Source organism: Zea mays, chromosome 3 (genome assembly GCF_902167145.1).
Source record: "Zea mays cultivar B73 chromosome 3, Zm-B73-REFERENCE-NAM-5.0, whole genome shotgun sequence".
In the NCBI taxonomy this organism is placed as follows: domain Eukaryota; kingdom Viridiplantae; phylum Streptophyta; class Magnoliopsida; order Poales; family Poaceae; genus Zea; species Zea mays.
This window is the reverse complement of record NC_050098.1, coordinates 154,516,612-154,660,790: the sequence shown is the minus strand read 5'-3', so window position 1 is coordinate 154,660,790 and position 144,179 is coordinate 154,516,612. Positions and strand designations below refer to the sequence as shown.

Genomic DNA, 144,179 nt, shown 5'->3' with positions numbered 1-144,179 from the left:
GACCCTCTAACACTCCCTTAAATGCTATTGAATCATTACTTCTTCTAAAGACAGTGACACCAACATCAGTGAATAGACAGTTGTAGCCCATTTGACATAATTGAGAAACGGAAAGCAAGTTGTAATCTAAGGAATCTACAAGAAAAACATTGGAAATGGAATGGTCAGGAGATATAGCAATTTTACCAAGACCTTTGACCAAACCTTGATTTCCATCCCCGAATGTGATAGCTCGTTGGGGATCTTGGTTTTTCTCATATGAGGAGAACATTCTTTTCTCCCCGGTCATGTGGTTTGTGCACCCGCTGTCGAGTATCCAACTTGAGCCCCCGGATGCATAAACCTACAAAACAAATTTAGTTCTTGACTTTAGGTACCCAAACGGTTTTGGGTCCTTTGGCATTAGAAACAAGAACTTTGGGTACCCAAACACAAGTCTTGGAGCCCTTGTGTTTGCCCCCAACAAATTTGGCAACTACCTTGCCGGATTTGCTAGTAAGCACATAAGATGCATCAAAAGTTTTAAATGAAATGGCATGATCATTTGATGCATTAGGAATTTTCTTCTTAGGCAACTTAGCATGGGTTGGTTGCCTAGAACTAGATGTCTCACCCTTATACATAAAAGCATGATTAGGGCCAGAGTGAGACTTCCTAGAATGAATCTTCCTAATTTTGCTCTCAGGATAGCCGGCAGGGTATAAAATGTAACCCTCGTTATCCTGAGGCATGGGAGCTTTGCCCTTAACAAAGTTAGACAAGTTCTTAGGAGGGGCATTAAGTTTGACATTGTCTCCCCTTTGGAAGCCAATGCCATCCTTGATGCCAGGGCGTCTCCCATTATAAAGCATGCTACGAGCAAATTTAAATTTCTCATTTTCTAAGTTGTGCTCGGCAATTTTAGCATCTAGTTTAGCTATATGATCATTTTGTTGCTTAATTAAAATCATGTGATCATGAATAGCATCAATATCAACATTTCTACATCTAGTACAAATAGATACATGCTCAACAATAGATGTAGAGGGTTTGCAAGATTTTAATTCTACAACCTTAGCATGCAGCATATCATTTTTAGTTCTAAGGTCAGAAATTGTAACATTGCAAACATCTAGTTCTTTAGCCTTAGTAATCAACTTTTCATTTTCTACTCTAAGGCTAGCAAGAGAAATGTTCAATTCTTCAATCCTAGCAAGCAAATCATCATTATTATCTCTAGGAGTGGAAATTGAAACATCACAAACATGAGAATCAACCTTAGCATTTAAAATAGCATTTTCATTCCTAAGGTTGTCAATTATTTCACGGCAAGTGCTTAGCTCACTAGATAATTTTTCACATTTTTCTACTTCTAGAGCATAAGCCTTTTTAACCTTAACATGTTTTTTGTTTTCTTTAATTAGACAATCCTCTTGGGAATCCAAAAGGTCGTCCTTTTCATGAATAGCACTAACCAATTCATTCAATTTTTCTTTTTGAGCTATGTTAAGGTTGGCAAAAAGGGAACGCAAATTATCTTCCTCATCACTAGCATTGTCATCACTAGAGGATTCATATTTAGTGGAGGATTTAGATTTAACCTTCTTTTTGCCGTCCTTTGCCATGAGGCACTTGTGGCCGACGTTGGGGAAGAGGAGTCCCTTGGTGACGGCGATGTTGGCGGCGTCCTCGTCGTCGGAGGAGTCGCTTGAGCTCTCGTCGGAGTCCCACTCGCGACAAACATGGGCATCGCCGCCCTTCTTCTTGTAATACCTCTTCTTTTCCTTTCGTCTCCCCTTCTTGTCGTCACCTCGGTCACTGTCACTAGATATAGGACATTTAGCAATAAAATGACCGGGCTTACCACACTTGTAGCAAACTTTCTTGGAGCGGGACTTGTAGTCTTTCCCCCTCCTTTGTTTGAGGATTTGGCGGAAGCTCTTGATGACGAGCGCCATTTCCTCATTGTCGAGCTTGGAGGCGTCGATTGGTTGTCGACTTGGTGTAGCCTCCTCCTTCTTCTCCTCCGTTGCCTTGAATGCAACGGGTTGGGCTTCGGATGAGTCGCCAAGCTCGTTGATTTTCCTCGAGCCTTCTATCATGCACTCAAAACTTACAAAATGCCCGATAACTTCCTCGGGGGTCATTTTAGTATATCTAGGATTACCACGAATCAATTGAACTTGAGTGGGATTAAGAAAAATGAGAGATCTTAAAATAACATTTACCACTTCGTGATCGTCCCACTTCTTGCTCCCGAGGTTGCGCACTTGGTTCACCAAAGTCTTGAGCCGGTTGTACATGTGTTGTGGCTCCTCTCCTTTGTGAAGCCGGAACCGACCGAGCTCCCCCTCGATCGTTTCCCGCTTGGTGATCTTGGTGAGCTCGTCTCCCTCGTGCGCGGTTTTGAGTACATCCCAAATCTCCTTGGCGCTCTTTAACCCTTGTACTTTGTTATACTCCTCTCTACTTAGAGAGGCGAGGAGTATTGTTGTTGCTTGAGAGTTGAAGTGCTCGATTTGGGCCACTTCATCCTCATCATAGTCCTCATCCCCTACGGATGGTACCTGCGCGCCAAACTCAACAACATCCCATATGCTTTTGTGGAGCGAGGTTAGATGAAATCGCATTAAATCGCTCCACCTAGCGTAATCTTCACCATCAAATGTTGGTGGTTTGCCTAATGGGACGGAAAGTAAAGGTGTATGTTTGGAAATGCGAGGGTAACGTAGGGGGATCTTACTATACTTCTTGCGCTCTTGGCGCTTAGAAGTGACGGAGGGCGCATCGGAGTCGGAGGTCGATGTTGATGAAGTGTCGGTCTCGTAGTAGACCACCTTCCTCATCCTCTTGTGCTTGTCGCCTTTCCGATGCGGCTTGTGGGAAGAAGATTTTTCCTTCTTCTCTTTGTGATGAGAAGAAGATTTCTTCTCCTTCCCTTTGTTGGAGGAGCTCTTCTTCTTCTCCCTCCTTTTGGTGCGGGACTCTTCCGATGAAGTGCTCCCGTGGCTTGTAGTGGGCTTTTCGCCGGTCTCCATCTCCTTCTTGGCGTGATCTCCCGACATCACTTCGAGCGGTTAGGCTCTAATGAAGCACCGGGCTCTGATACCAATTGATAGTCGCCTAGAGGGGGGGTGAATAGGGCGAAACTGAAATTTACAAATATAAACACAACTACAAGCCGGGTTAGCGTTAGAAATATAAATGAGTCCGAGAGAGAGGGCGCAAAACAAATCCCAAGCGAATAAGCAAGAGAGACACGGAGATTTGTTTTACCGAGGTTCGGTTCTTGCAAACCTACTCCCCGTTGAGGAGGCCACAAAGGCCGGGTCTCTTTCAACCCTTCCCTCTCTCAAACGGTCCCTCGGACCGAGTGAGCTTCTCTTCTCTAATCAAAGCCGGGAACAAAACTTCCCCGCAAGGGCCACCACACAATTGGTGCCTCTTGCCTTGATTACAATGGAGTGTGATCTCAAGAACAAGTGAGAAAGAAAAGAAGCAATCCAAGCGCAAGAGCTCAAATGAACACGGCAAATCACTCTCACTAGTCACTAGGGCTTTGTGTGGAATTGGAGAGGATTTGATCTCTTTAGTGTGTCTAGAATTGAATGCTAGAGCTCTTGTAGTAGTTGAGAAGTGGAAAACTTGGATGCAATGAATGGTGGGGTGGTTGGGGTATTTATAGCCCCAACCACCAAACTTGACCGTTGGCTGGAGGCGTCTGCTCGATGGCGCACCGGACAGTCCGGTGCACACCGGACAGTCCGGTGCCCCTGCCACGTCATCACTGCCGTTGGATTCTAGCCGTTGGAGCTTCTGACTTGTGGGCCCTCCTGAGTGTCCGGTGCACACCGGACATGTACTGTTTGATGTCCGGTGCACCGGCATGGGCGTGCCTGACGTCTGCGCGCGCTGCGCGCGCAATAAATGCACCGCAGGGACCGCAGGGAGCCGTTGGCGCCGCAGAGAGACGTTGCTCCGCTGGCACACCGGACAGTCCGGTGCACACCGGACAGTCCGGTGAATTTTAGCGGAGCGGCTGCCGCGCGAACCCGAGGCTGGCGAGTTCCTGAGGCCGACTTCCCTTGGCGCACCGGACACTGTCCGGTGTACACCGGACAGTCCGGTGAATTATAGCCGAGTCGCCTTGGAATTTCCCGAAGGTGGCGAGTTGGAGTCTGAGTCCCCTGGTGCACCGGACAGGTACTGTTCACTGTCCGGTGGCACACCGGACAGTCCGGTGTGCCAGACCAGGGGTGCCTTCGGTTGCCCCTTTGCTCCTTTGTTGAATCCAAAACTTGGTCTTTTTATTGGCTAAGTGTGAACCTTTTACACCTGTATATACTATACACTTGGGCAAACAAGTTAGTCCAAAGATTTGTGTTGGGCAATTCAACCACCAAAATTATATAGGAACTAGGTGTAAGCCTAATTCCCTTTCACCTGTCTCTCGTGCATTTAGCACGAACCATCGAGCTACAGTCGGTAACACCGTCCTACTCCAAAAAGCACCTTGAGGGGCAACCCCGGGTGCGCGGTCGGACCCAAAACACCGACACCTTCTGCTTCGGAGCTGCAGCCTTTCTTTTCTTCGAAGCATCTGTCTTCGGCTCAGGCCTCAGCTTTCTCTTTTTCAGTTTTTCTTCACCATCTTTCACCAATTTAGCATCTTCTTTATTCAGGACGCTGGCAACTCTCTTTCTCTTCTGTCCTTCGGCGCCTCGGTCCAGTCGCTCATAGTCAGGATACTCAAAGTTCAGAGCATCCATTACCCAGTTTAACCTTCACTTCGGACGAGTGTCGAAGGCTGCAGTCATTAGTTGATCTTCTTTTTTAGAATAATTGCCAAGAATGTCGTTGCACATAACTTCAATTGTGTCTAACCATTCTTGGCAAGGTACTTTGAAATGTTTCTTGAATTTATAATAGTAGGGCAGCCGAACAAGTTCCCCATTTTTCTTTTCTCCCTTGAGCTTCGGCATGTCCCACTCTTTCAAAGTTGGGAACACTCTAAAAGCCAAGAATTATTGCACCAGATCCCTAGTGCCAATATGCTCTGCAATAACTCGAAATTCGCCCAGTGCAATTTGGCTTGGACTCTTCGGTGTCATGTTGCACTGGGGCCTAGTTTCTCTGAAGATTAATTCCAGTGGACTTTGGACCAGCTTCTCCTTTTCTTCATCAACTTTGATGTAAAACCATTCGGTCTTCCAGCCAGCTGGCCACTTGGTACGATAGCTGATAACTGGAAACTTTGTATTTTTGTGATAAGCAAAATTGTAGCAGCCGAAGTTTTCATGCAGCCCATCTCTCTAGCTTTTGTTTGATAATGAAGCTCATGTACTCGGCAGAAGCCTTCGGCAAATGGTTCTACCCCCTGGCTTCGGAGGGCCCAGATGTAGACTCTAAGCCTAACGATGGCGTTAGGAGTTAGTTGATGAAGATAAATCCCAAACTTCTTCAAAACATCAGCAATCATCCCATTCAAAGGAAATCTTAATCCTGCTTTAAAGAAGCTTTTGAACACTACCACCTCATCCTTTTCCGGCTTCGGAGTAATTTCCTCTCCGCCAAAACGAACCAGCTCCTTTTTGCTTCACTGAAATAGCCCAACTTCATCAGCTTAGACATATCACCTTCGGTAATAGTGGATTTCCCAAACTCCAGGTGGCTGGGTTTAGATGGCACGGCGTTGTAATCATCTTCATATTCAATTTCCTCAGCATCAACCTGCTCAGCTTCAGCGGCAGGTGCATCCTTTGATACTACCAGCCCTGACCGTTGCATCACTTCAGAGATTGGAGCGGTTTCGGCACCTTCGGCTTCCTCTCCGTCGCGAGTAACCCTAGCTGTTGAGTGAACCCTAGCCATCTGATGATTGAATTTCTTGTTTTTTGACGAAGTTGAATTTTTTTTACTTTGTCGAAGCTCTTTCTTGTTACGAAGCTTGAGCAAAATGAATAGCTTCGGTTGACGATGCAGTAAGCAAGCTTCGGCTATGGTCAAATTTTTGGAAGAAAAACATTGCAATAGCAATGAATGTTGTGGTAACTTCACACCTACCCGTCTGTTTATATAGTGTCGCAGGTGGGAAGGTAAATCGTCAAGTCTTCCACACCGGACAAACAGTCGCCCACACCCACTGAACGGTGGGCCACATAGCCCGAGAAGGTGAATCGCCAGGACGCGCGCAATCACTGCAGGGTGGGGCCACCTCCCGCTCGGATTATTTTAATCGTTTCTCGGCAACGAGCTCAGGGAAGGTGTTTTTCGGATCTTCGGCATCCCGAAGCCTAGGAGATTTTTTCACGGATCAAGCTCGTTACGAAAAACGATCTAGCACCGCGAAGGGGCTACTGTTGGGGGTATGCTTCGTAGCCGAAGATTCTGAAGAAAGAAACACCTTCGGCAGATCCTCTCAAAAGCAGTGCCGAAGCTATCACTCATAAAGCTTCGGCATAGTGACATGACTCAAGACGAAGGAGTGAATCGACTTAAAGATGAAATGACCAATAGACCCATGATAGTTTGTGTCATGATTGTAATCGATTGTAAAGGGCATAAATGTAATTTCACACAGGTTGCGCCCTGTGCCTATAAATAGATGAACAGTACCCCCATACTGTTCACGCAATCTTGTAATCGCTTGCACGCGACACTTGGATTATTGCCTTCTGTCAAGACAAAGGTATAAATGTGATTAAATGTTATGTTTTAATATTTGAATTCATATGATGAAATATATGAATAAGTTTATGTGTTTTGATATATTATTCCTTCATGTCTTATATTTTATATTTCATCTTTCATTATTTCACAATTCTAGTTACGAAGGTATGACCTTCGTGATTTTTGCTCATGACCTTCGTTCGAAGTTCATTATATCCTTGGGGAGATAATGCTTCAATGGACGAAGGTCATTAACATTTAACATTTTATGTTGCCTTGTTCTTAATTCGAAGCATTTGAGAACAAGTCCCCAACAGTACCCTAACCATGTTTATAAGCTCTCAAAGGCGCTTTATGGGCTCGAGCAAGCCCCAAGAGCATGGTATGAATGCCTAAGAGATTTCCTTATCACTAATGGCTTCAAAGTCGGTAAAGCCGATCCTACTCTCTTTACTAAAACAATTGCAAAGGATTTGTATGTATGCCAAATTTATGTTGATGATATCATATTTGGGTCTACTAACAAATCTACTTGTGAAGAGTTTAGTAGGATCATGATACAGAAATTCGAGATGTCTATGATGGGAGAGTTGAAGTATTTTTTAGGATTTCAAGTTAAGCAACTCCAAGAGGGCACCTTCATCAGCCAAATAAAGTACATTCACAACATACTTACCAAGTTTGGAATGAAGGATGCCAAGCCCATCAAGACACCCATGGGAACAAATGGGCATCTCGACCTCGACACGGGAGGTAATATGACACCCCAGTGTCACCTAGGGTTTCTCTTACAAATGCCAAACCAAGAACCATCATTTTATGTGAACCAAAGTAAGCATGAGCATCAAATTAACTTAGGAATAAAGAATTCACCAAGCATATACTTAGAAGTATCATGATCAAAGCAAATGGGTCTTTCAAAAAGGTAAAAATGTGTAACCCTAATAAAAACCCTAAGTAAGCCCCATGAGCAAAATTCAAGAAAATAAGGAAAAGGGTATGAAAAATTTAAAATTATGACTTGAGTCAATTATAAAAATTAAAGTATATTTAATAATCAACAAGAAAGGTTGAGAAAGCTTAGCCAAAATAACTCAAGTAAATTCCCAAATCAGCCCTTGAACCATGAACCCTTGGAGAAATTCAGATTTCTGAATTTCTGAATTTCAGACCTCTTTCCAAAGATCAACTGCGTTCTCTGTTTTTCAAAACTCAAAACTAGGAGATCCAAATATCAAAGTTGTGCCAAATTTCCTTGAACACGTCCTGCAAAAGTTTGAACTCAAACCAAATTCATTTGACACGGTTTTGGCGCAGTTTGACCTCGGGACCAGACATTCTGACACTGGCACCTTGGTGACGCTACAACTCCCTGTCCCTAGCCTAAAACCGCGCGACGTCCATACACAAAAGACAAAGAATGGTCAGGTGAACAAATCCTTCACAGCGATCTTGCCCAAATTCGCGAAGATTTGCACCCAACCAGCGCTTGAACATGGGCAGAGGCAACGGGCACAAGTGTTCGACCGTGGCTGACACCTCCGGTTCACGCCCGTTCGCGCACCGCGCCTCCCAGTGCACGCCCGCGCGCGCTCGCCGGTCCACGACCGCCCGTGCACCGCGTCGTGCCTATAAAGCCTCCCCAGGCGCGCCCCACTTCACCCCGCGCTCGTCTTCACCGGCCAGCCCCCTCTCCTTAGCTCCGGCGAGCTCAATTCCGCCCGCTATTGCCGCCAGAGCTTCGGCCACCGTGGCCAGCCCACTCCAGCCACCCCCAAGTCGAGACAGTGCTTCGGCTAGCTCCGCCAGTAGCCCGTGAAGCTTGCCAAGCCCTCGGACCAGGCCGGACTTCACCGGAGGCCCGAGATCGACCTCATCGGACTTCGGTCTTTCGCCGCCGCGCGTGGACAGAGCTCACCGGTGAGTCTCCGTCCAATTCCTTGCACCCATATCTTCTCTGGCATCCCATGAACCTCTCTGACCCGTCCAATTGATCTATCTCGCCGTGAGCAGGCCGGACTCCTCGCCGCCGACGAGCATCCCCGCCTGCGCGTGTGGACTGACCGACTCCGGCCATCTCCGACGGCGACCCGCACACCGTTGTGATCACCGAGACCTCCCCTACGTCCTCGACCACTTCACCGGAGCAATCTCGCCGCTAGTAAGCCCCTCCGCCCTTTCTTCCGCTGCGGTCACTGTTTGAGTTAGAAGAAGGACCTCGGGTTAGGATTTGTAGAACCCGAGGGGTTTTCTGTAACGTCAGTGACCCATGTGAATAGTAACCTAAGGACTGAATCCACGAAGAAAACTTAGAATACCCGCCAGGGACCCCAGTGCAAAGTGGATTTCCATTTAATCAATTATGTTAATCTTTTTAAATGACCAGAGAACTTAGAAAATCCATAACTTGATGAATTCTTAATGAAAAGATGTCAAACTAATTTTGCTAGCTCCTGAATATTATGAACTATCATTTAAAAATGATAAACCCTATGCTTTCTGTTCTAAATTTTAGAGTTTAAAATTAAAAACAGAAACTTACCAAACCTAGTTTAATTAAGGAAAATTAGTTTTTCTTCTGTACTGAACCTAAGAAAATTTGTAGGTATTCAAACCTCATTTAGACACTGTTTAAAAATAGTAGGAACCCCAGCATTGGAAAATATGATGTAGATATTCATTTAAAGCTATTTTGCCCAAAACTTAGAAAAAACCAGAAAGGCATTAGAAAGTGGTGAACAGTGAGTAAAATTATTTTTCCTAGTTTGCTTAAGTAACAGAGAACCTAGGAAAAATAAAGAGATCATTAGTCCAGATCAGTTTTAAATTAAAATGTTTTATTTAGCCTTATTTGGACTGAAAATCAATTATTAGAGTTACAAAACTATAACCAAAATGAGTAATAAAAATCTAGTGGACTTACAACCACCAGAACCCCACTACAAAAATAAAGAACACCTCAGCCCAACTTTTTAAGTGAGGAAAATAAATATAAAATGCTAATGAGGCATTTTCCAAATAAAACATGAACAACCCCTAATAATGTGATAATGGGCAACCAAAAATTAACTAAGTTCATAGTGAGATAAACCACCAGAGAATAATGCAAACCCATGAAAAAGAAGCAAACTCTTACCTATTGCTAATGATTTAAGAGAAAGGCCACTTAATTCAAATAATGCATACCACCCCTTCCCTTAAGCAAAAAGATGCCAAACTTCAGAATGATTGCTCTTGTGCAAAACAATAGCTAAGAAAAATAAGAACTCTGTTGTTTGATATTTTTCAAATATAGTGGTAGTAGAAAGCACCCACTTGGCTAGAAACTTGAGAAAACCATAGAAAAATAATTTAAAGGTATTAATGACTAGAAATTTGTATCAAGTCATGTTGTAACACCTAAAAGCCAGCAAAAATAAGTTTTAGAGAATTACCCACTGTTAAATAATAGTTGTAGTTCAAAGCACCCCTTCTGCCCTAGAATTTAATAATTTTGTCCAGGGAAAACCATTCACTTTCTGATCCCCAATTTTTGAGACAGAGAAACATACACCAGTACCAAGCCATTGTAATTTTTGCAGAATTTTTAGAGTTTTATAAAAGCAACTTGTAGTTCAAACCTACTCCAAAACCTTTAAAAGAATAAAAGAAAAGGGAAGAAGAAATGAACCTCACTCCAATAAGTCTAACTTGAGTACTTATCAATTCTCCCTAAGATTTAAAAGGAATTCAGTGGAACCCCAAAAATAAACCTACCACTTACCTTAGCTAAGTTTAACCCAATTTACCAAGTATACCACCCAAGGGTCTTACATAAGTAAAGTTAACCTTGTTTAACTCAAGTAGATCATACACCTCCAAAGTTGTAATTTCTAAAAGCACATATCATAGCATGCATATATCTTACGCATTGCATTCATTAGATTGTAATCTTGCTGACGGAGAGTACGTGCTCATCCCCGAGCAAGGACCTGTCCAAGAGGAGGACCAGGAGCAGGCTTCCGAGGCTGCTATTGAGGATCTCCCTGCAGCCCCAGCAATTGAAGGCAAGCCCCGGTTTTATGCATAACCGTATTATTATATGCTACTTTACTACACTTAATGCTTGTAGGATTGTAATGTGCACTTAAGTGTAGGAGTTGCCTGAAACCTCTAGTTGCATGAACTTAGGATTCCTTTTTGAGATGAATACTAGTATGCTAGGTCGAGTAGCTGCTTGCTAATCAGGATCTCGGTAGAAGTCGAGTGATTTTTCTAGCACTCGCACGAGGTCAGGAATTGATTGTATTCATCTTGATACTGGGATATATGTTAGTCTATGGATTTGGATCCAGGGAGGATGCCTTGTCCATGAGACGGGAAAAAAGAATTAAGGATTAATGTGTGGATACCTGAGTCAAGCTTTTGAACGTACTAAGCACATGCCGGGAAAAATGGTAACCGGTAAACCTAGTACCTGATTGAAGCCGGGCGCGGACTTTATCCCTCATGCGACCTGAGACTGGGTCTCCCATGCTAGCTATGGTGGGTACAAGTGCGGTCACTGCACGGCGACATCCGGGGTCAGTGGAGCATTGTATGCCAAGGCGGTGAGGCCTGGACGCGAACGGGCAATCGATGGGGACGGTTGTCATGTGTGGGGTCGGAGTACCCTGACATGCCGTGTGTTTAGGTTTACCTTGCAAGGTTAAAACTCGATTCGAATCGTCTGCTTCTCGCAGCTAATGAGACTGCTTGACCCCTTGTACTGCATTGAGTAAGAAGTGAAATGAGGTTACATGAGATAACTTGTTGATTGAACTAAATGCTTGTCACCATGTATGCTTAGAAGGAGCAAATCTAGCTAAGTTAATGATGATAGAATTTGAAAAGCTAAAATTTGCTTAGAGAAACAGCTAGTGCTTTTGGCAAACCAAACCCCTCAGCCAAACAGCTGCATAGTCTAGAGGTAGAGGAGTAGACTCCTCACACCGATTAAGTCTAGCTGAGTATTAGTATACTCAGCCTTGCTTGTGGCACAATTGTTTGCAGGTACCATTCAGGAAATGGTTGATGGTGTGACTTGGCCTACCACCCTGCCACCGGGTTGGACGGTCGAGTGGGATGTTGCTCCGGCAGGAGAGGAGCACGAGGAGTAGTGGGCTAGGCCTTGCCCATTTCCTCATTACCGATGACATCGATTATCCGCTGCATTTTATTTTGTGAACTCTTATTTGCTACTCAAAAACTCTGATTTATGTAATAACTCAGTACTTAATTTGAGGTTTTCTGTTTTATTGTATTTCTTCTGTGACTCGCCTTCGAGTGAGATTGTGGAGTTTGATCCTGGTTAAGTGGCTCTATCAGACTAGATCTGAGGGACTGACGGGTTATTCCGATTTAAGTGTGTTACGGCCCCTGAGGCGTGACTTAGGCACTTAAGCTGGAATAATTCGGGCGGTTCTGCCACAGCTAGTATCAGAGCAAATTCCACCACAGAGAAGGACAATAAACCATGAATACCAATTTTCAAAATCTAAAACTTGCTTAGAAATTGCTATGGATCGTCAGGACTAGACCGCTAGACCTAGGACGAAAGGCCTTAGGCATGAGGGAGAAATAGGTGGCTAACTAATTAGGCCCCGTGGGCTAGTACTGATATTTTTACGGATGCCCTAAAAAGCACCCTATTTTCTTTCGAGAGACAACGTTTCTTCCAGCATGCATGCATTATAAAACACAAAGAGGAATTAAAATTTGAGCTAACCCACTTTCTTTAAAACCATCCGGGTTCTCTTTTCTTTTTCCTTCCACCATAATCTTTACCTTTGATTCCCTTCCACAGATGAATTCACCCACCCCCGCCAGTGGAGGAGACTCTCGTTTCAGTTCTGACTTCCTTTCTCGTGATGGCTTTCCTTCCATCTTGTGGGAAGTGCTTAACTCCGCCGGTTACCCTACGCCCCTTTGTACACGGTGCAGTTGTATGAGGAGCATCGGGTACCTCGTTGTCGGGTCTGGCTGACTTTGGAGGCTCACCCCCTTCAGCCGGGTTGGCGTTCTCTTGATTCTGAGACAATTGGACCCAGGACGGACGACACCGTTGAAGCGGCAGCCATGAAGACTCTGACGACTTTCTGTGGCTACCATCCCCTGGAGATGGTGATGCACCCCTTTTCCCTGCTGAGAAGAAGGATGATCCCATGTGGTGTAACCGCGTGAGCCATGTGAAGGATGTGTGGGCGATGTATCCTGACTTGGTTGGGAGGGTCACCGTCCAGTGCATGAGTGCGCTGTACCGCCTTCAGGCCCTTCAGAGCGATGCTATGGCACTCCTTGCTAACACCGCTCAAACTGCCAAGCTCACTCTCGATAGTTGGGAAGATTTTGTGGTTGATCTATCCACCGAGTTGGTAGAGAAGGATCTGCAGGTGGAGAGGCTGAGCCAGCGCATCACCACCTTGAAGCAGCAGGTGGAGATCTGAGACAACACTATTGATGTCTTGGAGAACCAGCTTCACGATGTGCAGAGGGAACTCGAAGAAGCAAACGACCACTTGGACATGCACCACTTGGAGATGGAGGCCAATGAAGCAGGAAGCAAGGGAGAAGAGGCTCCCGAGGAGCTAGGACCAGCCCCTGGTGCCAATGGGACTACCTCCGCGATGCCTCCTTCACCCGTATCCAGTGTCGCTTCCACCGCTCAGGGTTAAGCAGTCACTTCGACACTTTTAGGCGGATAGAAACCTATGCAAGCTTAGTAATATCAGATTTTGGACTAGGCTTATGGGTACTTCCCCTGATTGATGTAACCCTGTGAACCTTTGAAATCTGTGGGATATTTGTCACCATGTTATCTTCATTTCGAACCTAATATTATGATTATGGCATTTTTCCTTCCATATGAGATGATATCTTGTCGTTCGAAACTGTGAGTTGGGATAACAATGGCGACAATCTCTGTTTTTAGATGGCAGCTAGGCAGCGTCGCGGGCATAACGAGAAGGTTCCCCCGCCACCTCCTCCAGCTCCCACAGTGCAGGAGCTGATGGCCCAGCAGAATGAGGTTCTGCGACAGCTCTTGCAGCGCCAGCCCCACCCCCAGCAGCATGGTGGAGGCCAGCATCAGCGACCTCCGGCTATGGCAACTTACCAGGAGTTTCTGAGCACGCAACTGCCCTTATTCACCAAGGCAGAGGATCTGTTGGACACCGACGTGTGGCTTCGCGTCATCGAGTCCAAGTTTCCCCTCCTCACGGGAGACTGCCCTGATGAGGCCAAGGCTCGCTTCGCCGCACAGGAGCTTCGTGGCCCGGCTCGGACTTGGTGGGACCACTTCCGTGCTATGCTTCCCGCTAATCGTGAAGTATCTTGGGAGGAATTCAAGACTGCCTTCAGAGGACACCACATCCCAGCTGGCATTCTTGATCGGAAGTTGAATGAATTTCTGGCCCTTAATCAAGGAACCCGCACGGTACTGCAGTATGCGCAAGCCTTCAACGACTTATGCCAGTATGCAGGGTATCATGCTGATTCTGATGAAAAGAAGAGGGATCGCTTCCGCAGAGGTCTCAATACCAAGCTGCGGGAACGACTCAACACTGTCCGGGCTGATAGCTTCAATGAGTTGGTCAACATGGCCATCTCCCAGGAGGATTGTATTGTTGCTCACCGGGCAGAGAAGAAGAGAAAGGCACCAATGGCAGCACCATCCACTCAGGCTCAGAGGTTCCAAATTGTTTCTCACAATCAGAGTAGGGGTTTTCAGCAGCAGGCAGGTAGATGGGTGATCAGGCCACCTCAGCAGCAGCAGCCGGCACCCAACCGCTATCCAGCTCCCGCCCCAAGAAACAATCAGCCTCCGCAGCAGCAGCAGTTCCGCCAGGGCAATGGGAACAAGTGTTTCACTTGTGGCAATGTGGGCCAGTATGCCAAGAATTGTCCCAGGAACCAGCAGAGGCAGATGCCAGCACCAAATCAAGACAAGGGAAGAAAGCAGAAGGTGCAAGTCAGGCAAGGGAAGCTCAACTTCACTACTCTGGAGGAAGTACCGGAAGGAGCTCCTATCATGACCGGTATCTTTTCAGTTTATAATCAACCTGCTTTAATTCTGTTTGATTCTGGTGCATCTCATAGTTTCATTAGCCAAAAATTCAGTGCTAAATGTGAACTGCCATTCTCTCACTCAAAAGGGTCATTCATGATAGTCACACCTGGGGGTAAAATTGCAACTAATCAATTAAACCAAAGTGTGCCTATTCAACTGGGAAGCCACATCGTCAAAACCACTCTTCTTGTGTTGGGTTTGGAAAATGTGGACATTATTCTAGGAGCAAATTGGATGACCTTGCACCAAGTTGTGCTTGATGTAGCCAGCCGTACTGTGGAAGTTAATTCTCCGTTCTGCGGGAACTTCACCTTAATTCTGCCTAGTCAAGGTTCTACTCAGTCATGTGCTTTCTCTATGACGGAGTTACCTCTGAAGAAGATCCCAGTGGTCTGTGAGTATGCAGATGTTTTCCCTGATGAATTGCTAGGAATGCCACCAGACCGGGATATTGAATTCGCCATCGAGTTGCAACCGGGAACGTCCCCAATTTCCAAGAGGCCCTACCGAATGCCACCCGCTGAGTTGGCAGAGTTGAAGAAACAATTGCAAGAGTTGCTGGACAAAGGATTTATTCGCCCAAGCACTTCGCCTTGGGGATGTCCAGCACTATTTGTGAAGAAGAAGGATGAAAGCTTGAGGCTGTGCATAGATTACCGCCCTCTTAATGCGGTAACTATCAAGAACAAGTATCCTTAGCCTCGTATTGATGTTCTCTTTGACCAGTTGGTCGAGGCTAAGGTGTTTTCCAAGATAGACCTTCGCGCTGGCTACCATCAGATCAAGATACGAGCAAGTGATATTCCGAAGACGGCATTCTCAACCAGATATGGGCTATATGAATTCTTGGTAATGTCATTCGGGCTGACAAATGCACCAGCATATTTCATGTATCTGATGAATTCTGTTTTCATGCCGGAATTGGACAAGTTCGTGGTGGTTTTCATCGATGACATTTTGGTGTACTCAAAGAACGAAGAAGAACATGCCGGGCATTTGCATGTAGTACTTCAACGTCTGCGAGAGCACCACCTTTATGCCAAGTTATCCAAGTGTGATTTTTGGCTAAAGGAAATCAAATTCTTGGGTCACACTATCTCTCAGGCTGGAATAGCTGTTGATCCTGATAAAGTGCAAGAGGTGATGAACTGGAAGCCACCAACAACTGTTCATCAGATTTGGAGTTTTCTGGGATTAGCTGGTTATTACCGAAGATTTATTCCGGACTTCTCTCGAATTGCAAAGCCTATAACTAAGTTGCTGAAGAAAGAAGTCAAATTTGTTTGGAGTCAGAAGTGCGAAGATGCCTTCCATGCATTAAGGCAGCATCTGACCACAGCACCAGTATTGGCGCAACCCGACAACAGCAAGCCTTTTGATGTATATTGCGATGCCTCTGGCACCGGACTAGGTTGTGTCTTAATGCAAGACAACCGAGTCATCACTTATGCCTCGAGAGCACTCAGGCCTCATGAGCAAAACTATCCCACTCATGACCTTGAGTTGGCAGCAGTGGTTCGTGCATTGAAGATGTGGAGGCACTATCTAATGGGAACCCACTGCAACATCTTCACTGATCATAAGAGCCTTAAGTACATCTTTACTCAGGCTGATCTCAACATGAGGCAGAGAAGATGGCTAGAGCTGATCAAGGATTATGACCTGGAGGTACATTATCACCCAGGAAAAGCTAATGTGGTAGGAGATGCCTTGAGTCGGAAGATGCAATGCAATTGTATTCTGATGGATTCTCGCATTAACACCTTGTGTGATGAGTTGAGCAAGATGCAAATTGAAGTGATTCCTTCTGGTTTTTTGTCTCACATTTCTGTTGAGCCAGCTTTGCAAGACCAGATTATCATGGCCTAGCTCAGTGACAAGGGAGTGCAAATTATCAAGAAGAATCTCCATCAGAAGGTTGAGAAGTATAATTGTTTCCGCCAGGATGAAAAGGGTGTGTTATGGTTCAAAAGCAGATTGGTGATTCCTAAAGATCAGGACCTCAAGAGGAAAATCTTGGATGAGGCTCATCTCTCCAAATTCTCTATGCATCCGGGAAGCACCAAGATGTACCATGATCTGAAGCCTTTGTACTGGTGGACCAGAATGAAGAGGGAGATAGCCCAGTATGTATCAGAATGTGACACCTGTCAGAGGATAAAGGCAAGCCACTTGAAGTCAGCTGGAGCCTTGCAACCCCTGTCCATACCTTCGTGGAAGTGGGATGACATCAGCATGGATTTCATTGTGGGTCTGCCCAACACCTCTCGTCATCATGATTCCATTTGGGTTATTGTGGACCGATTGACGAAAGTGGCACATTTTCTTCCTGTGCACACCACTGATAAGGCTCAGAAGTATGCAGAATTGTACATTGACCGAATAGTGTGTTTGCACGGATTACCTCGGACCATTGTTTCTGACCGAGGAGCCCAATTTGTTGCCAGATTTTGGGAACAATTGCAAGAGTCTTTGGGAACCAAGCTAATCAGGAGTTCAGCTTACCACCCACAGACTGATGGTCAGACGGAAAGGGTAAACCAAATTCTGGAAGATATGCTGAGAGCTTGTGCAATCGATTGTGGCAAGAACTGGGATAAGCACCTCTCCTTAGCAGAGTTTGCTTATAACAATAGTTATCAATCCAGCCTAAAGATGGCACCTTTTGAAGCTCTCTATGGAAGAAGGTGCAGGACACCACTCAATTGGTCTCAACCTGGAGAAAGAGAAGTTTTTGGACCTGACTTAGTGACTGAAGCCGAAAGGAAGGTCAAACTAATCAGGAAGAATCTAGAAGCTGCTCAGGCCAGGCAGAAGAGTTACCATGATAGAAGAAGGAAACCTCTCCAGTTCGAGGTGGGAAGTTTTGTATACCTCAAGGTATCACCCACCAAGGGAGTGCAGAGGTTTGGGATCAAAGGCAAGCTAGCCCCTCGTTACATTGGACCTTATGAGATCATAGAAGCATGTGGACCGTGGCATACAAGCTGAAGTTACCTTCAAAGATGTCTGCCATTCACAGTGTATTCCATGTATCTCAACTGAAGAAGTGTGTTCGATTGCCGACCGAGATCATAGCAGAGCCAGAATTGGAGATAGAGCCAGATCTATCGTACCAAGAGTACCCCTCCAAGATTCTGGATTGCAAAGAAAGATCAACTCGGGCTAAATCGATCAAGATGTACAAGGTCCAGTGGAGTAATCACTCAGAGGAGGAAGCTACTTGGGAAACCGAGGAATTCTTGAGATCCAACTTCCCCGATTGCCTACCTAAGGAAGCTGGTACGTAATCACACCCAACCCCTCCTCCTGCCCTTCGAATCTAATTTCCAAAAATATGATCTTAATTCAGAATGAAGTAACTATGAAGTAAAACTTAAAAAGGGCTTCCTTCTGAAGTTGCAAAGAGAATGACATTCGAAGAGCAGTTTTACCCTAATAATAACAATAATCACCCAATTCCTATAAGTCTCACCCTTCGCTTCACCCTGGGAGGACTCTGGCCCGAATCTCGGGACGAGATTCCTTTAAGGGGGGAAGGTTGTGACACCCTAGTGTCACCTAGGGTTTCTCTTACAAATGCCAAACCAAGAACCATCATTTTATGTGAACCAAAGTAAGCATGAGCATCAAATTAACTTAGGAATAAAGAATTCACCAAGCATATACTTAGAAGTATCATGATCAAAGCAAATGGGTCTTTCAAAAAGGTAAAAATGTGTAACCCTAATAAAAACCCTAAGTAAGCCCCATGAGCAAAATTCAAGAAAATAAGGAAAAGGGTATGAAAAATTTAAAATTATGACTTGAGCCAATTATAAAAATTAAAGTATATTTAATAAGCAACAAGAAAGGTTGAAAAAGCTTAGCCAAAATAACTCAAGTAAATTCCCAAATCAGCCCTTGAACCATGAACCCTTGGAGAAATTCAGATTTCTGAATTTCAGACCTCTTTCCAAAGATCAACTGCGTTCTCTGTTTTTCAAAACTCAAAACTAGGAGATTCAAATATCAAAGTTGTGCCAAATTCCCTTGAACACGTCCTGGAAAAGTTTGAACTCAAACCAAATTCATTTGACACGGTTTTGGCGCAGTTTGACCTCGGGACCAGACATTCTGACACTGGCACCTTGGTGACGCTACAACTCCCTATCCCTAGCCTAAAACCGCGCGACGTCCATACACAAAAGACAAAGAATGGTCAGGTGAACAAATCCTTCACAGCGATCTTGCCCAAATTCGCGAAGATTTGCACCCAACCAGCGCTTGAACATGGGCAGAGGCAACGGGCACACGTGTTCGACCGTGGCTGACACCTCCGGTTCACGCCCGTTCGTGCACCGCGCCTCCCAGTGCACGCCCGCGCGCGCTCGCCAGTCCATGACCGCCCGTGCACCGCGTCGTGCCTATAAAGCCTCCCCAGGCGCGCCCCACTTCACCCTGCGCTCATCTTCACCGGCCAGCCCCCTCTCCTTAGCTCCGGCGAGCTCAATTCCGCCCGCCATTGCCGCCAGAGCTTCGGCCACCGTGGCCAGCCCACTCCAGCCACCCCCAAGTCGAGCTAGTGCTTTGGCTAGCTCCGCCAGTAGCCCGTGAAGCTTGCCAAGCCCTCGGACCAGGCCGGACTTCACCGGAGGCCCGAGATCGACCTCACCGGACTTCGGTCTTTCGCCGCCGCGCGTGGACAGAGCTCACCGGTGAGTCTCCGTCCAATCCCTTGCACCCATATCTTCTCTGGCATCCCATGAACCTCTCTGACCCGTCCAATTGATCTATCTCGCCGTGAGCAGGCCGGACTCCTCGCCGCCGACGAGCATCCCCGCCTGCGCGCGTGGACCGACTGATGGCGACCCGCACACCGTTGTGATCCCCGAGACCTCCCCTACGTCCTCGACCACTTCACCGGAGCAATCTCGCCGCCGGTAAGCCCCTCCGCCCTTTCTTCCGCCGCGGTCACTGTTTGAGTTAGAAGAAGGACCTCGGGTTAGGATTTGTAGAAGCCGAGGGGTTTTCTGTAACGTCAGTGACCCATGTGAATAGTAGCCTAAGGACTGATCCGCGAAGAAAACTTAGAATACCCGTCAGGGACCCAAGTGCAAAGTGGATTTCCATTTAATCAATTCTGTTAATCTTTTTAAATGACCAGAGAACTTAGAAAATCCATAACTTGATGAATTCTTAATGAAAAGATATCAAACTAATTTTGCTAGCTCCTGAATATTATGAACTATCATTTAAAAATGATAAACCCTATGCTTTCTGTTCTAAATTTTAGAGTTTAAAATTAAAAACAGAAACTTACCAAACCTAGTTTAATTAAGGAAAATTAGTTTTTCTTCTGTACTGAACCTAAGAAAATTTGTAGGTATTCAAACCTCATTTAGACACTGTTTAAAAATAGTAGGAACCCCAGCATTGGAAAATATGATGTAGATATTCATTTAAAGCTATTTTTCCCAAAACTTAGAAAAAACCAGAAAGGCATTAGAAAGTGGTGAACAGTGAGTAAAATTATTTTTCCTAGTTTTCTTAAGTAACAGAGAACCTAGGAAAAATAAAGAGACCATTAGTCCAGATCAGTTTTAAATTAAAATGTTTTATTTAGCCTTATTTGGACTGAAAATCAATTATTAGAGTTACAAAACTATAACCAAAATGGGTAATAAAAATCCAGTGGACTTACAACCACCAGAACCCGACTACAAAAATAAAGAACACCTCAGCCCAACTTTTTAAGTAAGGAAAATAAATATAAAATGCTAATGAGGCATTTTCCAAATAAAACATGAACAACCCCTAATAATGTGATAATGGGCAACCAAAAATTAGCTAAGTCCATAGTGAGATAAACCACCAGAGAATAATGCAAACCCATGAAAAAGAAGCAAACTCTTACCTATTGCTAATGATTTAAGAGAAAGGCCACTTAATTCAAATAATGCATACCACCCCTTCCCTTAAGCAAAAAGATGCCAAACTTCAGAATGATTGCTCTTGCGCAAAACAATAGCTAAGAAAAATAAGAACTCTGTTGCTTGATATTTTTCAAATATAGTGGTAGTAGAAAGCACCCACTTGGCTACAAACTTGCGAAAACCATAGAAAAACAATTAAAAGGTATTAATGACTAGAAATTTGTATCAAGTCATGTTGTAACACCTAAAAGCCAGAAAAAATAAGTTTTAGAGAATTACCCACTGTTAAATAATAGTTGTAGTTCAAAGCACCCCTTCTGCCCTAGAATTTAATAATTTTGTCCAGGGAAAACCATTCACTTTCTGATCCCCAATTTTTGAGACAGAGAAACATACACCAGTACCAAGCCACTGTAATTTTTGCAGAATTTTTAGAGTTTTATAAAAGCAACTTGTAGTTCAAACCTACTCCAAAACCTTTAAAAGAATAAAAGAAAAGGGAAGAAGAAATGAACCTCACTCCAATAAGTCTAACTTGAGTACTTATCAATTCTCCCTAAGATTTAAAAGGAATTCAGTGGAACCCCAAAAATAAACCTACCACTTACCTTAGCTAAGTTTAACCCAATTTACCAAGTATACCACCCAAGGGTCTTACATAAGTAAAGTTAACCTTGTTTAACTCAAGTAGATCATACACCTCCAAAGTTGTAATTTCTAAAAGCACATATCATATCATGCATATATCTTACGCATTGCATTCATTAGATTGTAATCTTGCCGACGGAGAGTACGTGCTCATCCCCGAGCAAGGACTTGTCCAAGAGGAGGACCAGGAGCAGGCTTCCGAGGCTGCTATTGAGGATCTCCCCGCAGCCCCAGCAATTGAAGGCAAGCCCCGGTTTTATGCATAACCGTATTATTATATGCTACTTTACTACACTTAATGCTTGTAGGATTGTAATGTGCACTTAAGTGTAGGAGTTGCTTGAAACCTCTAGTTGCATGAACTTAGGATTCCTTTTTTAGATGAATACTAGTATGCTAGGTCGAGTAGCTGCTTGCTAATCAGGATCTCGGTAGAAGTCGAGTGATTTTTCTAGCACTCGCGCGAGGTCAGGAATTGATTGTATTCATCTTGATACTGGGATATATGTTAGTCTATGGATTTGGATCCAAGGAGGATGCCTTGTCCATGAGACGGGAAAAAGGAATTAAGGATTAATGTGTGGATACCTGAGTCAAGCTTTTGAACGTACTAAGCACATGCCGGGAAAAATGGTAACCGGTAAACCTAGTACCTAATTGAAGCCGGGCGTGGACTTTATCCCTCATGCGACCTGAGACTGGGTCTCCCATGCTAGCTATGGTGGGTACAAGTGCGGTCACTGCACGGCGGCAGCCGGGGTCAGTGGAGCATTGTATGCCAAGGCGGTGAGGCCTGGACGCGAACGGGGAATCGATGGGGACGGTTGTCATGTGTGGGGTCGGAGTACCCTGACATGCTGTGTGTTTAGGTTTACCTTGCAAGGTTAAAACTCGATTCGAATCGTCTGCTTCTCACAGCTAATGAGACTGCTTGACCCCTTGTACTACATTCAGTAAGAAGTGAAATGAGGTTACATGAGATAACTTGTTGATTGAACTAAATGCTTGTCACCATGTATGCTTAGAAGGAGCAAATCTAGCTAAGTTAATGATGATAGAATTTGAAAAGCTAAAATTTGCTTAGAGAAACAGCTAGTGCTTTTGGCAAACCAAACCCCTCAGCCAAACAGCTGCATAGTCTAGAGGTAGAGGAGTAGACTCCTCACACCGGTTAAGTCTAGCTGAGTATTAGTATACTCAGCCTTGCTTGTGGCACAATTTTTTGCAAGTACCATTTAGGAAATGGTTGATGGTGTGACTTGGCCTACCACCCTGCCACCGGGTTGGACGGTCGAGTGGGATGTTGCTCCGGCAGGAGAGGAGCACGAGGAGTAGTGGGCTAGGCCTTGCCCATTTCCTCATTACCGACGACATCGATTATCCGCTGCACTTTATTTTGTGAACTCTTATTTGCTACTCAAAAACTCCGATTTATGTAATAACTCAGTACTTAATTTGAGGTTTCCTGTTTTATTGTATTTCTTCTGTGACTCGCCTTCGAGTGAGATTGTGGAGTTTGATCCTGGTTAAGTGGCTCTATCAAACTAGATCTGAGGGACTGACGGGTTATTCCGATTTAAGTGTGTTACGGCCCCTGAGGCGTGACTTAGGCACTTAAGCTGGAATAATTCGGGCGGTTCTGCCACAGCAAGTCCGTAGATCAAAAGGTATATCGGTCGATGATAGGATCTTTACTCTATTTATGTGCATCTCGACCGGATATTATGCTTTTCGTATGCATGTGTGCAAGGTTCCAAGCCGATCCTAAGGAAGTTCACCTTAGGGCCGTGAAAAGAATCATGAGATATTTAGTTTATACACCTAAGTTTGGACTTTGGTACCCCAAGGGATCCACTTTTGATTTAATAGGATATTCAGATGCTGATTGGGCAGGGTGTAAAATTGATAGGAAGAGCACATCAGGGACTTGTCAGTTTCTGGGAAGATCCCTGGTGTCTTGGGCTTCAAAGAAACAAAACTAAGTAGCTCTTTCTACCACCGAAGCCGAGTACATTGTCGCAGGCCATTGTTGTGCACAATTACTTTGGATGAGGCAAACCCTCAAGGACTATGGCTACAAATTGAGCAAAGTCCCTCTCCTATGTGATAATGAGAGTGCAATCCGCATGGCGGATAATCCCGTTGAACACAGCCGCACTAAGCACATAGACATTCGGTATCACTTTTTGAGGGATCACCAACAAAGGGGGGATATCGAGATTGCTTATGTTAGCACCAAAGAACAATTAGCCGATATCTTTACCAAACCATTAGATGAGAAAACCTTTACCAAACTTAGGAATGAGCTAAACATTCTTTATTCTCGGAATTTTGATTGAAACTTTGCACACATAGCTCATTAATATACCTTTGATCACATCTCTTTCATGACTACGACTAATGTGTTTTCAAGTGCATTTCTATGCTAAGTCGTAGATTGAAAGGGAAATGGAGTCTTCGGCAAAGACAAGGCTTCCACTCCACTCCATCGGTATTATTTACCCTTCGCTGTCACTCCACATCACTCCAAATTGGTATAATCCTTCACTCTTATTTTGTACCAATGGGGAGAAAGTAAAAAGGGCTCTCCAAGTCTTCGCTTTTGGCGATTGATGCCAAAGGGGGAGAAAGTTTTAAGCCCAAAGCAAAAGGACCGCACTACCACCTAATTTTTAAATTGTGTTTCGAAAATTTTTATTGGTATATTTCAAATTGGTATGTGTTATTTTCAATTGGTATCTATCAAAACCCTATTGAAAACTAAGAGGAGGATTTCAATTCAGGGGGAGTTTTGTTTAAGTCAAAGGAAAAGCATTTGAAACAGGGGGAGAAATTTTAAATCTTAAAAATGCTTCTTGCAATCTTATACCTTTGACTATTTGCAAAAGACTTTGAAAAGGTTTTTTCAAAAGAATTTGCAAAAACAAAACAAGTGGTCCAAAATGTTAAATATCAAATCAAACTTATATACTTAGAAATACTTTCATTTCAAAATAACTTATGCACATCTGTCAAAATGCAAGCTAGTTACATTTCTACACTTTATATTTGCTTTGGTTTGTGTTGGCATCAATCACCAAAAAGGGGGAGATTGAAAGGGAAATAGTCTCAATATTTCCTATAATCGATTTTGGTGTTTGACAACCATCACAAACCTTGTAGACTAACCAGTTTGCCCAGTTGATCATTTCACAGGTGCATAAGTTCATCTACAAAATCGACTGTCCGGAATACCGTAGATTATTCTGGATAGGAGAAGCTTTTTTGGAAAAACACCTACGCGCGGACCGTCCGGGCCCTTGCGGTGGACCGTCCGCGGCACCAAGGTGACCCTCGGACAGGAACACTGCAAAAACACAAGTCTACACTACGGACCGTCCGACGAAGAAGCGAGCACCGTCCGAGACCAAGCGTGGACCGTCCGGCCTCAGGCGCGGACCGTCTGGTCGGTGAAAACCAGAAAACCCCGAAGGTGACGGGTTCGGTAAAATGTAATTTTAGCGTCCTCGCAGACCGTCCGGGGTGCACGACCGGACCGTCCGCGACTGCTTTATCTGACATTTGATGACACATTTAATGCATAGTAGTTGTTGATATAGCCGTTACTGTTGACCGTTGCGATTTCAGCCGTTGATGTGCAGGGGCGGACCGTCCGGACCAGGGGCGCGGACCGTCCGCGGTTGGCAGGAAAGGAGCAACGGCTAGGAAGTGGTTGGGGGCTATAAATACAACCCCAACCACCTCCATTCACGACACTCAAGCACTCCAATCCTTCACATTCAATACAAGAGCTAGCAATCCATTCAAAGACACAATCAAAGCTTCCAATCTCTCCAAGTTCCACAATTGAGACAAGTGATCATTAGTGATTAGTGACCTGAGAGAGAGAGAGAGAGAGTGATCCGTGTATTATTTGTCGCTCCTGTCGCTTGGCTTTTGCGATCATGCTTTCTTCTTTTCTCATTCTTATTCTCAAGTGACTTGTAATCAAAGCAAAAAACACCAAGTGTGTGGTGGTCCTTGCGGGGTCTAAGTGACCCGTTTGATTAAGGAGAAAGCTCACTCGGTCTAAGTGACCGTTTGAGATAGGGAAATGGTTGAAAGAGACCCGGTCTTTGTGACCACCTCAACGGGGACTAGGTTCTTTGGAACCGAACCTCGGTAAAACAAATCACCGTGTTCATCCACTTTATTTCTTGGTTGATTTGTTTTCCCTCTCTTTTGGACTCTGATTTAATTCTAACACTAACCCCGACTTGTATTGTGTGCTTAAGTTTGTAAATTTCAGATTCCGCCTATCCACCCCCCTCTAGGCGACTTTCAGTTGGGGTTGTATTTATAGCCACCAACCACTTTCTTGCCGTTGCCTCCTTTCTGCCAACCACGGACGGTGCGCGCCCCTGGTCCGAACGGTTCGCCCCTGCACATCAACGGCTGAAATCGCAATAGTCAATAGTAACGGCTATATCAACGGCTATTGTGCATTAAATGCATCGTCAGATGTCAGATAAAGCAGTCGCGGACGGTCCGGTCGTGCACCCTGGACGAACCTCCAGGATGCTAAAAATGTATTTTATCGAACCCGTCACCTTCGGGTTTTCTGATTTTTCAACAAGCGGACGGTCCGCGCTTGACGCCGGACGGTCCGAGCTTGGTCCCCGACGGTGCTCTATTATCCTTCGGACAATACATAGTGTAAATGTGAGTTTTGCATAGTTTCTGTCAGAGGCACACCTTGGTGTCGTGGACGATCCGCTGGACAGTCCGCGCACAGGTGAATTTTCTAAAAAGCTTCTCCTGTTCGGAATAATTTATGGTATTCCGGACAATCGACTTAGAATTAATATAGATGAACTTATGTAACTAAGAAATAATCAACTAGGCAAACTAATTAGTCCATAAGATTTGTGATGGTCGTCAAGCACCAAAATCAATTATAGAAAATAATTAAGGTCATTTCCCTTTCACTTGTATATTCAATGTGCTGGTTGGGAGTATTTATAGCCCCCAACAACAAAAAGAGCAATTGGAGAAAAGCTGAGAAAAGTGCATTGTCAGGTGGCGCACCAGACAATACCTATCTGGTGCACCTGGCGGTTACCGTTTTGACTTGTAGGTAGCCGTTGTGCGGTGTCAGACTATCTGGTGTGCCACCAGATAGTCCGATGCCTCTTACCGAATAAAACCCAAAGCTGGCAAGTTCACTATAATTTATAGGACAGTCCGGTGCTCCACTTGGTGTCGTGCTGGTCTCTGCCTGAGTTCAGCATACTCACCGGACAGTTTGGTGTACCACCGGACAGTACGATGCCCTTCTGGCAGCAGACCTATTTTCACTCTTTTCTTCAAATCTTTTTGGCTATCTTTGAGGATGTTCCTAAGACTTAGACAAAAATATGTAGTGACAATCCAACTAGTCTAAGTCATGAATTTTGGACTTTTTACTTTCTCAACTTAGAGTTCTATTTTCGCTCAAACTAGCTCCAAAAGGGTGGCTTTGTAAACCTGAGCTATCCAACTTTCTTTGATGTGTAAAATAGGTTCCTAGGGATATATGTAACTTAACCGAAGTGTGGAACTAGGCAAAGTTCCTCTTAATCAAATTTTTACCCCCACTTAGGTTGGTTTTGAGCTGTTTCTGACCTAGAGACTGAACCTGTGGACTTATGAACCCGTGAATCAAAGACTAGTCAAACTAGTTAGTCCATGAAGTAGTGATGGTCATAAAACACCAAAATCAATATGAGAGAATGGTTAAACCCATTTCCATTTCAACCGCCATGGAGGATTTTGGTCTCTAGAATCTAGATGCAGTGGTAGGATGTATGGGTCAGAGTTGCTGTGGGGAGTGAGCGATGGTTAGTAGGTTGGGGTCTTGGGGAGTGCTCTAGGGTTTACTATTGAGTTCTAAGGGTGCTCGGGGCTTGGCCGCTTCATTGCTTCCAAATGGGGTCTTGGGCTCTTGGCAGTGGCGGCTGAGGGCGAAGGTTGACACACTCATGCCATGCATATATTGGCTGACAACACACACACAGAACACACCACACGGGCGGACGAACCATACCGCCACACTCACACGATACCACACACGCACTCCATAGTTCACCTTTGCTAGTACCACACCGAGCTAGAGAGTTTAGCTTCAGATTGGGTTGGGCCATTCACGAGTTGGGCTATTAGGGAATGGCGACCTACGTATACAATTGAGCGAGTACAAATTACTCACAGGTACACAGGTACGAGTAATACTTAGTCTAGGCATAAAATCCGAGCCCGAAGCCCAAAAAAATCCGAGCTCGAACCCATTTAGCCTGATACCCAAAACCCGATGAGTATATGTGGATATCAAAACTCAAAAATCGAACATAATTCGAGTTGTTCGGTAGTAAGCCATGGTACCCAAATTGCCCGTTTAGCCCGAATTACCCGTTATTACATTATCGATGTTCTATTTATCTATAATTTGATCATTATTTATGGTATTGTTGTTCATACTTCTATCAACAATTATTGTCACTAATAACATGTCATTGACTACTTATTTTGTAACATGTGGTATCATGGCACTAATGGTTGACTAATGTTTAATTTAGAAGTAAATTATTTAGGTTGACTGTTGTTCGGATAGAATGGGCTACCGTAACCTGAACCCAAACCCAAAATTTATAGGTACTCAATTTTTGAGTATATTATCTAGACACCCTAATTTTGGGTATTGTTTATAAATACCCAAAATTCTAAAACCCGAAAAACTCAACCCGTAATTTCGGGCTAACCCAAGCGCTTAGGCTGAGGTAATACATAGTTGAACCCATACCTGCTACACTCAATGGGTAGAGGTTCCCGCCAAATAGCACACTTATGGTTGAGAGAATGCTTCCACACCCATAAGGTTCTTAGGTTTCGAGTAACCATTGTCATCTCTACTCCCATTGGTTATTGGGTCACTGCCTAATTAGAAGAGCAGGGGTATGGTAGAATCTTCACGTGGGTTGGTAGGGGCGGGAGCATGAGGATGGACTGAAAGGCTTATGGCCTAGGATGGTGAAAAGGTAGATTTTTTTATTTGTATATTTAAAATATTCAAAATTCCAAAACTATACTTTAGGAACTGAAATATTACAATATTATGTAGGTAAGGTTTGACGTTTGAAGATACCCTTTCCTAAACCCCGCATAGTGTGGAAAGATACCCTTCGCTAGATCCTCGTTTGAGCCCTAATCTATTACTAGGTACGTGCCCGTGCGATGCCACGGAACACAATTTGCGAGCCTCAACGGGCTTAGGGCCATGGTGACGGGCACGGTGAGAGCACAAGTTTTCAACTCACGATCGTTAAAGTCAGTGTCCGCAGTAGTGAAGGTTCGTCCGCCTGTCCAAGTGCTACAGCAGCAGACCAAGAACAACAATGAAGATCTGTCCGCCTTCACACGGTCGCGATAGGGACAGACGAGTGGCTTCACATGAGGACGCATGGGGAGTGGCAAAGGCTAGAGCTATGAGAATATGAATAGCAGGGATATGTGCATGCAACAAACCTAGAAACACAATATTCAAGAAAGGAATGTCCAACCATTGTAGGACTTTCCCTTTGAATTACACACATCGATGAGCAAGCAGAAATATGGTTATATTCTAGCCGCGATGCTTAAAATGAGGACGCGCATCAAGTGCCACCAGAAATGCCTTGCCTTGTATGACATTTTTTTGAAGGAATTGGCTTGTCTAATGTTAACATACATAATCATGTTGCGTTCAAAACCCATGAGATGAATTGTTCAAAAGAAACGTATATGCATCTCATGGGTCCTCATAGTTACCTAAATATATTTGTTTAGGATGGAGACTTATATGATTTACAGTACATGCATATGGTTCCTCCCAGTCCCATAGACATACGTACTATATCTATAAAAAAAGGTCATTCGAACATGTCAACTCAGCATCTCCCTAAATGATTCTGGATTAGGATGGCTTCGACCAGATTACGTCAGCACACAACCAACACCTTACGTAGCCCACCCATTGCACTGCATGCCCCCATTTCAATTTTGCCATGCCAACATGCAGGTCATTGCCGTCCATCTTCACAAATATACGAAAATTGAGAGGCCTTGGTAGCAAGTCCATAACTGACAGCAGTGGTCAGCGAGAGTTACTACTGCACGAGACTGATCCACTATCATTGCCATTAACATAGATTACCTGTATCATAGACTAAAATTAGAATTACTGCACAAAAGGTCGATGTGTTCAATTGCACAAAAGGTATAACTAAAAACAGTGAGGTCGATGTGTTTAACTGCACAAAAGGTATATCTAAAAACAGTGGCCAAAATTTCAGCTATGTCAAGGCATGAATTAGCACAAAAGGGATTAAGTTATAGATGTGCCAACAGAATTAGAGACAATATCTAGTAGATTGCTTTCAACTCCAATCATATGAATAGTTCTCCAATCCTATGATGAGGAATAAAAATTTGGGGCAAATGCAGACTAACAATAGTTATTCGATGAAAAACAATTACCTTTGGTATTGGATTCTCTAATGCCAAGTTGATAGAACCAGGCCCTAAAGTGTTTTCCACCTCACCATGCACAACCTGTTGTTCCTTAAGGTCCTTCTCAAGCAAAAGAATTTGCATAAGATGATTTTATGAGTCTACAATATGAAAGATTCAGTAGAAAAACAAGAAGCAACAGGCTAAGGAAAAAATGGGCTTTCACCTTTTCTAACAGATTATTTGAGCATTTTTAGCTAACTTTAAGGGAGACAACACTTTTAGAGTGTCAACAAATATGTTGTGTCATTTAGTGAAGTTAGGCTTAAAAGACTTGAATGAATGAAAACGACATATCTGAGGATTGTACTTCTCAAAGGAAAAGATCTCTTTCTTCAGGCAAGGACTAAACATGTTGATCGGTGTGTGTATGTTATGACAAATGCATCCAAAAAATATACTAACCATGCATAGTCATCACCAGTTAACTCTTCATCTGATTCTGTTTGAGTCAGAAGTGGGGGGTCACTTGATGACAGTGTCTTCATAACTTCCCTATCAAACTAACTGTTGTTCACCTCATGGGTATGCTCCTCTTGTCTGATAAAAGAACATTAGAAGAAACAATAATAATTAATTAGAAAGAATACCCACTATGATCATTTCTACATTAGAAATCTATCATAAGTACCTTACTTTCTACAGTTTGTATTTATTATTACTTTTATTTTTCTTGTATTTTTACTGTGAGAGCACTTATGATTAAATAAATAATGTCAAATGTTTTCTGTAAAAAAGGGTCAGACAGTGAACCTAGTAGAAGTACAAGTATATACTACCAAAAGACTATTAAGGCGTTAGAAAAACAAAGGGAGCAACTGATCATCAGCTTACCTGAAAAGTGCGTCCGGCCATGGTTTATCGACATGAAAAACATATGATAGGTCAAGGTCCTCCAGTGTTGTGTTCTCATTTATATTTTGCTTTTTGGTTGATCGGCCTTGTGTAGAACCCTTTAAGTCATACTTACGATGAATTCGCAGCTCAGTGCAAAACATATTTCTCATCACAACAAAGCGAACTTGTACAAAATTAGAAAAAAAAACTATCGCATATGACATGCATTTACAGACTAAATAAGAGTAATGCAACAATGATGTGATTCTGCACCTTTCTTCCGCCTTTCAGAGTAATCCTGTGGACGCCAAAAAAAAATTGTAATGAGCGTATTATCATAAGCTCTGACATGATTGTAATATTTTGGTAGCAGCTTTAACAGTATCTGCAGCATGTATTACATCAAACCAATCTACAGTAGGCATAACTTATCACTCAACAATGATATAAATTATTTTTATCCTATGATTTCCCCTATTAATGTTAACTAATATTAGGATCATAAATCTTATGTGCAACAATTTTTTCCTGGCTGTAAATATATAATTCATCCACATAATAAGACAAGTAAAACACGCACTCATAAAAAACCTGTGAGGTGATACCTTCAACTCAGTTTTTCTCAAGGTTTTTATGACAAAACGTTCATCCTGTGAGAGATAGAAAATACTGCCGCTTTTCCCAGGTGAAGAAAGCTCTTTCAGACTGTCATCACCACATATGGACATCATGTAATCTGCAGCATCAATCTGGAACATTTCTCGAAGGTTCCTAAAATTTATGAATCAATTAGCTACGACAAAAAAAATGAATAGAAGAATCTGAAAAAAAATCCAAGCTGGTGGGAATTCCTCTATAATCTGTATGATCTCTTATTAACTGTTGAGGTACAACCAATTAAGGGCCCGAAACAATAATCATTTCGGCGACGCACTTGTAACAGCGTGTGGATCTCGCCAGAACTCGAGAACATAAAGGCTCTCCTCCTCAGTACACCTCTTCAAGATAACGCAGGATGCATACCCCATCTCGCTCATCAGATGACATATGTCTGAAGGATCATTATCTTCGAGGGCCACCATGTACAGCCACCCTCTTTCTGATAGCATCTCACGCACAGCAGGAAGGATCCTGTCTATCACTTGGCGGCCATTCAAACCGACTGCCCAAGACGCAGCAATGCCTCTACATACGACTTCTTCCACATGAGTTGGCACATAAGGAGGGTTAACAACTGCCACATCAACCATACCAGCAAGGCGTTTATCAAGACCAGACATGATGTCAGTAACAATCACATCTGCATGCACCCCATGAGCTTCAAGGGTCGCTTGAGTTGTCTCGGCAGCATGTTGGTTGATGTCAGTTGCTAGGTACTGGGCTCCAGAGCCTAACTGCCTGAGCATGATTGCAAGCGAGGTGATGACATAACCACTACCAAACCCTACCTCCATACATAACCTTGGTTGTAGTGTCAAGAGTTGTGCTTTATCTGAGAGTAGTGCATCAACAAGGGCAAAGGAATCATCACATGGCTCATGCACATCTGGATGGCTCGCAACAAGTGGAATTTGTGCGGTGATTAATGTCCTCCCAGAAGAAGCCTTCAAAAATAAGCTTTTGTCATAAAAATAGCATAGAGATTCCTTAAATAAATATAGCTTACACATATCTATTTTTCCTCTCTGTTTAAAGCAAGCACATTAGTTGGTCAGAACTCAGAATGAAACAAAATAGTACACGACAAAATGGATAACATGTTTTTTAGCACTCCAACAGTGAACATCAAAGAGAGCACTTCAGTTAAATGTTACATGGTGGAATTGGATAGTATCTCACCATTTATTCCCTGTAAACACAACATTTTGGCAACCGCAATGTATCTCTTATATTAAGGATATCCAGCAAGATAATTTACAAGGGTGGTTTTTTCTTTACAAATGGAACATATTATTTGTATAATTTAGCAATCATGCATAAAATGGGGAAGCAGGAAAACTGAAAGGAGCCAGGAAAACTTCTTAACCTCATGGTACCTTGCAAGAAATTCACTTTCGACTCTTAAAGATCCAGTACCGGATATGTACTGCATTGTAGCAACCTTATTCTCCTGAATAGCAGGACTGTTCCATTTGTAAAGAAAAAACATAATCAACTCCCAAAAATAAAACCTAATATGAACCACAAACGGTGATAAAGGAACCTATTTTTATTATTGAAACTTGAACAGTAAGAATTCACAGTTGGCAACACAATCATTGGGTGCAGTTTTTTTGATGAATATAAATGGATATGGCAAACAGAAAAATACCTATCGGCACCAAAGATAGTATACCACTCGTGTGTATTAAAATAAAAAAACCCACTATCTTCTATAGTCGATTGTTGGAGGGGCCCTAAATTTACATTTTAAAAATGCTTAGCGCTAGGACATAAGCGTGTGGTAGTAAAAGATTTTAGCTCTGAGTTTTGTTTATTGCAGGACTTAACAGATCCATAGAGAACCATCGGACAACCTTATTAGCTTCACCACGACAAGACCGTGAGAGGAAGAGAGACGAGAGAGTTTCGGTACACTGACCATGAAGAGGTCGAGCTCCTCGCCTCTCGTGTGTGCTCCGCCCGCCGCCGACGCATAGGCAGGGGCCTCATCGCTATCTGTGCATCGATGCGTGGGAGCTGGTCCACGGGGGTGGTGACGCGGTGGCAGGTGACGTGTGCCTCGAGCAAGCGCTCGTACAGCGGGTGCACCTAGCAATCTATTATCCAGTTCCCATAGCAGAGACCTGTGGGGGGAATGGATGCAGTTATTGCCAATATCTTCCTTGAACAAGCAGCAGGATTAGCATACCTTCCTTGAAGACGAGGCCAGTGAGCACGACGAACGTGGGGCCGACAAACCACAACACGGCAGGGTGGTCCACCACGTACTGCACGAGGCCCTCATCCAGCGGGCGAGCGGCGACGAGGTAGGTCCCGACGGAGCCGAGCGCCCCGATCGCCCACAGCACCTGGAGGAAGCGCTTTATCGTGGTGACATAGTCACATAGATGTGGATGAGGACCGGCGATAGGTCCAGCCTCGCGGCGTCGCAGGCGTACATGAGGTCGGCAGCGCCGGTGATGGCGGAGGCGACGGGGTTCCCCTCCGGCAGGAACGCCGCGGAGGCCGCCGCCACGAAGGACGCCGCAGCCGTCACCAGCCCCGACCAGTACAGCAAGACGTCGCGGACGTGGGGAAGGGGACCGAGGAAGGCGCCATGAATGGCGTGGAGGCGAGCATTCCATCTACAGACCCGAGATCTACAGACGCGAGGGTATTAGCGGGCGGGGTTTCTGGAACCCGATGGAAAGTGGATCGGCGCGGCGCCCCGAAGCGAGAATGGCGGCTGGGCGGACTCGAGATGGCGCCATTCCGGGGGAGGCAGATTGCCGCGGGGGCCTAGAACTCGATGGAAAGTGGATCGGCGTGGACGCAGCGCGCGGGGGAGGGCGGGTTGGGGCCCTGCGGAGCGAGTGAGCGAGGGCGCCCCGAGATTGGCGGGCAGGGTTTCTAGAAGCGAGAATGGAAGGCGCCATGGATGGCGGCTGGGGGCTCGCCGAGATTGCCGTGGGGGAGAGGGGAGCGCTTGCCGAGGGAGATCGCCGCGGTGGGAGAGGGCGCTTGCCGAGGCATGGGCAGAAGAAAGGAGGCAACGCGAGGCATGGGCAGGCGGGGGCGGAGGCACGAGGGGCTGTGGACGCCCTCCTTACGTTCTTAATAGGAGTAGAGATCTGTATCTGCTATTATTATGTATACGTCGTCAGTAGATTCTTATCATGAAAATCCCCCGGCCTCTACGGCCTCGATCGACCACCCGGACACCTCCAGCTCTGGCCGTCACCACCCACCTCCTGCAGCTCCGAACGAGAGCTTGCGGTAATGCCCCCGAACGCGCGGCGGCGGACTCCCGCCCGGCCCCCAACGGCGCTGCGTACGAACGACCCAGATAGGTGTCAGCACCTCTGTGGAGGAGAAGGAGGCTGTGGAAGAGACGGAAGTGGAACAGGCAGCACTCGGCGGCAAACGCACTCGACGCACCAACGTTCGTGTGATGGGTCCAGAATGGGCTGTGTAATCCTAATCTCTTGTAATTCATGGCCAGCCCATGTGAGGGTATAATACCTAGTATGTGGTTTCTGGAGAGGCATGCAAAACTTGAACAAACTCATACGCAATAACATCCGCCGCCTTCTGCCTCCTGTTCACTGTTCTTCTCTAATCTCTGATTCTTCTTCCACTTCTGATCTCTGAGCATAACATTTGGTATCAAAGACTTGTCATCCTGGATCTGCTGCCGGAGGTGCCGCGGCGGGCGCGATCGTCTGCGATGGAGCAATCGGAGACTATCACCCACAAGTTGCTTGAGGAAATGCGTCTCATGGAGGCGCGTCTATCTGAGCAAATCAGCGGGCGCTGCGCCGGCGTCGAGCGCCGCGTGGAGGAACACTGTGAGGAGATACGCGTGCCTTCACCCAGCGCTGCGATGCCATCCACCAACAAGTGGATGTTGCGGCGTTGCGCGGTGAAGAACGCCTGATCGCCCTCGAACTCATGAAGACCGAGGCTGATATGTGGCGTCCCGATCTGGAGAAGCGGGTCGACGATCTGGAGTTGGAAGTTACCCGTGTCAACAAATTCCTTGAACGGGAACGTCGCCAGCCAGCCTTCGACAAGCCGGGACTCTTTGGTCCACACGCGTCGGCATCCGTGCGTCCTCCAGCCGGATTTCCTCACGCTGATGGGGCCCGTGGCCACCGCTTCGAACCACCAAACCGGGAGGGTGAGTTTGGGTTCCCTGCGACCCAACCTCACGGCCTGGTCAAGGGTACGTACAATGCCCATCCATCGCGCATTACTGGTTTTATGCCTGAACACCAATATCCTTCTGAGTTTATGCGTGAGTCTGGGCTGGGTAGACTGCCGAAAGTCAATTTCCCACAATTTGATGGCTCGAAACCACAATTATGGAAGAAGTGTGAAAATTACTTTGAGATGTATGACACTGAATACTATATGTGGGTTAAGGTTTCATCTATGCATTTTGTTGGTCGTGCTGAACGCTGGTTACAATCGGTTGAGCGACGTTTGCGTCAGTTCTCTTGGGAGGGATTTTGTAGTTTGATTCATGACCGATTTGGTCGCGAGCAGCATGAGACACTGATCAGACAGTTATTTCATATTAGTCAGTCTGGATCTGTGTCAGATTACGTCGAACAGTTTGCGTCGCTGGTAGATGAATTGGGTGCTTATGAGTCTAGAACAGATCCTTTGTATTATACTATGCGATTTGTTGATGGTCTTAAGTATGATATCAAGTCAGTTGTCATGGTACAACGTCCCCAAAGCCTCGATGCTGCTTGTGCGCTTGCTCTCGTGCAGGAAGAAGCGTTGGAGCCCACACGACGCCGGCGTGCTGAGCCTTTCATCCACCGGAAGGCTTGGCCGCAGGCGACGGCGTCTGAGATCACCAAGGTGGAGCGTGTTGGTAACCAGGGGCAACCAACGGAGAAGCTTATTGTTGACTCAACCCGTCACACTTCGCCAATGGACAGAGTAGCGACTCTGAAGAGCTATCGCCGTGCCCGTGGGTTATGTGACCGATGCGCAGAAAAGTGGACTCCAGGTCACAAATGTGCAACCACAGTTCAGCTCCATGCTATTGAAGAGGTATGGGATCTTCTTACTTTGGATGACCAGGAGAATACAGAACCTGTGAGCAGTCTGAACAAGTGGTTATGGCGTTATCACTATCTTCAGCAGCCTGGGAGGGCAGTAACAGATTGGTGACGATGAGATTATCTGGAACGATTCAGCAACAGGACCTGGTTATTCTTATTGATTCGGGATCGTCACACTCGTTCCTCTTTGATCGTCTTCGACCACTGCTAGCTGGTGTCCAGGAACTTGCTCAGCCGTTCTCAGTTCAGGTGGCCAACGGGCAGACTCTTTCTTCTCAATATTATATTCCTGCAGCACAGTGGTCTATGGCTGGTTATTGGTTTACAGCTGATCTTCGTTTTTTGCCGTTACCAGCTTTGGATTTAGTGGTGGGCATGGACTGGTTGCAACGGTTTAGTCCTATGCATGTCGATTGGGCAAACAAGTGGTTGGTAATTCCATACAATGGATCGTCAGTGTGCTTACAAGGACTTCAGTCATCTTTTCCTTCTGGTTCTGTGGTGCAGTTGCTGCTATCAGCTGAGATACAGCTCAATTCAGTTCAAGAAGAGTCTCAGTTGGAGGTACATCCCAAGGTTCAAGCGGTTCTTCAACAATTTTCAGATGTGTTTGCTGATCCTGTGGGTTTACCTCCCAGCCGACAGTGTGACCATGCTATTCCATTGGTCCCTGGTGCTCACCCTTTCAATGTCAAGCCCTATCGTTATCCACCGGCTCTCAAGGATGAAATAGAGACACAAGTACGTGACATGCTGTCGCAGGGAGTCATCCAAAAGAGCCACAGTCTGTTTGCATCGCCAGTATTGCTGGTCAAGAAGAAAGATCAAACGTGGCGCTTCTGTATTGATTACCGCTATCTCAACGCTATAACAGTGAAGAGCTCGTATCCTGTTCCAATCTTTGATCAGCTGATGGATGAACTGTCCTCTGCACAATGGTTTAGCAAGCTTGATCTGAAAGCGGGTTACCATCAAATCTGTCTAGTACCAGGAGAAGAACCAAAGACGGCCTTCCAAACACATTTGGGTCATTTCGAGTTTCGAGTAATGGCTTTTGGCTTGACTGGAGCTCCCAACACTTTTCTGGGTGCCATGAATGATACACTGGCACCAGTATTGCGTCGTTGTGCCCTCGTGTTCTTCGATGACATACTTATTTACAGTCCTACATTTGAGTCCCACTTGCAACATTTATCCGAGGTCCTCACTTTGTTGAAGCAAGATCACTGGAAGATCAAGTTGTCCAAATGTGCTTTTGCCCAGACCACTATTGCTTATCTCGGTCATATAATCAGTGCTCACGGTGTGGCGACTGACCCAGCTAAGTTGCAAATTATTCAGCAGTGGTCAGCCCCAACAAATACTAAGGAGCTACGCAGTTTTCTCGGTTTGGCTGGTTTTTACCGTAAATTCGTACGACATTTCAGCATCATCGCCAAACCTCTGACGGACTTACTCAAGAAAAATTCCCTGTTCGTTTGGACATCAGATCATCAGTCAGCATTTGAGACCCTCATGCAGGCTTTAATATCTGCTCCAGTGCTGGCTCTTCCAGACTTCAACCAACCATTCTGCATTTATACAGATGCCTGCAGTACAGGCGTAGGTGCGGTCCTGATGCAAAAGGGGCACCCGTTGGCGTTCTTGAGCAAGGCTCTGGGTCCCAAAAACCAAGGCTTGTCGACATACGAGAAGGAATATCTTGCAATTGTGATTGCTATAGCACAGTGGCGCTCATACCTTCAGTTGGCAGAATTCCATATTTATACGGATCACCAAAGCTTGGCTCAGTTAAACGAACAACGTCTCCACACTGTTTGGCAACAAAAGGTATACACCAAGCTGGCCGGCCTTCAATACAAGATTGTTTACAAAAAAGGGTGTGACAACGCTGCCGCAGACGCACTGTCCAGGTACTCACATCAGCCGGACCAATTGCTGCATATTTCTCACTGTACGCCAACTTGGGTTCAGGAAATCGTGGAGGGTTATCAACATGACCAGCAGGCACAGAGTTTGTTATCGCAGTTGGCCCTTGATCCGTCGGCACTAGCTGCAACATACACTCTTAAAGATGGCTTGATTCGACATAAGGGACGTCTATGGTTAGGCAAGAATGAGGTGTTACAACAAAAGGTCATCGCCGCCTTCCACGACTCAGCTTTGGGGGGTCACTCGGGTGTGCCTGTCACTTATCGACGAGTGAAGCAATTATTTTCATGGAAGGGCATGAAGAAGACAGTTCACCAGTTTGTGCAGTCATGTCCCATATGCCAGCAAGCGAAGCCGGATCGTGCTAAATACCCAGGTCTGCTTGCTCCTCTACCCATTCCACCGCACGCCTGGCATTCAATTTCTATGGATTTCATAGAAGGCCTACCGAAATCGGGATCCTGGAACTGCATTCTAGTGGTGGTCGACCGTTTCTCAAAATATAGTCATTTTCTGGCCCTTGCTCATCCATTCACAGCCGCGGGGGTGGCCAAGGTTTTCTTGGACAATATTTATAAGCTTCACGGTATGCCAGCAAGTATTGTGTCGGATCGAGATCGAATCTTCACAAGTCAATTCTGGCAGCAGCTGTTTACATTGACTAGAACACAGCTTTGCATGAGCTCGGCTTACCATCCCCAGTCTGATGGTCAAACTGAGCGAGTAAACCAATGTATTGAAACTTATCTCAGGTGTTTTGTCCATGCTTGTCCCAAGAAATGCTGTCACTGGCTGTCAGTCGCGGAATTTTGGTATAACACCAACTACCATTCGGCAATTGGGCGTTCACCCTTTGAGGTTCTATATGGTCATGCAGCTCGCCATTTTGGTATTGATTCAGTCTCGTCCGTCGCAGTGGAGGACCTCAGACAGTGGTTGACGGACAGAGAAATCATATCCAAGTTGATTCACCAGCATTTGACTCGAGCTCAGTCCCGCATGAAAAAACAGGCTGACAAGAAACGTTCGGAGCGATCATTCCAGGTGGGCGATCAGGTTTACCTCAAACTTCAACCCTAGTTTACCTCAAACTTCAACCCTATATTCAATCATCTGTGGCAGTTCGCTCGAATCAAAAGCTCGCATTTCGATTCTTCGGCCCTTACACAGTGCTGCAACGGGTGGGCACCGTGGCGTACAAGCTTCAGTTACCGGAGACCTCTTCTATACATCCAATATTTCATGTTTCCCAACTAAAAGCTTCAATCGGCCGTCAGCATTCAGTGGTTCCTCAGTTACCTGATGCTAATCCTAGTTTTCAAGTGCCTGTCCAGGTTCTGGCTCACCGCATTATTCAGCGAGGAGGAGCTCTGATTCCACAAATCAAAGTGGTGTGGTCAGGTTGGGATCCCGCCTTAGCGATATGGGAGGACGCTGAGGCCCTGAAAGCTGCGTTTCCGAACGCGCCGGCTTGGGGACAAGCCGCTTCCAAAGGAGAGGGGACTGTCAGCACCTCTGTGGAGGAGGAGGCTGTGGAAGAGACGGAAGTGGAACAGGCAGCACTCGGCGGCAAACGCACTCGACGCACCAACGTTTGTGTGATGAGCCCAGAATGGGCTGTGTAATCCTAGTCTCTTGTAATTCAGGGCCAGCCCATGTGACGGTATAATACCTAGTCTGTGGTTTCTGAAGAGGCATGCAAAACTTAAACAAACTCATACGCAATAACATCCGTCGCCTTCTGCCTCCTGTTCACTGTTCTTCTCTAATCTCTGATTCTTCTTCCACTTCTGATCTCTGAGCATAACAGTAGGCCGTTCGAGTTGCGACCATACAGGCTCGCGGAAAATCGTGGACAGCGATACTTGCGGATGTTGCTCGCCTGTCCCAGTCCTGCATGTGCACGTATGTGCCAGTGTCAACGAAGACAGCGATCAACTCGATCTGTTGCCTGTTTCGTGATAGCATCCCCCATATCCCTCCCCATCGAGTACTCATCCCCCATCTCTGTCGTCGTCGCTGGCGCATCGGTGTCGATCGCAGCAGTTCGCTTCATCACTCAAAAATCCATCTTCGTCAATAACCAGTTCGGGAAGCTGCGAGCGAAGCACTGAAGCAGATGCTTGTCTTGTCTTGTCCCGGCCCTCTCATCCTCCTCCCCCACTCCACTACGGCACTCCCGGCCCTCGCTCGCTTGCTCATTAATGGCGGGCACTGCATGGTTGGCGCCATCCATGCCCATTAACGCCTCCACCCACCTCCGGGCCGCCCCCGCCCCCATCTACTTTTATTCACGCCGATCGGGCACTTGCTTCCAATACAGCGCCGGCCGGGCCGTTGCGTCCGTCCATCCTCATCCCCATCCGCCACCCACCCCGCGCCCCTCCTTCTCACTCCAGTGCTGGCTGCCGGCCAGCTCCGCCCCCGGGGTCCTTGAGCTGGAGGTGGGTGGCGACGTAAAGGCGGCCGCTTGCTTTGCCACCGCCGGCGCTCGTCATCTCCTTACTTATTCATCCCTGCGGCCCTGCTACACATCGGTGCCGTGCCGCGCTTGATTCCGTCCTGTCCTGTGCTTGAATTGTAGGTGGCGGTGGATGACCAGCTCTCGGAGTTTTCTGAGGCGAGGATCGGAGGGCGTTGCGTTAGGTCCGCGGTTGGTGAGCGGCGGTCGGAGCGGTCTCGCGCGCGGCGGGGTCGTTCGATGACGCAGGAATCGCGCTCTGGGAGGGTGGGAATACCTCGCGCTCGCGCTCAAGGTGCTCGATTAATTTACTGCCTGAGGCTGAGGGGGGGCGCGCCTGTGAGCTGAACCGTTCCCGCTGCACTGACTCCTGAGCTCGGGAAATGGTTGGGAGCGTGCACGTCAATGGATCGGTCCACGGCGGCAATGGCACGGCCACGGAGGAGCGGCTGGACGAGCTGCGCCGGCTGCTCGGCAAGTCGGAGGGGGACCTTCTCAAGATCGTCAGCGTCGGCGCCGGCGCGTGGGGCAGCGTCTTCGCCGCGCTACTACAGGACGCGTACGGCCATTTCCGGGACAAGGTGCAGATAAGGATCTGGCGTCGCCCGGGCCGGACGGTGGACCGCTCCACCGCGGAGCACCTGTTCGAGGTGATCAACTCCAGGGAGGACGTGCTCAGGCGCCTCATCCGCCGCTGCGCCTACCTCAAGTACGTCGAGGCGCGGCTCGGAGACCGCACGCTGTATGCCGACGAGATACTCAAGGACGGCTTCTGCCTGAACATGATCGAGACGCCGCTCTGCCCTCTCAAGGTCGTCACTAACCTGCAGGAGGCCGTCTGGGATGCCGACATCGTCGTGAATGGGGTGCCGTCCACCGAGACGAGGGAGGTGTTTGATGAGATCAGCGAGTATTGGAAGGAGAGGATTAGTGTCCCGGTGATAATTTCCCTCGCCAAGGGAATTGAGGCCTCGTTGGATCCAATACCTCGTATCATTACACCTACTCAAATGATTAGCTCTGCAAGTAAGAATCTCTCTTGTCTCTGCCTGCGTATTTTAAACTCAATCACCACAAGTTTCCTTGAGGAAGCTGAATGGTATTGGTTGCAAGAAAAATATTATGATTCGTGGCATGCATGATAAGCTGCTTGATCAAGGTCATGATTAAGATCATGTTTGAATGCACTAGAGCTAATAGTTATCTACTAAAATTAGCTAAAGATATTCAAACAGTCTAGCTAATAGATTAACTATTAGCTACTTTTAGCAATTAGCTAATAGTTAGCTAGCTAATTCCACTAGCAATTTTTTAGCCAACTAACAATTAACTCTAATGCATTCAAACACCCCCTCAATAGTAGAATTCTCGATCAGTTTACAACAAATCTATCATGTGGAAAGCTCATTTGTGTTTTGCAAGATCTCTGACAAACGAACCTGATGTCTATAGTCCAAGCTAACAATTCCAGTATGTTACCTGCCACATTGTCCATTTATAAGAGACAGCATGAGCCCATCTATTGCTTGTCTGTTATAATATAACTAGATAGTAATTTGCACAATTAATGCCATTAGCTGCTGAACACAGTTAGTTTGTGGATATGCATTCACCAACAATCCGTTCGCTCCATAATAGTATCAATTTCCCCTTCCATTTGAAGACTGCACTGAATTCCGATTCATGTGTTTAGCTGTCTATTCCAATTCTCTATTTACCATATGTTTTATGTATACTGGAAGTGAAACACACCAAAGATGTAAATTTATGGCATGCTCATCAGTGGCGGATCCAGGATTGGATCAAAGGAGGGGCTATAAGTTAAAGCATGTTTGGAAGAGCCACCAGCGGCCATTTTGGGGGTGAGTACCACGACGACGTTCTCGCAGGCCTGATGTACTAGCGTGCTGCAGCAGGCCTGCCATGGTGCTGCTTGCAGCAGGGGCGAAGCCAGGATCCAAAATTAGGGGGACCAAATTAGATTAGGGAGGCTGTTAGAAGCATTTTTTGCACTATTTACATGAGAATTAGCTAAAAAACTAACATGTCCTATAGAATTAGGGAAGTATTAGACAGGACATTGCTCCCCTGTCCCTCTAGCTTGTAGCCTGCCTCTTGCGTTGCGCACATGCGCGCTGCTAATTGTTAGATGTGCATTGGCCGTGCGCGCTAGCTCATGACTGTGTCCTGTGTGGTGGTGTGGATTTGCACTGCTGAAGCATGGACGGGTCCAGCGTGGATGCGCGCGCTACCACCTTGCGTGCTGGTGGCACGGATGGAGGCCAAATATATGTGTTGAATGACACGATCAGAAAGAAGGTTGTTGCCTATCTTAGTTAACCATTATAGTCTGCATTTATGTTATAATATACTCTTACGTTCCAAAATAGTTGTCCTTTTAGCTCTTGATTTTTATGTCTATATTCAAATGAATGATGATGAATCTAAACACATATATAAAACACATGCATCACTCAAAAATTATATAAACCTACTAATTCTCTAAAACGATGACTACTATTTTAAGATAGATGAAATATGTATTAATAGGTGTCATAGGGGCGACCGGGGCTGCAGCCCCGGCAGCCCCCTCCTAGATCCGCCCCTGATGCTCATGACATGGTGCTTATCTTCAATGCCCTGATGGAAGGAATGGCCTTGTTCTTGAAATGCATCTGGTTGAAACGTATAAACAGTTTTTTTCTGCTTAATGCTTGGCCTGCTTATTTGAGATCAGCAGTACAGACTGATTTTTAAGGAATGCATTGCAGCTGGAGTTCCAACTGAAAATATACTCTATCTTGGAGGACCAAACATCGCCTCGGAAATTTATAACAAAGAATATGCAAACGCTCGAATCTGTGGATCCAACAAGTGGAGGAAGCCTCTTGCTAAGTTTTTGAGGCAGCCACATTTCATTGTCTGGGACAACAGTGATCTTGTCACCCATGAGGTGATGGGTGGCCTGAAGAATGTCTATGCAATCGGTGCTGGTAATACTAACTTCTGTCTTTTTTTAACTGACAATATTATTGTACAATAGGCATCCTACTACTTGATGTTGAAGAAAACATAACAAACATGTAAATGTTTTTCTTTGCTTAAGTTTTAGTTGATCCCTTAATGGTCGTCCATTGGGCTGTCACTGACTCTCTTTGCCTGAATAGAGTATGGGTGGATCGGAGTACACTAAAATCAGAAGGGCTTTTTAGAATTTTAAGAAAAGAAACAATCAATTTGGAAATCCGATGTCGGGTCAAATACTTGCTGCTTACTTTTTGAATAGTTTCCATTCTAACGTTGTTTTGGTCATAAAATGGCAAGGGGCACAAATAGGATAGTTTCTTCTACTTTGTTTTACTACATTTTCTGTGAGTACCAGTTTTATAAAAAAAACTTGACCTGCGGGGGGTAAGACAGCCCCCGGGTATTGTATTAAGAATAAGACCTTCTCACACAGGTCAAGAAAACCCCCGAACCCCTGCCCCACACATACACAGCGGCATCGAAGCTCATGTGAGAACGACCACGACCAGGGCTGAGCCTTAGACCTATGCTTTGGCGTGGAACAGACGAGAGGATTTTTTTAACCACAGCCTGGAAATTCGCTCCCACGGGGAGTCGAACTCAGGACCTGAGGAGTGCTACTCAGACCACCTAACCAACTCAGCTAGAGGCCCTTTCGCGAGTACCAGTTTTATCATATTTCTCTAATTCTCTTTATGTTTCAGGAATGGTGGCAGCTTTAACAAACGAGAGTGCAACAAGCAAATCTGTATATTTTGCTCATTGCACGTCAGAGATGATATTCATTACTCATTTGCTGACAGAGCAACCTGAGAAACTCGCTGGTCCTCTGCTGGCTGACACGTATGTAACTCTCTTAAAAGGTCGCAATGCATGGTATGGGCAAATGCTTGCCAAGGGAGAGTTGAGTCCTGACATGGGTGATAGTATCAAGGGGAAGGGAATGATTCAGGTAATGGAATGACTTTTTTCTTTCCATTTTGTCTTGTTTTATTCTGAGAAGATGTCAAAGCTATTATAGTACTACATCCGTTCTCGAATATTTGTCGCCCGCTAGTTCATTTTTGAACTAAACCACGACAAATAAAAAAGAATGGAGTGAGTATTTGATAACCCTGACATTTGCAGCCATCCAATTTTGCTTTTTTACACGGTTACCATGATCATTTTACCATTCCATTGGACAGGGTATCTCTGCAGTTGGTGCATTTTTTGAGCTGCTTAGTCAACCCAGCTTAAGTGTGCAGCACCCAGAAGAAAACAAGCAGGTTGCTCCAGCTGAGCTATGCCCAATCCTGAAGAGGCTTTACAGAATACTGATAAAAAGGTTTGTGCTATGTATCATCACTACTCTCCATATTTGGAGAGTTTACAGTGTGCTTGAGGAGTGAGTGCCGCAGTGCAGACGAAGTGAGAAGTGACCACTTCTCACTCATTCATTTTATTGGTTTCATTTTACTCTCCTGATTAGATATAGACCTGACTTATGTGCAGGGAGCTCCCAGCAAGGGACATTCTTCAAGCCCTGAGGGACGAAACGATGAATGATCCTCGGGAAAGGATTGAGATGGCACAAAGCCATGCATTCTACCGCCCGTCTCTCCTTGGAAAACCATGATCTAGTTAGTCTTGTAGATTAGTAGAATATAAACGGACGCTGTGCTGCAGGTTTCTCCACTGTGCTTGCTGTCCTTGTGTCCGAGCTACATGGGGATGGGGCTTTGTCAGTTGTCGAATTCTTTGTGCTTCCTCGTTGCCATGGTGTACAAGAGATTACTGAACCAATAAATGTTCTAAGTGCATATTATATGAACACCCAATTTGAAAGTACCCGAGGAAGATTTCTTATGCATGGATTTGTTTGGTCCAACGTCATATGCTAGTTTGGGTGGCAACATCTATATTCTCATGATTGTAGATTATTATTCAAGGTATACTTAGGTTTTCTTACTTCAAAACAAGACTAAAGTTGCATCAATTTTCAAGAAGTTTGTGAAAACACACACAACGAGTTCAAAGTGAAGATAGAAGACTACAAGTGACAATAACAAGGAATTTGACAACATAAATATTAAACAACATTGTGATAAATTGGGATCAAGCATGAAGTATCCATAATATACATTCTAAAATAAAATGGTGTTGTTGAAAAGAAAAATAGAACATTTTTCATCTTGCTAGAACAATAATTGATGAGCATAATGCAACGAAGAGGTTTTAGGCCAAAGCGATCAACAACACGTGTTATGCATCAAACTTCCTATTTCCTCATTGTTTGCTCGAGAAGACCCTCTATAAGTTGCTCAATGGTAAGAAGTATGATATCTTATTCTTCTAGGTGGTTGGGTGCAAATGTTACAACTACAAAAAGCGTCAAGAGATAGTGAAGTTTCAAATAATATGTAATATTGGTTTCTTACTTGGTTACTCATTGGAGTTCAAAGCATATAAAGTATTCAACCACGCCACCGACTTGTAGAATAAATATACGATGTGGAATTCGATGAAACTAGCGACTCCCAATGAGCAAATAAGAATCTTAATAATGTAAGTGATGAACTATTGAGAGAGTCGATGAAGAATATGGCAGCTCGAGATATGAAGCCAAAAAATGAAGATGATGACAAAGATGATAAACAACCAAATTAAGATACACACGTCTCTCAAGATCAAATGGTGGCATACACAAAAGATGTTGATGCTCCACACCCCCCTCCTCAAGTAGTTGAAGGAATAAACTCATGACTACTACATGACTACTACAAGCTCATCCATAAGATATCATCATAGAAATCCATCATGGGTGTGATCACTCACTCCCAAAATTTCATTTCATCTATTGGACATTGCATTGACATTACTTGTGGATTGTGTGAATGTCATACATAAAGAATTAAACAACTTCATCCACAATGAAATCTGAATACTTGAAGAGCGACTACAAGATGCAACTCCCACAAGAAAAAAATATGAGATGCAACCATCGTTAAAGCATCCGACAGTTGCATTCATTCTGGTTAAACATGTTTAGAAATTTCTTCACTACAACTTGCTAGGAAAATTTCAGTTTTTTCTAGATAAATTTTATTTTTTCTATAACTAAATCTAACATATGGAAAGCTTCTATGTATATCGCCACAAGGTCTAAATATTCTTATTTGGGTTTCTTGAGTTATGGTCTATTCTTGAATTCATAGAAACTTTAATTTTTTATGGTTTAAAAATTTTATAAGGTGTTTTCAGTTTTTATCTTTAAAATTGTGAACCCGCCTTGAAAACTAATTTTTACTAAGAGAGGTAATTTAAATGTTTTTTAGAGCCGAGGGAAAGTTGTTCCATTGTAGGGCTAGCCCATTTTCTAAGGAATTTTCATGTTTATAAGGGAAACTAGTTTATTTTCTCTTGTGAAAAAAGAATTTTCTTAAAAAATGAATTTTTAAAACTAATCTTTATAGAGCTAGTCTAGAAACTCAAATCTCTTCGGGATTGAAGAGTATTGAAGAGAAAATTAGTTAATTTTCATTTCAATTTCCTCCTGTCTCGAAGGAAAATTGAGGTTACCAAGTAGCCCATAGAGAGGAAGAAAGCTCAGAGGTAAAAAGAAAACGACATTTCCGCCTAATATTTGCGGTTTCGTGCTTTAGGCCCACATCAGGGTTGATAAGGCCCACGGAGCTTCTCCGCTCAGCGCAGTCAGTCACCACTCCGGCCTCCGGGCACCTCCCACGGACCACGGTCCCACCGCATCGGAACTCGGAAGGCGAAGCCGAGGCGCCGCGCGGATCGAGCGATGGCGGCGGCGTTGGAGCAACTGAGCAGCAGCAAAATGTTCGACGGCTTCAACCTCCGTTTCCGCCACCAGAGCGCCACCCTCGGCTGCGCAATGACCTTCTCCATCTACCTGCCCCCGTCCCCGGCGTCCAACATATCCGTGAGTGCGCAGCCACCCTCGCTCCCTATCCTCCCTCCCTCTCTCGGCTAATATGCGCTGACGCGGTGTCTTATGGATGCTCTGCAGGTGCTGTACTGGCTCTCGGGCCTCACCTGTACCGACGAGAATTTCATCATGAAGGGCGCGCCGCCGCCGCCAACGGCATCGCCCTTGTCACGCCTGACACCTCCCCACGTAATGTCGAAATTGAACCCCCTCTCCTCCCTTTGACTGACAGCGTTATGTTTTAGTTGTAGGGTTTACATGCCTGCCCGTAGGGGTGAAAACGAAAACGGTATTTTCGGATACCAGAATCGTTTTCGAAGTTTTACCGAAATTTAGGTCTAAACGGAAACGGTTACCGAAAATTCGGAAACAGAATCAGTAGAAAAACTCGGAATCGAAAACGATTTGGGTCTCTTCCGACCGTTTCCTGAAATTACCGTTTTTATTGGTATTTTACCGTCGGTAATAAATTTGGTATTTTTCAGAAAAAATTTAATTTGAACTGATCTTTATAAATTCATAATAAATTCATCTTAGCTTCGAAAAATATGAAACTAATTTTATTATTTTCCTAAAATCAAGATCTATCTAATGGTATATAGTTTAGAATCATTTAAAACTTTTATAAATCTTATTTATGTTTTCTTACCTGCTATTACTCTTGATACATGTTGGGTCTATGCTTCGTCGCCGAAGGTCTTCTAGGAAGAAGCGGCTTTCAGCTGAAGCTGCTTGTGTGAGATGGCCGAAGGTTCCTCTTCATGAAGCTTCGGTATTACAAACCGACTTAAAGATAGAATGACCTTTTAGTCCATAAAGGTCTGAGTCAATGTTGTAAACTTTTATGAAGGGCATAATTGTAATTCCTCACGGGCCGTGTCCTGTGCCTATAAATAGTGAACAGTATTCCTTTACTGTACACGCATTCTGATAATTGTAATCGCATCTTTCGGAAACCTATCTTTGCCAAGGAAGAGGTATAATTGTATTCAGTAATTCAATATATTAAGTAAATATAATTTAATTCGTTTATGATTCATTTATCTTTTCATACCCTTTATTTCATGTTATCTTATATCATCTATTAGAATTTAATTACGAAGACTTAACCTTCGTAATTATGTTCTCATCAACCTTCGTCCATGGTTCATTATCCTAAAGGGGATATTGTTTCATGGGCGAAGGACGTTAACATTTAACATTTTATGTTGCCTTGTTCTTAATTCATAGCATTTGAGAACAAGTCCCCAACATTGGCGCCCACCTCCGGTGAACTCACTTCCACTTTTTGAGCTGATGGCTTCGTTCAACGATCAAGCTGGAGCTGCTTCGGACCCGAAGCTGGTGCTCCCGATTACAGGTGGTTCGTCCTCAGAGCCAGCCAACAAGAAACAGAAGAAGGAAGCACAGAGAAGGGTACAGCATGTTGGGGTGCAAGGACCCTTCATCAAGTCAAGATGGTCTCATATTCCTATTACCTTCTCCCAAGAGGACCTTCAGCTCAAGGATTACCCACACAACGATGCCATGGTTATCTCTTGTGTTATCAAAGGATTTCTGGTCCACAATGTCTTGGTTGATACACGCAGTGCGGCTGATATCATATTTGCTAAGGCCTTCAGACAAATGCAAGAGCCAGAAGATAAGATTCATGATGCTACACATCCTCTCTGTGGCTTCGGAGGAAGACAGATTGTAGCACTGGGTAAGATCACCATGTCAGCGACCTTCGGATTCATCAACAACACTAGAACTGAGCAAGTTGTGTTTGACATTGTTGACATGGAATACCCTTACAATGCAATTATTGGTCGTGGCACCCTCAATGCTTTCGAAGCAATTCTTCATCCTGCTTATCTTTGCATGAAGATACCTTCGGATCAAGGACCCATCGCTATTCATGGAAGTCAGGAAGCTGCCAGAAGGGCCGAAGGAAACTGGACTGACTCAAAAGCAATCCATAACATAGATGGAGCTGAAGCTTGTGAACAATACAAATTCAGAAGGGAGAAAGCAGCTTCAGCAGATCAGCCGAAGCCCATGCTCTTATGTGAGGACATAGCAGAGCAGAAGGTGCTGTTGGGCTCTCAATTATCCGAAGAACAGGAGAAAACCTTGATAAGGTTTTTGTTCAACAACAAAGATGTTTTTGCATGGTCAGCCAATGATCTCTGCGGAGTTAATAGGGATGTTATTGAACACTCGCTCAATGTTGATCCATCCTTCAGACCCAGAAAGCAGAGGCTTCGGAAAATGTCTGATGATAAGGCCGAAGGTGCTCGTAATGAAGTCAAAAGACTCCTCAGTGCAGGAGTTATCAGAGAAGTAAAGTACCCAGAATGGCTAGCTAACACTGTTATGGTAAAAAAGGCCAATGGCAAGTGGCGAATGTGTATTGATTTTACAGATCTCAACAAGGCTTGTCTGAAGGACGAATTCCCATTGCCAAGGATAGACTCTTTAGTTGATGCAGCAGCTTCTTCAGAGCTCATGAGTCTGCTAGACTGTTACTCAGGCTACCACCAAATCTGGATGAAGAAGGAAGATGAGCCGAAGACTAGCTTCATAACCCCAAGTGGCACATATTGCTATCTTCGGATGCCTGAGGGGCTCAAAAACGCTGGAGGAAGTTTCAGCAGAATGACTGCGAAGGTTCTCCAATCTCAGATAGGCAGAAATGTGCTAACTTATGTTGATGACATCATTGTAAAAAGCACGAAACAGGAAAATCATATTGCTGATTTGCAGGAGACCTTCGCCAGTTTCAGACAAGCTGGCTTAAAGTTGAATCCAGAAAAATGTGTCTTTGGTGTAAAGAAGGGGAAATTTCTTGGATGCTTGGTTTCAACAAAGGGAATTGAAGCTAATCCAAGTAAAATTGAAGCCATACTTCGGATGGAGCCACCAACCACAAAAAAGGGGGCCCAAAGATTAACAGGGAGGTTGGCATCTCTTAATAGATTTATATCCAGATCAGCAGAAAGTAATCTACCATTCTTCGAAGTGCTGAAATCAGCCGAAGTCTTTCAATGGGGACCAAGCCAATAAAAAGCCTTCGAGGAGTTGAAGCAATATCTGATAGATTTAACAACATTAACTCCACCGACGCCAGGGGCTCCTTTGTTATTATATGTGGCAGCTTCGCACTCAGCGGTAAGTGCAGCACTTGTCCAGGAGAAGCTTGATGGTCAAGTCAAGAAGCAGGTCCCAGTATATTTTGTATCTGAAGTTCTTAGTATATCAAAGAAAAACTATACAGAATTAGAGAAGGTGTTATATGCTGTTTTGATGGCATCCAGGAAGCTTCGGCATTACTTTCAAGCATACAATATTGTTGTTCCTTCTTCGCAGCCGTTGAAGGATATTATGAGAAATAGAGAAGCTACTGGGCGGATTGGAAAATGGGTTGCAGAGCTCAATGAATTTTACATTGATTATGTGCATAGATCTTCGATCCAGTCCCAGGCGTTAGCAGACTTCATTGCTGAATGGACGCCAGGGGCTCAGGATGAAGAAACAAATAAAGATGCCGAAGTATGGACAGTGTTTTGCGATGGGTCTTAGGGAACCTTCGGGGCAGGAGCAGCTGCTGTGTTGGTCTCGCCGTCCAAAGTTAAAACCTGTTATGCGGCAAAACTCGATTTCAGTTGTACAAACAATATTACTGAGTACGAAGCCCTGCTTTTGGGTCTTCGGAAGCTAAAAGCAATGGGAATCAGAAGGGCCATTCTTAAAACTGATTCCCAGGTTGTTTCGGGTCATATCGACAAGAGTTGCAAGGCCAAAGATCCGAAGCTTGAAAAATATCTGGACACGGTTCGAAGAGTCGAAACTTCCTTCGAAGGATTTTCTGTCAAAAATATCCCTCGAAAACAAAATGAGCATGCTGATTTGCTAGCTAAGTCAGCAGCACAGGGGCTGCCTTTACCTTCGGATGTGTTCTTCGAAACAATAAAGGCACCTTCAGTGGAACTCCTTGAAAGAGCAGTCCTCAATATATCTCCTGTTTATAGCGAAGATTGGAGAACTGAAATCATTTCTTACCTTCAGGGTAAATTCCTTTCAGATGACGAAACTTATAACAGGAGGATAGAGGCAAGAGCTCGTCCATATGTCATGATAGAAGGGGAGTTGTACAAGCATGGAGTTTGTGCTCCGTTGCTCAAGTGTTTATCTAGAACCGAAGGCATAGAGTTGATGAAAGAAATACATGCAGGCCTGTGTGGATCTCACATTGGATCTAGGCCGTTACTTGGAAAAGTTTTCCGTCAAGGGTTTTATTGGCCGAAGGCAGCTTCGGATGCAGCGGAATTAGTTCAAAAGTGCGAAGGTTGTCATAAATGTGCAAGAGATCAAAAACAACCTTCGTCCTTAACACAGCTCATACAACCCATCTGGCCATTGCAAAGGTGGGGCCTTGACTTGTTGGGTCCATTACCACCGGCCCAAGGGAACTTAAGATATGTTGTAGTGGCTGTGGAATATTTTTCCAAATGGATTGAGGCAAAGCCTTTAGCCACAATAACTTCGGCCACCATTCAAAAGTTTTTCTGGCAGAATATTGTTTGTCGTTTCGGGGTACCAAAGGCCATCACTGTGGATAATGGAACACAGTTCGACTCCGAAGCTTTTAGGGATTTCTGTGATCAAATTGGTACGAAGATCCATTTTGCATCAGTCAGGCATCCGGAGTCAAATGGGCTCGTTGAAAGAGCCAATGGCATTATAATGACAGGAATAATGAAGTTAATCTTCAATCAACCCAGGGGAAAGTGGCCAGATCAGTTAACCAAAGTGGTGTGGAGCCACAACACAACAACATCAAGGTCTACAGGCTTTACTCCATTCAAGTTATTATTCGGTGACGAAGCAATAACTCCGGAGGAAGCTAAAACTGGATCAATAAGAGTAGTAGCTTCGGCAGAATCAGGTTCTGAAGATGCTTATTCTGTGGAAAAAGATGCTTTAGAAGGGATTAGGCTTCAAGCTGTGGAGAATATCAATAAATATCAAGCCGAAACAATCAAATGGCGAGATAGAAAGGTTCGGCTAAAGAATATTGAGCCAGGACATTTGGTGCTTCGGAGAGTGGCCAACCCAGACACAGTGGGCAAGTTGCAGTTGAAATGGGAGGGACCTTTCTTAGTAGCATCTTCGTCAAGACCCGGTTCATACAGATTGAAGGATATGGACGGCAACGACATTCCTAGATCTTGGAATGCGGATGAGCTTCGGCGATATTATGTGTAACTTGATGTAACTTTTTTATGTTTTTTTCTTTTTCATGGCACCCTTTTCCTTTATAAAGGGGGAGAAAGGTTTTTAATGGGGCCATCATATGTAATTACCTTTTTTAGTTCTATAAGAGCAAAATCCCCCAAAGAATGTAAATGTAAAAGCTGAGAACGCACCATCGAGTGCCGAAAAGTAAAAAGCGAAGAAGCTCCAAAGTCGTTTCTAAGGGAATGCAGAGCTTACAGCGAAAAGTCAACGCTGATTCCGCCGAAAGTAAAAGGCGAAGAAGCTCCAAAGTCGTTCCTAAGGGAATGCAGAGCTTACAGCGAAAAGTCAACGCTGATTCCGCCGAAAGTAAAAGGCGAAGAAGCTCCAAAGTCGTTCCTAAGGGAATGCAGAGCTGATGTGTGATTGTTTCTAAGAAAATAATGGCTGAGAGTATGGCTTCGGATATGTGTTTGGACAATTCATTCGCACATCACATTACATCATAGCATTTGCATTCATAAACATTCATCCAGACATATGTAGGATAATCATTATCATGGCATGTGATTGCTTCGGCATAAGAGAAGAGCTTCTTCGCGAACAAAAAGGAGAGCTTCGGAAGAAAGGGAAATGTTGTTTTCTATGCTTTGCTGTGTACGAAAAGAAGGGAAGGTGTTTTTTCGCTTTCGGCTCAAAAAAGATAATTTCGTCCACAACAAAGCACTTCACATACATTAATGGAAGGGTAAGAGCATGATACAAGGTATGAACAGAACTCATTAAAGACAAGTTTAGTTACATTTACAAAAGTTATCTCAAAAGTTTCCTGAGTCTGTCTACAGTCTACTCCTACTTAATCATCGGCTTCGGCTTCGTCATTCTACATGAATTAAGTTGTTGTAAGTCAAAATTGAGCTTGAAGGAAGAGGTAAGCACAAGGTATGATTTCTTACTGGTTCAAGATGACTCCGAGCTTCGTCTCTAGCCTTTTCTCGCCCGCCTTTTGTCCATATCATTTTCACAAATCTATTGGAAATACTTCGGGCGAGATCAGGAATGTCATCTAGGATTGATGGTGATAAAGTGAAATTAGGCCTATTGACAATCTTTCCGTGATCACAGCCAGCTTTTAGGAAGGCTGCAGCAGTGCCCCGAGAAGCTACCCAGGCACAGAAGTCACCGTGCCCAGCTATAACTTCGTCGAGCTCGTCAATTTCACCCTCGATATGTTCGAAGGTCTTCGATAGATCTTCAGCTGAGGGGGTGAATTTCTCACTGCTGGCTCCAACTGAGTGAAAAATTTTTCTTAGTCGTTGAATGCATCTGTTGCTAAATTCCAAACATTTTTCTTGAAGGCCCGTCAATAGTTTTTTCAAATCTGAATTTTGTTGAGCTTCGGCTTCAAGTTTTATATTAAGTTCTTGCTTTTCTTGTTCAAATTGCTCAGATTGGCGGAGAAGCTTCGTGTTCAGTTCTGTTATTTTTGCTTCGGCTTCCGCCAATAAACCTTCGGTTGACTGGAGCTCAAAGTTCTTTTTCTCGATAGCATCTGATTGCTCCTTTATTTTGCTTTCTAAATTTTCAATTATAACTTCGTGTTTCTTGTCTTCAAAATCTTGCTGCATTTTCAAAGCTTTGCTCAACAGGATACTCTGCACGAAAACAACCCTTGTTAGACATGTTTTTATTATTAAAAACAATAAAAGTTAAAGGAAAAGTAGTTCACCTTGAAATTGGAATAAAATAAACTACCAACGATATGTTGTCGTCGGTAGCGGCTAATGTCCGTTTCTAGCTTCGGAAAACCGATACTCTTTGACAGAGTACCGATAACTTTGGCTCCAGTTTGGTTTCGGATACAATCTAATTTCTCATCATCAATACCTCCGAAGAGGAGTGCTCCTGGCTTGTACCCGCAAGATTTGGCATACTCTTTAAGCTCTTCTATTTCGGGTTTTGATAATTTTTCTCCAACTAAATTTTGAAATATAAAGGCTTCGTTTTCTGAAGCTTCATCAGCAATTTCCTTTCCTTTCCCCGACGCTGCGGCCGCGGCCTCTTCGGCGGCGGTGGTAGCTTCTTCTGTGGCCATGTCTAGCAGTATTTTATTAATGTGTTCGATTGTGCTCTCCTGGTTTAAATCTTCAGCTGAGGCAGCTTCGGCAGCTGCGACCTCCGAAGGTGTGATTTCAATATCTGTCCTTTCCTCAGCCGCTGGTGTCTTCTGAGCTGAAGCTCTTGGCGGTGTCTTGTCAATTACCTCTGTCACACCGATGATTCTCTGTCTCTTTACTTTAGTCATTTTCTTCATTTTTTCAGGCTCCTTTTCCTTCTGAAAAAACTTTGTCAGTTGAGGCCCCAATGGACTTAGCTTTGCAGGCAGGGATTCAGTCATTACCTTCAAAATTGCCTCCACATCAGTGGCAGAGGGTGATGCGGGGGCTTCTTCTTCTTCGGATATTTTTCGCTTCGGAGAAGACGCTTTCCTCTTCTTCGGAATTTTCTTCTTTGGTGGTTCTTTTTCATCTTCATTTAAGGCTTCGGTTATCCTTTTCCTTTTCTGGCCTCCGACACCTTTGTTCAGATTTTCATAGTCAGGGTATTCAAAACCCAAGGCGTCCAGCACTCGGTTCAGTCTTCGCTTCGGACGGGTGCCGAAGGCCGCAGTCATCAATTGATCTTCTTTTTTGGAGTAGTTGCCAAGTATTTCATTACACATTACTTCAATTGTATTCAGCCACTCTTGGCAAGGAGTTTTAAAGTATTTCTTAAACTTGAAATAGTAAGGTAAACGCACAAGTTCACCTTCTTTCTTTTCCCCCTTTAGCTTCGGCATTTCCCATTCTTTTAAACTAGGAAAAACCTTGAAAGCCAAAAACTCCTGAACCAGGTCTCTTGTACTGATATGCTCTGCAATAATTTTGAATTCATTCATTGCTTTTTGAGTTGGACCCTCCGGTGTCATGTTGCAATGGGGGCGGGTTTCTCCGAAGATTAGTTCAAGTGGACTTTGCACAAGCTTCTCCTTGTCGTCATCAATCTTGACATAGAACCACTCCGACTTCCAGCCTGCTGCCCATTTGCTTCGGTAGCTGATTATAGGAAACTTTGTGGTTTTCCGGTAAGCAAAATTATAGCAACCAAAATTGTCATGCAATCCATCTTTTCTAGCCTTCGTCTGATAGTGCAGTTCGTGAACTCGACAAAAGCTGTCCGCAAACGGCTCCACCGCTTGACTTCGGAGGGCCCAGATATAAACGCTAAGCCTAACGATAGCGTTAGGAGTCAGCTGATGAAAGTAGATACCAAACCTCTTCAGTACCTCTGCAATAATCCCATGTAGGGGGAATCTTAATCCAGCCTTTAGAAAGCTCTTGAAAATAACAATTTCATCCTTCTCCGGCTTTGGGATAGTCTCTTCTCCCCCGAAGCGTAATAGCTTCTTCTGATTCTCATTGAAAAAGCCCGACTTTACCATTTTGGAAAGATCAGCCTTCGAAACAGTAGACTTTCCGAAGTCCAAGTGGCTGGGCTTGCTTGGCATGGCAATACGATAATCGTCTTCGGGATCAGTTTCCTCAATATCTTCTTCTTCTGCTTCGGCAATTGCTTGTTCTGCCTGTTCTGCATCATCACTGGGGATCTTTTCCGAAGTTACCAGTCCGGACCTTTGCATCGCTTCGGAGATGGGAACAGTCTCCGAACCTTCAGCTTCGCCCCCCTCACGCTCAACCCTAGCAGTAGAACGCACTCTGGCCATTTAATTCTGAATTTGAAAAAATTTAATACTTTTTTCTTCCCAAAGTCTTTTCTTCTGACGAAGCAGGCTTCAAACTGGAGCTTCGTTCGATTCCGAGAGTTAAGCTTCGGCGATGGTTAAAAATTTTGGCAGCAAAACAGTGCAAATAGCAATGAATGCTGTGGTAACTTCACACCTACTCGTCTGTTTATATAGTACTGCAGGTAAGAAGGCGAAGCACCAGGATTTTTACACCAGGCGGGCACCCGCTCGCACTCGCTGCGTGGTGGACCGCAGAGACCAAACAGTAACTCTGCAAGGTGGGACCGCTACGTGCTGGGAAACTGAATCGTTTCTCGACAACGAGCTCAGGGAAGGTGTTTTTTGGACCTTTGGCTCCCCGAAGCTTAAGAGACTTTTTTCACGGATCAAGCTCGTTACGAAAAACGATCTAGCACCGCGAAAGGGGCTACTGTTGGGTCTATGCTTCGTCGCCGAAGGTCTTCTAGGAAGAAGCGGCTTTCAGCTGAAGCTGCTTGTGTGAGATGGCCGAAGGTTCCTCTTCATGAAGCTTCGGTATTACAAACCGACTTAAAGATAGAATGACCTTTTAGTCCATAAAGGTCTGAGTCAATGTTGTAAACTTTTATGAGGGGCATAATTGTAATTCCTCACGGGCCGTGTCCTGTGCCTATAAATAGTGAACAGTATTCCTTTACTGTACACGCATTCTGATAATTGTAATCGCATCTTTCGGAAACCTATCTTTGCCAAGGCAGAGGTATAATTGTATTCAGTAATTCAATATATTAAGTAAATATAATTTAATTCGTTTATGATTCATTTATCTTTTCATACCCTTTATTTCATGTTATCTTATATCATCTATTAGAATTTAATTACGAAGACTTAACCTTCGTAATTATGTTCTCATCAACCTTTGTCCATGGTTCATTATCCTAAAGGGGATATTGTTTCATGGGCGAAGGACGTTAACATTTAACATTTTATGTTGCCTTGTTCTTAATTCATAGCATTTGAGAACAAGTCCCCAACAATACATATATTTATAATTTGCACGAGAACTTAAGAAGGACCAAGAGGACACTAATTTTATTGACTATGCTAAGTAGTAGGAGAACAAATAAAATGTAAGTGCCATATCATTATACACATGTTGATTCTACTTTATTTAAATATATAATAATGATTTTATTATTGTAGACTTCTTACTTTATATATTTATTGTGACCTCCTACCTTATATATTATTACTAATTTTATATGAATGTATGACTTGCGTGAATTTTTAAAGTCAATTGAGAGTACATGTTACAGTTTTTACCGATTGAATTTTAGATTCCGATCATAGCCGGTGTAATTTTCGTATCGAACTTTCGTTTCCGATGTTTCCGAATTACCGATGTCGTTTTTGTTTTCGAAGTTAACCGTTTTCGATCTCGTTTCCGAGGAAAAATATGAAAACAAAATGGTTTTAGTGTTTATCGACCGTTTCCTACCGTTTCACCCCTACCTGCCCATCTATTTGCCCGGAAGCGTGTCATGGACTCGTGGTCACACTCACACAGCAAGATACCTACGACCTCTGTTTTCCCCCAAAATTGTGGAGGCTCTGTTTGGTGTGGCGCCGAAGCCGCCACACCGCGCCTAAGCCACAATGCTCGATTTGGCCGCCACAACTGCGGCACAAAATCTGTGGCGCGCGTGGGCGGCGACCAACCAAACATGCCCGTCTTGTGCTTTGAGAATGGTAATCTCACTAGTGGGCTAGTGGCAGTGTTTATTGTGCCCCCTTCCAGTAAGTGGCGGTCTGGCTGCATAGTCTAACTGATAGCGTTATGTTTTTCCAAGGGCGGACATAGTGCCGGAGGCTCCCACGAGAGGGGTCTAGGAAAGTGATAAATCGAGCAAAGCTTTCCCCTCGTAACTACGGAGAGGCTGATTCGAACCAAGAACGTGGTGCACTAGGCCTGCACCTGGTGGCTCAATGAGTTTTCAAAGTGGTTAAAAAAGTTGGGAGATATCTGTTGAGTTCTTCCAACCGTTTCCAAAATCTCGGTTCTCAAATATAGAAGGCAATTTTAAATAAGGAATCCCAAATTGTTCCTAAATCATCCTAACCACTTCTATACTTTCTCTCCCTCTTGTACATTTGCATCAGGAATCTGACCTACTTATACTTTCTCATGTCTTTCCACCTTTAGATTGGCATATGTATAAGTGCGTGTATATATCCGTGTGATTAAGTCTATTTTCCTAAGTGCGGAAAAATGGGGAGTTGAGATAGTGAGTTGTTGGAGAGCAGTTTTTTTCCAATCTTGCCAAAAAATTGAGATTGGGAGTGGATTTTGGAAGCTCTTGGAGATGTTCCTAAAAATTTGTTCCTGAAATAATTGAGGTTTCCAAGTTGCCAAAAAGTATTGGAGGCATGAAAGAAGAGTTTCTCTAACAGTTTCAATAAAATCACTCCTAAAATATAAAAAATTGTCCCACACGGAACTTTCTTGGCAATGGCGTCTTTACTCTCGCGGGAGATCACTGCGTCGATGTCCAGGAACACCTTGGAGTCACGCTCCTTGTTCTTGCAGCATCTTCTGGTCGTCGGGGTGCAGCCCCGTCTTGGTGGCCATCGGTTTCTTTAGCTTTCCTGCACACCACAAGCCGCAATAGCAGCAACACTCGTCAACCTTGGGCCCTAGATGGTTTGTTGTACTCTGATCATCTTGGCTCCAGAAAGAAGCTACACCGCTGATCAATTTGATTTGTACGGTGTGAGACAGACAACCTCGTCATCTGGTGGCACGAGAGTTGTTGCGTGGAAATGCACGGCAGCGTCGACCAACTGTTATTGATGCTAACGCTTCCATTGGCCTTTCCTTGGTCCATCCAACTGGCAGCGGCTGGTCGCAGGTCCATCAGCTCGTGCCTGTACTTCCTAAGGTACTGGAGGAGCTTTGCATGGGGCTTGCCCGCCTCCATGTTATCGTCGAGCATGACAAACACCACCGTCATGTTTTGCCGCAGCACCGCATCCTCGTGGAGGCAGCAGAGCGCCATCGCCCACCTGCACCATCTCTTCTTGCCTGCCTGCCCAACTAATCCCTTCCCCTTGCTCTGTAACAAACCTGGGCGTTGTCCGGGCCTCCTTGGCAATGGCGTGATGGAGAAGAACGCTCGGGATACCTGGCATGAGCAGGATCCACATGACATGTCTGCACACATTTTTCCACACGGAGGGCTCCATTTTTGCAAGTGCCAAAAGATTGGGAGCTAGGATTGGCAGTTGTTGGAGATGTTTTTTTTCATTTTTGTCAAAATCCTAGATTTGGAGTGTTTTGGGAACTCTTGGAGATGGTCTTATCACACTCCTTTTGATAGGTTCAACGTGCAATTGGTTCCTCCCTTAAGTGCAAGGACCAAAGTTACGTTTTGAAGGTGTTAGTAAGCACCTTTTAAACTCTTTGTACCTAATCCTTATCAAATGTTGTTCAACTTAAAAAGTGTCACCTTCCCAAAAGGGCGGAGACGCAGAGTAACCTGACATGCTCCCCTATTGAGTATTTGTCAATCAAGGTTCTAAAGTTTAGTGGTATGTGTCATTGCCTTACCACACTGGCGACTTTCCAGTGTAATTGGTCCATTTATGTGTCCTAACTAGCAATTATGTGGTAGAATTTAGAGCCATATTCATGTGAGGCATCTCATCCTTGGTATATCTGTCAATTAGTTTTAATACCAGAATCTACGTTATGAACATCACTTGCCCATAATAGATCCTTTTTATCACTTGTCAGGACTTGTATTCCTAAAAACTGATTTGATAAATAGAATCCTGCTGGTATTGTTGGATAGAATGAAACCCTAACCCTAATTGGGTAGGGGGTGTATTGATATATTGTGGCAGTACTTAGGTTGGGCCAAGCCCATTACATACAATAGAGATACACACACAATCATCTAACAGCCGCCTGATCACAACTCTAGCCTATACATATATTAAGGCTGGATTGAAATTTTGAGAACACCATGGATGGGATCATGGGAGGCCCTTGGTGAAGATAGTCAACGAATTGCGAAGTGGTCAGGACGCAGAGGACACGGACATCGCTGATGGGGATACGCTCGCGAACGAAGTAAAGGTCGATTGCCACATGTTTCATGCGATGGTGCTGCACGTGATTGGTGGAGAGGTAGACTGCGCTGACGTTGTTGCAGTAGTCGAGTGGCGCTCACAAGGGGGCTATGAAGCTCTTGGAGTAGCTGATAAAGCCAGGATGCCTTGGCCACATTGGCCACAACGCGATACTCGGCCTCAGCGCTGGAGTGGGAGACGACGAGTTGTCGCTTCGAAGACCAGGAGATGAGTTTAGTCTCCAAGAACACGGTGTAGCCATAGGTGGACCAGCGGGTGTCGAGACAGCCGGCCTAATCATCGTCAATGTAGACAAATAACTCGAAGGAGAGGGCTAAAGAAGGAGGCCGTAGTCGAGGGTGCTGCTGAGGTAGCGAAGAATTTGCTTGGCAGTAGTGAGGTGGGGCTCCATGGGGTGTGCATGTGAAGGCACACCTGCTGGACTGTGTAGGCGATGTCAGGCCAGGTAAGGGTAAGGTACTAGAGAGCCTTGATGAGGCCTCAGTAGGCTGTCACGTCGTCGATCGGGGCACATTCGTTGTCAGAGACCTTTGCCTGAGTATCAACATGCGTGGAGCAGGGCTTGCGCTCCACGGTGACCTGAGGAAGTGGCGGAGAGGGCTGAGGTCCTTCATTGCAAACTCGTGATGCAGGGTGGCGATCCAGCAGTGGGCATGATGTTGTTGACACAGAGGAGGTAGACGATGTCGTCACCGTGTCGAAGGATGAAGGATGAACATGGAGGTGGTCGACTTGGCATCAACAAAGTCAAGGGAAACCAAATAGGAGACGAAGTGATTGTACCAGGCCCGCGATGCCTGCTTGAGGCCCATACAAGGAGTGATTAAGCTTACGCACCATACCCGAGTGAGTGGAGTTGACAAAGCCGACAGGCTAGTTGCAATACATCGTCTCGGTCATAGTGTCGTGAAGGAAGAAATTCTTGATGTCTAGCGGTGGGCCGCCCAGTGCCGGGAGGGCGAGGGAGAGGACAGTTCGAACGGTGGCGGGTTTGATGACGAGGCTGAAGATCTCGTTGTAGTCTACTCTAGGGCGCTGAGTGAAGCCCCGAAGGACCCAACGAGCCTTGTACCGATCCAGGGAGTCGTTGGCCTTGAGCTTATGATGAAAGGTACACTTGCCGGTAACCACGTTGATGGCTGGGGGACACGACATTAAGTCACAGGTGTGGTTGGCGAACAGGGCCGCATACTCCTCCATAGCGCGGCGCCAGTGGGGATCAACGAGTGCGGTGCAGATAGAGGATGTGACATGCGAATGAGCCAGAGTAGCAGCGGCCGTAAGTACTATCCGATCAACTGGTTGGAGAACATCGGTCGATCGACGCATGACCATTGAGTGAATGTGGTGTGGGTCGCGGTGGATGGCAACCGGATGGTGCATCGGCGACTCAATACAGGAGTGGGCCGGGGCATGGGGTGGCCCGACGGAGGAGATCGGCGGATCAGGTTGTATGTGCCGCTAGTAGACGCGAGCAGGATCGACAAAGCGAGCCGGCGGGCCGTGCGTAGCACGGTCGGAGGCGACGAGGCCGCGCTGGGCGTAGAGGAGGTTGCTGGAAGCGGTGATAAGGAGAGGAGGGACGTTGAAGATATCGGCCTCGAGGAGAGAGCCGATGTCGTGAGGTGGGGAGGAGCTAGCAAGGGGGAAAATGTGCTCATCAAAAACAACATGTGAGATGATGATGTGGTGGGTGAGAAGATTGAGGCATCGGTACCCCTTGTGATCAGAGGAGTACCTGAGAAAAAGGCAACGAGTGGACCAGGGCGCAAGTTTGTGGGGAGCGGTGGCAGAGGTGTTAGGATATCAAGCACAAATAAAGACGCGAAGGTGCGAATAGGAATGGGCGGTGCCGAACAAGACGAAGGAAGGAGTGGGATGACTAGCCGTCTTGGAGGGGAGGCGGTTCAGAAGGTAGGTGACACTGACAGTGTGGAGTCCCTCAACCTAGTAACGAGTAAGAAGGGAGGCCTAAAACAGGAGGGTGCGAATGAGGTTGGTGATGGTGCGAATCATGCGCTGAACCTTTCCATTCCGAGGAGAGGTATAAGGACATAACAGCTGATGCTGCACGCCGCGCGAGAGAAAGAAGGCACGAGACATGGAGTTATTGAACTCTTGCCCATTGTCACACTACACACCTCGGATGGTGCAACTGAACTGAGTCAACACCCACACAAAGTGAGATAGGGTGGTGAAGGTGTCAGACTTACGACAGTGAGGAAACGTCCACAGGTAGTGAGAGATGTCATCCAAGATGACTAGATAGTACTGGTAATTGGAAATGCTCGGTATCGGGGATGTCTAAAGGTCACAATGGACGAGGTCAATGGGATGAGTGATGTGGGACATGGAACAGGGGAAGGGTAATCGAGTCTGGATCCCAAGTTGACAAGCATGGCAAGGTGAGGCAGCATTGCCCCGAGGGCAGAGGATGGCGGAGGTACTCGAGAATCTGGAGAGGATGTCGTGACCGAGGTGGCCAAGATGACGGTGCCAAGTGGAGGCAGAGGCAGCAACGACGAGGGTGTAGGGTGGGGCAACATGAGAGGAGGTAGGAGTGGTGGGAAAGCGAATAAAATATAGCGGGCGAAGCTATCGCATCGGGCGACCACGACACGAGCGGTAATATGCCGTATGGTGAGCCGTGAGGGAGCTGGGCATAGGGAGTAAGGGGCAGTGTGTGCATGGGTAGGCCGGCGACGCGGGGGAGAAGGAAGGGTGGCGCCTCCACGCCGAGGCTGGGGAGGAGAGGGTGTGCGTGCAGCGTCGCAACAACGTTGGCGGCGTTCCTCCCTGCGATCTTGGTCGTGGCCTCGGGTGGCGTTGGTGTGCCCTGCGCCGGTGTGGTGCTCGGCCATGGAAGGGACAACCAACAACAGGATGTTCCCGGTGGCTAGAGCTGCAGGGAGGATGTGTTGGACGTCGTTGGGGAGGAGGCGCGGAGGACGAGGCCAAGGGGGTCATCGGCGTTGGGGGCTGTAGCTCCCGCCGGCAGGTAGGAGAGAGCAGTCGTCGGGGAGGGGGGGGGGTTGGTGGCAACACTGTCAGCAGTAGATCGGGCCGCGACAGTGGTGATGGGGGAGACGGCCAGAGCGTCGCCGATGAGGAGATGTGGCCGGCGGTAGGGGGGCAGCGGGGAGGAGGAAGCCGGCCGCGCATTCGCGCCGGTATTGGGATTGGGAGCGTGCGCGCCAGCGCGGGGCAGGGAAGCGCTAGGGAGGGCTGTGCTGCTAGGAGGGAGGCCGGTGGTGGGGGGAGAAGCCGGCGGCTGGCCCTGGCGGCTAGGGGGTGGGGAGGACGAGGGAGAAAGAGTGGCTTAATACCATGTTGGATAGAATGAAACCCTAACCCTAATTGGGTAGGGGGTGTATTGATATATAGTGGCAGCACATAGGTTGGGCCAAGCTCATTACAATAGAGATAAGCACACAGTCATCTAATAGGTATATTAGAGAGATTAAGGAACAAGGGTTCACTACCTGAAGTTGTTTTCTTATGGGCCTGTGTTATCACTAATCCCACCATTGTAGTTTTTTTTTCTGGGCTTGGTATGAGCAAGAAAATCTTAACAACAAAAGAGGCCAAGACGTCCATAGAACACTTAGGAACTGTATTTTCCCCTTCTACCCAGACTAAACATGGCTTAGAGTTGAGTTTAGTGACATTACGAATAGTAACAGTTCTTTTCCAATTTACCAAATAACTAGGGTCCTGCTGATTACTTTTAGTGCAGTGCAGTGCCTGCTCTTTTTCCTGCAAATGATTTGGAGTATGCTCAATGTGATTGTTGGAACTTGCTCTCCTGGGCAAGTTGATCCAACGGGGGAGCAAAAGCAGTGTAAACAAGGTTTCAATTCGAGATGGCAATAGCTCTGTTAATCTCGCCTCTCAAGGGCACTGTGCGGGGGTATTTATAGGTACCTGAGTGCCCAGCATCCTGAGTTAAGGACGCATGTGCCCTCAGGCGCATAGGTTATCCCCGGAATATTCCCATAAAGCAGGGTTACAGACTGTAATTACAGGGAAACCTTTACAAATTAGGCCCGTAATGCGCAGCGGCCACGCAGGGCCTGATACAATGGACCGGATCACACGTGGGCCTCCATGTTGGACGAGGCCGCGGGATGGGACATGCGCGGCCCCCGGGGGAAGGATGTCTTCGCCCGAGCTTCGGGAGTCTTCGACGCGGATGCTGGAGGTTACCGGGGGTCGATGGCCCAGGAACATTCCTATCCCCCGCGCGGCTGGCGAAGACTTCTTTACGTCTCGCATGGCTTGTGACTTGAGAGTGTTTCCTTACGGATGGAATATTGCTGCTGTTGTGTCGGTAGTGATGAACAATAATCGCCAAGATGCTGCGCAGAAGCGCCGGGCGGTCATCAGGCTCCCCGAAGCTAGGCCGAAGAGGGCGCGGGGGACTGCGAAGGCTACCGTCCCCGGCGGTAGCCAGCCGACGCTGGCGGCGAAGCCGGTCGCCCCTGGGTCCAGCAAGGTGCCGGAGAGCGCGAAGGCGGTCGGCGCCGGCGGAACCAAGTCTGCCCCAGACGGAGCTGCGAAGGTCCGCGAACCGCCTTCGCCGGGGAAATGCGTTGCCGACTTCGGCACAAATATTAGCGTGGACGACTATCTCGTTGGTAAGCCTTTTTTGACCGGTGATACGTTGCAGGGTCGGGCGAGGGGCAACTTGTTGTCGTCTCGCCTGCGGTGGCAACCACGATGTCTACCGCGGTGCATGAGGTGAAGGGTGGCGCTTTCAGCGCTGGCGGCGAGATTTCGGCGGCCACTGCCGTCAAGGACGAAGCGGGCACTATGTCCCGCCGGCTGAGAGAGGCGTCGCTACAGCTGGCGCAGCAGCTGAGTCAAGTAAGTTGAGCTGGACTTCGGTGTGTGCCGCTTTCATGGTGATTGTGGTCTCATGTGTGTCTATTAGGCGGACGACTTCGCCGACCGCGTGGCGTCGGGTGCCCTTACTGCAGACGTGGCTGCCGAAGTCGAGAGACTTCGGGCGCAGCACGCGGACGCTGTCCGGGAGAAGTCGGCTGCGGAAAGCAAAATCCGCAGGCTGGCGGAGAAGGTGGCCGCCCTGGAGGGCGAGAGGACGGACCTCCGGCGCCAGCTGGTGGAGGAAAGGAGGGAGGCCAACCAGGCTATCACCAAGGCGCAGGCGGCGCAGGCGGAGGCCAAATTGGCGCGGGCGGAGGAGAGTCTCGCCAGCCAGCGCGCCGAGGAATGGGAGGTGCGGTTCAATGCTCTGCAGGCCCGTATGGAGAGGGCCGAGGCCTCTACGCGCTCGGAAGTTGAGCGGACACGCAAACAGCTCGTGGACTCATACCGCGAGCTGGGTGCGCGGACTGCTGACTTCGAGGTGCCCGACCGAGAGGCGGGCCTTCGCTTCCTCGAGTGGCTGCAAGAGGAATTGCTGGCGCTCCCGACCATTGTGGAGGGCTTCATGTCCTTTGCCTCCCTCATCACCTGTGAGGGGGCCATGAATGCGCTGTCCCGCGAGGGGTGCAGTCACTATGAGGGCTTCGACCGATCCGATGAAGACTTTGGGCGCGAGATTTTTAAGGTCGAAGACCCTGTGGTGAAGGACTCCGCGGGGGCCCTCTTCGACCGGATGTGGGGCCCCCACGGTCGGGAGGCGGTTAGGGAGCGGTCTGACCGGGCGAGGGATCAGTTAAAGTTTGTTTTTTTGTTTTGTATGGTTGAATGTGGGTATACGTGGGTTTGCTGAATCGGTGTGCTGTGTTGTAGATGGCGCGTGCTGAGGACGTGGAGGACTTCGGACATCTGAACAGCGCGCTGCCCGAAGCGGAGGTCAACCCGGTGGTGGCCGAGGTTGAGGTCGACCCGGCACCGCTCCCGGAAACCGGTGAAGGCTCCCTCGCTGCCCCTGCGTCTATGGCGGAGGATCCCCCGAAGGCGGCGACAGAGCCGACAGCGGAGGATCCCATGGCGGCGGCTGGGTCTTCGCAGGTGGCTTAGTGGGTGTGGGGTAGTTAGGGAATTTTGTCTGTGTTACTGAACCCTGGTTGCTGCGCAGGTTCAGGATTTTGGGCCTGCGCACGCAATCGCTACTGCTAATTTTGTGGCGGCTTCGACCGTGGTCGCGGAAAATGAATCAGATGAGTCTACGTCTAAGTTTTCTGAGTTTGATGACTCTGGGAGTTCGGTTGTGTGGACGGAAGAGTCTTCGGATGAGGACTTGGATTACTTTGCGGCCTTGGATGTGGCTGCGGCGGAGGCTTCTCCGCGTGTTACGGATGCTGAAGTTTTGCCTGGTCCGAGTGCTGGGCGTAGGCGGCGAAGGGCGGTGGCGAAGCGTAGGGTGAGTGAAGTGGATGGTGGTCGGCTTCGTGTGGGCAGAGCTAGCAAGCGGGAATTGTTGTCCTCGCCGGTTGGGGCGAGTGTAGGTGAGGGGGAGTTGCGAAGTCTTTTTGAGGGTGAGGAGCTGAGGATAATGCTATTTAACTATAGGGAGATGGGAATCATTCCGAAGGTTGAACCAATGTAAGATGTGATGCCCTCGCTGTACGTGTGTAACTATAGTTTGTATGATGAGGCTGTGTGCCTTCGCGCATCCGGCTATGTTCATAGGGGCGTTGCACACTTGGTCTAGCACGTGTATTATGTCGGTCCGGCTGCGCCTGTAGTCGGTCTTAGCGTGGACAGTTTCTCGATGTAGACTTTTGCACTGATGTAATACGCCTTCGATTTTTTGCACTCGTTGTGCTAGTCCGGCTGCACCCTTAGGCGACTTTTGCACGGATGGTCTTTTGAAGAAGACTTCAGTTTTGCGCACTTGTTGTGCTAGTCTGGCTGCACCCTTAGGCGACTTTTGCACGGATAGTCTTTTGAAGAAGACTTCGATTTTGCGCACTTGTTGTGCTAGTCCGGCTGCACTCTTAGGCGACTTTTGCACGGATAGTCTTTTGAAGAAGACTTCGATTTTGCACACTTGTTGTGCTAGTCCGGCTGCACCCTTAGGCGACTTTTGCACGAATAGTCTTATGAAGTGTGTTTTCAGTGCCATGGGGTATGAAGATGGCGATGTTAGTCTTGATGGGCAAGTGGTACCCAAGAAAGACACTTTTCGTTACTTAGGATCAATGCTTCAGAAGGATGGAGACATCGATGAGGATGTCAGTCATAGAATTAAAGCTGGATGGTTGAAGTGGCGGCAAGCGGCGGGTGTCTTATGCGACCCCCGGGTGCCACACAAACTAAAAGGCAAATTCTACAGGACAGCAATCCGGCCGGCTATGTTGTATGGAGCAGAATGTTGGCCCACTAAAAGACGACATGTCCAACAACTGTGTGTGGCAGAGATGCGTATGTTGCGCTGGATATGTGGCCACACAAGGAGAGACCGAGTCCGGAATGATGACATACGAGAGAGAGTAGGAGTGACGCCAATTGAGGAGAAGCTTATGCAACATCGTTTGAGATGGTTTGGACATATCCAACGAAGACCTGAAGAGGCACCAGTGCATATCGGAATAATTAGGCGTCCCGAGAATGTGAAGAGAGGTAGAGGTCGACCAACCTTGACGTGGACAGAGGCAGTGAAGAGGGACCTGAAGGAGTGGAATATTGATAAAGAGCTCGCCGTGGATAGGAAGGGGTGGAAGTGTGCAATTCACGTGCCAGAACCTTGATTTATAGTTCCTCTTTTCCTCCTTAATCGTTTGACCTTTTCTTGTGCCCATTTAGACCTTGCTGGTTCTTGTGGGTTTTATCTCTTTTATGTGTTCCCCCGTTTCGTCGTTTTCGGTTCTCCTTTGCCTTTGTTTCCCCTGTTTTCTTTGGGGGTTGAGCTCTGAGGTTTTCATACGGGGTTTCATCTCTAGCCTACCCCAACGTGCTTGGGACAAAAGGCTTTGTTGTTGTTGTTGTTGTTGTTGAGTCTTTTGAAGAAGACTTTGATTTTGCGCACTTGTTGTGCTAGTCCGGCTGCACCCTTAGGCGACTTTTGCACGGATAGTCTTTTGAAGAAGACTTCGATTTTGCGCACTTGTTGTGCTAGTCCGCTGCACCCTTAGGCGACTTTTGCAGAGTGTCGCACGCGAGGGTAGCCAGCGCTGCCCCTCGCGGTGATTTGTATTGGTCGAATGCCGAAGACCGTCGATGCAGTCTTCTTTCGACGTAGATTTTTGCGGGGGATTTTTCGCGTGTATAGTACATGGCGCCGCCTAATTAAAAACCTCACCCCCCGGGAGGAAAAGAGTGCGGACCGGAATAAAATTGTTTTGCGAATTACAAGGGCGAGCTGGCCTTGAGGAGTCAAACAAAAAATTTGCGGAGATTATCAATGTTCCAAGAATGCTCTAAGTCTTCGCCGGAGGCGTTGTGAGCCTGTACGCACTGGGGGACGCCTTCGTCTTGACGATGGAAGGGCCCTCCCACTTGGGCTCCAACTTGCCTCGGGACTCTGTCCGTGCTGTCCGGACGAGTACGAGGTCTCCTTCGCTGAATTCCCTCGGGATGACTGTGTGGTCGCGCCATGCTTTTGTTTGAGCTTGATATTTGTTTAGAGCCTGTAGGGCGAAGACGCGGTCTCCGTCGATGAGGTCCTTCGAAGTAGGTTCGTCCACGTCGGGGACGGCTGGCGGGACTGTCCGTGGTGACCCATGTTTTATTTCTTGCGGGGTCATGTCCTCCGATCCGTATAGAAGGCGGAAAGGGGTGAACCCAGTCGCCCTGCACTTAGTCGTGTTCAGTGCCCAGACCGCTTCAGGTAACAGGTCGGCCCACTTGCCCTTTTTGTCGTTGAGGAGCATCTTCTTGACGGCTGTGAAAATTTTGCCATTTGCGCGTTCCACAACTCCGTTGGATTGTTAGTGGTACACTGAGGCGAAGGCAAGCTTGGTGCTAATGGAGAAGCAGAAATCCTTGAAGTCTTGGCTGTCAAATTGCTTGCCATTGTCAACTGTGAGTTCGGAAGGGACTCCGAAGCGGCAAACAATGTTTTGCTAGAAGAATTTCTAGGCAGTCTTCGATGTTATTGTGGATACAGCCCTCGCCTCGATCCATTTGGTAAAATACTCGACGACGACGAAAGTGAACTTGAGGTTCCCCTGGGCCGTGGGCAGGGGCCCGACAATGTCCAGGCCCCAGCGCTGAAGAGGCCACGTGTGGGCGATTAGCTTCGTGAATTGCGAAGGGCTTCCCGAGCGTGGAGAAAATTTATGGCAGGCTTCGCATGACCTTGTGACCCGATTTGCGGCGCAAATCATGGCGGTCCAGTAGAAACCTTGACGGATCACCTTTGCAGCTAGGGCCCTAGGCCCTGCGTGAGAGCCGCAAGTCCCGCTGTGGACTTCGCGCAGAATTTGGACGCCTTCGGTCTCGGTGACACATTTAAGCATGGGTTGACTGACCCCCTTCTTGTAAAGTTGGCCTTCGATCAGTGCGAAGTCCCGGCTTCGATGTTTGAGGCGCTTGGCCTCATTGATGTCGGTTGGATGATAGTACCCCTGCAGGAACAGGGTTATTGGTGCCCGCCAGTCTTCGGTCATGATGAGGTTGACTATGCGGTGGCTCTCGCTGTCATTGGTTATTTGGAGCCCCTCTGGGCTGCGGACGACTGGCGTGTCGATGACATGGTAGAATACGTCGGAGGGTAGGGCCTCGCCCCTGGCGGCTGCCTTGGCCAATGCATCGGCCTCCTCATTCTTGGCTCGGTCCACATGCTGCAACGTAAAACCTTTGAATTGTCTTTCGAGGCTGCGGATGGCCGCGAGGTACTGCATGAGTGCGGGGTCCTTCGCTGCATAGTCTTTCTCGACCTGGCCGGTGACTACCTTGGAGTCTGTTCTGATGATGCAGGTGGTGACACCGAGTGCCCTTAGCTTGCGAAGGCCGAGGATGATAGCCTCGTATTCTGCTATGTTGTTAGTGCATCTATCAGACTCCAAAGCAAAGCTGAGGCGTGCTGCGTATCTGTGCTTGACCCCGGTGGGTGAAGTAATGACCGCAGCGACGCCTGCCCCCGCATGGCACCATGCGCCGTCGCAATGGATTGTCCACACTTTTTCTGTGGACGGGTCCGGCTGTGTTATTGGCCCAGTCCAGTCGATGACGAAGTCTGCCAGGACTTGTGACTTGATGGCTGTCCTAGGTTCAAATGTGATGTGGTAGCCGGAGAGTTCGGCTGCCCATTTGGCAATCCGGACTGATGCCTCCGGATTTCTAAACAATTCGCCGAGTCCTCTATTTGAGGTGACCCGGACCTTGAATGCCTCGAAATAATGGCGCAATTTGCGCGAGGCCATAACGACTGCATAGGCGATCTTTTCCAGTTCCGTCATATTATATTTTGATGTTGTGAGCACTTCAGAGACGTAATAAACTGGACATTGCCTGATCGTGCCCTCTCTGGTCTGCTCTTGAACCAGTGCTGCGCTGACCGCATGTGGCGAAGCCGCGACATAGAGCAACAGGGGTAGCGAGGGGTCGGGGCTTGTAAGAATCGCCAATTCCGACAGGTACTGCTTCAATGAAGCGAAGGCCGCCGCCTGCTCTGGTCCCCATGCGAAGTCCTTTGCGCCGCGGAGTGTTTTGAGGAAATGGAGGCTTCGCTCTGCGGATTTGGAGATGAATCTGTTGAGGGCGGCCAATCTGCCTGTCAGTCGTTGTACGTCTCTGGCTGACTGTGGGGGCGTCATATTGATGATAGCCTGGATTTTGGTTGGATTGGCCTCAATTCCGCGGTGTGACACCAGGTAGCCCAAGATTTTCCCCTAGCGAACGCCGAAGACGCACTTTTCGGGGTTCAGGCGAAGTTGTGCGTCCCGCATGTTCGCAAACATTTCGGCGAGGTCAGCCAGGTGGTCTTCCTTGCTTCTGCTGGCGACGACGATGTCGTCCACATATGTGAATATATTTCTGCCGACTTGGCTCTCGAGCACCGTTTTGGTGAGTCGAGAGAAAGTGGACCCGGCGTTCTTAAGTCCCTCTGGCATTCTGATGAAGCAATATGTGCCGAAGGGTGTTATGAAGCTGGTGCTTGCCTTGTCCTCCTCCTTCATATATATTTGATGGTAGCCGGAGAAGCAATCAAGGAGTGACATGACTTCGCACCCGACCGCACTATCGACGATTTTGTCGATCCGAGGCAGCGGGAAGTTGTCCTTGGGGCAGGCCTTGTTAAGACTGGTGAAGTCGATGCACATCCGCCATTTGCCGCTCTTCTTCTGCACCATCACTACGTTGGCGAGCCATGTAGGGTAGGCAATTGGCTCGATAAATTTGGCCTCAAGTAGGCGATGTACCTCGGCCTTGGCGGCTTCCGTCTTCTCGTCAGACATCTTATGCAGCCGTTGTTTCTTCGGCCTCACCGAAGGGTCGATTCCTAAGCTGTGCTCGATGATGGAGCGACTGACTCCGACCAGGTCGAGGGCGGACCAGGCGAAGACGTCTTTATTCTTGGACAGACAGCAGAGGAGTCTCTCCTCGTCATGCGAAGTGAGGTCTTCGCTGATGGTAACCGTCTGCTTGGGCGTTGCCTGGTCGAGGGGAACAGTCTTGGTCCCGTCGTTGCTCTGCAGCTGTGCTTTGTCATGTTCTTTGGCGGTTGGGCTGGCAGACCCGGGGACCTCGCGCTGGGCCGTGAGGCAGTGTACGTTTCTTTTGTTGGAACTCACTAGCGCTCAAGAACAATAGACGTTGGGAGGAGGAAAACGAATGAACAGCGACTCAGAGACAAGGCAATGGCGCCCGAACGCCTGGTGCCCAAACACCAGCTTTTCTATTCCTTGCCGTGTATTTGATCAGAGCAGTACATGTATGTTTTATAGGGGCAAGAGGTGCACCCCGAGCACTAACTCCACACCTCCCCGACGCCGCCGTTTGATCTGCACAACCCGGCCACTGCGCACTACGACACGCCCAGACGCGTGATACGCGGTCAAGCCTCCAACAGAACGACTGTATGCAACTCCCATCACGCGACGTACGCGGCAAGCCGCTCCGATGGCCGCACGACTCGGACGCAGACGCACACAGCAAGCAATGTACACCACCCAACACACGCACGCACGCATGTGGCCGCGGCATACACATAGCACACGAACTTGCATGCACACACACACACACCAGCGCCATGCACACACACGGTGCCGGATTTATTTCTAACAATCTCCCCCTAAATTCGGCACTGCTTCCTGCACTCACAGGAGCGTCGCCTCCTCTTCGGCATCGGCGAATAGTGCCTCCTCTTTCTTCGGCTTGGGGCAGTCCCGTGCGAAGTGACCGCGGTTGCCGCAGTTGAAACACTTCCCGATCGACGACTTTTTCTTTTGTCGAGCCTTCCACTCGGCCTCCGTGAGAAGAAGCTGGTCGTCGCGCCGTTCGCCGCCAGCACGAGTGCGCCGCCGGGAACGCTCGTCGAACGCCTTCAGTCTGCCGAGCGCCTCCTCGAACGCCATCGTCTCGACGTCGCAGAACTGCTCGATGCCCGCGACGGCGGGGAAGAGCCGATCCGGGACGGTGTCGAGGAGCTTTTTCACCATGGCAGCGTCGTCGAGCGTCGCGCCAAGCCCGGCATAACGCGCCGCCATACCGCTGATTTTGCCGGCGTAGTCGTCCAATGCCTCCCCGTCCTCCATGTACAGCTTGTCGAACTCGCCCTTGAGCGTGGCGAGGCGCGTCGTCTTGACCCGATCCGCCCCGACGAAACGAGTCTTGAGGCTCGCCCACACCTCCGCTGCCGTTTTCTTGGTGGAGACCTGCATCAAGATGTCATCGGGCAGAGCTTGGAGAAGTTGTGCCCGCGCCGTCTTGTTCTTCACTGCGTTCACCTCGCCATCATCTGGTGGAGACACAGCCTCCCAGAGACCTTGCGCGTCGAGAATCGACTCCACCTTGATCGCCCACGCCGTGTAGCTCGCCGGCGACAGCACCGGGTATGACATGGAGACTGAACTCCCCCCGGCGCCGTGCGGAACCATCGCCATAGCTTCGGACTCGAGGTAGTAGCGCAGGATCTTGGGCATAAAATGGCTCCGATACCAAAGTCCAGGAACGAAGTCTCTTTCTATGTTACGCGCAACCTGCTGGTTGCCGTAGACTGTGATGGCGCCTTGCGGACCTGGGATCTTCATGCACATGTAAAGTCCGTGGATAGCTGCCTCAAACTTGTTGATGGAGCCCCGGCCCATTATGGCGTTGTACGGGTACACCATGTCGACGATGTCGAACGTGACTTGCTCACTTCGGGCATTGGGTGCTACACCGAAGGAGAGAGGTAACTCTATTTTGCCGACAGAAAAGGTGCCCTTGCCGCCGAAGTCGTACAGGGGGTTGTCTGAAGGCTTGAGCAGGCTGTGGCTTATGCCCATGCGATCGAAAGCATGGAGGAAAATGATATCCGCCTGGCTGCCATTGTCGACTAAGACTTTGTGCAGGTCTCAGCCTACCACGCTGCAGTTGATAACCATGGCGTCGATGTGGGGTGCGCAGCGCAGATCGACGTCTCGGGCGTCGAAGGTCAATGGCACATGGGACCACTTTGTCTGCACGACTTGACCAGTGACGGCGACGTGGTTGATGCTGCGGTAATGGTCCCTCTTCTGCCGCTTTGTGTCGAAGTCGGCGCTGGACCCCCAAGTGATCATGTGAATGACTCCGCGATACGGCTGATCGGCGAAGTCCTCTTGCTTTGGGGCTTGGGGGTGGTTGCGGTGGTGGATGTTTTGCTGTTGATGGTGTGGAGGTGGGGGTGGGGGAGGTACGATTTGTACCTCCTGGTGGTGTTGGTATGCGTGGTGCGGTGGAAGCGGAGCGGGGCCGTGGTTGTATGGCTGAGGGGGTTGCTGATATGTGTGCGCGACAACTCTAGGGTTGTCGGCTGGTTGCGCCCGTGCCATCCTATCTCTGGTGGCCTTCGTCTCTGGGCAGTCTCTTGTAGGATGCGCGCAGTCTTCGCCGTGGAACAGGCAGTAAAATCTGCGCGGCTGCTGCGCACGTCCCCGGCCCCGACCACGAGTTCCGTTTCCACGACCCTGGGGGGATACTACTGGCGGCGAGGGGCCTCACCAGCGGGGTGCTGGTTGGCGATGTTGTGCACCTGCTGCTGATTGCGGCCGTCCCGACCGGAGTCTGCTTGCGAGGGCCTCGTCCATGTGCGGCTGGACTGCGGAGGGTCTTTGGGTTTCCTCTGAGACTCGACTTTGCGCTGGTGGAGCTCTTCGGATCTAGCGTATTTTTCGAACAGCTGATACAGCTCCTGTGGGTTCCTGGGCGGATCCCTGATGCAGTGGCTGTAAAGGACGCCGGCCCGAAGGCCACTGATGGCGTAGTGGATGGCGATCTGGTCATCGACCGAAGGCAGTTGTGACTTGAGGGTCAGAAACTTGCGGTAGTACTCCCGCAGAGTCTCTCTTTCCAGCTGCTTGCAGAGTGAGAGTTCGGCCAAGGCGTCGGTGTCTGGGCGGTACCCTTGGAAGTTAAGCAAGAATTTGTCCCGGAGACTTCTCCAGGAGTCGATGGACAATGGGGGCAACCTGGTGTACCAGGTGAGGGCTGGGCCTTCGAGAGCAATGATGAATGACTTGGTCATCATGGCGTCGTCCCCTCCGGATGATGCAACGGCGACCTGATAGCTCATGATGTACTGTGCTGGGTCGGTGCTGCCGTTGTACTTGGGATAGGTCCCTGCCCTGAAGTTGGCGGGCCATGGCGTCACTTGCAGATGAGGTGCCAGGGGACTTCACTCGTCAAGGTAGTTGACGCCTTGGAATGCCGTGGCGTGAGGGATGGCGTGTCCGCGCTGAGGGATGAACAGGTCTTCGATTTGTGCGCGCTGTTGGAAGGGTGGGCCGTTTTGCAGGTCGAGTTGGCCTTCGCTCTGCATGAGCGCGATCTCTTGTTCGAGCTCCTGAGCCTTCTGCTCTTCGTCGCGTATCATCTGTCGCACCTTGGCTTGTGCAGACACACGTTGGCGCTTGGCCTCGAGGATCTCTTTTTGCTTCTGGAGGTTGCGGTTCTTGATGCGCAAGGCGCACAGCTGTAGCTGCTCTTCGGCCGAAACGCCGATGACTTCGCCGTCCTCGGTGGCGTCCGCGCCCTCTGGTGGAGCGAAGCCTGGGGGAAGTTGCGGTTGTCCTCCAGAGCTGCAGGTACGGAGACTGCCTTCGGTAGTGGGTTGTTCGTTGCGCTGCCTCTTGCTGTTTGCGTCGTCTTCGCAGGCCTCTTGGTGGGTGGTGTCGACAAGGGCCTTGCCCTTTTTCTCGGCCAGCAGTGCTGCCTTCGCAGCCTCATCAGCCTTCGAGCTAGCTCTCTTGGGTGCCATCGCGGGTGGTTTTTCCGTAGCACGGACGGTGGACGCCAAATGTTGGAACTTGCTCTCCTGGGCAAGTTGATCCAACGGGGGAGCAAAAGCAGTGTAAACAAGGTTTCAACTCGAGATGACAATAGCTCTGTTAATCTCGCCTCTCAAGGGCACTGTGCGGGGGTATTTATAGGTACCTGAGTGCCCAGCATCCTGAGTTAAGGACGCATGTGCCCTCAGGCGCCTAGGTTATCCCCGGAATATTCCCATAAAGTAGGGTTACAGACTGTAATTACAGGGAAACCTTTACAAATTAGGCCCGTAATGCGCAGCGGCCACGCAAGGCCTGTTACAATGGGCCGGATCACACGTGGGCCTCCATGTTGGACGAGGCCGCGGGATGAGACGACCTCGTTATAGGCCTTCGTCCAGCGACGCGTGGGACAAAGGGTAAGTCGGCCAGTCGTCTTGTCTTCGTTGGTGCAGCGAGGCTGGCGAAGGCATCGAGCGAAGGGTGACGTCTTCGCCTTCTCCCCAACAGTGATCTCACTTCTATTAATACACCCCAACTTTTATCATTGACAATACACTTTATGCTTATTGTTTTCTTACTGTAAAGGAGTTCCATTTTCTCATTGCTCTTTTTCTTTCGTTCATGCAGGCGGGTTAAATATTGAAGGAGAGTCAGACAGCTATGATCTCGGTGTTGGTAAGGAATGAAGGATTCTAACTAAGATAATCTTGATATAAGTTTTGCATTTTGTACAAATGTATGATTTTCTGACTTGGCAAGCTTCATTAAGGATGTGTTTGGATCAGGAGCTGGGACGAGACAATCTTAGATTATGTAGTGTTTGGATGCAAGTGCAGGGGAAAGGGTCATCCCAATAGAGGACATTCCTCACAGATTCAGAGGGACCAAGCCATCACTCCGAATCAAGCAGGTGGACTCATCCATGTTTACAGTATTACCTTCCGAGCATCATCTTAGACAGTCCGGTTATACCGCGGACCGTCCGGCGTATTTCGCTGGACCGTCCGACCAGATGCAGGCCCGCACACAAAACACTCAGGTCGCACCATACATGGCCAGACCATCAGGGTACAAACCTGAACACTTCGGCCCCATCACGGACCGTCCGGTACATCACGCCGGACCATCCGGATATGTTGCAGACCGTCCGCCATCTTACGTCGGACAGTCCGGATATGGCATGAACCGACCGACGTATTACGCTGGACCATCCGACTCCACACGAGTCCATGCGCAGACTGCCCAAGTCGCGCCATATATAGCCGATCCGTCCGGGTACAGCCCTGGACCATTCGGCCCGATCACGGATCGTCCAGTTCTTTATGACAGACAGTCTGGGTATGAGACTACCCACGTAACACCATATACGACTGGGCAATCCGGATATACCTTCGGACCATTTGGCCAGGTCGCGGACCATCCGGCTTCTTATGCCGGACCGTCCGGATATGCACACGCAGAGCCGAGAGCTACGCAATACGCACAGTTCCCACATTCATCGCAGCAACATTATGGTGCCCCACTGGCAACACATTATAATCATGCCATACCACCTCATGGACATAGGGCTGAATACTATTCGGCCACAAGAGAGCCTGAGAGGTATAGGGCAGGAGCTGGTGACATTAATAGGACACCTAGCACATACCTCAAACATCCCTGGGAGGAAAGCCGACAGAGTGATGTCAGGCAACCTGAGATTTCCACCCACAAACTCAATGGATGGTCGCCAGATATGGCGAGAGGATCAGAGACGAGGTAGCCGGGATGTTCAGGGACAAACTCGGTGTTAGTGTGTCAGGTACAGGGCAATCGTATCAGAAGCCTTATAGCCACCGATTCGACACCGTGCCATATCCACAGGGAACTAGAATACCAGACTTCTCTAAGTTTTCTGGTGAAGGTGGGAAAAGCACACATGAACATATAAGCCAATTCATAGCACACTTGGGAGAATTGGCTGATGGGGAAGCCTACCGCGTTCGTTTATTCTCGTTGTCCCTTACTGATACTGCATTTGCATGGTACGCAGCTTTGCCACCAAACTCTATTAACTCTTGGAAAGAATTAGAGCAGAAATTTCATGAACACTTCTTCTCAGGAGAACATGAGTTAGAATTGGCTGACTTAGCTTCAGTCCGACAGGGGCCTGAAGAATCGGTTAATGACTATATCCGGAGATTCCAGGACATTAGAAACCGATGATTTCAGATTCATGTCGCAGAAAAACAACTGACAGGGCTAGCTTTCAATGGGTTGCGACCCTACTTAAAAGAAAAATTAGATGGCACCCAATTCTTTTCGCTAGTGCACTTACACCAGCGGGCTATGACATGTGAAAGCCGAAGTAAGGAAACATCAAAATCGGCTAGCCATAAGATGCATCTAGTGGGATACGATAATTCGGACGATGAATCCACGGATGTATACACCGCCGAACTGGTTTGGCCAGGACAGGCTAAACCTTCAGCGTGTTCTGCTTTACAGTCGATTCGAAAGAATCAACAAGAAGAAGTTAAGTTTACCTTTAATGTTGCTAAATGCGATAAAATATTTGACGAGTTACTGAAAAACGGCAACATTAAATTAACTCATACTATTCCTCCTCCTGATGAATTAAAGAGGCGTGCTTATTGTAAGTGGCATAATTCCTTTTCTCATGCCACCAATGATTGTAATGTTTTTTGTCGACAGATAGAATCGGCCATAAATGAGGGTCGATTGGCTTTTCAGGAGATGCAAGTAGACACACAACCCTTTCCTGTTAATACAATAGAACTCACACGCAAAAAGATCTTGGTTCGGCCCGAAATGGCCGATAAAGGCAAAGGCAAGGGCATCGTCATCAGCAATCCTCGCATGTCAGATATATCACAAAAGGAGATTGCTCGAAAGGCTTCGGACGAGAAGGCTAAAAGGTCCGAAGACGCCGGGGGGCAGGCACAGTTAATGAACCAAACACATCAGCCTAGCCCCAGCATCGTAGATGGTCCGACACCTACGTGCGGACAATCCGGTGCTCAGACAAACGGTCCGGCTAACTCAGCTGGACAGTCCACCTATGACCAAAGGCGTCAACCTCTACACAAAGCAAGGAAAAAGACGCAAGGTCAAAGCACATATAATCAGCTGATTAAAGCCGATCCTACTTTTGATCAGTCAACAAAGAAACCCCGGTCACCTGCTAAAACAAAACGGTCAAACAAAAGGACCCGAAAGGCGACACAACAAGCATCGCCTATTCATTCTATGAGACCAGGGTACTTTCCACCTATTTACTCATCGTCGGTATATTATCCTGTTCAAACATGGAATGGCACGATGATGAATCCATGGTACATGTATAGTCCCTTCGCCTATCCAGACTGGGGGCACCTCCATTCAATTCCTTTTGATCCATTGATCAAATTGTCATGGCCGAGAAAGATACAATCCGAAACGGCCTTTATATTGGTGCTTTATTGAATAATCTCCATATCGAAAAGTCGGTGACCTACATCAGGTTTAGTCCGTATGCTTTTGGTTCGTCAACCTTCACCAAAAGGCAGGGGGGCATATGTTGAGCTCTAAAAAGAGCAGTGCGGACGGTCCGGCCCCGAGGCCGGACGGTCCGCGGTCTGGACAGTCCGCGGTGGTGGCGCGGACGGTCCGCGCGTGCGCAGAGTCAGTTAGGGTTCCTAGTTTCTCGCGGGATTTGTTACCTAAAACCGTGGGATTAACTCGGAAATCAGTTTGAAGCGGATCCAGACCTCCTCCTTTATATAGATGAAGGGCTACGGCCGATTGAACCCCCAACAATCGATCAAATCCAGTCTATTACTCGTTTTTACCTTATGCATTAGGAGTAGTTCTAGTCTAGTTCTAGTTTAGCCCTAGTTTAGTATTCCAATCCCCAAATTCTCCGCTTCTCTTCGACTCTACGTCGATTAGAGGAGTCTAGGTCGGCCTGCCGAGCCTAGACAACCCCTAGGATCTCTCCTCCCCGACGGGGTCCCTCCCGGGAGCGAGATCCAGGCGCCGCCGGCGATCCTCCGCCGCCCCTGCGCACGTGCGGACCGTCCGGCCCCAGGGCGCGGACCGTCCGGCCGTCAGGCAGGGAACCCGGGCTCCTGTACCAGGTCACGGACCGTCCGGCCCTGTGCCGCGGACCGTCCGTGACTGACCAGAGAGCACCTCCGCCTCACGCCAGGTCGCGGACCGTTCGGCCCTGTGCCGCGGACCGTCCGCGCCTGGCCAGAGAGCACCGCCGCTGGTTCTTTTGAGTGATTGACGCCTCCAAAAAGGTGTCAACAGATCTACATCAGCATTTTTGTCAAATCGTTGGTAACAAAAGATCATTGAATTACAAAAGTGATAGTCGCCTAGAGGGGGGGTGAATAGGGCGAAACTGAAATTTACAAATATAAACACAACTTCAAGCCGGGTTAGCGTTAGAAATATAAACGAGTCCACGAGAGAGGGCGCAAAACAAATCGCGAGCAAATAATGAAGTGTGACACACGGATTTGTTTTACCGAGGTTCGGTTCTCTCAAACCTACTCCCCGTTGAGGAGGCCACAAAGGCCGGGTCTCTTTCAACCCTTCCCTCTCTCAAACGGTCCCTCGGACCGAGTGAGCTTCTCTTCTCAAATCAAAGCCGGGAACAAAACTTCCGCGCAAGGGCCACCACACAATTGGTGCCTCTTGCCTTGATTACAATGGGGTTTTGATCACAAGAACAAGTGAGAAAGAAAAGAAGCAATCCAAGCGCAAGAGCTCAAATGAACACGGCAAATCACTCTCACTAGTCACTAGGGCTTTGTGTGGAATTGGAGAGGATTTGATCTCTTTAGTGTGTCTAGAATTGAATGCTAGAGCTCTTGTAGTAGTTGAGAAGTGGAAAACTTGGATGCAATGAATGGTGGGGTGGTTGGGGTATTTATAGCCCCAACCACCAAATGTGGCCGTTGGGAATCCTGTCTGTTCGATGGCGCACCGGACAGTCCGGTGCACACCGGACAGTCCGGTGCCCCCTGCCACGTCATCACTGCCGTTGGATTCTGACCGTTGGAGCTTCTGACTTGTGGGCCCGCCTGGGTGTCCGGTGCACACCGGACATGTACTGTTCCTTGTCCGGTGTGCCAGTATGGGCACGCCTGCCATCTGCGCGCGCAGAGCGCGCATTTATTGCGCGGCAGAGAGCCGTTGGCGCGGAGATAGCCGTTGTACCGGAGTCGCACCGGACAGTCCGGTGCACACCGGATAGTCCGGTGAATTTTAGCGGGCTATCCGTTGGCGTTTCCCGAAGCTGGCGAGTTCCTGAGGCCGACCTCCCTTGGCGCACCGGACACTGTCCGGTGTACACCGGACAGTCCGGTGAATTATAGCCGAGTCGCCCTGGAAATTCCCGAAGGTGGCGAGTTTGAGTCTGAGTCCCCTGGTGCACCGGACAGGTACTGTTCACTGTCCGGTGGCACACCGGACAGTCCGGTGCGCCAGACCAGGGGTGCCTTCGGTTGCCCCTTTGCTCCTTTATTGAATCCAAAACTTGGTCTTTTTATTGGCTGAGGGTGAACCTTTTACACCTGTATAATCTACACACTTGGGCAAACTAGTTAGTCCAATTATTTGTGTTGGGCAATTCAACCACCAAAATTATTTAGGAACTAGGTGTAAGCCTAATTCCCTTTCAATCTCCCCCTTTTTGGTGATTGATGCCAACACAAACCAAAGCAAACAGAGATGTGCATAATTGAACTAGTTTGCATAATGTAAGTGTAAAGGTTGCTTGGAATTGAGCCAATATAACTACTTACAAGATATGCATGGAATGTTTCTTTCTTATTTAGTATTTTGGACCACGTTTGCACCACATGTTTTGTTTTTGCAAATTTTTTTTTTGTAAATTCATTTCAAAGATCTTTTGCAAATAGTCAAAGGTAAATGAATAGGAGTTTGCAAAGCATTTTCAAGATTTGAAATTTTCTCCCCCTGTTTCAAATGCTTTTCCTTTGACTAAACAAAACTCCCCCTAAAGGAGATCCATCTCTTAGTGTTCAAGAAGGTTTTGATATATCATTTTTGAAATACTACTTTCTCCCCTTTTTGAACACAATAGGATATCAATTGATAAATACTTTTGAAAAGCACTAAGTTTTTGAAATTGGTGGTGGTGCGGTCCTTTTGCTTTGGGCTTATTTCTCCCCCTTTTTGGCATGAATCGCCAAAAAACGGAATCATTAGAGCCCTCGAAGTAATTTCTTCCCCTTTGGTCATAAGTAAATGAGTTAAGATTATACCAAAGACGAAATTCGGTCCTTTTGCTTTGGGCTTTTACTTTCTCCCCCAAAGACAAGGTCCTTTTCTTGGAGCGATGGCGAAGGATGAGTTACGGAGTGGAAGCCTTTGTCTTCGCCGAAGACTCCAATTCCCTTTCAATATACCTGTGACTTGGTTTGAAATAGACTTGAAAACGCATTAGTCATAGCATATAAAAGAGATATGATCAAAGGTATTCAAATGAGCTATGTGTGCAAGCTAGCAAAAGAAATTTCTAGAATCAAGAATATTGAGCTCATGCCTAAGTCTGGTAAAAGATTGTTCATCAAGTGGCTTGGTAAAGATATCGGCTAATTGATCTTTAGTATTAATGTAAGAAATCTCGATATCCCCCTTTTGTTGGTGATCCCTAAGAAAATGATACCGAATGGCTATGTGCTTAGTGCGGCTATGCTCGACGGGATCGTCGGCCATTTTGATTGCACTCTCATTATCACATAGCAAAGGGACTTTGGTTAATTTGTAACCGTAGTCCCGCAGGGTTTGCCTCATCCAAAGCAATTGCGCGCAACAATGACCTGCGGCAATGTACTCGGCTTCGGCGGTGGAAAGAGCGACCGAATTTTGCTTCTTTGAAGCCCAAGACACCAAGGATCTTCCCAAGAACTGGCAAGTCCCCGATGTGCTCTTCCTATTAATTTTACACCCCGCCCAATCGGCATCCGAATAACCAATCAAATCAAACATGGATCCCCGAGGGTACCAAAGCCCAAACTTAGGAGTATAAGCTAAATATCTCAAGATTCGTTTTACGGCCGTAAGGTGGGATTCCTTAGGGTCGGATTGAAATCTTGCACACATGCAAACGGAAAGCATAATATCCGGTCGAGATGCACATAAATAAAGCAATGAACCAATCATCGACCGGTATACCTTTTGATCCACGGACTTACCTCCCGTGTCGAGGTCGAGATGCCCATTGGTTCCCATGGGTGTTTTGATGGGCTTGGCATCCTTCATTCCAAACTTGCTTAGAATATCTTGAGTGTACTTCGTTTGGCAAAGGAAGGTGCCCTCTTGGAGTTGCTTCACTTGAAATCCTAAGAAATACTTCAACTCCCCCATCATAGACATCTCGAATTTCTTTGTCATGATCCTACTAAATTCCTCACAAGTAGATTCGTTAGTAGACCCAAATATGATATCATCAACATAAATTTGGCATACAAACAAATCATTGTCAAGAGTTTTAGTGAATAGAGTAGGATCGGCCTTGCCGACTTTGAAGCCATTAGAAATAAGGAAATCTCTTAGGCATTCATACCATGCTCTTGGGGCTTGCTTGAGCCCATAAAGCGCCTTAGAGAGCCTATAGACATGATTAGGGTACTCACTGTCTTCAAAGCCGGGAGGTTGCTCAACATAGACCTCTTCCTTGATTGGTCCGTTGAGGAAGGCACTTTTCACGTCCATTTGATAAAGCTTAAAGCCATGGTAAGTAGCATAGGCCAATAATATGCGAATTGACTCAAGCCTAGCTACGGGTGCATAGGTTTCACCGAAATCCAAACCTTCGACTTGAGAATATCCCTTGGCCACAAGTCGTGCTTTGTTCCTTGTCACCACACCATGCTCATCTTGCTTGTTGCGGAAGACCCATTTGGTTCCTACAACATTTTGGTTAGGACGTGGAACCAAGTGCCATACCTCATTCCTAGTGAAGTTGTTGAGCTCCTCTTGCATCGCCACCACCCAATCCGAATCTTGAAGTGCTTCCTCCACCCTGTGTGGCTCAATAGAGGAAACAAAAGAGTAATGCTCACAGAAATGTGCAACCCGAGATCGAGTAGTTACCCCCTTATGAATGTCGCCGAGGATGGTGTCGACGGGGTGATCTCTTTGTATTGCTTGGTGGACTCTTGGATGTGGCGGCCTTGGTTCTTCCTCATCCTCCTTTTCTTGATCAATTGCATCTCCGCCTTGATCATTGCCATCATCTTGAGGTGGCTCATCTTCTTGATTTTGCCCTTCATCAACTTGAGCTTCATCCTCATTTTGAGTTGGTGGAGATGCTTGCATGGAGGAGGACGGTTGATCTTGTGCACTTGGAGGCTCTTCGGATTCCTTAGGACACACATCCCCAATGGACATGTTCCTTAGCGCTATGCATGGAGCCTCTTCATTACCTATCTCATCAAGATCAACTTGCTCTACTTGAGAGCCGTTAGTTTCATCAAACACAACGTCACATGAGACTTCAACTAGTCCAGTGGACTTGTTAAAGACCCTATATGCCCTTGTGTTTGAGTCATAACCAAGTAAAAAGCCTTCTACAGTTTTAGGAGCAAATTTAGATTTTCTACCTCTTTTAACAAGAATAAAGCATTTGCTACCAAAAACTCTAAAATATGAAATGTTGGGCTTTTTACCGGTTAGGAGTTCATATGATGTCTTCTTGAGGATTCAGTGAAGATATAACCGGTTGATGGCGTAGCAGGCGGTGTTGACCGCTTCGGCCCAAAACCGGTCCGGTGTCTTGTACTCATCAAGCATGGTTCTTGCCATGTCCAAAAGAGTTCGATTCTTCCTCTCCACTACACCATTTTGTTGAGGCGTGTAGGGAGAGGAGAACTCATGCTTGATGCCCTCCTCCTCAAGGAAGCCTTCAATTTGTGAGTTCTTGAACTCCGTCCCGTTGTCGCTTCTTATTTTCTTGATCCTTAAGCCGAACTCATTTTGAGCCCGTCTCAAGAATCCCTTTAAGGTCTCTTGGGTTTGAGATTTTTCCTGTAAAAAGAATACCCAAGTGAAGCGAGAATAATCATCCACAATAACAAGACAATACTTACTCCCGCCGATGCTTATGTAAGCAATCGGGCCGAATAGATCCATGTGGAGTAGCTCAAGCGGCCTGTCGGTCGTCATGATGTTCTTGTGTGGATGATGGATTCCAACTTGCTTCCCCGCTTGACATGCGCTACAAATCCTGTCTTTCTCAAAATGAACATTTGTTAATCCTAAAATGTGTTCTCCCTTTAGAAGCTTGTGAAGATTCTTCATCCCAACATGGGCTAGTCGGCGGTGCCAGAGCCAACCCATGTTAGTCTTAGCAATTAAGCATGTGTCGAGTTCAGCTCTATCAAAATCTACCAAATATAGCTGACCCTCTAACACACCCTTAAATGCTATTGAATCATCACTTCTTCTAAAGACAGTGACACCTACATCAGTAAATAGACAGTTGTAGCCCATTTGACATAATTGGGAAACAGAAAGCAAGTTGTAATCTAAAGAATCTACAAGAAAAACATTGGAAATAGAATGGTCAGGAGATATAGCAATTTTACCCAATCCTTTGACCAAACCTTGATTTCCATCCCCGAATGTGATAGCTCGTTGAGGATTTTGGTTTTTCTCATATGAGGAGAACATCCTCTTCTCCCCTGTCATGTGGTTTGTGCACCCGCTGTCGAGTATCCAACTTGAGCCCCCGGATGCATAAACCTACAAAACAATTTTAGTTCTTGACTTTAGGTACCCAAATGGTTTTGGGTCCTTTGGCATTAGACACAAGAACTTTGGGTACCCAAACACAAGTCCTTGACCCCTTGTGCTTGTCCCCAACATATTTGGCAACTACTTTGCCGGATTTGTTAGTCAACACATAAGATGCATCAAAAGTTTTAAATGAAATGTTATGATCATTTGATGTACTAGGAGTTTTCTTTCTAGGCAACTTGGCACGGGTTGGTTGCCTAGAGCTAGATGTCTCACCCCTATACATAAAAGCATGGTTAGGGCCAGAGTGAGACTTCCTAGAGTGAATTCTCCTAATTTTGCTCTCAGGATAGCCGGCAGGGTACAAAATGTAACCCTCGTTATCCTGAGGCATGGGAGCCTTGCCCTTAACAAAGTTAGACAATCTCTTAGGAGGGGCACTAATTTTGACATTGTCTCCCCTTTGGAAGCCAATGCCATCCTTAATGCCCGGGCGTCTCCCATTATAAAGCATGCTACGAGCAAATTTAAATTTTTCATTTTCCAAGTTATGCTCGGCAATTTTAGCATCTAGTTTTGCTATATGATCATTTTGTTGTTTAATTAAAGCCATATGATCATGAATAGCATTAATATCAATATCTCTACATCTAGTACAAATAGATACATGCTCAATAATAGATGTAGAGGGTTTGCAAGAATTAAGTTCAACAATCTTAGCATGAAGAATATCATTTTTATCTCTAAGATCGGCGATTGTAACTTTGCAAACATCAAAATCTTTAGCCTTAGCAATCAAATTTTCATTCTCTAATCTAAGGCTAGCAAGAGAAATGTTTAATTCTTCAATCCTAGCAAGCAAATCATCATTATTATCTCTAGGATTGGGAATTGAAACATTACAAACATGAGAATCAACCTTAGCATTTAAACTAGCATTTTCATTCCTAAGGTTGTCAATAATCTCACGGCATGTGCTTAGCTCACTAGACAATTTTTCACATTTTTCTACTTCTAGAGCATAAGCCTTTTTAACCTTAACATGTTTCTTGTTTTCTTTAATTAGACAATCCTCTTGGGAGTCCAAAAGGTCATCCTTTTCATGAATAGCACTAATCAATTCATTTAGTTTTTCTTTTTGCTCCATGTTAAGATTGGCAAAGAGAATACGCAAATTATCCTCCTCATCACTAGCATTATCATCACTAGACGATTCATATTTAGTGGAGGAGTTGGATTTAACCTTCTTCTTTTTGCCGTCCTTTGCCATGAGGCACTTGTGGCCGACGTTGGGAAAGAGAAGTCCCTTGGTGACGGCGATGTTGGCGGCGTCCTCGTCGTCGGAGGAGTCGCTTGAGCTCTCGTCGGAATCCCATTCCCGACAAACATGGGCATCGCCGCCCTTCTTCTTGTAGTACCTTTTCTTCTCCTTTCTTCTCCCCTTCTTGTCGTCGCCTCGATCACTGTCACTAGATATAGGACATTTAGCAATAAAATGACCGGGCTTACCACATTTGTAGCAAACCTTCTTGGAGCGGGACTTGTAGTCTTTCCCCCTCCTTTGTTTGAGGATTTGGCGGAAGCTCTTGATGACGAGCGCCATCTCCTCATTGTCAAGCTTGGAGGCGTCTATTGGTTGTCGACTTGGTGTAGACTCCTCCTTCTTCTCCTCCGTTGCCTTGAATGCAACGGGTTGGGCTTCGGATGAGTCGCCAAGCTCGTTGATTTTCCTCGAGCCTTCTATCATGCACTCAAAACTTACAAAATGCCCGATAACTTCCTCGGGGGTCATTTTAGTATATCTAGGATTACCACGAATCAATTGAACTTGAGTGGGATTAAGAAAAATGAGAGATCTTAAGATAACATTTACCACTTCATGATCGTCCCACTTCTTGCTCCCGAGGTTGCGCACTTGGTTCACCAAAGTCTTGAGCCGGTTGTACATGTGTTGTGGCTCCTCCCCTTTGTGAAGCCGGAACCGACCGAGCTCCCCCTCGATCGTTTCCCGCTTGGTGATCTTGGTGAGCTCGTCTCCCTCGTGCGCGGTTTTGAGTACATCCCAAACCTCCTTGGCGTTCTTCAACCCTTGTACTTTGTTATATTCCTCTCTACTTAGTGAGGCGAGGAGTATTATTGTGGCTTGTGAGTTGAAGTGCTCGATTTGGGCCACCTCATCCTCATCATAGTCTTGATCCCCTACTGACGGTACCTGCGCACCAAACTCAACAACATCCCATATACCTTTGTGGAGCGAGGTTAGATGAAATCGCATTAAATCGCTCCACCTAGCATAATCTTCACCATCAAAAGTTGGTGGTTTGCCTAATGGGACGGAAAGTAAAGGTGTATGCTTTGAAATGCGAGGGTAGCATAGGGGAATCTTACTATACTTCTTGCGCTCTTGGCGCTTAGAAGTGACGGATGCCGCGTCGGAGCCGGAGGTGGAAGGTGATGAAGTGTCGGTCTCGTAGTAGACCACCTTCCTCATCCTCTTGTGCTTGTCACCGCTCCGATGCGGCTTGTGGGAAGAAGATTTTTCCTTCTTCTCTTTGTGATGAGAAGAAGATTTCTTCTCCTTCCCTTTGTTGGAGGAGATCTTCTTCTTCTCCTTCCTCTTGGTGCGGGACTCTTCCGATGAAGTGCTCCCTTGGCTTGTAGTGGGCTTTTCGCCGGTCTCCATCTCCTTCTTGGCGTGATCTCCCGACATCACTTCGAGCGGTTAGGCTCTAATGAAGCACCGGGCTCTGATACCAATTGATAGTCGCCTAGAGGGGGGGTCAATAGGGCGAAACTGAAATTTACAAATATAAACACAACTTCAAGCCGGGTTAGCGTTAGAAATATAAACGAGTCCGCGAGAGAGGGCGCAAAACAAATCACGAGCAAATAATGAAGTGTGACACACGGATTTGTTTTACCGAGGTTCGGTTCTCTCAAACCTACTCCCCGTTGAGGAGGCCACAAAGGCCGGGTCTCTTTCAACCCTTCCCTCTCTCAAACGGTCCCTCGGACCGAGTGAGCTTCTCTTCTCAAATCAAAGCCGGGAACAAAACTTCCCCGCAAGGGCCACCACACAATTGGTGCCTCTTGCCTTGATTACAATGGGGTTTTGATCACAAGAACAAGTGAGAAAGAAAAGAAGCAATCCAAGCGCAAGAGCTCAAATGAACACGGCAAATCACTCTCACTAGTCACTAGGGCTTTGTGTGGAATTGGAGAGGATTTGATCTCTTTAGTGTGTCTAGAATTGAATGCTAGAGCTCTTGTAGTAGTTGAGAAGTGGAAAACTTGGATGCAATGAATGGTGGGGTGGTTGGGGTATTTATAGCCCCAACCACCAAATGTGGCCGTTGGGAATCCTGTCTGTTCGATGGCGCACCGGACAGTCCGGTGCACACCGGACAGTCCGGTGCCCCCTGCCACGTCATCACTGCCGTTGGATTCTGACCGTTGGAGCTTCTGACTTGTGGGCCCGCCTGGGTGTCCGGTGCACACCGGACATGTACTGTTCCTTGTCCGGTGTGCCAGTATGGGCACGCCTGCCATCTGCGCGCGCAGAGCGCGCATTTATTGCGCGGCAGAGAGCCGTTGGCGCGGAGATAGCCGTTGTACCGGAGTCGCACCGGACAGTCCGGTGCACACCGGACAGTCCGGTGAATTTTAGCGGGCTATCCGTTGGCGTTTCCCGAAGCTGGCGAGTTCCTGAGGCCGACCTCCCTTGGCGCACCGGACACTGTCCGGTGTACACCGGACAGTCCGGTGAATTATAGCCGAGTCGCCCTGGAAATTCCCGAAGGTGGCGAGTTTGAGTCTGAGTCCCCTGGTGCACCGGACAGGTACTGTTCACTGTCCGGTGGCACACCGGACAGTCCGGTGCGCCAGACCAGGGGTGCCTTCGGTTGCCCCTTTGCTCCTTTATTGAATCCAAAACTTGGTCTTTTTATTGGCTGAGGGTGAACCTTTTACACCTGTATAATCTACACACTTGGGCAAACTAGTTAGTCCAATTATTTGTGTTGGGCAATTCAACCACCAAAATTATTTAGGAATTAGGTGTAAGCCTAATTACCTTTCAAAAAGGAGAATAGAAATTATGCAGAAAAAAGAAACATTTGGGTTACAGCGGACTCAACTTGGTAACGTATCGATAAAGTAACAATAGAAGCAACATTCGATTTGCAAGAATAATACGTCAACTTCCATGTCGGTGTATCTAGAGGTCCGGATAAAACACTGCTTATTTCCTGCAGCCCTGCTGGTTAATATTTTTTAGAGTTTATTGTGACCTTGTACCATAGTCATCCTGTGTTAACGTAAGTGGATTTTAGCAAATTCGAAAGGAGTGTGCAGTGTCGCTTGTTTGTAGTGCCCTATGTTTGCTCATGGTGACACAGTAGCTGTACTGTACATGATGAGATTCTTTTACATGTTTTGAGGAAGAGGGAAAATTGACACCCTTATGACTGCAAGTAGGTTATAGTAGTGCTCTAGTAGTAAGGGGAGTTCCATTGCATTCTGTAAAAACATTCCTGTTGGAACATTGCAGAAACCACTTGAAGTTTTATACTAGTAGCATGGATGATTTTATTTCTGCACTCATTCAGTTGTGCTAACATTTGTTTTTGTTACTAGGTGCCGGGTTTTATTTGAACGCCACAAATGAAAAGTGGAAAAATTGGCGCATGTATGACTATATTGTGAAGGAACTTCCAAAAGTTTTAAGCGATAACTTTGAACAGCTTAACACTTCACAGGCATCAATTTTTGGGCACTCAATGGGAGGCCATGGTGCACTGACAATTTACTTGAAAAACACCGATAAATACAAGGTACTCTTTGCATGACATTTTATTTAGCCTAGATAATCCTTTCAAGTTGACGTTCATGGCATTTTATACTGAATTTCACCGTGAAGTTTTGGTTTATCTTATATTTCAGTCAGTATCAGCATTTGCTCCAATTGCCAATCCGATAAACTGCCCCTGGGGACAGAAAGCATTCTCAAATTACCTGGGCTCTACTAAATCAGATTGGGAGGTATTCTCCTCTTTAGGACTTGTTTTGGAGCAAGCGGAATTGAGAAATCCCCTTGTTATTCAAAATTGAATAGCAAGGGGATTTGGATTTTAGCCCCTCCAATCCGCTGCCTCCCAAACAAGCCCTTAGAAACCATTTATCTCTGAGACATGTTTGATACATATAAGTGCCTGATTTGTGTAGGAATATGACAGCAACCTGCCTGATTAAAAAGAACAGCAAAGTTTCCACTCCTATCCTAATTGACCAGGTACAGTGTTGGCCATGTATTTACTCATGTCCTGTCTCTGCTATCACTTTGTAGCTAGCCCAGCTCGTTTGTTATCCTATATTTTGAAAACATGGGGAGTAACTATTAGCTGTTTGAAAATGAGGAAATATGGTTTTAAATCGACTGTAGTGGCACATGCCTGTGTGGCCAAACCACCTGCTTGCCTGTCCACACATGTTTTTTTTTTTAAAAAAATGGGTTGACTAGTCATTTAGTGCTTACATTTGATGTATCTCATTCTTGAAAATGAAATCTCACCCAGACCACCCAGCCCGTATCAGAACAAATCCAGGATCCATCTAAAAATCTACTTATCATTGTCGCTGGATTTCTTTTGAGGTACTACTACTGAATCTGACTCAAGTAGCTTTAGGCCCCGTTTCAATCTCACGGGATAAACTTTAGCTTCCTGCTAAACTTTAGCTATATGAATTGAAGTGCTAAAGTTTAGTTTCAATTACCACCATTAGCTCTCCTGTTTAGATTATAAACGACTAAAAGTAGCTAAAAAAAGCTGCTAAAGTTTATCTCGCAAGATTGAAACAGGGCCTTACTCAGATGTTTGTGTCAACATTATTGAGTTGCCATCCTGGATAATAGGTAGGTGGGAAGTTGATGGCAAATGGGGACCTCAGAACGTTTTTTCAATTGGGCTGTTCGCGTTTTCTTTGTTACGCTGTTGCACGTGATTGAGTACAGCCATTTTGATGATCTTGTACACTGGGTTGGATTAGCTCATCAAACGATGAGACCTCTACTTATTCACCTAGCATCTGTTGGACTCCACACAAGAACAGTTATTAACAGTAGCATGGACCCCTACCGCCTGAATGGATTGATTCAATTTAAAATGTCATGTTTTGATTGAACCGGTTAGTGGTCTAGTCGTCTAGCAGGCTCCTAAAGAGTAGAGTAGGGTCAAGCTTATCAACTGTTTCCGATAGATTTTAGAGCTCATAACTATCATACATCACTCACAGCGTGACGCTGTTTGGAGAAAACTAAATGTCTGATGAGTCCTGAGGCTGCTACTATCTAGTTTTTTTTTTCTGTCTGTCTCAGAGTAGAAGTAAAAAAGGATTATTGCTGTGGGAGTTCTTATCTTACCCGATGTTGCCCTTATTGACAACTTTGTTTTGTTTAGGGGCAGTCTGACAAGTTCCTGGCTGAGCAGCAGTTGCTACCTCGCAACTTTGAGGAGGCGTGCAAGTCTGTAGGGGCTACTCTGACGTTGCGCATGCAGCCTGGATACGACCGATCACATTGCGCACCATTATCAGTTTCTCAAGAGCCCCTGACTGCGGAACTCTCCTTCTGTGAAATGTGTCGCGTGAGGAAGACAAGGAGAGGCAGAGCTCCGTGGTTTCGGAGGCGTCTGTTTGCTCAACCCATCCCGACAGTCTTCTCTTGCCTGCCAGCTTGAGGTGAACAATACACCATTGGTTGCTGCTGGTCCGGTCACAGGCAGCTTTGGCTATGTCACATTTGCAACATGATGCGATGCAAACGATGCTGTTATCTTATGTGCCGAGCTGGAGGGGCGGACCATGAGGACGACGCGTCGACGCCAGGCCAGAGTAGCCTTCCTGTCCTGTAGTCACTGTTCTAGGGCGGGGGAGGCCTAGGGAGGGGACAGTATTTGGCATGGAGCAATGAATGAAGCTGGTGCCTTGGCACCGACACGTATCTGCATCATCACGGTAGATACGGATGGCGATGATCTCTCGATCCAGGATTTCAGACATGGTCCCGTCGTACCGTCCACTGAAGCGTTCAAGATGTCCTGCGATCTGACCAGGAAAAACCAAATTGCCATCTGCCTTACCTGCCAGTCGTTCTGGTGCTTCTGTGCTGCCCTCGACGAATGGCAGTAGGTTTTTTGGGCTGGCCTTCTTGAGTCACACTATCTGTTCTGCTGGGCCTGAAACGCAGCCACGACGAGACGAGACGATGGGCACTGTACCTGTACCTACAGCATCTTCAGCCGAATACGGAAGATTGCGTCCAACCACCGGGACCAAGCTAAAGCTGCCCGACTCGCCGCTGGATATATTTTGATGTTAGTTTACAACATTTGGCTTTTTCAATACGGTAGATCAATATATGATCTTGTTCTTGACCTGATTTGATTAATGTGATTATAGCAAAAATGAGCTTCTATATGGTGATCACTCAACAAGTACGAGGAAAAATGTAGTGTAAGGCTAATGGTTAAGGTTGAACATTGATTTTTTTAAGTTGGTCAAAATTTTAGTATATACCAACTCAATTAAACAAAAGATCACAATTAATAATAAACCCAACAAATGCAAATGACAGGTTAAGTTTAATACCATAAGTTACTCATGTGAGAGTCTGAGCTGCTCTTAACCGTGAGCACGACTGATATACTAGTTTTATGCTATACAGAGGTTGCATATCTATACCCACAAGTTGTGATACTCATCTGCTACGGGGCCATAAATCGCATACATCTCTACCGAGGCGGTGATATATGGTAACACTATGAGACCTTTACAAAGTTTCACTAGTACGAGAAAACCACTACGGATTCAGACAGAGGGGGTATAGGAATCCCTCGTTCGAAAAGCCATCACAGACTGTTTAACCCGAGAACCTTCCTATGCTTACGCAACTCCTCCTCGCTTGTCCCTTCCGACTAAGGCTCTCACATACTAGCTTTTCTAATTAGTCAGCCAAGAGCGTCCCATAACTTGATTAAAGGTTATATTTTAGTTAGATTATAATTACAGACAGACTACCATTGATTAGAAAGGTTAATCCCCTAATCATAATTTTAAAAATATCTAATTATAAAAGTAAGTGATATGATACAAATTAGTGTTATACTGTGTAGACAATATTATTATGAATATAACACAACTTGAACGGATTAAATCGGAGTCAAAATGATCAAGTTATAATTAATTGAAGATTTCTAAATTTATTTTTATACCTAAAAATCCATTTTAGGAATTTATTTTATAATTTTCGGGGGATTGATGGGCTGCGACCATTATTTTCTAGAAAGACATGGTCTCATCTGCAAATAAATGGACTAATCCGCAACAATCCTTGCATAGGTGTAGACGATCGGTTTATATCCCTAAAACACGGTGGTTCTTTTGAAAAGTCGCTCGTCCGAAGAGGTATGCACTAATCACAACCGTCGATCGTCAACCGACGCACCGGATTAGATCTGAACCGGTATCAAATAGAGACCAGTGGATCACAGATCGACGACCACAAAGACGTCCACGCCCTAATCTGCTTCGAACCACACGATACGTGATCGACAGTTTGGATTTGAAGTACCGAAATGGTATTAAGAGATCTAATCCTAGCTCTCTATTAGCGATAAATGGCAGTAATGTCGTCTTCTTCGCTGGTTCCAAACACGGCGGCGAGAGCAGCCACCATGGCGGCGCAGTTTGTCGGCGCGTGTGCAATTCACGATCTAGTGCAACTCCCTCTATCCCAGCTAGTGCTATGTGAATGGCGGACCTGAGCGGATTGATCTAGAAGCCTCCTACCTACAGTTGAGGTACTTGGCACGTGGATCATGGGTACTGCGGCCAAGCGGTGACATGAATCACCGGTGAGCAACTAGAGTAGCCCCGGTGCTCGAATCCAAGCCCGATTCGGTGCTAATCGCATCAGAGAAGATAGTGAAGAGATCTAGGGGCCCTTACCAGAGTTTTATTGACACAAAGATATCCACCTACAACAAAGAGAGGCCCCATGGTGGCACAACAGCCATGACGAGCAATCTCGGCACCACCGGCCTGCTCGGCACCACCGGCCTCCATTGTGAAAGGGAAATATGCCCTTGGCCATTTCTATAAGTGTTTTGGTGATTAGATATCCAACATATATTGATTGAGTTCTAATGTATAAAAAGTGCGAATCAAAAAACAAGGTATGTTTCTAGACCTAGTAAATTGTTTTTGAGTACTAACATGTTTATCTAAGTGATAGAAACAGTGACAAAAGAATTGGAAAAGAGTTGGCTGTATACAAACAACATCTGCTCGGACCTGGCACACTGGACTGTCCGGTGGTGCACCGGACAGTGTCCGGTGTCCCAGGCTAAGTCGACGGTGAACCGGCTGCTCTCGGGAAACAACAGAGTAACGCGACTATAAATCACCGGACTGTCTGATGGTGCACCGGACTGTCCGGTGAGTCGTCAGCGACGAACTCGTCGCTCTCGGGAAAAGAGAAAAGCGACGTGGCTATAATTCACCGGAATGTCCGGTGGTGCACCGGACTGTCTGGTGAGCCAACGGCGCCCGCGGCCAACGGTCGATAGCGAAATCTGCGCGTGACATGTGGCCGAGCCAACGATCGATTAGGGACACCGGACTGTCCGGTGTGCGAACAAAGCAATCACAAGAAGCAACACACGAGACACGCGATTTTTATCCCGTGGTTCGGCCAAGTAACACTTGCCTACTTCCACGTTGTGGCGTCCCAATAGACAAGGGTTGCATTCAACCCCTTTCAAGCGATCCAATGATCAACTTGAATACCACGACTTTCTTCCTTAGAGTCTTTCTCCCGTTTGCAAGGAATCTCCACAGATTGGAGCCTCTCGCCCTTACAAGTTTGTCACAAGAGAATCACAGTAGTAAGAGAGGTAGAGCAACACATGTGTCGGGGACCATAATTAGGGGTACCCTCAAGGCCCCTAAATCTCAGCTGGTAACCCCCATCAGCACAAAGCTGCAAAGGCCTGATGGGTGCGATTAAGTCAAGGATCGGTCCATTCAAGGGACACGATCGTGCCTCGCCCGAGCCTAGCCTCGGGCAAGGGAAGCCGACCCCGGAGAACCTACGTCTCGCCCGAGGACCCCCCTCCAACAACGGGCACAATGTCAGCTCGCCCGAGGCCCAGTCTTCACCGAGAAGCAACCTTGGCCACACCGCCACGCCGACCGACCAAATCGCAGGGGCATTTAATGCAAAGGTGGCCTGACACCTTTATCCTGACGCACACCCTCCAGTCGACAGAGCCGAACGGACCGCAGTCACCTCGCCGCTCTACTGACCGGTCTGACAAGAGGACAGCGCCGCCTGCGCCGCTCCGACTGCTGAGCCACCCGACAGAGTGAGGCTGACGGCAGCCAAGGCCGGCCTCGGGCGTCATAGGAAACTCCGCCTCGCCCGACCCAGGGCTCGGACTCGGGCTCAGCCCCGGAAGACGGCGAACTCCGCTCCGCCCGACCCAGGGCTCGGACTCGGGCTCAGCCCCGGAAGACGGCGAACTCCGCTCCGCCCGACCCAGGGCTCGGACTCGGGCTCAGCCCTGGAAGACGACGAACTCCGCCTCGCCCGACCCCAGGGCTCGGACACGGGCTCAGCCCCGGAAGACGGCGAACTCCGCTCCGCCCGACCCAGGGCTCGGACTCGGGCTCAGCCCCGGAAGACGGTGAACTCCGCTCCGCCCGACCCAGGGCTCGGACTCGGGCTCAGCCCCGGAAGACGGCGAACTCCGCTCCACCCGACCCAGAGCTCGGACTCGGGCTCAGCCCCGGAAGACGGCGAACTCCGCTTCGCCCGACCCCATGGCTCGGACTCAGCCCTGGCCTCAGCCGACGGTCTCCGCCTCGCCTGACCCAGGGGCTCGGACTCGACCACGGCCACGGAAGACAGACTCGACCTCAACCTCGGAGGAGCCTCCACATCGCCCAACCTAGGGCGCGGACCGACCACGTCGACAGGAGGCGCCATCATTACCCTACCCCGAGATGACTCAGGCTACGGGGAACAAGACCGGCGTCCCATCTGGCTCGCTCCGCCAGATAGGCAATGATGGCGTCTTGCACGCTCTGTGACGACGACGGCTCTCGGCCCCCTTACGGAAGCAAGAGGACGTCAGCAAGGACTCGACAGCTCTGACAGTTGTCCTTCCGCCAGGCTCTAGCACTCCTCCGACGGCCACGACACCACACGAACCGGGTGCCAAGACCTCTCCGGCTGCCACGACGACATGTACTTAGGGCACTAGCTCTCCTCCGCTAGACGCGTAGCACTCTGCTACACCCCCATTTGTACACCTGGATCCTCTCCTTATGCCTATAAAAGGAAGGACCAGGGCCCTCTTACAGAGGGTTGGCCCGCGCGAAGAAGGACGGGACGGCGCTCGCGCAAGGCCGCTCGCTCCCACTCCCGCGTGGACACTTGTATCCCCCTACTGCAAGCGCACCCGACTCAGGCGCGGGGCTAACACGAAGGCCGCGGGATTCGCTCTCTCTCACGCCTGCCTCCCTCCGGCTGCTTCCTTCCCCCCCTTCGCGTTCCGCCTTACGTCGACCCATCTGGACTGGGGCACGCGGCGACAATTCACTCATCGGTCCAGGGACCCCCCGGGTTTCGAAACACCGATAGTTGGCGCGCCAGGTAGGGGCCTGCTGCGTGTTGACGAACAGCTTCCCGTCAAGCTCTAGATGGGCAGTCTCCAGCAACCTTTCCAGCCCGGGACGGTGCTCCGTTTCGGGAATCTTGAGTTCATGTCCCTCGACGGCAGCTACGACATGATACTCCTTCCCCCGCCGTGCGACAGCAACAATGGCGGTCGACAACCCGCTCGCCGGTGGGGAAATCGACGACGCCTTCCCCACGTGGTGGAAGGACGACATTCGGGCTTGTCCCGTCCCCTCCCCCGCCGACGGAGGAGGAGGCGGGGCAACCAAGGCCAAGCGGGAAGCGGCACCTCGTTGGCTGTCGAGCGAGTCGACGGCGCCGGCGCCCCAACGGAGGGCGCGTCGGGCATCGATCTCGCGTCTGAGACGAAGATGAGCGCCGCCTCCCCGCAACACGCCGATCTCAAGCAAACGCACGACGTCAGCACGCTCGGGAAGGGCTTGCTGGGCGTCACCCTCGTACCTGAGACGACGGTGCAGTCAGTCCCAGACGCGACCTCGTCACCGACCGTCGACAGAAATGTACCGACCGATTCCCATCTCGTGTCTTTTGGATTCGGCCTCGACCCACCAAGCGACTCCGCTTCGGTGAGCACTCTCTTAGAGGCGAGTCCAAACCCTCTGGGGTATCGTGTGCGATCATCCTGGGACCGACTGACGGCCGACTCGACCTACGAGCCCTCGGGGTCCGAGGAAGATGGTGAGCCCGACCTCTGTTGGGATTTCTCCGGACTTGGTAACCCCGGTGCCATGCGGGACTTCATGACCGCATGCGACTACTGCCTTTCCGACTGTTCCGACGGTGGCCACAGCCTCGGCGACGAGGACTGCGGCCCAAGTCGTGAATGTTTCCACGTCGATCTAGGGGGTCCCGGTGAAGACAACCATCTTGGTATGCCGGAAAACGGTGATCCCCCTAGGCCCGCGCCTCGCGTTGACATCCTTCGGGAGCTAGCTGTGGTCCCCGTCCCGGCGGGGGGTGCTGACCCACAGCTCGAGCAAATCCGCGAGAGGCAGGGCAGACTCGACGAGGGAGCAGGAACGCTTGTGCCGATCCGCCGGGACATCGGGCAGGAATGGGCGATCCAACCCCCGGCCGGAGAAGCGCGTCATCTCCCCCAGGACATCTAGCACCGCATCGCCGACGACGTCAGGGTGAGGCCGCCGCCGGATTCCAGCGGAGTCGGCCAGAACCTGGCTGCAGCAGCAATGCTTCTCCGCGCGATGCCGGAGCCATCAACCACCGAGGGGCGGCGTATCCAGAGAGAGCTCAAGAATCTCCTGGAGGGCGCCGTGGTCCGACGGGCCGAAAGCTCTGCCTCCCGAAGGCAGGGGTTCCCCCCGAAACATCGCGCCGCGACTTCCCGACTCATGCGGGAAGCCTCGGTCCACTCCGGGCGCACGCGCAACACAGCGCCTGCGGCCCTGGGTCGCCTCGGCAACGAGCGCCATCACCATGGCCGTCGGGCCCACCTCGACGACAGGGCGCGCCGAGGCTACCACCCCAGGCATGGGGGACGCTACGACAGCGGGGAGGATCGGAGTCCTTCGCCCGAACCACCCGGTCCGCAGGCTTTCAGCCGCGCCATACGACGGGCACCGTTCCCGACCCGGTTCTGAACCCCGACTACTATCACAAAGTACTCGGGGGAGACGAGACCGGAACTGTGGCTCGCGGACTACCGGCTGGCCTGCCAACTAGGTGGAACGGACAATGACAACCTCATCATCCGCAACCTCCCCCTGTTCCTCTCCGACACCGCTCGAGCCTGGCTGGAGCACCTGCCCCCGGGGCAGATCTCCAACTGGGACGACCTGGTCCAAGCCTTCGCCGACAATTTCCAGGGCACGTACGTGCGCCCTGGGAACTCCTAGGATCTCCGAAGCTGCCGCCAGCAGCCGGGAGAGCCTCTCCAGGACTACATCTGGCAATTCTCGAAGCAGCGCACAGAGCTGCCCAACGTCACCGATTCAGATGTCATCGGCGCGTTCCTCGCCGGCACCACCTGCCGTGACCTAGTGAGCAAGCTGGGTCGCAAGACCCCCACCAGGGCGAGCGAGCTGATGGACATCGCCACCAAGTTCGCCTCTGGCCAGGAGGCAGTTGAGGCCATTTTCCGGAAGGACAAGCAGCCCCAGGGCCGCCCACCGGAAGATGCTCCCGAGGCGTCAACTCAGCGTGGCACCAAGAAGAAGGGCAAGAAGAAGTCGCAAGCGAAAGGCGACACCGCCGACGCGGACCTTGTCGCCGCCGCCGAGTACAAGAACCCTCGGAAACCTCTCGGAGGTGCCAACCTCTTCGACAAGATGCTCAAGGAGCCGTGGCCCTATCATCAGGGGCCCGTCAAGCACACCCTTGAGGAGTGTGCCATGCTTCGACGACACTTCCACAAGGTCGGGCCACCCGCGGAGGGTGGCAAGGCACTCGACGACGCGAAGGAGGAAGATCACAAGGCAGGAGGGTTCCCCGAGGTCCACGACTGCTTCATGATCTACAGCGGGCAAGTGGTGAACGCCTCGGCTCGGCACCGCAAGCAAGAGTGTCGGGAGGTCTGCTCGGTAAAGGTGGTGGCGCCAGTCTACCTAGACTGGTCCGACAAGCCCATCACCTTCGACCAGGCCGACCATCCAGACTACGTGCCGAGCCCGGGGAGATACCCACTCGTTGTTGACCCCATCATCGACAACGTCAGGCTCACCAAGGTCCTCATGGACGGAGGCAACGGCCTCAACATCATCTACGCTAAGACCCTCGGGCTTCTGCGGATCGATCTGTCCTCGGTCCGGACGGGCGCTGCGCCTTTCCACAGGATCGTCCCCGGGAAGCGCGTTCATCCCCTCGGACAACTCGACCTACCCGTCTGCTTCGGGACGCCCTCCAACTTTCGAAAGGAGACCCTCACGTTCGAAGTGGTCGGGTTTCGAGGAACCTACCACGCAGTGCTGGGGAGGCCATGCTACGCCAAGTTCATGGCTGTCCCCAACTACACCTACCTCAAGCTCAAGATGCCGAGCCCCAACGGGGTCATCACCGTCGGGCCCACGTACCGACACGCATACAAATGCGATGTGGAGTGCGTGGAGTACGCCGAGGCCCTCGCCGAATCCGAGGCCCTCATCGCTGACCTGGAGAGCCTCTCTAGGGAGGCGCCCGACGTGAAGCGCCACGCCGGCAACTTCGAACCAGCGGAGACGGTCAAGTCCGTCCCTCTCGACCCCTGCAACGACGCCTCCATGCAGATCCGGATCGGCTCCGAGCTTGACCCCAAATAGGAAGCAGTGCTCGTCGACTTTCTCCGCGCGAACGCCGACGTTTTCGCGTGGGGTCCCTCGGACATGCCCAACATACCGAGGGAAGTCGCCGAGCACTCTCTGGATATCCGAGCTGGGGCCCGACCCGTGAAGCAACCTCTGCGCCGATTCGATGAAGAAAAGCGCAGAGCCATAGGCGAAGAGATCCACAAGCTACTGGCAGCAGGGTCCATCAAAGAGGTATTCCATCCCGAATGGCTTGCCAACCCTGTGCTTGTGAGAAAGAAAGGGGGGAAATGGCGGATGTGTGTAGACTACACTGGTCTAAACAAAGCATGTCCGAAGGTTCCCTACCCTCTGCCTCGCATCGATCAGATCCTGGATTCCACTGCTGGGTGCGAAACCCTATTTTTCCTCGATGCCTACTCAGGGTATCACCAGATCAGGATGAAAGAGTCCGACCAGCTCGCGACTTCATTCATCACACCCTTCGGCATGTACTGCTATGTTACAATGCCGTTTGGTTTGAGGAATGCAGGGGCGACGTACCAGCGATGCATGAACCATGTGTTTGGCGAACACATCGGCCGAACGGTCGAGGCCTACGTCGATGACATCGTAGTCAAGACAAGGAAGGCCTCCGACCTCCTTTCCGACCTTGAAGCGACATTCCGATGTCTCAAGGCAAAAGGCATGAAGCTTAATCCCGAAAAGTGTGTCTTCGGGGTCCCCCGAGGCATGCTCTTGGGGTTCATCGTCTCCGAGCGGGGCATCGAAGCCAACCCGGAGAAGATTGCAGCCATCACGAGCATGGGGCCAATCAAGGACTTGAAAGGCGTACAGAGGGTCATGGGATGTCTCGCGGCTCTGAGCCGCTTCATCTCCCGCCTCGGCGAAAGAGGTCTGCCTCTGTACCGCCTCTTGAGAAAAGCTGAGTGCTTCGCTTGGACCCCCGAGGCCGAGGAAGCCCTCGGGAACCTGAAGGCGCTCCTCACGAACGCGCCCATCTTGGTGCCCCCCCCCGCTGCCGGAGAAGCCCTCTTGATCTACGTCACCACAACCACCCAGATGGTTAGCGCCGCGATCGTGGTTGAGAGACGAGAAGAAGGGCATGCATTGCCCGTCCAGAGGCCAGTCTACTTCATCAGTGAGGTACTGTCCGAGACCAGGATCCGCTACCCACAAATCCAGAAGCTGCTGTACGCGGTGATCCTGACACGACGGAAGTTGCGACACTACTTCGAGTCTCATCCGGTGACTGTGGTGTCATCCTTCCCCCTGGGAGAGATCATCCAGTCCCGAGAGGCCTCGGGTAGGATTGTGAAGTGGGCGGTGGAGATCATGGGCGAGACGATCTCGTTCGCCCCTCGGAAGGCCAACAAGTCCTAGGTCTTGGCGGACTTCGTGGCTGAATGGGCCGACACCCAGCTCCCGACGGCTCCGATCCAACCGGAGCTCTGGACCATGTTTTTTGACGGGTCGCTAATGAAGACGGGGGCCGGCGCAGGCCTCCTCTTCGTCTCGCCCCTCGGAAAGCACCTATGCTACGTGCTACGCCTCCACTTCCCGGCGTCCAACAACGTGGCTGAGTACGAGGCTCTGGTGAACGGGTTGCGAATCGCCATCGAGCTAGGGGTCCGACGCCTCGACGTTCGCGGTGACTCGCAGCTCGTCATCGACCAAGTCATGAAGAACTCCCACTGCCGCGACCCAAAGATGGAAGCCTACTGCGATGAGGTTCGGCGCCTGGAAGACAAGTTCTACGGGCTCGAGCTCAACCACATCGCCCGACGCTACAACTAGACTGCGGACGAGCTGGCTAAAATAGCCTCGGGATGAACAACAGTTCCCCCAGACGTATTCTCCTGAGACCTGCATCAACCCTCCGTCAAGACCGAGGACACGCCCGACCCTGAGGCACCCTCGGCTCAGTCCGAGGTACCCTCGGCCCAGTCCGAGGTACCCTCGGCACGGTCCGAGGTACCCTCGGCTCAGCCCGAGGTACCCTCGGCCCCCGAGGGTGAGGCACTGCGCGTCGAGGGGGGACCGAGCGAGGTCACGCCTAATCAAAGCTGGCAGACCCCGTACCTGCAGTATCTCCATCGAGGGGAGCTACCCCTCGACCAAGCCGAAGCTCGGCGGTTGGCGCGACGCGCCAAGTCTTTCGTCTTGCTGGGAGATGGGAAGGAGCTCTACCACCGCAGCCCCCCAGGCATCCTCCAGCGATGCATTTCCATTGCCGAAGGCCAGGAGCTCTTGCAAGAGATACACTCGGGGGCTTGCGGCCATCACGCAGCACCTCGAACCCTCGTTGGAAACGCCTTCCGACAAGGATTCTACTGGCCGACGGCGGTGGCCGACGCTACTAGAATTGTCCGCACCTGCGAAGGGTGTCAGTTCTACGCGAGGCAGACCCACCTGCCCGCTCAGGCTCTGCAGACCATACCCATCACCTGGCCGTTTGCTGTGTGGGGTCTTGACCTCGTTGGCCCCTTGCAGAAGGCACCCGGGGGCTACACGCACCTGTTGGTCGCCATCGACAAATTCTCCAAGTGGATCGAGGTCCGACCCCTAAACAGCACCAGGTCCGAACAGGCGGTGGTGTTCTTCACCAACATCATCCATCGCTTTGGGGTCCCGAACTCCATCATCACCGACAACGACACCCAGTTCACCGGCAGAAAGTTCCTGGACTTCTGCGAGGATCACCACATCCGGGTGGACTGGGCTGCCGTGGCTCACCCCATGACGAATGGGCAAGTGGAGCGGGCCAACGGCGTGATCCTGCAAGGACTCAAGCCTCGGATCTACAACGACCTCAACAAGTTTGGCAAGCGGTGGATGAAGGAACTCCCCTCGGTGGTCTGGAGTCTGAGGACAACGCCGAGCCGAGCCACGGGCTTCACACCGTTCTTTCTAGTCTATGGGGCCGAGGCCGTCTTGCCCACAGACCTAGAATACGGTTCCCCGAGGGTGAGGGCCTACGCCGACCAAGGCAACCAAGCCAACCGAGAAGACTCACTAGACCAGCTGGAGGAGGCTCGGGACATGGCCTTACTACACTCGGCGCGGTACCAGCAGTCCCTGCGACGCTACCACGCCCGAGGGGTCAGGTCCCGAGACCTCCAGGTGGGCGACCTGGTGCTTCGGCTGCGACAAGACGCCCGAGGGCGGCACAAGCTCACGCCTCCCTGGGAAGGGCCATTCGTCATCGCCAAGGTCCTGAAGCCCGGAACGTACAAGCTGGCCAACAGCCAAGTCGAGGTCTACAGCAACGCCTCGAACATCCAACAACTACGTCGCTTCTACCCTTAAGATGCTTTCAAGTTGCTCGTATACTTTGTTCACACACCAAGTCTGGTCGTCAAGGAAGGTTCAGCCTTGCCTCGGCAAAGCCCGACCCTCCCTCGGGGGCTAGAAGGGGGCAACCCCCTCTGCGTCAAAGTTTTCCTCGAAAAAGAAAAAAAAATCTTTTCTGCCAGAATGCTTTTCGTGCTCTTCGACTACTTCAAAAGTGGATCCTGAAAACGATGGAGTACACGTAAGCAGCCAAGGCTGACCGAGCCGAGGGACTCCTACGCCTCCGGGATACGGATACCTCACTCATCACCTTCTGCGATAAGTAACTCACGCTCGGATAAGTGACTCCGCGGACCGAACAAGTCTTCATGCTCGAGAGCTCCTCTGCCGAAATGATTTTTTAGGCCTTCTCGACTGCGTCGGTAACAGAACCCTATGGATGAGCAAGAGCGTGCGTAAGCGGCAAGGCCGACCGAGCCGAGGGATTCCTACTCCTCCGGGATACGGATACCTGACTCATCGCCTTTTGTGAAAAGCAACTCTCGCCCGCACAAACAATTCTGTTACCGACAAATGAGTCCAGATACTCGAAACAAGAGGAGAAGAAACGCAGTTTTACAACACGACGATGGTGTGTTCAGGCCTCGGCGGCCGCGGAAAACATATACACACTACAAGACAACCTGATCCTGCAGGCTCGGACGTCGACAGCCGAAGGGGGCAGCAGCACCCTCGGCATCAACTACACCTTCGGCGGGGTCTGACCTAGCCTCGGACGGCGACGCGGTCGAAGGGCCCCCACTCTGAAGGACGACATCAGCACCACACCCGGGCCATTGCCGCCAGGGTCTTCTTCGAGAATCCGGCCCGAGCAGGCGGCTCGACCGGCCACCCCGAGGCCTCGGCCAGCTGACCCCCAAAGACATCAGCTCGGCTTGTGGCCTCGACAGCTCAACTCCGGCGTCGGCTCCGCCAGTGGACAACCCGGCCAGGCTCTGGCCAACCGCACCTCCTTTTCGAAGCCAACTCTGCCTCCGTCCGTGCTGACACCGCTACCTCCGGCTTCGGCTCATCGAAGAGCGGCCGAGGGGTTCCTTTAACTAAGCAAGGGGGGCCTCGGACAGCAAGGCCGACCGAGCCGAGAGACTCCTACTCCTCCGGGATACGGATACCTCACTCGTCACCTTTGCACGAGGCAACTCACGCTCGGTGAAGCGGTTCAGATAATCGACAAGGCGAGTCTTAGTGCTCGAAATGAAGAAAAAACACGGCCCCGTGCCGAGAATACATACATGTTCAGGCCTCGACAGCCACAATGAACAAAAACACCGACACTCAAGGTGCCATTACAAACGGAACTCCGGTTCCGACCCCACAGCAGCAGCCATGATCCCAGTACGGGCGCGGCCATCGGAAGGCTTTCGTTCGCGTCCCTACTCAAGGGACGCGAAATAGACATCAAAGCCAAAGAGCCGGGGGCCGGCCCGAGGGCGGCGCCGACGGCCTCAATGGGGGGGAAGCTTCCTCCGGCTGCCACCACATCAGCACGGACGGCGGTGTCCGCCTCCCCACCAACGCCGACGGTCTGCAAGGCGCACCGGCAGGTCCTCACTCCCGTCCTCGCCGCGAAAGCGAGTAGAAGGACGGAATGTTGCATCCTAGCTGGACAGCAACAGCTCGCCTTCCCCGGCATGGCTGGAGGACGCCTCCTCCGCAAGGCTGGAGGATGGTTTCCACCACCAGAAGCTGGAAGAGGAGGTGACCAGCCGGCCCGCGCGGGAGGTGGAGCTCCGGCTCAGCCTGGCCTCCGCCCCAGCAAGGATGACGAACATCCTTGGGGCTGAGGGTGGGACCAAGATCGTAGCCCGGCTTGCTCCTCCCCACCGAGAGGCTGGTGGTCACCGTCTTGGGTGACCGCTGGCGGAGGGGTGCAGCCGGGCTGCGTGATGAAAATCCTTGAAGCCGAACGATGGCTGAAAGGTACCAACTTCCACGAAGTTGCGTTCCTCCGACGACAAGACGGAAGGATTTCCAGGCGTCCCCCGCCCGGGGGCTCGGAAGGTGGGAAGACACGATGCATGAGGGAAGCGCGAAGACATGGTTGCCCTCCAAGGGGGTCGCCCCCCCTTTTAAAGGCGACTCTCCCCACTTGCACCCTCCACCGTTGCGGGCTGAGTCTTCTCCAACACGCTCCAAGATTCTCCCCCCACGGCGCGGGGGCTGGGTCCCACACGTCATGCCAGCCGGCCCAGAGCAGGAGAAGCCAAACCGTTGCGCGCGGTGCATGCAACCGCCCAGCGGTTACAAGCAGTTCTCCGCTTTCGCCCAGACCAGCGGGTGAAAGGGCGGACGGCTATGCAGGCGGCATGCAACCGTGCCAAGTGGGCGCGCCCCTTCGACTCCAACGAGCCCAGCATGGAGGTCCAGGCCCACGCGTCATGCAACCGGCGCGCCGGTTGCTACGTGTGAGCAACCGCACCGCCACTCACGCCACTACCGTGCCTCCTCGACTACAGAGTCAATACCGCGACTCGAGGCAACCCTGCAGTGCCAGCCAAGCGCGACGGTCAAATGCGGTCAAAAATGGGTCGGTAGTAATGGCGATGACAGGCGGGCAGGAGCACCGGTCACGTCGTCAGCCAAAGCTTACGTCCCATCCAGGGGCAGCGAGGGAGCCCTCTCCCACGGCGTGAAGACAGTGCGCCCGTGATCCGTTCCTTGAACGGCTCACGCATGCGCAACGGCCGCCTCGCGAACTACTCGCCCCATCGCATTAACTCCGAGGCGGGATAGGCGGTGCCTCAGGCGGGAGAAGCAAGCAACGCTTCGCCTTCGCCATAATGACCGCGTCAAAAAAGGTACGCCGCGTCATTCGATTTCGTGTCCTTTTCCTTCTCCTCTTTCTCTCTCTTACAACAGGGACCGGGAAAGGGGGATACCCCAAAAAGGACCCTTCTCCGTGAAGGAAACAGGCTCCGAGCCTCCCTACTGATCAGAGGTTCGAAGGCCGGCCCCTCGGAGGGGTTCAACGGCCGCCTCAGATCGATTGGGTTCTGCACCCACTACTGGTCAGAGGTTCGATGGCCGGCCCCTCGAAGGGTTCAACGGCCGCCTCAGGCCACTCGGGCTCCGCGCCCACTACTGATCAGGGGTTCGTAGGCTGGCCCTCGAAGGGTTCACAGTCGCCTCAGACACAGAGCGAGGGATGACCATGGGTACGTTCGATACATAACCAAGGCTCGGGCTACGCTCCCGAGGTACCCTAGGACATTTCCGAGACCAGCGGGAACGATCTTGTAACGGAATCCCATCAGAGGGAGGCATCGAGCCCTCGCACCCCGTCGACAGGGGACCGGGTCCGGCAGATCACCCGCAGGTACTTTTGGGCGCGCCTCTGGGCCTCTAGCCGACCCCTATCAAATGGGGCACAGACGTCCGCTCGGATTACCCGCCAGCAGCTCACCGGAGACACCATGTTCGGCGCCACCCGAGGGCAGCATGGCACTTTCCCCCCTCCTCCTTGCGGAAAGGCGACGCAGGGGCGTATGTAAAAAAGTCGAGTCTATCCCTGACCGTCCTCTTGCCCTGTGCAGAGGCTTGGGGGCTGCTCTCGCAAACCCGGCTCCGGCCAAACCGTTGACAGCGTCAACATACCAGCCCGAGAACTTGGGACCCGACCGTGCACTCGGGCTACGGCCAGCTCGCATGAGGGAACAACTAGACCAGCCGAAATGTTGCGAAACGCACTAAGACCTCAAAGGAGTAAAACTACTCCTCCGAGGCCTCGGGGGCTACACCCGGCGGGTGCGCTCGCGCGCACCCACCGGAACAGAATGCAACCGAAAAAGGCTGGTCCCCTTGCAAAAAAGTGCGGCAAAAGCCTCCAAGCGAGTATTAGTACTCCCTTGGAGGCTCGGGGGCTACTGTCGGGGACCATAATTAGGGGTACCCTCAAGGCCCCTAAGTCTCAGCTGGTAACCCCCATCAGCACAAAGCTGCAAAGGCCTGATGGGTGCGATTAAGTCAAGGATCGGTCCATTCAAGGGACACGATCGTGCCTCGCCCGAGCCTAGCCTCGGGCAAGGGAAGCCGACCCCGGAGAACCTACGTCTCGCCCGAGGACCCCCCTCCAACAACGGGCACAATGTCAGCTCGCCCGAGGCCCAGTCTTCACCGAGAAGCAACCTTGGCCACACCGCCACGCCGACCGACCAAATCGCAGAGGCATTTAATGCAAAGGTGGCCTGACACCTTTATACTAACGCACGCCCTCCAGTCGACAGAGCCGAAGTGACCGCAGTCACCTCGCCGCTTGTCGGCGTTTCGAGACAGGGGGGTCCCTAAGCCGACGAGTGAGTGTGCTGCGTGCCCCAGCCCAGATGGGTCGAGCGCGTGGGCGAGCGCGAAGGGGGGAGAGGCGAGGCGGCCGGAGCCGAGCGTGAGAGAGGTGGAAGTCCCGCGGCCTTCGTGTTCGTCCCGCGCCCAGGTCAGGTGCGCTTGCAGTAGGGGGGTTACAAGCGTCCACGCGGGTGAGGGAAGCGAGCGGCCCCAAGAGAGCGCCTGTCCCGTCCTCGGTCCCGCGCGGCCAACCTTCTCTGAGAAGGCCCTGGTCCTTCCTTTTATAGTCGTAAGGAGAGGATCCAGGTGTACAATGGGGATGTAGCAGAGTGCTACGTGTCTAGCGGAGGGAGAGCTAGCGCCCTAGGTACATGCCAATGTGGCAGCCGGAGAGATCTGGGCACCCTGCTGGCGTGATGTCGTGGCTGTCGGAGGTGCGGCGGAGTCTGTTGGAGGGACAGCTGTTGGAGCGGTCGAGTCCCTGCTGACGTTGTCCTGCTTCCGTAAGAGAGCTGGGAGCCGCCGTCGTCATAGAGCTTGTGGTGCGCCATCATTGCCCCTCTGGCGGAGCTGGCCGGATGAGACGCCGGTCTTGTCCTCCGTGACCCGAGTCGATTCGGGGTGGGATGATGATGGCGTCTCCTGTTGACGTGGCGGTCTGTGCCCCAGGCAGGGCGACGTGGGGGTTCCTCCGAAGCCGAGGTTGAGTCTGCCTTCTGTTGCCGTGGCCGAGCCCGAGCCAAGGGGTCGGGCGAGGCGGAAGTCGTTCGGCCGAGGCCAGGGCGGAGTCTGAGCCCTGGGGTCGGGCGAGGCGGAGTTTCGTCGTCTTCCGGGTCTTAGCCCGAGTCCGAGCCCTGGGGTCGGGCGGAGCGGAGTTCGTCGTCTTCCGGGTCTTAGCCCGAGTCCGAGCCCTGGGGTCGGGCGGAGCGGAGTTCGCCGTCTTCCGGGTCTTAACCCGAGTCCGAGCCCTGGGGTCGGGCGGAGCGGAGTTCGCCGTCTTCCGGGTCTTAGCCCGAGTCCGAGCCCTGGGGTCGGGCGGAGCGGAGTTCGCTGTATTCCGGGTCTTAGCCCGAGTCCGAGCCCTGGGGTCGGGCGGAGCGGAGTTCGCCGTGGCGCCTTTGGCAAGGCCGGTTTGCCTGTCAGACTCACTCTGTCGAGTGGCACTGCAGTCGGAGTGGCGCAGGCGGCGCTGTCCTTCTGTCAGACTGGCCAGTGGAGCGGTGGAGTGACGGCGGTCACCTCGGCTCTGCCGGGGGCGCGTGTCAGGATAGAGGTGTCAGGCCACCTTTGCGTTAAATGTCCCTGCAATTTGGTCAGTCGGTGTGGTGATTTAGTCAAGGTTGCTTCTGAGCGAAGCCAAGGCCTTGGGCGAGCCAGTGATGTGTCCGCCATAAAAAGGGGGGCCTCGGGCGAGACGGAAGTCTCTCGAGGTCGGCTGCCTTCGGCCGAGGCTAGGCTCGGGTGAAGCGTGATCGAGTCACTCGTGTGGACTGATCCCTGACTTAATCGTGCCCATCAGGCCTTTGCAGCTTTATGCTGATGGGGGTTACCAGCTGAGAATTAGGCGTCTTGAGGGTACCCCTAATTATGGTCCCCGACAGTAGCCCCCGAGCCTCGAAGGGAGTGTTAGCACTCGCTTGGAGGCTTTTGTCGCACTTTTTTGCAAGGGGACCAGCCTTTCTCGGTTGCATTTCGTTCCGGTGGGTGCGCGCGAGCGCACCCGCCGGGTGTAGCCCCCGAGGCCTCGGAGGAGTGGTTACACTCCTTCGAGGTCTTAATACTTCGCTTAACGCTTCGGCTGGTCTGGTCGTTCCCTCATGCGAACTGGCCGTAGCCCGGGTGTACGGTCGGGGCCCAAGCTCTCGGGCTGGTATGTTGACGCTGTCAACGATTTGGCCGGAGCCGGTTTTTGCGAGAGCAGCCCCCGAGCCTCTGCACAGGGCGAGAGGACGATCAGGGACAGACTCGGCTTTTTACATACGCCCCTACGTCGCCTTTCCGCAAGGAGGAGGGGGGGAGTGCGCCATGTTACCCTCGATGGGCACCGAACATGGTGTCTCCGGTGAGCTGCAAGCGGGTAATCCGAGTGGACGTCCGTGCCCCGTTCGTTGGGGGTCGGCTAGGGGCCCAGAGGCACGCCCAAAAGTACCTGCGGGTGATTTGCCGGACCCGGTCCCCTGGCGACGGGGTCCGAGGGCTCGATGCCTCCCTCCGATGGGATTCCGTTACAAGATCGTTCCCGCTGGTCTCGGAAATGTCCTAGGGTACCTCGGGAGCGCAGCCCGAGCCTCGGTTATGTATCGAACGTACCCCTGGTCATCCCTCGCTCGGTGTCTGAGGCGACTGTGAACCCTTCGGGGGCCAGCCTTCGAACCCCTGATCAGTAATGGGCGCGGAGCCCGAGTAGCCTGAGGCGGCCATGGAGCCCTTCGGGGGGCTGGCCTTCGAACCCCTGACCAGTAGTGGGTGTCGGGCCCACGCGATCTGAGGCGACTGTTGAACCCTCGGGGGGCCAGCCTTCGAACCCCTGATCAGTAATGGGGGGCTCGGAGCCCGGTTCCTTCGCGGAGAAGGATCCCTTTCGGGGTATCCCCCTTTCCCGGTCCCTGTTGCAAGAGATAGAGAAAGAGGAAAACGGAAAGGATACGAAATCGGACGACGTGGCGTACCTTTTCTGTCGCGGTTATTACGGCGAAGGTGAAGCGTTGCGCGCTCCTCCTGCCAGAAGCGCCGCGTGTCCCGCCGCGGAGTTAATGCGACGGGGCGAGTGGTTGGCGGGGCGGCCGTTGCGCGCGTGCGATCCGTTCGAGGAACGGGTCACGGGTGCACCGTCTTCACGCCGTGAGAGGAGGCTCTCTTGCTATCTCAGGATGGGACGTGAGCCTGGCTGACGACGTGACCGCTGCGCCCGCCCGCCTGCCACCGCTATTACTGCCGGCCCACTTTCGGTCGCTTTGACCGACGCGCCAGTCTGGCGCTGTTGGGTCGCCTCGAGTCGTGGTATAGGCTTCGCAACCGAAGAGGCGCGATGGTGGCACAAGTGGCGGTGCGGTTGCTTGCATGCAGCAACTGGCGCGCTGGTTGCTCGACGCGTGGGCCTGGGTTCCAGGCTGGCGTGTCAGAAGTCGGAGAAGCGCGTCCATCTGGCGCGGTTGCATGCCGCCTGCATGGCTGCCCGCCCCTTCTGCTCGTTGGTCTGGGCGAAAATGGGGGGTCGCCTGTAACCGCTGGACGGTCGTGCGCACCATGCGCGGCGGTTTGGCTTCTTCTGCCCTGAGCCGGCCTGCATGACATGCGGGGCCCAGCCCTCAAGTCGCAGGGGAGGGCCTTGGAGCGTGTTGGAGAAGACTCGGCCCGCGGCGCCTGGGGGCGCACGTAGGGGGAGTTGCCTTTAAAAGGAGGGGGGCTCCTTTCGTAAGGCAACCATGTCTTCTTCCTCCCTTAAGCGTCGGGTCTTCCCGTCTTCCAAGCCCTCGGATGGGGGGTATCCGCCGCCTTTCCGCCTCCTCGTTGGAGGAACGCAACTCCATGGGAGTTGGTACCTCTCAGCCATCGTTCGGCTTCAAGGATTTTCATCACGCAGCCCGGTCGCACCCCTTCACCGGCGGTCACCCGAGATGGCGACCTCCAGCTTGATGGTGGGGGAAAGCGAGCCGGGCTGCGGCCTCTGCCCCTTCCTCAGCCTCAAGGATTTTCATCACCAAGGCTGGGGAGGGGAGAGTGCCGAGTTGGGGTCGGCCCCTGCGTGGGCGGTGGCCCGCTCCTTCACTCAGTGATGGGGGGAGGAGCGGGCATTGCCCGTGGCGTCCGGCAGCTGCAGCGTGCCTGGTCTTCAGCCGCGAGTGGCTTCGGGGCCACTTGCGGCGTCGGCGTCTGCCACGGCAGCCGGAAGAGGTTCTTCCGCCGGCGCGGCGGCCGGGGCCGGCCACGGGCTGACCTCCAACTTCTACGGCCTTCTGCCCGTCCTTGCCTCACGAGTTTTGGCATGGGCGGGGGCCTCCTGGCAGCGGCATCCACCCTGAGGTCAGTGTTGCCGCTGTTCGGCCCCCCGGAGCAGAAGTCGCCGTCGTCGCCACTGCTGGAGCAGGTGACGGCGCGCCGTTCGTCGGCCTTCCGTTGCTCCGCAGGCCTTCCCCCTCGGAGTGGGGTCGTTCGTACCTGCGGAGGGGGAACCGGAGTTCCGTTTGTAATGGCACTTCGAATGCCAGTGAGTTCGTTCATTGTGGCTGTCGAGGCCTGAACGTGTATGTAATTTTGGCACGGAGCCGTGTTTTTTCCTCATTTTCGAGCACTAAGTCTCGCCCGTTTGATTATCTGAACCGCTTTTCCAAGCATGAGTTGCCCCGTGCCAAGGTGACAGGTGAGGTATCCGTATCCCGGAGGCGTAGGAATCCCTCGGCCCGTTCGGCCTTGTTATGTGAGGCTCCTCTAGCTTAGTTGAAGAGACCCCTCGGCCGCCCTTCGGTGGATCGAGGCCGGGGGTAGCGATATCAGTATGAACAGAGGCGGAGTCGGCTCGAGAATGGGGAACCTGGTTGGCCGGAGCCGACGCCAAAGTCGGTCAGTCGAGGCCTCGGATCGGGCTGGCGTCCTTGGAAGCCGGTTGACCGAGGCCCCAGGGGTAACCGGTTGAGCCGCCTGCTCGGGCCGGATTCCCGGAGGAGCCCCTGGAGCGCGGCGCCGCCCGAGGCTGGGTCGGGCTTTGCTGAAGACGTCGTCGATGCCGAGGGTGCTACGGCTCCCTTCGGCGTGAAGACCCGAGCCTGCAGGATCAGATCATCTTGTAGCGTGTGCTTTCTGCGGCCGCCGAGGCCAGAAGAACACGCCCTCGCCGCGCTTGCGAAGCTGCGTCTTTTTTCCTCCTGTTTCGAGCATCTGGGCTCTGTCGGTAACAGGGATGTTTGTGTGAGCAAGAGTTGCTTTTCGCGGAAGGGACGAGTGAGGTATCCGTATCCCAGAGGCGTGGGAATCCCTCGGCTCGGTCGGCCTTGCCGCTTACGCGTACTTCCACCCGTCCATGAGGCCCTGTCCCCGACTTAGTCGAGAAAGCTTGAAGGACTGCTTCGGCAGGAGAGCTTCCGAACGTGATGACTCGTTCGGTCCACGGAGTCGCTTTACCCGAGCGCAAGTTACTTATCGCAGAAAGGGACGAGTGAGGTATCCGTATCCCGGAGGCGTAGGAGTCCCTCGGCTCGGTCAGCCTTGGCTGCTTACGTGTACCTCGTCGTTTCCAGGATCCGCTTTCCGAAGTAGTCAAGAAGCACGAAAGAAATCCTGCTAAAAAGAGATCCTTTTTCGAGGAAAAATTCGACGCAGAGGGGGTCTCCCCCCTTTTAGCCCCCGAGGGAGGGTCGGGCTTTGCCGAGGCTAGGCCGACCCTTCCTTGACAACTAAACTTTGCGTAGGTGCGAGGTATATGAACAACTTGAAAACATCTTAAGGGTAGAAGCGACGTAGCTGTTTGATGTTCCAAGTGTTGCCGTAGATCTCGCCTTGATTGTTGGCCAGCTTGTATGTTCCGGGCTTCAGAACTTTGGCGATGACGAATGGCCCTTCCCAGGGGGGCGTGAGCTTGTGCCTCCCTCGGGCGTCTTGTCGCAGCCGAAGCACCAGGTCGCCCACCTGGAGTTCTCGGGACCGGACCCCTCGGGCGTGGTAGCGTCGCAGGGACTGTTGGTACCGCGCCGAGTGTAGCAAAGCCCTGTCCCGAGCTTCCTCCAGCTGGTCCAGCGATTCCTCTCGGCTAGCTTGGTTGCTTTGTTCGGTGTAGGCCCTCGCCCTCGGGGAGCCGTATTCCAGGTCAGTGGGCAAGATAGCTTCAGCCCCGTTGACCAGGAAAAACGGCGTGAAGCCCGTGGCACGACTCGGCGTCGTCCTTAGGCTCCAGACCACCGAGGGGAGTTCCTTCATCCATCGCCTGCCGAACTTGTTGAGGTCGTTGTAGATCCGAGGCTTGAGCCCTTGTAGAATCATGCCGTTGGCACGCTCTACTTGCCCATTCGACATGGGATGAGCCACGGCGGCCCAGTCCACCCGGATATGGTGATCCTCGCAAAAATCCAAGAATTTTTTGCCGGTGAACTGGGTGCCATTGTCGGTGATGATGGAGTTCGGGACCCCGAAGCGATGGATGATGTTGGTGAAGAATGCCACCGCCTGCTCGGACCTGATGCTGTTCAGAGGTCGGACCTCGATCCACTTGGAGAATTTGTCGATGGCGACCAGCAGGTGCGTGTAGCCCCCGGGCGCCTTCTGCAAGGGGCCGACGAGGTCCAGACCCCATACAGCGAAGGGCCAGGTGATGGGTATTGTCTGCAGAGCCTGAGCGGGCAGGTGTGTCTGCTTCGCATAGAATTGGCACCCTTCGCAGGTGCGGACAATTCTAGTGGCGTCAGCCACCGCCGTTGGCCAGTAGAAGCCTTGCCGGAAAGCATTTCCAACAAGGGCTCGGGGTGCCGCGTAGTGGCTGCAAGCCCCCGAGTGTACTTCTTGCAGCAGTTCCCGACCTTCGGCGATGGAGATGCATCGCTGGAGGATGCCCGAGGGGCTGCGGTGGTAGAGCTCCTCTTCGTCGCCCAGCAAGACGAATGACTTGGCGCGTCGCGCTACCCGCCGAGCCTCGACTTGGTCGAGGGGTAGCTCTCCTCGACGGAGATATTGCAGGTACGGGGCCTGCCAATCTTGGTCTGGCGTGGCCCCGCTCTGCCCTTCCTCGACGTTCAATGCCCCGCCCTCGGGGGCCGAGGGTACCTCGGGCCGGGCCGAGGGTGGCTCGGGCTGAACCGAGGGTCCCTCGGGCTGAGCCGAGGGTACCTCGGGCTGAGCCGAGGGTACCTCGGGCTCGGGCGCGTCGTCGAGCTTGACGGAGGGTTGATGCAGATCTCGGGAGAAGACGTCCGGGGGGACTGTCGTCTGCCCCGAGGCTATCTTAGCCAGCTCGTCTGCGGTTTCGTTGTAGCGCCGAGCGATGTGGTTGAGCTCGAGCCCGAAGAACTTGTCTTCCAGGCGCCGAACCTCGTCGCAGTGGGCCTCCATCTTCGGGTCGCGGCAGTGGGAGTTCTTCATGACTTGGTCGATGACGAGCTGCGAATCACCGCGGGCGTCGAGGCGTCTGACCCCTAGCTCGATGGCGATCTGCAATCCGTTGACCAGAGCTTCGTACTCGGCCACATTGTTGGACGCCGGGAAGTGGAGGCGCAGCACGTAGCGCAAGTGCTTTCCGAGGGGCGAGATGAAGAGCAGGCCCGCACCGGCCCCCGTCTTCATCAGCGACCCGTCGAAAAACATGGTCCAGAGCTCCGGTTGGATCGGAGTCGTTGGTAGTTGGGTGTCGACCCATTCGGCCACGAAATCCGCCAACACTTGGGACTTGATGGCCTTCCGAGGGGCGAACGAGATCGTTTCGCCCATGATCTCCACCGCCCACTTTGCGATCCTGCCCGAGGCCTCTCGGCACTGGATGATCTCCCCCAGGGGGAAGGATGACACCACAGTTACCGGATGGGACTCGAAGTAGTGTCGTAGCTTCCGCCTTGTCAGGATCACAGCATACAGCAACTTTTGAACTTGTGGGTAGCGGATCTTAGTCTCGGACAACACTTCGCTGATGAAGTAGACCGGCCTCTGAACGGGCAATGTATGCCCTTCCTCCTGCCTTTCGACCACAATCGCGGCGCTAACCACCTGAGTGGTCGCGGCGACGTAGACCAGGAGGGTTTCTCCGTCCGCCGGCGGCACCAAGACTGGCGCCTTTGTAAGGAGCGCCTTCAGGTTGCCGAGGGCTTCCTTGGCCTCAGGGGTCCAAGCGAAACATTCGGCCTTCCTTAAGAGGCGGTACAGAGGCAGACCTCTTTCGCCGAGGCGTGAGATGAAGCGGCTCAGGGCCGCGAGGCATCCCATGACCCTCTGTACCCCTTTTAAGTCCTTGATGGGTCCCATGCTGGTGATGGCCGCAATCTTCTCCGGGTTGGCTTCGATGCCTCGCTCAGAGACGATGAACCCTAGGAGCATGCCTCGGGGTACCCCGAAGACACACTTCTCAGGATTAAGCTTGACTCCTTTCGCCTTGAGACACCGGAATGTCACTTCAAGGTCGGAGAGGAGGTCGAAAGCCTTCCGTGTCTTGACTACGATGTCATCGACGTAGGCCTCGACTGTGCGACCGATGTGTTGGCCGAACACATGGTTCATGCACCGCTGGTACGTCGCGCCTGCATTCCTCAAGCCGAACGGCATGGTGACATAGCAGTACATGCCGAACGGCGTGATGAAAGAAGTCGCGAGCTGGTCGGACTCTTTCATCCGGATCTGGTGATACCCCGAGTAGGCATCGAGGAAGGACATGGTTTCGCACCCAGCAGTGGAATCCACGATTTGGTCGATGCGAGGCAGAGGGTAGGGAACCTTCGGACATGCTTTGTTGAGACCAGTGTAGTCTACACACATCCGCCATTTCCCCCCTTTCTTCCTCACAAGCACAGGGTTGGCAAGCCATTCGGGATGTAATACCTCTTTGATGAACCCTGCCGCCATTAGCTTGTGGATCTCTTCGCCAATCGCTCTGCGCTTCTCCTCGTCGAATCGGCGCAGAGACTGCCTGACGGGTCGGGCTCCGGCCCGAATATCCAGCGAGTGCTCGGCGACATCCCTCGGTATGCCGGGCATGTCCGAGGGACTCCACGCAAAGACGTCGGCGTTTGCGCGGAGAAAGTCGACGAGCACTGCTTCCTATTTGGGGTCGAGCCCGGAACCGATCCGGATCTGCTTGGTGGTGTCGCCACTGGGGTCGAGGGGGACGGCCTTGACCGTCTCCGCTGGCTCGAAGTTGCCGGCATGGCGCTTCACGTCTGGGACCTCCTTGGAGAGGTTCTCCAGGTCGGCGATGAGGGCCTCGGACTCGGCGAGGGCCTCGGCGTATTCCACGCACTCCACGTCGCATTCGAACGCGTGTTTGTACGTGGGGCCGACGGTGATGACCCCGTTGGGGCTCGGCATCTTGAGCTTCAGGTAGGTGTAGTTGGGGACGGCCATGAACTTCGCGTAGCATGGCCTCCCTAGCACGGCGTGGTATGTTCCTCGGAACCCGACCACTTCGAACGTCAGGGTCTCCCTTCGGAAGTTGGAGGGCGTCCCGAAGCAGACTGGGAGGTCGAGTCGCCCGAGGGGCTGGACGCGCTTCCCAGGGATGATCCCGTGGAAGGGCGCAGCGCCTGCTCGGACGGAGGACGGATCGACGCGCAGAAGCTTGAGGGTCTCGGCGTAGATGATGTTGAGGCAGCTGCCCCCGTCCATCAGGACCTTGGTGAGCCTGACATCGCCGACAATGGGGTCGACGACGAGCGGGTATTTCCCCGGGCTCGGCACATGGTCGGGGTGGTCGGCCCGGTCGAAAGTGATGGGCTTGTCGGACCAGTCTAGGTAGACTGGCGCCGCCACCTTCACCGAGCAGACCTCCCGGCGCTCTTGCTTGCGGTGCCGAGCCGAGGTATTCGCCGCATGCCCTCCATAGATCATGAAGCAGTCGCGGACCTCGGGGAACCCCCCTGCTGGGTGTTCTTCGTTCTTGTCGTCGTCGTGGGCCCTGCCACCCTCGGCGGGTGGCCCGGCCCTGTGGAAATGACGCCGAAGCATAACGCACTCCTCGAGGGTGTGCTTGACGGGCCCCTGATGGTAGGGGCACGGCTCCTTGAGCATCTTGTCGAAGAGGTTTGCACCTCCGGGGGGCTTCCGAGGGTTCTTATACTCGGCGGCGGCGACAAGGTCCGCGTCGGCGGCGTCGCGTTTCGATTGCGACTTCTTCTTGCCTTTCTTCTTGGCGCCGCGCGGAGCAGACGCCTCGGGGGCTTCTTCTGATGGGCGGCCCTGGGGCTGCTTGTCCTTTCGGAAGATAGCCTCGACCGCCTCCTGGCCAGAGGCGAACTTGGTGGCGATGTCCATCAGCTCGCTCGCCCTGGTGGGGGTTTTGCGACCCAGCTTGCTCACCAAGTCGCGGCAAGTGGTGCCGGCGAGGAACGCGCCGATGACATCCGAGTCGGTGATGTTGGGCAGCTCGGTGCGCTACTTCGAGAATCGCCGGATGTAGTCCCGGTGCGACTCCCCCGGCTGTTGCCGGCAGCTTCGAAGGTCCCAGGAATTCCCGGGGCGCACGTATGTGCCCTGGAAATTGCCAGCGAAGGCTTGGACCAAGTCGTCCCAGTTGGAAATCTGCCCCGGAGGCAGGTGCTCCAACCAGGCGCGAGCAGTGTCGGAGAGGAACAGGGGGAGGTTGCGGATGATGAGGTTGTCGTCGTCCGTTCCACCCAGTTGGCAGGCAAGGCGGTAGTCCGCGAGCCACAGTTCCGGCCTCGTTTCCCCCGAGTACTTTGTGATAGTAGTCGGGGGTCGGAACCGGGTCGGGAATGGCGCCCGTCGGATGGCCCGACTGAAGGCCTGCGGACCGGGTGGTTCGGGCGAAGGACTCCGATCCTCCCCGCTGTCGTAGCGCCCCCCACGCCTGAGGTGGTAGCCTCGGCGCACCCTTTCGTCGAGGTGAGCCCGACGATCGCGTCGATGGTGCTCGTTGCCGAGTTGGCCCGGGGCCGCAGGCGCGGTGTTGCGCGTGCGCCCGGTGAAGACCGAGGCCTCCCGCATGAATCGGGAAGTCGCGGCATGAGGTTTCGAGGGATATCCTTGCCTCCGGGATGCAGTGCTCTCGGCCCACCGGGCCGCAGCGCCATCCAGGAGATTCTTGAGTTCTCCCTGGATTCGCCGACCCTCGGTGGTTGACGGCTCCGGCATCGCGCGGATGAGCATTGCTGCGGTTGCCAGGTTCTGACCGACCCCGCTGGATGCGGGCGGCGGCCTGATCCTGACATCGTTGGCGACGCGGTGCTGGAGACCTTGGGGCAGATGACGTATTTCTCCGGCCAAGGGTTGGCCCACCCATGCCTGTCCGACGTCCCGACGGATCGGCTCAAGCGCTCCTGTTCCCTCGTTGAGCCTGGCCTGCGCCTCACGGACTTGCTCGAGTTGTGGGTCGTAACCCCCCGCCGGAGCGGGGACCACAGCTAGCTCCCGTGGGATGTCGGCGCGAGGCACTGGCCTAGGGAGATCACCATCCTCCGGCATGCCAAGATGGTTGCCTTCGGTGGGATCCCCTAGCTCGATGTGGAAACATTCGCGGCTTGGGCCGCAGCTCTCGTCGCCAAGGCTGCGGCTTCCATCGGAACAGTCGGATAGACAGTAGTCACATGCGGTCATGAAGTCCCGCACGGTACTGGGGTTGCCAAGTCCAGAGAAATCCCAGCCGATGCTGGGATCGTCATCTTCCTCGGACCCAGAGGGCCCGTAGGTCGAGACGTCCGTCAGTCGGTCCCAAGGCGACCGCATACAGAACCTCAGTGGAGTTGCACTCGCCTCAATGAGAGCGCCCGCCAAAACGAGGTCGTTTGGCGGGTTGAGGCCGAGTCGAAATGACGCAAGATGGGAGTTAGTCGTTACCTTTTGATCGACGAGGAGCGACGTAGTCACATCGGGGACTGGTTGCGCCGTCATCTCTGGTTCGAGGGCGACGTCCTGCAGGCCTTCCGCGAGCGCGCCGGCGTCGTCTTCCTGCTCGAGGTCAGCGTGCCGCGGGGGGACGGCGCTCGCCTCCGTCTCGAACGCGAGGTCGACGTCCGGCGTGCCTTCCGTCGGGGCGTCGGGGGTGTCGATTCGCTCGACGGCCGACGAAGCGCGGCCTCCTGTCTGGCCTTGACGGCTCCGCCTCCTCCTCCGTTGGCGGGGGAGAGAACGGAGCGAGCCCGAATATTGCTCTTCCACCACGCGGGGAAGACGTCGTCGATTCCGCCGCCGGCGGGCGGGTTGTCGGCCGCCATTGTCGTGGTCGCGCGGCGGTGGAAGAAGTGTCATGTCGTAGCTGCCGTCGAAGGACATGAACTCGAGAGTCCCGAAACGAAGCACTGTCCCGGGCTGGAGAGGTTGCTGGGGACTGCCCATCTGGAGCTTGACGGGGAGCTGTTCGTCAGCACGCAGCAGGCCCCTACCTGGCGCGCCAACTGTCGGCGTTTCGAGACAGGGGGGTCCCTAAGCCGACGAGTGAGTGTGCTGCGTGCCCCAGCCCAGATGGGTCGAGCGCGTGGGCGAGCGCGAAGGGGGGAGAGGCGAGGCGGCCGGAGCCGAGCGTGAGAGAGGTGGAAGTCCCGCGGCCTTCGTGTTCGTCCCGCGCCCAGGTCAGGTGCGCTTGCAGTAGGGGGGTTACAAGCGTCCACGCGGGTGAGGGAAGCGAGCGGCCCCAAGAGAGCGCCTGTCCCGTCCTCGGTCCCGCGCGGCCAACCTTCTCTGAGAAGGCCCTGGTCCTTCCTTTTATAGTCGTAAGGAGAGGATCCAGGTGTACAATGGGGATGTAGCAGAGTGCTACGTGTCTAGCGGAGGGAGAGCTAGCGCCCTAGGTACATGCCAATGTGGCAGCCGGAGAGATCTGGGCACCCTGCTGGCGTGATGTCGTGGCTGTCGGAGGTGCGGCGGAGTCTGTTGGAGGGACAGTTGTTGGAGCGGTCGAGTCCCTGCTGACGTTGTCCTGCTTCCGTAAGAGAGCTGGGAGCCGCCGTCGTCATAGAGCTTGTGGTGCGCCATCATTGCCCCTCTGGCGGAGCTGGCCGGATGAGACGCCGGTCTTGTCCTCCGTGACCCGAGTCGATTCGGGGTGGGATGATGATGGCGTCTCCTGTTGACGTGGCGGTCTGTGCCCCAGGCAGGGCGACGTGGGGGTTCCTCCGAAGCCGAGGTTGAGTCTGCCTTCTGTTGCCGTGGCCGAGCCCGAGCCAAGGGGTCGGGCGAGGCGGAAGTCGTTCGGCCGAGGCCAGGGCGGAGTCCGAGCCCTGGGGTCGGGCGAGGCGGAGTTTCGTCGTCTTCCGGGTCTTAGCCCGAGTCCGAGCCCTGGGGTCGGGCGGAGCGGAGTTCGTCGTCTTCCGGGTCTTAGCCCGAGTCCGAGCCCTGGGGTCGGGCGGAGCGGAGTTTGCCGTCTTCCGGGTCTTAACCCGAGTCCGAGCCCTGGGGTCGGGCGGAGCGGAGTTCGCCGTCTTCCGGGTCTTAGCCCGAGTCTGAGCCCTGGGGTCGGGCGGAGCGGAGTTCGCCGTCTTCCGGGTCTTAGCCCGAGTCCGAGCCCTGGGGTCGGGCGGAGCGGAGTTCGCCGTGGCGCCTTTGGCAAGGCCGGTTTGCCTGTCAGACTCACTCTGTCGAGTGGCACTGCAGTCGGAGTGGCGCAGGCGGCGCTGTCCTTCTGTCAGACTGGCCAGTGGAGCGGTGGAGTGACGGCGGTCACCTCGGCTCTGCCGGGGGCGCGTGTCAGGATAGAGGTGTCAGGCCACCTTTGCGTTAAATGTCCCTGCAATTTGGTCAGTCGGTGTGGTGATTTAGTCAAGGTTGCTTCTGAGCGAAGCCAAGGCCTTGGGCGAGCCGGTGATGTGTCCGCCATAAAAAGGGGGGCCTCGGGCGAGACGGAAGTCTCTCGAGGTCGGCTGCCTTCGGCCGAGGCTAGGCTCGGGTGAAGCGTGATCGAGTCACTCGTGTGGACTGATCCCTGACTTAATCGTGCCCATCAGGCCTTTGCAGCTTTATGCTGATGGGGGTTACCAGCTGAGAATTAGGCGTCTTGAGGGTACCCCTAATTATGGTCCCCGACACCGCTCTACTGACCGGTCTGACAAGAGGACAGCGCCGCCTGCGCCGCTCCGACTGCTGAGCCACCCGACAGAGTGAGGCTGACGGCAGCCAAGGCCGGCCTCGGGCGTCATAGGAAACTCTGCCTCGCCCGACCCAGGGCTCGGACTCGGGCTCAGCCCCGGAAGACGGCAAACTCCGCTCCGCCCGACCCAGGGCTCGGACTCGGGCTCAGCCCCGGAAGACGGCGAACTTCGCTCCGCCCGACCTAGGGCTCGGACTCGGGCTCAGCCCCGGAAGACGACGAACTCCGCCTCGCCCGACCCCAGGGCTCGGACACGGGCTCAGCCCCGGAAGACGGCGAACTCCGCTCCGCCCGACCCAGGGCTCGGACTCGGGCTCAGCCCTGGAAGATGGTAAACTCCGCTCCGCCCGACCCAGGGCTCGGACTCGGACTCAGCCCCGGAAGACGGCGAACTCCGCTCCGCCCGACCCAGGGCTCGGACTCGGGCTCAGCCCCGGAAGACGGCGAACTCCGCTCCGCCCGACCCCAGGGCTCGGACTCAGCCCTGGCCTCAGCCGACGGTCTCCGCCTCGCCCGACCCAGGGGCTCGGACTCAGCCACGGCCACAGAAGACAAACTCGACCTCGACCTCAGAGGAGCCTCCACATCGCCCAACCTAGGACGCGGACCGACCACGTCGACAGGAGGCGCCATCATTACCCTACCCCGAGCTGACTCAGGCTAGAGGGAACAAGACCGGCGTCCCATCTGGCTCGCTCCGCTAGATAGGCAATGATGGCGTCCCGCACGCTCTGTGACGACGACGGCTCTTGGCCCCCTTACGGAAGCAAGAGGACGTCAGCAAGGACTCGACAGCTCCGACAGTTGTCCTTCCGCCAGGCTCCAGCACTCCTCCGACGGCCACGACACCACACGAACCGGGTGCCAAGACCTCTCCGGCTGCCACGACGGCATGTACTTAGGGCACTAGCTCTCCTCCGCTAGACGCGTAGCACTCTGCTACACCCCCCATTTGTACACCTGGATCCTCTCCTTACGCCTATAAAAGGAAGGACCAGGGCCCTCTTACAGAGGGTTGGCCCGCGCGGAGAAGGACGGGACGGCGCTCGCGCAAGGCCGCTCGCTCCCACTCCCGCGTGGACGCTTGTATCCCCCTACTGCAAGTGCACCCGACTCAGGCGCGGGGCTAACACGAAGGCCGCGGGATTCACTCTCTCTCACGCCTGCCTCCCTCCGGCTGCTTCCTTCCCCCCCTTCGCGTTCCGCCTTGCGTCGACCCATCTGGGCTGGGGCACGCGGCGACAATTCACTCGTCGGTCCAGGGACCCCCCGGGTTTCGAAACACCGACAACACGCAAGACTCAAATCTGCAACACACACACACAAGCCAAGACTTGAGCTCAAAACACATCACAGGGAGTAAGCAACTCAAACAGAGCTCAAATCACTAACACAATCGATCAAATGCATGGAGGCAGAGTCTGGGAGTCTTAGAATGTTTCTTGTAAGCTTGGTGTACTGCCCCATGCGCTTAGGGGTCCCTTTTATAGCCCCAAGGCAGCTAGAAGCCGTTGGAGATCAACATGGAAGGCTATCCTTGCCTTCTGTAGAGTGGCGCACCGGACAGTATGGTGCGCCACCGGACAGGCCCTGTAGCTTGTCCGGTGCGCGATCTCCTTCCAAATCGGGCGCAGCCGACCGTTGCTCCTCCGGGTCGTTTGGCACACCGGACACTGTCCGGTGCACCAGTCGACCGTTGGAGTGGGCCACATGTCGTGCGTTGATCGTGCGGCCGACCATTGGCGCTGGCGCCGTTGTCTCACCGGACAGTCCGGTGCACCACCAGACAGTCCAATGAATTATAGCCACGTTGCCTTTTTTTCTTTTCCCGAGAACGATGAGTTCGTCGTGGACAGTCCGGTGCACCACCGGACAGTCCAGTGAATTATAGCCGTACAACTCCATCGTTTCCCGAGAATAGCTAGTTCACCGTTGCCAGCCTGGGTCACCAGACACTGTCCGGTGCACCACTGGACACTGTCCGATGCACCACCGGACAGTCCGGTGTGCCAGGCCGAGCTAGAGTTGGCTGTACCAACTCTTTTCTAATTCTTTTCTTCTTCTTTTGTCACTGTTTCTAGCACTTAGACAAACACATTAGTATTCAAAAATAATGTACTAAGTCCAGAAACATACCTTTTATTTTGATTTGCACTTCTTGCTCATTTAGCACATAAGGACTCAAAACATTTGTGTTGGACATTTGTAATACCCAAATTGTAAGGAAGAATAAAATGAGAAATTGTTTCCTTTATATATGTATGTGTATCTCTTGTTATCATTACATGTGACTACTCATGTCTAAAAATGAGTAAATCATTCATTACCAAGACATAAATAAATCATTGCATCATATTGGATTTTGTTTGTGCATTGAAAAATAATAAAAGTGACACTAATAAAAATATAATAATGATTTGAGAATTTAGATTTATCCCAAAGGCACAACTTAGGGAAAATTGGAAATGGCATAAAAAAGGGCGAAAGAAAGAAATAATATAAAATATGAAACAAAATTTATAAGTACATAAACTCAACCATACTAGTATGACTAAAATCTATCTTTAATTGAGTACAAAATTCAAAGTCATACTTAAAATTCAAATTGAGAATTTAAAATAGGAGAAGAAGAAAATCAGAGAAAAAGAGAAAGGATTCTAACCTAAATGGGCTGCGGCTACCAAATCGGCCCATCTAGTCTCCTCACTGCGCAACCCATTTTCTACACCTGCATCACGTGTGACTCACTGACAGGCCGGGTCGAGCACCAGTGATCGCGCTCGCGCTTGCCTGCCACTGACCCGCGGGGCCACACGACAGTCTCTCACCTGCACCCGCTACGCGTCTGTGGCACTGCGCTTGCACGTGGGCCCGGGAGGTTAGTACCGTCCTCCCCGGTCAAATCGCGCCACGCACCTGACGCCGAGATCGCCGGCACGGCTAGCCCTCGGATGGCGCGTTATCTGCGGCCTACTTATAATGGAGCACCTGCCCTCTCGCTCAGCTAAACCACTCGCCGCCCTATCATCGCATACCACGCAGCGCCATGCAAGTTGTGGCCGCCACCTGGCACGAAGGGGTCGCCATGGTGGAAAATCCCGGCGAGCGCACTATTGGGGCACACCGCTTGCCGTAGAGCTTCTCCTATCCACGGGGAAGTCGCAGCGACCCTCTGCGAGTGGCGCTTGGGTCAGGAGCGCCACCAATTGCTCGCCGACGTGTTGAATCCGCCCCGGACCGCACCAAGACGTAGGCGGGTGTCCTCGGGCCTTCCTTCGTTGCGGTAAGCCTCCATGCGCATCTGATGTCCCCTTCCATTCGAATCGGTGTAGGTCTCGCGTAGGTTCGGTCAGTAGTTGGCCGGTTTAGAAGAACGCCGGCGAGGGGACCGCCTCGGTCGAGTTCGCGCCGCCGCGCTCAGTTGCGAGAGGTAGAAGCTAATCCACAACCGTTGGATCTCTAATGGATGGGCGAGATTAGATCCAAGTTACCCCTTCACCATTTTAAATCCAGTACGTCGATTCAGATTGGGTGGCTGGGACTTGATTTTTCCTCTGCCGTTGATGCTCAATCAAGCAGTCACGGGGATGGGATGTTAAGCGATACGCACGATGTAATCGTGGCCACTCATTTCGGATCTGACGGCCATTTTTAGACGATACCCCTTCGTTCGGCGTATTTGTTAAAGAGACCCTGAACTCTCGCGGAATCAACCCGCGCTCTGTTCTGGTGGCTGGCTGTGTCTGGGGAATTTTCACAAATGTGCCCCTGCACTTTTTAGATTTTGGCGCCCAATCCAGAGAAGGTCAGAAATAGTGAAAATTAAATTGTAAATGGATTTTTATTATATAAATAAATGCTAGAACTTGTAAAATGCATAGAAAATTCATTTTTAGTCCAAATCGATTCATTCCAGTTCCTAAATTTTTGTAATATTATTGTCTAACCAGTAGTGCCTCTGTTTTGGTATGAAAGACACATTAAAATTATTCTTTTACTTAATCTTGTATTAAATACATAAAACCTTCAGAAATTCATATCTTAAAATCTATAACTCCAAAATTAATAATCCAGTTCCTATGATCTTATTTTAATGTCTAGATTGTTATTGTGTATTTTATTTATATGTTTGGTGTGATGTTAATTTTTGCTATACTATGTATGTGTTGTGTTGATGCGAGTAGACGAGCAAGCTATTCAGGATCCTGAGGTTCAGCTGGTAGAGACTGCTGAGCAGGAGCTCGTTGAAGGCAAGTTGTGCCCTTGATCACTTCTTTTACCCATTCATGTTCTTATGAATCATAATGATCTGTATAGGTTAATTTTGATGGGACCCAAGAGGATACCCTAGATTTTGACTATCTTTATACCTTGTTTCACCACTGGTTTTACCACTAAATTTTTGGGTAGTACATGCTATTGCTTTATGTGGCTTTGGGTATAGAGATATTCATCACTCGTTGTTATACTTTTTATTATCTGGTTATTCTTTACTATTCATGATAAGATCATTATGTTAATGGGAACATGGAGAACCGCCCGGGAAAACAGTGCTACCACAAGGGTTTAATGGGACGCCCTTGGCTGATTAACTAGGAAAGCTAGTGGATGACTACCTTACCCGAAAGGGGCAAGGGCAGTAGGGGAGTGGTCAGTGTAGGGAGGTCCTTGGGTTGATTTTGCTGCGATGGCGGTCAGGCGAGGGATTCCTGCACTGGAGCTTCCTATAAACTGTAGCGGGTTTTTTGAAGCTAGTGGAACTTTGTAAAGGCCTCGTAGTGGTACCCTGCCTCGCTTCCTTTATAGAGGTGTATGGGGTCTGATCAACTCCGTGGCAAATGGGTAACATGACTTGTGGGTAAAGATGCGCAACCTCTGGAGAGTGTAAAACTGGTATACTAGCCGTGCTCACGGTCATGAGCGACTCGGACACTCACATGATTAATTTATGGAACTTAAATTTAATTTGTCATTTTATTGCATCTGGGATTATTTTATTACTACTTTTATTTATTATTACTATGGTTTGGTATTTACTTACACGTAGTAACTGCTAATAAAATTTTGACCAACTTATAAAAGCAATGCTCAACTTCAGCCTTTATTTCATTGATCTGCCTTACACATCACATGAACTCCCACCTTTGGTGAGTTCATGCACATTATTCCCCATGACTTATTGAGCTATGAACGTATGTGAGCTCACTCTTGCTGTCTCACACCCCCCACAGGAGAAGAACAGGTGGTTGAAGAGGAGCCGCCTAACACTGAGGCTTTCGACTTGATCTAGGTGGCGTCTCCTAGTCAGCTTTGTGGCGCCAGGGAATAATATTTAAGTTCTCTTCATTTTATCATTTATTTCTGTAAGACTTCTGCTATGTAATAAATACATTTATGATATTTATGACATTTATCTATATGCACTCTGTTATTATATGTGTTGTCTTCTCTGGCGCATATATGAGATGCACCCGACTTTGTTCTTTAAATCCGGGTGTGACAGAAGTGGTATTAGAGGAAATGTTGACTGTAGGACGAAACCTAGATAGAAATGGACAACCCTTACCTACTTACCTTACTCTGATTCATTCTATACTTACCTTATCTTGGTCCTGTCTCACCTTCTACTGTTCTACTCTGATCATTCTTACCTTTTCTACTCTGAGACAAGATGGATTTCACACCTTGGAATCCTACACTTATGATCTTTCTAAGAGATAGGGAACCTAAGACAAAATCAAAACTATTTTCTCTATTTAAAAATGTTGTTTGATTGTTCTGATGATAAATATCTAATTTGCTTCTTTGATTGATTGAGATATTATAAATGGATATCTTAGCATGTACCACCATAAGGTAATGAATTAGCTATGGTAGGTAAAACATTAATCTGCTTAGCTAATAAATCCCCCAAAGTAACACAATTCATAATTACTGCCTTGTCTACTATTCTCTCTTACCATATGTATCTAACTCAGATGGTCAATACCAGGAGGGGTGGTGGAATTGATTTACCTCCCAGACGACACACTCAGAGGATATTTAGACAACCCCAACCACAACCAGCAGAGATGAATCCTCCTAATCCTCCACCAGGCGGAGTTGACCCACTGGTTGCAGCTCAGATGAGGATGATGCAACAAATGTCAGACACTATGGTAGATATGCATGCTCAGATGCAGCAAGAACGCCAGGAGATGCGCCAGGAACGAGAAGAGATACGCCAGGAGTTGCGCCAGGAGCGAGAAGAGATACGTCAGGAGAGAAGGGCGCAACAGCAGCTGCAACAGCAACAGCAACAAGCACCACTGCCTCCACCACCACCAGTTCCACCTCGTGATAAGCACCGGGATTTTATAAGTCACAAGCCGTCGACCTTTGCCAGCTCGCCAGATCCACTTGATGCAGATGATTGGTTGAAGCCAATTGAGAAGATGCTCAACATTGCCCAATGTTCAGACCGGGAGAAGGTTCTTTATGCTTCTGGTCGTCTGACAGGTCCTGCTGCTGACTGGTGGGATTCTTATGTTGCTGCCCATGATGCTGCCGACACTATTACTTGGGTGGAATTCAGTACATAGTTCAGAAACTACCACATTCCAGTTGGATTGATGAAGATCAAGAAGGAGTTTCTGTCATTGAAGCAAGACAACATGTCTGTCAGCGAGTACAGAGATAAATTCATTCAGCTGTCGAGATATGCTCCGGATGAGGTTGCTGAGGACGAGAGAAAGCAGGAGCACTTTATTGAAGGACTTAATGGACCCCTACAGTATGCACTGGTTGCACACACATTTTCATCATTTCAGAGGCTACTGGATAAGGCTCTTGCTATTGAACACAAGCGTGTTCAACTGGGAGACTTGAAGAGGCAGGCTATCTCACAGGGACAGGGTAGCAGCAGTGTTCGTCCCCGCTACGTTTCGCCATAGGGTACACCTACTCGTCCAGGAGGAGGACCACGCCCAGCTCAGTATGCTCCACAGGGGTCTCCACGGACATCTCCTACTCGTCAGGCTACTCCCATTGGCACCCCGACAAGGTCTGTAGGACAGAAGACCGACCCTACATGCTTCAAGTGCAGTCAGATTGGGCACTATGCTAATGCTTGTCCGATGGGGAATTCTGGTACACTAGCTAAGAACAAGCAACAGACTCCTGGCAAGGGATACTCTATTGCCAGGGTTAATCAAGTCAGCGTTGATGCTACTCCTGATGGTGCTGACATCGTACTTGGTATGTTTTACATTAATGCCATTCCTGCAACCATATTATTTGATTCTGGTGCTACACATTCATTCATGTCTGCTCATTATGCCAACACAAATGAGATACCACTGCTAACTATGAGAAAACCAGTGATAGTAATCACACCTAAAGGGCCTATTGAGGCAAATCAAATGACACGTAGATTGACATTAACAATTATGGGAAGAGAATTTGGAGCTATTGCTATAATATTAGAGGCAAGCAATATAGATCTGATCCTTGGAATGTCATGGTTAAGAAAGGCAAAGGCCATTATAGCATGTGATAGGGGTACTGTAGAACTCACCAGCCCTAAAGGAGAAAGATTTCAAGTCCAAATTGTAGTAACCACCTCTTCCAAACGGGCGATATACTTTATAGCGGAGGAGTTTGTTGGAGACAACATCCAGGTGGTTAGAGATTTTCCTGATGTCTTTCAAGAGGAGTTACCAGGGATGCCACCAGATAGGGAAGTTAAGTTTGTTATTGATCTCTTACTTGGGACTGCCCCTATTTCTAAGCAACCTTATAGGATGTCTGTAGAAGAGTTAAAGGAACTGAAGAAGCAGTTAACGGAGTTACAAGAGGCTGGGTACATTCGTCTGAGTTCCTCACCTTGGGGAGCACCGGTACTGTTTGTACAGAAGAAGGATGGATCACAACGGATGTGTGTGGATTATAGATCACTTAATGATGTTACTGTGAAGAACAAGTATCCTTTACCCCGCATTGAGGATTTATTTTATCAGATGAGAGGTGTGAGGGTGTTTTCTAAGATTGACCTCCGATCGGGTTACCATCAAATGAAGATTAGACCATCGGATATTCCCAAGACGACTTTCTCAACCCGATATGGATTATATGAGTTCACTGTTATGTCATTTGGATTAACTAATGCACCAACTTATTTTATGAATTTGATGAATAAGGTGTTTATGGAGTATTTGGACATATTCGTCATGGTGTTCATCGACGATATTCTTATCTATTCTAAGAGCGAAAGTGATCATGAGGAACATCTGAGATTGGTGCTACAGAAGCTACGAGATAATCAACTCTACGCCAAGTTTAGCAAGTGCGAGTTCTGGATTGATGAGGTGCCATTTCTTGGACATATCATTTCTAATGGAGGAATATCAGTGGATCCTACTAAAGTTAAGGAGATAATGGAGTGGAGCATACCCACTACGGTTACGGAGATTCGGAGTTTCTTGGGACTCGCTGGATATTATCGGAGATTTATTGAAGGATTTTCTAAGATTGCCAAGCCTATGACCTCGCTTCTGGAGAAAGGAAGAGAATTTAAGTGGGATGAGAAATGCCAAGAAAGCTTTGATCAATTAAAGAAGAGATTGATGTCACCACCAGTGTTGGTTATGCCAGATCTACAGAAGGGATTTGACATTTATTGTGATGCATGTGGCCAAGGATTAGGATGTGTGCTCATGCAAGAAGGACATGTGATTGCCTACGCGTCTCGTTAGTTGTGGAAACATGAATTGAACTACCCCACGCATGACTTAGAACTGGCAGCCGTTGTGCATGCGCTTAAGATTTGGAGACATTACATTATGGGAACTAAGTGCCAAGTATACACGGATCATAAGAGTTTGAAGTATATATTCACTTAGAAGGATCTCAACCTTAGGCAACGCCGTTGGTTGGAGCTCATTAAGGATTATGATTTGGAGATTCACTATCACCCGGACAAGGCAAATTTGGTTGCAGATGCCTTGAGTCGGAAAGAGTATGTTCACTCCGCCTTTGTTGTCCAGCTACTCGATGAATTAGCAAAAGATTTTGAGAGACTCAATATGGGAATTGTTACATATACGGAAGGAGTTACCATTGAATTGGAACCTACCTTGGAGCAAGAAATTCGTAAAGGTCAAGTGGGTGATGCAAAAATTCAAGAGATTAAGGATCTGATTACGGAAGGTAGAGGTCTGGAATTCACGAAGGATGAGCAAGGTACTATATGGTTCAAGGATCGGATATGTGTCCGGAGATTGATAGCCTTCGTGAGACTATATTGAAAGAAGCTCATGATTCTGATTACTCTATTCACCCTGGTAGCACTAAGATGTATCAGGATTTGAAGCAGAAATACTGGTGGTATGGATTGAAGAGAGATGTGGCTGCACATGTGGCTAAGTGTGATGTGTGTCAAAGGGTCAAGGCCGAACATCAAAGACCAGCTGGACTATTGCACCCATTGAAGATACCTGAGTGGAAATGGGAAGAAATTGGTATGGACTTCATTGTTGGACTACCCCGCACCCCTGCTGGGTATCACTCTATTTGGGTGATTGTGGACAGATTGACAAAAGTGGCTCATTTCATACCTGCGAGGACTAATTACATGGGAGCCAAGCTAGCAGAATTATATATGACTCAGATAGTTTGTCTACATGGGGTGCCTAAGAAGATCATGTCTGATCGTGGATCATAGTTTACTTCTCGATTTTGGAAGAAGTTGCATGAGAGCTTGGATACACAGTTAAATTTCAGTTTGGCCTACCATCCCCAAACTGATGGGTAGACAGAGAGGACTAACCAAGTATTGGAGGATATGTTAAGAGCATGTGCCCTTAAACATGGTGGAAGTTGGGATAAGAGCTTACCATATGCAGAGTTCTCATATAATAATAGGTACTAGGCTAGTCTGAAGATGTCACCATTTGAGGCTCTATATGGCAGGAAGTGCAGGACTCCACTATATTGGGATCAGACTGGAGAAAGACAGTTCTTTGGGCCTGAGCTTATTCAAGAGGCAAAAGAACAATTGCGAATGATAATAGAGAATTTGAGAATTGCACAATCAAGGCAAAAGAGCTATGCTGATAATAGGAGAAGACTACTGGAGTTTAAGGAGGGTGATCACGTGTATCTGAAGGTGTCACCGATCCGGGGTATGAGAAGATTTAAAGTTAAAGGAAAGTTATCCCCTCGCTTCATTGGACCTTTCTTGATCTTAAAGCGAGTGGGAGAAGTTGCATATCAACTAGAACTACCCAATCATCTTGCGGATGTACATGATGTCTTCCACATGTCACAACTAAAGAAGTGCCTCAGGGTACCTGAGGAGCAGCTACCAATGGAGGACCATAGTGTTCAAGATGATCTGACCTATATGGAATATCCGATCAAGATTCTTGATACTTTGACTCGAGTTACAAGAAATAAGGTGATAAAAATGTGCAAAGTACAATGGAGTCACCATGGAGAAGATGAAGCTACTTGGGAAAGAGAAGAAGAGCTTCGCATAGATTTTCCCCATCTTTTCACTAGTCCTTCCTAAATCTTGAGGACGAAATTCTTGTTAAGGGGGGTAGGATTTGTAATACCCAAATTGTAAGGAAGAATAAAAGGAGAAATTGTTTCCTTTATATATGTATGTGTATCTCTAGTTATCATTACATGTGACTACTCATGTCTAAAAATGAGTAAATCATTCATTACCAAGACACAAATAAATCATTGCATCATATTGGATTTTGTTTGTGCATTGAAAAATAATAAAAGTGACACTATTAAAAATATAATAATGATTTGAGAATTTAGATTTATCCCAAAGGCACAACTTAGGGAAAATTGGAAATGGCATAAAAAAAGGGGGAAAGAAAGAAATAATATAAAATATGAAACAAAATTTATAAGTACATAAACTCAACCATACTGGTATGATTAAAATCTATCTTTAATTGAGTACAAAATTCAAAGTTATACTTGAAATTCAAATTGAGAATTTAAAATAGGAGAAGAAGAAAATCAGAGAAAGGATTCTAACCTAAATGGGCTGCGGCTACCAAATCGGCCCATCTAGTCTCCTCAGTGCGCAACACATTTTCTACACCTGCATCGCGTGTGACTCACTGACAGGCTCGGTCGAGCACCAGTGATCGCGCTCGCGCTTGCCTTCCGCTGACCTGTGGGGCTGCACGGCAGTCTCTCACCCGCACCCGCTACGCGTCTGTGGCACTGCGCTTGCGCATGGGCCCGGGAGGTCAGTACCGTCCTCCCTGGTCAAACCGTTCCACGCACCTGACACCGAGATCGCCGGCATGGCTAGCCCTCGGATGGCGCGTTATCTGCGGCCTACTTATAATGGAGCACCTGCCTTCTCGCCCGGCTAAACCACTCGCCGCCCTATCATTGCATACCGCGCAGCGCCGTGCAAGTTGTGGCCGCCGCCTGGCACAAAGGGGTCGCCGTGGTGGAAAATCCTGGCGAACGCACTATTGGGGCACGCCGCTTGCCGTAAAGCTTCTCCTATCCGCGGGGAAGTCGCAGCGACCCTCTACGGGTGGCGCTTGGGTCAGGAGCGCCACCAATTGCTCGTCGGCGTGTTGAATCCGCCCCGGACCGCACCAAGACGTAGGCGGGTGTCCTCGGGCCTTCCTTTGTTGCGGTAAGCCTCCATGCGCATCTGATGTCCCCTTCCATTCGAATCGGTGTAGGTCTCGCGTAGGTTCGGTCAGTAGTTGGCCGGTTTAGAAGAACGCCGACGAGGGGACAGCCTCGGTCGAGTCCGTGCCGCCGTGCTCAGTTGCAGGAGGTAGAAGCTGATCCACAACCGTTGGATCTCTGATGGATGGGCGAGATTAGATCCAAGTTACCCCTTCATTATTTTAAATCCAATACGTCAATTCAGATCGGGTGGCTGGGACTTGATTTTTCCCCTGTCGTTGATGCTCGATCGAGCGGTCGCGGGGATGGGATGTTAAGCGATACACACGATGTAATCGTGGCCGCTCATTTCGGATCTGACGGCCATTTTTAGACGATACCCCTTCGTTCGACGTATTTGTTAAAGAAACCCTAAACTCTCGCGGAATCAACCCGCGCTCCGTTCTGGTGGCTGGCTGTGTCTGGGGAATTTTCACAGATGTGCCCCTGCACTTTTTAGATTTTGGCGCCCATTCCAGAGAAGGTCATAAATAGTGAAAATTAAATTGTAAATGGATTTTTATTATATAAATAAATGCTAGAACTTGTAAAATGCATAGAAAATTCATTTTTAGCCCAAATCGATCCATTTCAGTTCCTAAATTTTTGTAATATTATTATCTAACCAGTAGTGCCTCTGTTTTGGCATGAAAGACACATTAAAATTATTCTTTTACTTAATCTTGTATTAAATACATAAAACCTTCAGAAATTCATATCTTAAAATCTATAACTCCAAAATTAATAATTCTAGTTCCTATGATCTTATTTTAATGTATAGATTGTTATTATGTATTTTATTTACATGTTTGATGTGATGTTAATTTTTGCTATACTATGTATGTGTTGTGTTGATGCGAGTAGACGAGCAAGCTATTGAGGATCCTGAGGTTCAGTTGGTAGAGACTGCTGAGCAGGAGCTCGTTGAAGGCAAGTTGTGTCCTTGATCACTTCTTTTACCCATTCATGTTCTTATTATTCATAATGATCTGCATAGGTTAATTTTGATGGGACCCAAGAGGATACCCTAGATTTTGACTATCTTTATACCTTGTTTTACCACTGGTTTTACTACTAAATTTTTGGGTAGTACATGCTATTGCTTTATGTGGCTTTGGGTATAGAGATATTCATCACTCGTTGTTGTACTTTTTATTATCTGGTTATTCTTTACTGTTCATGATAAGATCATTATGTTAATGGGAACATGGAGAACCACCCGGGAAAACAGTGATACCACAAGGGTTTAATGGGACGCCCTTGGCTGATTAACTAGGAAAGCTAGTGGATGACTACCTTACCCGGAAGGGGCAAGGGCAGTAGAGGAGTGGTCAGTGTAGGGAGGTCCTTGGGTTGATTTTGCTGCGATGGCGGTCAGGCGAGGGATTCCTACACTGGAGCTTCCTATAAACTGCAGCGGGTTTTCTGAAGATAGTGGAACTTTGTAAAGGCCTCGTAGTGGTACCCTGCCTCGCTTCCTTGGTAGAGGTGTATGGGGTATGATCAACTCCGTGGCAAATGGGTAACACAACTTGTGGGTAAAGATGCGCAACCTCTGGAGAGTGTAAAACTGGTATACTAGCCATGCTCACGGTCATGAGCAGCTCGGACACTCACATGATTAATATATGGAACTTAAATTTAATTTGTCATTTCATTGCATCTAGGATTATTTTATTACTACTTTTATTATTATTACTATGGTTTGGTATTTACTTACACGTAGTAACTGCTAATATAATTTTGACCAACTTATAAAAGCAATGCTCAGCTTCAGTCTTTATTTCATAGATCTGCCTTACACATCACATGAACTCCCACCTTTGGTGAGTTCATGCACATTATTCCCCACGACTTGTTGAGCTATGAACGTATGTGAGCTCACTCTTGCTGTCTCACACCCCCCACAGGAGAAGAACAGGTGGTTGAAGAGGAGCCGCCTAACACTGAGGCTTTCGACTTGATCTAGGTGGCGTCTCCCAGTCAGCTTTGTGGTGCCAGGGAATAATATTTAAGTTCGCTTTATTTTATCATTTATTTCTGTAAGACTTCCGCTATATAATAAGTACATTTATGATATTTATGACATTTATCTATGTGCACTCTGTTATTATATGTGTTGTCTTCTCTGGCGCATATATGAGATGCACTCGACTTTGTTCCTTAAATCCGGGTGTGACAACATTTAATCACCAAAACAATTATAGAAATGGTCCAAGGGCACATTTCCCTTTCAGTGCCAACGAGACCGCCGGCTCAACGGTCGGATGCGCCCGATATGGAAGGAGATCGTTCACCGGACAAGCTATAGGACCTGTCCGATGGCGCACCGAACTGTCCGTGCGCCTGAAAGTCGCCTAGAGGGGGGTGAATAGGGCGAATCTGAAATTTACAAAGTTTAAGCACAACTACAAGCCGGGGTTAGCGTTAGAATTAAAATCGAGTCCGAGAGAGAGGGCGAAAACAAATCACAAGCAAATAAAGAGTGTGACACGATTATTTGTTTTACCGAGGTTCGGTTCTTGCAAACCTACTCCCCGTTGAGGTGGTCACAAAGACCGGGTCTCTTTCAACCCTTTCCCTCTCTCAAACGGTCACTTAGACCGAGTGAGCTTCTCTTCTCAATCAAACGGGACACTAAGTCCCCACAAGGACCACCACACAATTGGTGTCTCTTGCCTCGGTTACAATTGAGTTGATAACAAGAAAGAATGAGGAAGAAAAAGCAATCCAAGCGCAAGAGCTCAAATGAACACAAGTCACTCTCTCACTAGTCACTATTTGATTGGAATGATCTTTGGACTTGGGAGAGGATTTGATCTCTTTGGTGTGTCTTGTATTGAATGCTATAGCTCTTGTAAGGTGTAGGAAGTCTAAAAACTTGGATGAAATGAATGTGGGGTGGTTGGGGGTATTTATAGCCCCAACCACCAAACTAGCCATTTGGTGGAGGCTGCTGTCGCATGGCGCACCGGACAGTCCGGTGCGCCACCGGACACTGTCCGGTGCGCCAGCCACGTACCCGACCGTTAGGGTTCGACCGTTGGAGCTTCTGTCTTCTGGGTCACCGGACAGTCTGGTGGCGCACTGGACAGCCACTGTACATTGTCCGGTGCGCATTCTGGCGCTGCTCTGACTCTGGCGCGCACTGTAGCGCATTGAATGCGTTTTGCAGACGACCGTTGGCGCGAAGTAGCCGTTGCTCCGCTGGCACACCGGACAGTCCGGTGGTGCACCGGACAGTCCGGTGGTGCACCGGACAGTCCGGTGAATTATAGCGGAGCGGCTCCCAGAATTCCCGAAGGTGAGTAGTTCAGAGTTGAGTTCTCTGGTGCACCGGACACTGTCCGGTGGCACACCGGACAGTCCGGTGCGCCAGACCAGGGCACACTTCGGTGGTCTTTTTGCTCTCTTTGTTTGAACCCTTTCTTGGTCTTTTTATTGGTCTATTGTGAACCTTTGGCACCTGTAAAACTTATAATCTAGAGCAAACTAGTTAGTCCAATTATTTGTGTTGGGCAATTCAACCACCAAAAACAATTAGGAAAAGGTGTAAGCCTATTTCCCTTTCAATCTCCCCCTTTTTGGTGATTGATGCCAACACAAACCAAAGCAAATATAGAAGTGCAGAATTGAACTAGTTTGCATAATGTAAGTGCAAAGGTTGCTTGGAATGAAACCAATATACTTATTCAAATAAATGTGCATGGATGGTTTTTCTTCTTATTAAAATTTTGGACCACATTTGCACCACGAGTTTTGTTTTTGCAAATCCTTTGTAAAATTCTTTTCAAAATCATTTTGCAAATAGTCAAAGGTATATGAATAAGATTGAAGAAAGCATTTTCAAGTTTTGAAATTTTCTCCCCCTGTCTCAAATGCTTTTCCTTTGACTTGAAACAAAACTCCCCCTAAATAAAATTCTCCTCTTAGTGTTCAAGAGGGTTTTGCAAGTTTTGAAGATACTATTTTCTCCCTCTTTTGAACTCAATAAGATATTAATTTGAAAAACTTCATTTTTAAAATTTAGTGGTGGTGCGGTCCTTTTGCTTTGGGCTCATACTTTCTCCCCCTTTGGCATGAATCGCCAAAAATGGATATTTGAGTGAGATATAAGCCCTTTTAAGCTACTTTCTCCCCCTATGGTAAATAATATATGAGTGAAGATTATACCAAAGTTGGAGAGGTGTGCGGAGCGACGGCAAAGGATGAATGATTTGATGAAGTGGAGTGGAAGCCTTGTCTTCGCCGAAGACACCATTTCCCTTTCAATCTATGACTTAGCATAAGGTGTACTTGAAAAACACATTAGTCATAGCACATGAAAGAGATGATCAAGGGTATAGATATGAGCTATGTGTGCAAAGTATCAATCAAAATTCCTAGAATCAAGAATATTTAGCTCATGCCTAAGTTTGGTAAATGTTTGCTCATCTAATGGCTTGGTAAAGATATCGGCTAATTGTTCTTTGGTGTTAACGTATGCAATCTCGATATCCCCCTTTTGTTGGTGATCCCTTAGAAAATGATACCGAATGGCTATGTGTTTAGTGCGGCTATGCTCAACGGGATTATCCGCCATACGGATTGTACTCTCATTATCACATAGAAGAGGAACTTTGGTTAATTTGTAACCATAGTCCCTAAGGGTTTGCCTCATCCAAAGCAATTGCGCGCAACAATGGCCTGCGACAATATACTCGGCTTCGGTGGTGGAAAGAGCGACAGGATTTTGCTTCTTTGAAGCCCAAGACACCAGAGATCTTCCCAAGAACTGGCAAGTCTCTAATGTGCTCTTTCTATTAATTTTACACCCTGCCCAATCAGTATCGGAATAACCAATTAAATCAAATGTGGATCCCCTGGGGTACCAAAGGCCAAACTTAGGAGTATAAACTAAATATCTCAAGATTCGTTTTACGGCCCTAAGGTGAACTTTCTTAGGATCGGCTTGGAAACTTGCACACATGCATACAGAAAGCATAATATCCGGTCGTGAAGCACATAAATAGAGTAAGGAACCTATCATTGACCGGTATACCTTTTGATCGACGGATTTACCTCCCGTGTCGAGGTCGAGATGCCCATTTGTTCCCATGGGTGTCTTGATGGGCTTGGCATCCTTCATCCCAAACTTTGTGAGAATGTCTTGAATGTACTTTGTTTGGCTGATGAAGGTGCCCTCTTGGAGTTGCTTGACTTGAAATCCTAAGAAATATTTGAACTCCCCCATCATAGACATCTCGAATTTTTGAGTCATGATCCTACTAAACTCTTCACATGTAGATTCGTTAGTAGACCCAAATATGATGATCATCAACATAAATTTGGCATACAAACAAATCATTTGCAAGTGTTTTAGTAAAGAGAGTAGGATCCGCTTTTCCGACTTTGAAGCCATTAGCAATAAGAAAATCTCTTAGGCATTCATACCATGCTCTTGGGGCTTGCTTGAGCCCATAAAGCGCCTTAGAGAGTCTATAAACATGGTTAGGATACTCACTATCTTCAAAGCCAGGAGGTTGCTCAACATAGACCTCTTCCTTGATTGGTCCATTGAGGAAGGCACTTTTCACGTCCATTTGATAAAGCTTAAAGCCATGGTAAGTAGCATAGGCAAGTAGAATGCGAATTGACTCGAGCCTAGCTATGGGTGCATAGGTTTCACCGAAATCCAAACCTTCGACTTGTGAGTATCCCTTGGCCACAAGTCAGACTTTGTTCCTTGTCACCACACCATGCTCATCTTGTTTGTTGTGGAAGACCCACTTGGTTCCTACAACATTTTGGTTAGGACGTGGAACTAAATGCCATACCTCATTCCTCGTGAAGTTGTTGAGCTCCTCTTGCATCGCCATCACCCAATCCGAATCTTGAAGTGCTTCCTCTACCCTATGTGTCTCAATAGAGGAGACAAACGAGTAGTGTTCACAAAAATGAGCAACACGAGATTGAGTAGTTACCCCTTTATGAATATCTCCTAGGATGGTGTTCACGGGGTGATCTCGTTGAATTGCTTGGTGGACTCTTGGGTGTGGCGGCCTTGGAACTTGCTCATCTTCCTTGTCTTGATCATGGGCATCTCCCCCTTGATCATTGCCCTCCTCTTGAGGTGGCTCATCTTCTTGATCTTCTTCTTCATCATCTTGAGCCTCATCCTCATCTTGAGTTGGTGGAGATGCTTGCATGGAGGAAGATGGTTGATCTTGTGCTTGAATGGGCTCTTCGGATTCCTTAGGACACACATCCCCAATGGACATGTTCCTTAGCGCGACGCACGGAGCCTCTTCATCATCTAATTCATCAAGATCAACTTGCTCCACTTGGGAGCCGTTAGTCTCATCAAACACAATGTCACAAGAAACTTCAACTAGTCCAGTGGACTTGTTAAATACTCTATATGCCCTTGTGTTTGAATCATATCCTAGTAAAAAGCCTTCTACAACCTTAGGAGCAAATTTGGATTTTCTACCTCTCTTAACAAGAATAAAACATTTGCTACCAAAGACTCTAAAATATGAAACATTTGGCTTTTTACCGGTTAGGAGTTCATATGATGTCTTCTTAAGGATTCGGTGTAGATACAACCGGATGATGGCATAGCAAGCGGTGTTGACCGCCTCGGCCCAAAACCGATCCGAAGTCTTATACTCATCAAGCATGGTTCTTGCCATGTCCAATAGAGTTCTATTCTTCCTTTCCACTACACCATTTTGTTGTGGCGTGTAGGGAGAAGATAACTCATGCTTGATGCCCTCCTCCTCAAGAAAGCCTTCTATTTGTGAGTTCTTGAACTCCATCCCGTTGTCGCTTCTTATTTTCTTGATCCTTAAGCCGAACTCATTTTGAGCCCGTCTCAAGAATTCTTTCAAAGTCTCTTGGGTTTGAGATTTATCCTGTAAGAAGAATACCCAAGTGAAGTGAGAATAATCATCCACAATAACAAGACAGTACTTACTCCCGCCGATGCTTATGTAAGCTATCGGGCCGAATAAATCCATATGGACGAGCTCCAAAGGCCTGTCAGTCGTCATGATGTTCTTATGTGGATGATGAACACCAGCTTGCTTCCCTGCTTGGCATGCGCTATAGATCCTGTCTTTCTCAAAATGCACATTTGTTAGTCCCAAAATGTGCTCTCCCTTTAGAAGCTTGTGAAGAATCTTCATCCCAACATGAGCTAGTCGGCGATGCTAGAGCCAACCCATGTTAGTCTTAGCGATTAAGCAAGTATCGAGTTCAGCTCTATTAAAATCAACTAAGTATAGCTGACCCTCTAATACTCCCTTAAAAGCTACTGAATCATCACTTCTTCTAAAGACAGTAACACCTATATCCGTAAAAAGACAGTTGTAGCCCATTTTACATAATTGAGAAACGGAAAGCAAGTTGTAATCTAAAGAATCTACAAGAAAAACATTGGAAATGGAATGGTCAGGTGATATAGCAATTTTACCCAATCCTTTGACCAAACCTTGATTTCCATCCCCGAATGTGATAGCTTGTTGGGGATCTTGGTTTTTCTCATAGGAGGAGAACATCTTTTTCTCCCCAGTCATATGGTTTGTGCACCCGCTGTCAATGATCCAACTTGAACCCCCGGATGCATAAACCTACAAAACAAATTTAGTTCTTGATTTTAGGTACCCAAACGGTTTTGGGTCCTTTGACATTAGATACAAGAACTTTGGGTACCCAAACACAAGTTTTTGATCCCTTGTGTTTGCCCCCAACATACTTGGCAACTACCTTGCCTGATTTGTTGGTTAGCACATAAGAAGCATCAAAAGTTCTAAATGAAACATTATGATCATTTGATGCTTTAGGAGTTTTCTTCTTAGGCAATTTAGCATGAGTTGATTGCCTAGAACTAGATGCCTCACTCTTATACATAAAAGCATGATTAGGGCCAGAGTGAGACTTCCTAGAGTGAATTCTCCTAATTTTGTGTTCGAGATAACCGGCAGGGTATAAAATGTAACCCTCGTTATCCTGAACCATGGGAGCCTTGCCCTTAACAAAATTGGACAATCTTTTAGGTGGGGCATTAAGCTTGACATTGTCTCCCTGTTGGAAGCCAATGCCATCCTTAATACCTGGGCGTCTCCTACTATAGAGCATGCTTCTAGCAAATTTAAATTTCTCATTTTCTAAGTCATGTTCATTAATTTTGGCACTAAGTTGAGCTATGTGATCATTTTGTTGTTTAATTAAAGCTAAGTGATCATGAATAGCATCAACATTAATATCTCTACATCTAGTGCAAATAGTAACATGCTCAACAGAAGATGTAGAGGGTTTGCAAGTATTAAATTCAACAATCTTAGCATGCAATATATCATTCTCATCTCTAAGATTGGAAATAGAAGCATTGCAAACATCTAGTTCCTTAGCCTTAGCAATCAATTTTTCATTCTCATTCCTAAGGCTAGCAAGAGAGGTATTCAATTGATCAATCTTAGCAATTAAATTGGCGTTATCATTTCTAAGACTGACAATTGAATCATCACAAACATCAAGCTTCCCAACCTTAGCAATTAAATTGGCATTCTCATTTCTAAGGTTGGAAATAATATCATGGCAAGTGCTTAGCTCACTAGTTAATTTTTCACATTTTTCAACTTCTAGAGCATAAGCATTTTTCACCTTAACATGCTTCTTGTTTTCTTTAATTAGGAAGTACTCTTGGCTATCCAAGAGTTCATCCTTATCATGAATAGCACTAATTAATTCATTTAATTTTTCTTTTTGTTGCATGTTTAAGTTGGCAAAAAAAGTAAACAAGTCATCCTCATTATCACTAGAATTAGCCTCATCGCTAGATGTTGCATATTTAGTTGAGGATTTTGATTTTACCTTCTTCCTTTTGCCGTCCTTTGCCATGAGGCACTTGTGGCCGACGTTGGGGAAGAGGAGCCCTTTGTTGACGGCGATGTTGGCGGCGTCCTCGTCGGAGGAGGAGTCAGTGGAGCTCTCGTCAGAGTCCCACTCCCGGCAAACATGGGCATCACCCCCTTCTTCTTGTAATACCTCTTCTTTTCTCTCCTCTTTCCCTTCTTGTCGTCGCCCCTGTCACTATCACTAGATAATGGACATTTAGCAATGAAATGACCGGGCTTACCACATTTGTAGCACACCTTCTTGGAACGGGGCTTGTAATCTTTCCCCTTTCTTTGTTTGAGGATTTGACGGAAGCTCTTGATGATGAGCGCCATCTCCTCATTATCGAGCTTGGAGGCATCGATGGGGATTCTACTTGGAGTAGAATCTTCTTTCTTCTCCTCCGCTGCTCTAACTCTGGTGCGCACTGTAGCGCATTGAATGCGTTTTGCAGATGACCGTTGGCGCGAAGTAGCCATTGCTCCTCTGGCACACCGGACAGTCCGGTGGTGCACCGGACAGTCCGTTGAATTATAGCAGAGCGGCTCCCAGAATTCCTGAAGGTGAGTAGTTCGGAGTTGAGTTCCCTGGTGCACCAGACACTGTCTGGTGGTGCACCAGACACTGTCCGGTGGCACACCGGACAGTCCGGTGCGCTAGACCAGGGCACACTTCGGTGGTCTTTTTGCTCTCTTTGTTTGAACCCTTTCTTGGTCTTTTTATTGGTCTATTGTGAACCTTTGGCACTTGTAAAACTTATAATCTAGAGCAAACTAGTTAGTCCAATTATTTGTGTTGGGCAATTCAACCACCAAAAACAATTAGGAAAAGGTGTAAGCCTATTTCCCTTTCAGCGCCACTCGGCAGAAGGCAAGAATAGCCTTCCATGTTGATCTCCAACGGCTCCTAGCTACCTTGGGGCTATAAAAGGGACCCCTAGGCGCATGGAGCAGAACACCAAGCTTACAAGAAACATCCTAAGACACCTAGACTCTGCATTCACACAATCGGATCATCGTTCTTGAGATTTGAGCACTGTTCGAGTTGTAAACTCCTTGCACTGTGTTTGTGTGCTCACTTCTTCACTTGTGTGCGTGGTTGTGCTGCGGATGTGAGTCTTGCATGTGTTGCTCTCCCATCCTAACTCTTGTGCTTTCTTTGTGATCTAAACTGTAAGGGCGAGAGGCTCCAACTTGTGGAGATTCCTCGCAAACAGGAAGAATACTCAAAAGAGAAAAAGACTGTGGTATTCAAGTTGATCATAGGATCATTTGAAAGGGG

General features: G+C 49.4%; 3 protein-coding genes and 2 pseudogenes across 3 annotated transcripts; 2 read left to right on the top strand and 3 right to left on the bottom strand.

The window, feature by feature from the left end:
• Positions 1–31,597: 31,597 nt before the first annotated feature.
• On the bottom strand, positions 31,598–32,366 carry LOC103652279 (methyltransferase N6AMT1). The gene has a single exon (XM_023302099.1). The coding sequence runs from the start codon at positions 32,364–32,366 to the stop codon at positions 31,614–31,616; it is 753 nt and encodes a 250-aa protein (XP_023157867.1). The 3' UTR covers positions 31,598–31,613.
• Positions 32,367–33,447: 1,081 nt separating this feature from the next.
• LOC103652278 (uncharacterized) lies at positions 33,448–34,834 on the bottom strand (annotated as a pseudogene).
• Positions 34,428–41,013, bottom strand: LOC103650771 (uncharacterized). Its single transcript, XM_008676344.4, has one exon. It carries the CDS (start codon positions 35,578–35,580, stop codon positions 35,005–35,007), a length of 576 nt encoding a protein of 191 aa, XP_008674566.1. The 5' UTR covers positions 35,581–41,013; the 3' UTR covers positions 34,428–35,004.
• On the top strand, positions 40,689–45,790 carry LOC100273469 (Glycerol-3-phosphate dehydrogenase [NAD(+)] GPDHC1 cytosolic). Its single transcript, NM_001147906.1, has 6 exons — positions 40,689–40,792; positions 40,933–41,835; positions 43,581–43,802; positions 44,541–44,788; positions 45,024–45,163; positions 45,331–45,790. Exons 2-6 carry the CDS (start codon positions 41,193–41,195, stop codon positions 45,452–45,454), a joined length of 1,377 nt encoding a protein of 458 aa, NP_001141378.1. The 5' UTR covers positions 40,689–40,792; positions 40,933–41,192; the 3' UTR covers positions 45,455–45,790.
• Positions 45,791–47,537: 1,747 nt separating this feature from the next.
• LOC103652277 (S-formylglutathione hydrolase-like) lies at positions 47,538–93,341 on the top strand (annotated as a pseudogene).
• The last annotated feature ends 50,838 nt before the right edge of the window (positions 93,342–144,179 follow it).

What these genes read in the sequence shown, in the direction of transcription:
- LOC103652279 (XM_023302099.1), bottom strand. Translation starts at nt 32,366, where the DNA reads ATGTGTAAGCTATATTTATTTAAGGAATCTCTATGCTATTTTTATGAC.
- LOC103650771 (XM_008676344.4), bottom strand. Translation starts at nt 35,580, where the DNA reads ATGGGCATTGTACGTACCCTTGACCAGGCCGTGAGGTTGGGTCGCAGG.
- LOC100273469 (NM_001147906.1), top strand. Translation starts at nt 41,193, where the DNA reads ATGGTTGGGAGCGTGCACGTCAATGGATCGGTCCACGGCGGCAATGGC. An exon ending in TGTCTATGCAATCGGTGCTG is followed by an intron (nt 43,803 to 44,540) that starts GTAATACTAACT and finishes TTTATGTTTCAG; the next exon opens with GAATGGTGGCAGCTTTAACA. An exon ending in TACAGAATACTGATAAAAAG is followed by an intron (nt 45,164 to 45,330) that starts GTTTGTGCTATG and finishes ACTTATGTGCAG; the next exon opens with GGAGCTCCCAGCAAGGGACA.